We start from the raw sequence: 130,720 nt of genomic DNA on the forward strand, positions 1-130,720 counted from the left end.
ACATGTGGTAGGAAAAGAAATACTACCATGTGCATATGTGGCACCCCAGGGGTCTGGTTTCCACAGTAACAGCAATGTTATGTCTGAGAGCAGGTGGGAGGTCTCTTGGTCAGGGATCCTATGCATGCCACACCTCCTGCCCAGTCCTGGGAGGGGAAGAACTTCCCCTATATAAACCTAGGGCTGAGGCAGGGTTAGTGAGTAGAGAAGAAGTAGAGACAGAGAAGAGAAGCAGATATAGGAAAAGAACATCAGGAGCTCTGTGGGAGCAGTGCTATAAGGAGTCAGGGGCTGGCAGCTACAGAGCTCGCCCTGACTGAGAAGCTATCACCGGACCCGGAGTCCGAGGCTGTGGGGACTAATCTTTACCCAGCAGCAGAAACCGCCCGACAGGGGATTTCAGGTCCTCTGGCCAAGAAACCCGAAGGCACGGTCACACGCGTGGGACCAGCACCGCCGTCGTGGAGCGGACGCCACTAGAAGGCCCCGAGTCACCGGCCATACGGGTGAGCACTACACGGTACACTCAGGGACGTGGGCTACTTATACCCGCCTCTAGCAAGGTAGCCAGAAGAGTACAGTCAGTTTGGGAGGCCTACAACTCCGCCTGGCCAGGGGAGATCCCATCTGCTCGAGGACTGACCAGGCCCCGATCGCTAGCCAGTACTCCGGGAGGGTCTATCTTTATCACCAGTAAAGACCCTGAACTACACCGCATCGTCTCTGAGTGATTCCTGCTACCCCCATCATCCACGTCGGCTGCCCTGAGGCCATACCCCTCCCGTTGGGGGTGATACTACCACGCTGCACAATCCTACCACCGGCCTCAGCGGTCTGCCCTGCAGCGGCAGCTCCTTCGCTGCATTCAACGGGTGGCGTAGTCGTCCAACATCTACCGCTAATACAACGCCACTTAGTCTGACTCCCTGGGCACGGACCGGGTCACCGCCACGAGACTACAACCCTCAACAGATCCGGCTCCGGGTAAGCTCCTGCATGCGCAACGCTGTGCGACACAGGCCCAGGGGTGCGTCAACTTTTGGCGTAGTCGGCAGGATTTCGTGCCCGCAACCACCGGGTACTGCGTGCCTGAAAAAGACTGTTCAAACTTACCAGTGGTGAAGATTCCCGCCATCCGTGGAGGTTTCCCGCCATCCGGCGCCATCTTCTACCTTCTTCCCGCCATCCGCGAAGTTTTCCCGCCATCCGGCGCCATCTTCTGCCTTCTTCCCGCCATCCGTGGAGTTTTCCCGCCGTTGGACGCCATCTTGAAGACGCCGCGCGGGAAGAAGAGGGGCGTGGACTCCGAAAGCGCGCGAGAACTGAAGCCCGCCTCACGTCCGGACGTTGCGTAAGGTCCTGGAAGGAGCCCAGCAGACGCCGACATCACAGGAGCGCGACGGAAGGTCCTCAACCCTGACGATCCACTGCGGAGCCGCGGCCTACGGAAGAGGATCATCGCAAGGTAGGCCACGGTCCACTAGGGGGGAGGAAGATGTCGGATCCGGAGGAGAGCTTCACTGCCTCAACCCCCGCCAGCGCCACCGCTGCTGCAGTCATGCCTTTCACCATGCCCTATATCCCGGGAGCGGCCTGGCTACCCCAGTACTCAGGGGAGTCACATACCCTGCATGACTTTAGAGAAAAGCTGGATAGCCTCTTCCAGGTGTATCCCCTCACAGAAGAGCAAAAAGTGAGCATCCTGGTGGCCCAATTAACCAGGGCAGCCCAAAGGGAGGTAAAGTCCTGGCCACCTGGGGGGAGGACTGTTGCAGGGATACTAACCCGGCTGAGGGACACCTTTGATACCCGCACCTCAGCCGAGATCAAGCTTAGATTCTACGGGTGCAAGCAGCGAGCACACGAGAGTATAAGGGACTATGCCCTGAACCTACAAGAGGCCCTGAGAGCCATTAAGCAGACCGACCCTGACGGCGTGGGAGACGAGGACAGGCTGTTGACTGAACAATTTATAGAGGGTTTATATTGCAATGCCCACCGAACCCAGTTGCGGGCAATGGCCTTACAGGACCCTCATCTGGGATTTGCACAGTTCAAGGACAGAGCCATCCGGGTGCTCCGAGAACCGGCACCAGGTGGCGTTGTGACCCACAGACGCCCCACTACCACTTACCACCAGGAGGCGGCACCCTTGTCGGCAGGGCCTGTGGGAGCTGATGCGCAGACTTTGAACAATGACCCGGCTCCAGACCTGCACCATCAGGTCCAAGAGCTAGCTAAAAGCGTTGCCGCGCTAACCCGAACTGTGCAGTCTTTACAGGTTTCAACTCCAGGGAAGATCCAGCTGGCATCCGGACCGGAGGACATCCCGTGGCGTCGACCAAGGAGGACCCCACCGGCCAGAGGAAGACCCAGCGACCGATACAACGAGGACGGACAACCCATCTGCCGCCGCTGCAATCAACCCGGACATATGGCAAGGTACTGTCCTTTAAACTGGCACAACCTGGGGTAGAGGGCCAAACCCCAGGAAAAAGATCATCAGGCCCATCGAACTGGCGCGACAAATATGTGGGAGGACGTCCAGTCTTGCCTGTGGTACTGGATGGCATCCCTATGAGTGCCCTACTGGACACCGGGTCACAGGTTACCACTATCCCGTACGTGCTCTTCAAGCAGTACTGGAATGACTCGGATATCACCCGCTACCCTGACGACGATTTGAGTATCATCGCCAGCAATGGTCAGCCCGTGCCACAGATTGGATTTAAAGAGGTGACCATTAAAATCGGTAGAGTTGAACTGGCGGCACAGGGACTGATCATTGTAGACATTGACAAGCACGAGAGTCACCCAAAGATAACTCTAGGAACTAATGTAATTGAAAATTGTCTTGCAGAGGTGATTTTCCTTTTACAGCAGGTTGCCAAGAACGCCAGCTCCGGCCAGCAGCGAGTGCTCCAGAAAGAGATCCGGGCACTGATGCGACGGCAACAGATAGAACTCTCCGGTGGTGAGATTGGTAGCGTAAGAATGTGTGACCCTTTCCCTATTGCCATGCCCCCAAAAAGTGAAATGATGATTTGGTGCCGGGCAGCTATTGGTCTGAGAGGTAGAGATTACCAGGCAATGGTAGAACCAGTTTACTCAGACAGTAGGCCCACCATTTTGACAGCACGGGGGGTGGTCAATGTACGCCATGGGAGGGTGCCCGTTCGCATAATAAATATCGGGAAGAGGGAAGTGTACCTGCCCCGGTATGCCACGCTAGCCAAATTGTATACCATCAATCAAAATTCCATACAGTCCGTAGAACCCTTGCCTCCATCTTCCCCGGAGGAAAGTAACGGCTCTAAGGAAACAATGGAGGACTGGTGTCAGCAACTACATTTGGGTACTGACTCCACTCCCTCACACCAGAGACAGGGAGTCTACCGGGTGGTTCAAGAGTACGAGAGAGTGTTTAGTAAACACCCGTTAGACTTCGGGCGAGTCAAGGGGGTAGAACACCACATCCCCACGGGAGACCATCTTCCCATAAAAGAGAGGTATCGACCCGTACCCCCTGCACACTACCAACACGCCAAGGGGATGCTTAGGGACATGAAGGAGGCTGGGGTGATCAGGGATAGCTGTAGCCCCTGGGCAGCTCCACTAGTCTTAGTCAAAAAGAAAGACAACACCATGAGGATGTGTGTAGATTACCGGAAAATCAACCGTATCACACACAAGGATGCGTACCCCTTACCAAGGATAGAGGAGTCTTTGGCTGCTTTAAGATCTGCTAACTTCTTCTCTACCTTGGATCTCACTAGCGTACTGGCAGGTTCCTGTAGCAGAGGCGGACCGGGAGAAGACCGCATTCACCACCCCGATGGGACTTAGCGAGTTTACCTGCATGCCGTTCGGACTCTGTAACGCACCAGGAACCTTTCAACGATTAATGGAGTGCTGTCTGGGCCACAGAAACTTCGAGACGGTCTTGTTGTACCTGGACGATGTCATCGTATATTCCAAGACTTATGAGGACCACCTGAAACACCTGGCGGAAGTGTTCGAAGCTCTGGCAAACTACGGCCTAAAGGTAAAACCCTCCAAGTGTCACCTCCTAAAACCAAAGGTGCAGTACCTGGGACACGTGGTGAGCGCTGACAGAGTGGCTCCCGACCCTGATAAGATCACCGCAATTAAGGAATGGCCAAGTCCCTCCAGTGTAAAGGAAGTGCGGCAGTTCCTCGGGTTGGTAGGCTATTACCGCAGATTCATCCCCGGTTTCACCAAAAAGGCAGCTCCTATGCAGGACCTCCTGATAGGCCAGTCCCGGAAGGCCAAGAACCAGAAGCCGCCCTTCAAATGGGAGAAGTTAGAAGAAGAGTCCTTCGTACCCTGATTACAGCCAGCCCTTTATCCTCTACACCGACGCAAGTAACATCGGGCTAGGAGCCGTACTGTCCCAGATCCAGCAGGGGAAAGAACGAGTAATCGCTTACGCCAGTCGAAAACTGCGACCCACCGAAAGAAACCCTGAGAATTACAGCTCATTTAAGCTAGAGTTCCTGGCAGTGGTGTGGGCAGTCACCGAACGCTTTAAGCACTACCTCGCTTCTTCCCGGTTCACCGTGTACACGGATAACAACCCGTTGACACACCTGGACACGGCAAGACTCGGTGCCCTAGAGCAGAGATGGATGGCCCGTCTGTCCAACTACGAGTTCACAATCAAATACCGGGCAGGACGCTCCAATACCAACGCGGACGCCCTGTCCAGGATGCCAAACCTACCGGACGTAGGAGAAGATCCAGAGGGACTGGAAGAAGTCGAACTCCCCGCGTTCCACCGTCATGGGACTATCCAGTATTCCCATCGGGTAAGGAGTAAGCAAGCCGCTACGTTTAACCCCTTGCCTCACTACAACTGGGAGGAAACGCAAGACTGGGAGGAAACGCAAGACAGTGACCCTGCCGTCCGACTGGTGAAGGAGATGCTGACTCGGCCAGAGGCTCGCCTTGACCCGGACGCTCCGGAGGAAGCCAAACAACTGTGGGCTGAGAAGAGTCGACTGTTCCTTTACAAGGGGAAGTTGTGCCGCAGAATGGTTAACTCCCGGACGCATGAACTAATCTGGCAAGTAGTGGTGCCACGAAGAGACGCAGCCATGGTGATGGAGGCATACCACGACGGGGCTGGACACTTCGGATGGAAGAAGCTGGAGTTCCTGCTGCGCGGGCGGTTCCACTGGGTAGGCATGAGGGGAACCATCGAGAGGTGGTGCAGAGACTGTGGCCCGTGCAACCTAAGAAGGAAGGACCGTGCCAGCCAGAAGACCCCCCTTCAGTCCATCGTCACCAAGCAGCCGTTGGAACTGGTAGCCTTGGATCATGTAAAACTGACCCCAAGCAGAAGTGGCTACGTCTACGCGTTAACCATTGTGGATCACTACTCCCGGTTCTTGGTTGTCGTCCCCGTTAAGGACTTAACAGCTCAAACAGCAGCTAGAGCCTTCCAGCAGCACTTGTGCCGTCCACACGGGTACCCGGACCAAGTGCTGACGGACCAGGGACCTGCCTTTGAAGCGGAGGTCTTCCAGGAATTCTGCAATCTGTATGGCTGCCGGAAGATAAGGACGACACCCTATCATCCGCAAACTAATGGACTTTGTGAGAAAATGAACCAGGTGGTAATGGATCTTCTGAAAACGTTGCCCCTGGAAGAACGCAGTCTGTGGCCTGAGAAGCTGCCCGACCTGGTGGACCTATACAACTACATCCCTGTAGGTTCCACCAACTGTACCCCGGCTTACCTAATGAGGGCAAGGCCTGGTAAGCTACCTGTTGACCTGGAGATGGGAGTCCTGACACCCGAGGACACTTCACCGGAAGCAGACTGGGACACAGAGAGGCAGCAGCAGTACCGGAAAGTACAGGAGAGCGTGGAGCGAAGTCTCTGTCTCGCTAGGGAAAGACAAGAGAAAACTTACAACCAGTATGCTCCCGCTGTTCCCCTGGTACCCGGAGAGCAGGTCTTGAAGAGGAAGAGACGGCTCCACAAGTTGGACGACCAGTGGGAGAAGGACCCGTACACCGTACTGCCCTCAAGCCATCAGTAAAGACGGAGGGGAAACCACAGCCATTGTATCCCGGGATCACCTGAAGAAGTGTCCCGAACAGCTACGGAACCCAGAAGGAGAGCAAGAAGACCCTCGACCCGTAGAGGAAAGGGAAGATATGGTTAGTACTGTGCTCGGAGACTTCCCTCGGTCCTGGACTCAAGTCAATGGTGCAGTTGTGGTACCCGTCCTCACGTTCCTCCAACCAGCATCCCAAGTGCCTACGGAGCAATAGGTAGAGCTGGAAGAGCAGCCGGTCCAGGAGGCAGCAGACTCCACACAAGCAGAACAGGAGGATCAACCCTCTGCTCATAGTGAGCCTGCCGTACCCCTAGTGAGCCAAAGAGCCCGTAGACAGCTGCCCAGTTTACCCTTGACAGCTCCTACACCCTGTAGTTCAGGGCCAGACAGTCAGCTCCGTAGGTCCACTAGGGCCACTAGAGGCCAGTTACCCGCACGTTGGAGGATTCGAAGTGTTTAAATTGTTTTATTTGTGGTCACCTGTCTGTTACTTGTAAATAATTATGTGTTTCTAGTTATTTTTAGGAGTCCTTGGTGGATTTACCGGGAATCCTTGTACAATTGGTTGGAGCGTAACCTAGGAATGGACTAAAGACTGTTAAGGACTCGGGGCAGGACAGACCCCTACCTGGTTACGTCTCCCTGTTTTGGTGAAATGGACACCTTGCTTTTCTTCAAAACTGCACCCGGTTGCGGACACGCCGTAACCATCTTTATGTGTTTTTCTTATTGTATTATTATTGGTTATACCTTGTTATGTTTTTCTAAAAAGATGTTTAGTCCCGGAGTACTAAATTTCACTAGGGGGGAATGTGGCACCCCAGGGGTCTGGTTTCCACAGTAACAGCAATGTTATGTCTGAGAGCAGGTGGGAGATCTCTTGGTCAGGGATCCTATGCATGCCACACCTCCTGCCCAGTCCTGGGAGGGGAAGAACTTCCCCTATATAAACCTAGGGCTGAGGCAGGGTTAGTGAGTAGAGAAGAAGTAGAGACAGAGAAGAGAAGCAGATATAGGAAAAGAACATCAGGAGCTCTGTGGGAGCAGTGCTATAAGGAGTCAGGGGCTGGCAGCTACAGAGCTCGCCCTGACTGAGAAGCTATCACCGGACCCGGAGTCCGAGGCTGTGGGGACTAATCTTTACCCAGCAGCAGAAACCGCCCGGCAGGGGATTTTAGGTCCTCTGGCCAAGAAACCCGAAGGCACGGTCACACGCGTGGGACCAGCACCGCCGTCGTGGAGCGGACGCCACTAGAAGGCCCCGAGTCACCGGCCATACGGGTGAGCACTACACGGTACACTCAGGGACGTGGGCTACTTATACCCGCCTCTAGCAAGGTAGCCAGAAGAGTACAGTCAGTTTGGGAGGCCTACAACTCCGCCTGGCCAGGGGAGATTCCATCTGCTCGAGGACTGACCAGGCCCCGATCGCTAGCCAGTACTCCGGGAGGGTCTATCTTTATCACCAGTAAAGACCCTGAACTACACCGCATCGTCTCTGAGTGATTCCTGCTACCCCCATCATCCACGTCGGCTGCCCTGAGGCCATACCCCTCCCGTTGGGGGTGATACTATCACGCTGCACAATCCTACCACCGGCCTCAGCGGTCTGCCCTGCAGCGGCAGCTCCTTCGCTGCATTCAACGGGTGGCGTAGTCGTCCAACATCTACCGCTAATACAACGCCACTTAGTCTGACTCCCTGGGCACGGACCGGGTCACCGCCACGAGACTACAACCCTCAACAGATCCGGCTCCGGGTAAGCTCCTGCATGCGCAACGCTGTGGGACACAGGCCCAGGGGTGCGTCACATAGATCATAGAATCACAAGAATGGCAAAGAAACCCCCATAAAGTACCATGGCTGAAAAAAAGACGTGTTGAAAAGGTTACAGTTTGCCAAAGAACACTGACTGGCCTAAAGAGAAGGGCACAACATTCTATGGACAGATGAGAGCAGATTGTTCTTATTGGGTCTAAAGGCCGCAGACCGTTTTTGAGACGACCCATAAACACTGAGTTCAAGACACAGTACACTGAGAAGACTGTAAAGCATGTAGGTGCAAGCATAATGGTTTGAGGATGTTTCTCATATTATGGAGATGGGCCCATTTATCAGGTCATGTTGCCTTATGCCAAAGAAGAAATGTCTTTGAAATGTATGTTTCAGCAGGACGACGGACCCCAAACACACCAGCAACATCCTCGTTTCAGACCAACAAGATTGATGTTATGAAGCAGCCAGACCAATCCACAGACCTCAATCCAATTGAAAATTTGTGGAGTGACATCAAAAATGCTGTTTTTTTTTTTTTTTTATACAAAACCTAAGAACGCAAAAGATCTGTGGAATGTAGTGCAGTCAGCCTGGGCTGGAATATCTGTCCGCAGGTGTCAGATGGTAGTTGACTCCATGCCACACAGATGTAAAGCGATTATCAGAAATAAAGGTTAGACAATTAAATATTAGTTCAGTGATTAACAGGGAAGCTAAGTCTGGAAACACATTTCAGGTTATACTGTAAATATTCGAGTTTGTAAATGAAAATGCAGACACTATTATTTGGAGCAGCTTATTATTCCTTTTTCTTAATTTTCAGTTTAAAAATTAATATTTTGTTCATGTTTTCATTTGGAATTGAATGTGCAGTGCTCCCAGTGCCTTTGTGTATATGGAAATAAATGCTATTATGAGGATTGAGCTTTTTCTCAGTGTTTTTAAACACAGTGCTATTATTTTTTCACATAACTGTATGCATGTCTCTTCCAAACTCATCTCACTGTCCAAACAAAAGGTTGCACAAAAACACTACAAAAGAAAAACTCTTCCAAAATGCTTCAAAAACTCTTCACGACCGCTGTAGTATCAGCGTCTCTGCCCCTTGACAGGCAGAGACGCCGTCCCTCTTACCGCCGTGCTCCCAGCCCGGCGTCTTCCGGCTCTCCTGCTGCTGCTGCCGGCGCGCGCAGCTTCCCGGGCACTGTGCTTAGGGCGCGCGCGCTCCCTCCCTCTTAAAGGGGCCGCGCGCGCCGTCCTAAGGAGTCACCGGCCAATGGCCGAAGGACTTCTCATATAAAAGGCACCTCCTCCAAAATGCAAGGTTGTAGCTTTGTGTCCTAAACTCTGCTTCAGCCCTCAGGTCCCGCTGCTAGCCTGACTACCAGTCCAGTCCGCCAGCCTGACTACCAGTCCAGTCCACCAGCCTGACTACCAGTCCAGTCCGCCTGCCTGACTACCAGTCCAGTCCGCCTGCCTGACTACCACTGCAGTCCGCCAGCCTGACTACCAGTCCAGTCCGCCAGCCTGACTACCAGTCCAGTCCGCCAGTCTGACTACCTGTCTCCGCCAGCCAAGTGTACTCTCCAGCCTGACGGTCTGCCTACGATCCAAACCCGCCAGTCTGTCTATGGGCCTGGCTTGCCAGCCTACCCGGAGAATGTACCAGTTACCTGCTGTGCCTATCAGCCAGCCTACCTGGAGGCTCCTACCAGTTACCTGCCATGCCTATCAGTCAGCCTACCTGGAGGCTCCTACCAGTTACCTGCCGTGCCTACCCGGAGGCTCCTGCCAGTTACCCGTGAGAGTCATCTGCTCTCATACAAGGACAGGCCCAGAGTAGCACCTAGTCCCTCTGCTCGGTCCTTCCTTGGTTCACGGAGTCGATTGAGTCGCCGTGCGACCTTGGTCAGTCTGAGTTGATACCTAGTTACGCCCCTCTGGTCCCTCCTTGCTCCGCAGCACAGAGGTTCCACCACCCGGATCCGTAACAACCGCCTCAGGAAATATTTCAGTAAACAAAAAACTCCCCAAAGAATCAGCATTTCTTGAATTTCAATGCTTCATTTCTGACCACCTGAATGTACGGTATGTTCACACTGAGGTTTTTTTTAGTAGATACTCTCCAAAATGTTTCTCAAAATCTGTTTCAAAAACTCTTTTAATCAATTTATATGGGAAATCCACATTGCTGTTCATAAAATTAGATTTTGAGCTTTTTTTCCCCTTAAGAGGTTTTGAAAAATGACTGTTGGAAAAAAAGAAAATGCATATCACTTATTTGAAGTGGATCCTAAAGGCAACCTCTCCAAACTACGCTCTGCCCATTGTGAGGCAGTGATGGGAGTCATATATGAGGTTAGGTACGTGTCTCCCAGGATGTGTCCGGAGAGATACTGAACCCGCTGGAGGGCGTTATAATCACAGCCACAGCTGTGGGTACGGTGAAAAATAAAAGTAAGCATGGACTGGGTCAAGTTTTTTCACCAAGTCAGATTAAGAAAACCTGACATGGGCTTTTATTTTTGGAAAGGTCTGTAGGAAGGTAGTGGGACGGATCTTTCCTTCCATACCAGGTCTTGCAAGTGGCCCATGGCCACAGTTTGCATGTAAACCTGCCAAAATGGGCAGGGTGTGGTCGGTTGTGTTTCTTTGTTGCAGAGCTGAAGGTTCTTGGTGTGTCTTTCTGTGTGAGGTGAACAGAGAATGGAGCCCGAGATCTGGGTAAAGTTGACACCGCACTCAAGATTCTTACAGTAGTGCAGGTACCTACGGTGCCAGAGACCTGGGTACAGCCAATGCCTCACTTGAGATTCCTACAGTTGTGCATGTCAATTATTTGTGTTTTTCACCCGTTCAAATGAATGGGTTAAAAAAATGCAAGTAAAAACACTGCTAAAATGAATGAAAAAATGCAACAAAAACAAATGTGCGTAGCATTTGTTCTGCCAATACTCAGGTTTTTGATGCAGAAAAAATGCTGCAATCATGAAATGTGTGACCATACCCATCGGGTGGATTGGACATGAAAACCTGTCAGAAAGCACTCAAAAGAATGAACATATGCATATCTATATATAAACGACCTGCTACGCATATGTTTAGGCTTCTAAATGCATTTTAGCTGCTTTAAGTTTTTAAAAATGAAAAGCGGTGAAAAGAAGTGACATGTCCATTCTTCTGGGATTTTCCAAACTGAAGACAAAGGAAAAGATCAAAAGAGGCCTGGAAGACGGACAGACATCTTTTGGAGCATTTTGCCATGGTTTTTCCTTAAAAAAAAGTGCCAGCAGTTTGTTCATGATTCATTGGAGTAAAAAAAAAATTACTGGAAAACTAGCCATAAAAAATGTCACAAAAACCAAGTGAAAGTCTTCCAAAAAAATAATGATGGCCAAAACTGTCAGAAAACGACTGAAAAAAAATGACACAAAAGACGCTTCAGGAAAAAAGAGCCAGTTTTTCCTGAAGCATCTTCTGCTTGAAAAACTTTGCAGGTTCTCGTGAGTTTAAAAGACGCTGTGTGCACATACCCCGGTATATTCACGCAAATGTTTTTGCTGTGGATTCCGCTCCAAAATTCACATGAAGAAAAAGCTTCAAATTGACTAGAAACAAGCTTATAGAAACACCTATGGTAGAAAATGCATTATATCAATTCTTTGGCACATTTTTGTACATAAATTTAGACAAAATGTGTGTTATGGTTACGGTTTTTCATGGGATTTTGGGAAGGTTTGCTAAACCCCACATTATAATTAACTACATCTGGACTGCCCATAGACTATAACCTTCTTGGCAGCCCACACATTACTCTACATTGATGTCCTAAAATGTCAATGCAGTGTAAGCAGCTAGCACAAGATCATGCAGCTGTGGGAAGCCAGCTGTCACACACAGTCAGACATCCCAGAGAGAAAATACACACAGTTTATTACCATGTTTATCTTCTTAATCACTGTATACACAGCTCTGAACCAGCACTTTTGTATACACATTAGGAAGTACTACCATACCCCTGCTTTCTCCTGTGGACCTAGCGGTCATGTGATCACTGGGTATAGGGAGGGAGCAGGAGCTGCTGGGTCATAGGAGACTCTAATAGCTCTGCTATGCAGGCAGAAGGCTAAAATTCCCCTGTAACTGGGGCTAATATACCAGTCCCAGTTGCAGGGGAAATCATCAAAGAATGTATTAATATGTTGACAAAAGAAAAATAATAATATATAAATAAAAAGCATAAATAAACAAAACTAAAAAATAAGAGACAGTGCCAGTCTGAATCTTTGTTTCTAGCCCCAATCCTACTGAAAAATGTCCAATAAATAAAAATCATTTTTACAGAAAGGGGAATGAAATTTAAAATATTTTAGCTGTCTTTTGACGACGTAATATAAAAAAAAGCGAAAAAAGTGAAAAAGTCAGGTATTTCCTATTTGTTTTTACATTTTCCACCGATATCATTATAATCGATCAAAATAAATTTGTCCTAGAAATTATAATGTAGAGCTGCTGCTTTAAACAAATGTATCAATATCTATAGGTTCGGTAACTAGATCTAAATGATGATCAAAAGACCAAACAGTAACAGCAAACTTAAAATAATGTAAATTTTATTAACAATTATGTAGACTAACAAACAAAAAGGATAAAAAGCACCTCCAACTGTGAGGGACAACAGGAAGTTATCCACATCTAACCTCAGAATTTAGTATGATACAAAATCAGTGTAATTGACCACTCTAACAATCTCTCCCAAAAACAATGCACAGACTGAGTGTCAATAGAAGTGGAGATAGCCTATAGTGGACTAGGAATAACAAACCATACCTTATTAATGTTATAGTAAAGGTGTCACTGCACAACCTGATCCCTTCACCACTACGCACGTTTCGTTGCTGGACTTCCTCAAGATTTTCTTGAAGCGGTTTCTGCTTCAAAAACTACATTCACTTTCTGTAAAAATGATTTTTATATATTGGACCTTTTTCAGTAGGATTGGGGCTAGAATCAAAGATTCAGACTGGCCTTGTCTCGTATTTTTTAGTTTTAGGAATAAAAGACGTAAAAATTAAGCTCCATATATCATGTAAAAAGGAGCAAAATTAGTTTGAATATCCAAATGACTAAACGATGCTAAACTATGTACAGTAACTAAATATAATATACTACATATATTATAAATATCATAATAAATATAATAAAACTATGTAACTAAACTATATAAACTAAATATCCAAATGAGTTAATTCATGAAGTAGTTAAAAAAGTGAAAAAACAAACAAAAAAGTGTAAAAACAGCATAAATACACTCATGTCCTTCCAAAACAGAGCTGAAAACCCTTGTGTGTGTTCAAAGAAGCGATTTTTTTTTATGTGGATTATTTAAGACTGAAATTTCCATGGCAAAAAACTGTGTGAACATACTCTAAGGGGCTGGTATTATGAGATATGCAGGATCCAAGATTAAAATTCTGTATTAGGAATCCTAAATAAGGCTTGCTTTAAATTTAATTCACAGCCTGCATATTGGAGTGTCCTTTTGGTCTCTGTCAGGCCAGTATACAGTGGTATACAATAACTGCAGTTTGGAATAGTGTAGTACACTTATTCTATACAATTGTATACAGTTGTTCAACATTTTAATAAATGATACAGATATGGGAACTGAAGGTAAACTAGTCAAATTTGCAGACGATGCAAAGCTAGGAGGGATATCTAAAGCCCCGGTCTCACATAGCGAGATCGCTAGCGAGATCGCTGCTGTGTCACGGTTTTGTGTGATACTTTGCAGCGATCAGGCCCCTGCTGTGAGGTCGCTGATCGCTGCAAAGTGTCCTGGACCATTTTTTGGTCGTTGCCCTCCCGCTGGTCAGCACACATCGCTGTGTGTGACCAGCGGGAGCAGCAATCAGGCTGGTAACCATGGTAAACAGCGGGTTACTAGGGGCACACGCGCACTTAGTAACCCGCTGTTTATCATGGTTACGAGCCTGCTAAAGTGAGCGGTAACCTCCCGCTCACCATAGCAGGGTGGTAACCATGATAAACAGTGGGTTACTAGGTGCGCGTGTGCCCCTAGTAACCCGCTGTTTATCATGGTTACCAGCCTGCTCCTGCTTCATCAGTCTGGTAACCAGGAGCAGGACATCGTGGAAAGATTCTTTTCACGATGTCGCTGCTCCCCTGATCGTTGGTGAGCCTGCCTGTTTGACAGCTTACCAGCAACCACATAGCGACGCAGTAACGATCCCTGACAGGTCGTATCGTTGTCGGGATCGTTGCAGCGTCGCTAAGTGTGACGGGGCCTTAACACTAGAGAAGACAGAGAAAGGATTCCAAAGGATCTAGATAAGCTTGAACAATGGGCAGCAACTACTAAAATAGTATTTAACAGGGAGAAATGCAAGATTCTACATCTGGGCAAGAAAAATTAAAATTACATTTAGGCTATGTGCCCACGATGCAGAAATGAAGCAGAAAATTTCTGCAGCATTTCTGCATCTCCCTTGCCAGAAAAAACGCATGCAGATTGTGCATGCGTTTTTCCTGTCAAATACATGCAGATTTGAAGCGTTATTCACATGCGTTTCCGCATGAGGATTGACAAGCGCTTTCCAGGCGATTTTAGCATCACTTGGAAAGTGCTTGATAACTAGGTCACACTATATAAATCCATGCAAACAGCATGGATTTATATAGTGTGACCGTAAAAGAATGTTTAAAAATAAATAAATAAACCTATATTTACCTTCCGATGGCCCGGCGTGTGTTGCTGCGCTCGTTCCTGGCCGCCAGCTGATTGCGGGACACTGCACTGAAGGTCCTTCAGTGCTGCCCGCAAGCACAGGGAAGGAGACCGGGGGCTGTCGGAAGGTGAATATAATCTTTATTTTTTATTTTATTCTTTTTTTTACAGGTACAATGGTACCCAGGTCTGGATGAGAGTCTCCTCTCCTCCAGACTTGGGTACCATCCGCACATTGAAACGCATATAATCTGTGAGTACAAATGTACTGACACGGATTATGTGCGTCTCAATGCAAGTCAATGGCGGCGATTACGCCGCGCTTCTGCAAAATTAATGGACATGCTGCGGATTTTTGAGCGCAGCATAAACGCTGTGGAAAAATCCGCAGCATGGGCATTGACAGTGCAGCTTGTTATTGGGGACCATGGGGGATGGATTACCATGTGTTTTTGAAGCGTAATACATGCGGATTCACATGCGTTTCCGCATGCGGATTGACAAGCGCTTTCAAAGCGATTTTAGCATCACTTGGAAAGTGCTTGACAACTAGGTCACACTATATAAATCCATGTAAACGGCATGGATTTATACAGTGTGACCTTTAAGAATGGTTAAAAATAAAAAAATAAACCTTGATACTTACCTTCCGATGGCCCGGGGTGTGCTGCTGCGCTCGTTCCTGGCTGCCGGGATATCGCGATGCCCTGTATTGAAGAACCTACCGTCACATGACTGTGACGTCACCGCAGGTCCTACAGTCCAACGCGATGTTCCGGCAAAGGAGAAGGAGCGCAGCGCGGGCCGTCGGAAGGTGAATATAATCTTTATTTTTTATTTTATTCTTTTTTTACAGTTTCTATGGTACCCAGGTCCGGAGGAGAGTCTTCTCTTCTCCACACTCGGGTACCATCCGCACATTAGAACACGCCAATTACGCAAGTACAGATGCAGTCTTGCAGAATTGGTGCGTTCTAATGCAAGTCAATGGCGGCGAAACCGCAGCGCTTCCGCAAAATTAATGGACATGCTGCGGATTTTTGAGCGCAGCATAAACGCTGCGGAAAAATCTGCAGCATGGGCATTGAAAGTGCGGAATTGCATAGGGGACCATGGCAGAAGGCTTACCATGCGTTTATCATGCGTTTACGCTGTGGAAATTTCCGCACCAAAAACGCATGAAATACGCATCGTGGGCACACAGCCTTACAGAAAGGGAGGAATAGAACTAAGCAACAGCATATGTGAAAAAACTTGGGTATACTAATAGATCACAGACTGCACATGAGTCAACAGTGTGATGCAGCAGCAAAGAAGGCAAACATAGTTCTGGGATGTATTAAGAAAAGCATAGAGCCTCGATCACGTGAAGTAATTATCCCCTTCTTCTACTCCTTGGTCAGACCTGATCTGGAATACTGTGTCCAGTTCTGGGAACCACAAAAAGACATAAAAAAACTGGAGCAAGTTCAGAGAAGAGCTACCAGGATGATGAGCGGACTGCAAGCTATGTCCTAAGAGAAACGGTTAAAGGATCTGGGAATGTTTAGCTTGCAAAAAAGAAGGCTAAGAGGAGACTTAATAGCTGTCTAAAAATATCTGAAGGGCTGTCACACTGTAGAGGGATCATTATTATTCTCATTTGCACATGGAAACATGAGAAGCAATGGAATGAAACTTAAAGGGAGAAGATACAGATTAGATATTAGAAAAAACTTTTTGACGGTGAGGGTGATCAATGAGTGGAACAGGCGGACACGAGAGGTGGTGAGTTCTCCGTCAATGGAAGTCTTCAAACAGAGGCTGGACAGACATCTGCCTGAGGTGGTTTAGTGATTCCTGCATTGAGCAGGAGGTTGGACATGATGACCCTGGAGGTCCCTTCCAACTCTACCTTTCTTATTTTTATGTAGCGCCCCGAGGGTTCGGTTGCTACAGGGGTATTGCACCTCAACCAGAGGTGTGATATTCCACTCCCAGGTAAGGATGGCGTATGGACCAGGGCTCAGTTAGCTGCATACACCACACACACCCCATTTCCGGGGGACAGCTCGACAGTGCTCCCATTTATATATGTATGCAGGCACAACTGACTATGTCCCTGGATGCAGTGTGGAGGGGGGAGGAAAACCCAGTGGTGTAGGAGCAGATAGGGGTTGGGTTCTGAGCATAGGTAGGAGCTCATTGGGTGCTGGTCACCTGAGCTCACACACAGAGGAGGAGGTATAAAAAGTGGGCACCATCTTAGTTTAGCAGTCAGTCCGTACAGTGGAGAGGTGACAGGGAGCAGAGACTCTGTAGGAGCTCTGCTCAGAAGGTAGGCCTAGAGAAGAGGCCAGGGCCAGAGTGGAGGAGAGGAGAAGGAACAGGAAAGAAGAAGAGCCTGAGAAGCAGAAGGGCTCAGAAACAAGAAGGCAGAAGGGACCCTAAGAGCCCATGAGATATCGGGTGAAGGGTCAAGCAGAAGAAGGGTACCGGATCCCAAGTTGGTGGAGGTAAATTATCCCTCAGCCAAAGACCGGAGGTCGTGATCATCTTTTGGTGCGACCCCCCGCCAAACCTGCTAGGAAGGCACCATATAGGATAGCCGGAAACGGGGCCCACGTTTGCCCGCATAGATCCGCGGCAGCTGGACAGAAGTTTGGTCACTGGTGGGGCATGAGCCAGAGAAAGGACAGAAGGGAGTCCTGTGCCATACTCCTGAATTGCCTGAGGGTTGACCGAGCCCCTCACCTGGAAGATGCAGCACGGCTTGGGCAGTCATTACCGGCGGAAGTGACTTGGATATCAACTGTGAGTAAAAGACCCTGGACTGCAACACGTTGTCTCTGTGTTTCTTACCGCGCCAGCACTAACGGTACTGGGATGCCCTGCACCACCACCCCCACCATTCTACGCTCACTGTCCTGAGGCTATACTCCTGCCGTGGGGAGTTATACTATTCCCTGCTGCACCCACAACACCAGCCTCAGCGGTCTGCTCTGCAGCGGCGGTTCACTCTGACGGCAATCCACGGGTGGCGTAGTCGGATATTGCAAACCATACGAATAGACTGCCACAGCACTTGGTCTGACCACCCTGAGCCACGGGACCGGGTTGCCACTACTACTCCCCATCCGCATCCAGAGGCCCGGCCCTGAGTATCCCACGGCCCAGGGGGCAAGTCATTTACATTGGCGTCTATTAGGCTATGTTCACAAGCTGCCTTTTTTATTTTAGCTTTTTTTTATGCAAATTAAAAGCTGCTTTTTACAGTACCAGCAAAAGCGATGAGATTTCATAAATCTTTTTTTTTTTTCAGAATTTGAGAACTGCAGCATTTTTTAACCCCTTAACTGCCGATACGCCTTTTAACGGTGGTCGTTAAGGGTCCTCCTTATTTCTCAGAGCTGCTTTTTAACGACAGTGAGGAATAAATAGTATAGTGCCGCGCCTGAATCTCCCGCGGGTGTCAGCTGTATGTGACCCTGAGGTATTGGCCCTGGCCAGTTTTGATGGCGATCGGGGCCGATTAACCCCTTAAATACCGTTGTCAATCGCGACAGCGGTATATAAGTTGTTGCAAGGGAATCACAAGACCCATTTATTGACCATTAGACCCCCGCAATGAGAATCGCAGGTCCCGATGGTTACCATGGTACCCTGAGATCATGTAATGACCCAGGGTATGGTGACCTGTGAGATCCAGCTATAAGCTGGGTCTCACAGGCACAGTCAGTGAGACACTGAAAGTGTCATGTACTGCAGTGTATGAGACCAGTGATCAAAATAAAAATTATACATGTCCTACAGTGAGACTTTGTGAAAAAGATAAAAAAAAAAAAAAAAGAAAAAAAAAGAAGTGAAATAAAACCTGTAAAAAAGTAAAAAAAACAAACCACAAATCGCAGCGTTTGTGATCAAATAAAAATAAAAAGACCATACACATAATTGGTATCACCGCATCCGGAACAACCTGCTCTATAAAACTTCTACGTTATTTATTCTGTATGGTGAACGCCGTAAAAAAAAAAAAAACACGCCAAAAATGTCACTCTTTCATCATGCTGATTCACAAAAAAGTGAATACAGACTGATCAAAAAGTCATATGTAAAAAAAAATGCATAAATGAAAACGCCAAACCGTCCTGCAAAAAAAAAAAACTAATATGGCTCATTCAGCAAAAAAATAAAAAAAAGTTATAGCTCTGAGAATTTGGTGATGCAAAAAAAAATTCATTTTTGTAAAATAATTGTTTTAATCTGTAAAAATAGCAAATCATACAAAAAGTATATAAATCTGGTATCGCTGTAATCGTACCAACCCGAAGGACAAATCTGTCTTATCATTTTTACTGCACGGTGAATGGCGCAAAAAATAAAAACAATAACTGAATTGCTGGTTTTTGTTCATTCTGTGTTTGTATATCAGAATAAAAACAGATCAAAAATGATGTGCCCCAAAATAGTACCAAAAAATTCTGCAACTCGTCCCGCAAAGAATAATACTTCATACAGCTCTGTTTGCCAAAAAATAAAAAAGTTTAACTCTCAGAATATTCCGACAAAAAAGCAATTTTTTATGATTTTTTTTTTACTGTGTAAGAGTAGCAAAACCTAAAAAAAAATCTATAAATCTGGTATCACTGTAATCGCACAGACCCAAAGAATAAATCCGCCTTATCAATTATACCGCACAGTGAACCGCGCAAAAATTAAAATAAGAACTATTCTTGTACTGCTGTCTATTTGTTCATTCTACCTTCCAAAGCTCTAAACAAGGCTCGACTCACATTTATCCTGTGCTCTCCGCTGAGCCCTTACATCGGGGTTTCCGTGTAAATTCCCCAAAACAGTGATTCAGGCAAAACCCCCAATGGAACCACTCACTCATGAGGCAGATGGAGTCACTTTGGACTGATCCTGTGTTCCGGCGGTGTCCCATCATTTTAAGCGTCTTTTTAGTGCACAACTGTGGGCGACCACAGACCTGTGAATGCCTAAAAAGATGGATACCACCGGAGCAGACGCCAAACGGAGCCCAAAGTGTCTCCATCTGCCTCATTATCATGGGTGGTTCCGTTGGGGGTTTCGTCTGAATCGCATTTTTGTGGGATTTACACAGAAATCCTGACTTAAGTGCTCAGCGTAGAACACAAGAATATGATCCAGTCTTATTCTGGAAGCGATTGAAAAATTTTATGTACCCCAAAATGTTACCTGCGTACTGAGAAGAAATTGCACAACAAATTTTAGGGTTCATTTTTGTCTGTTACCCTTGTGAAAATCCCAAATTTAGGGCTAAAAAATATTCCTGCGAGAAAATGTGATTTTTTTTTTCATGGCTCAACGTTATAAACTTCTATGAAGCACCTGTGGGTTCAAGGTGCTCACCACACATATAGATAAGTTCCCTGAGGGGTCTAGTTTCCAAAATGGTGTCACTTATAAGGGGTTTCCACTGTTTAGGCACATCAAGGGCTCTCCAAATGCAACATGGTGTCCGCTAATTATTCCAGCAAATTTTACATTCAAAAAGTCAAATGGCGCTCCTTCCCTTCCGAGCCCTGCTGTGCGCCCAAACAGTGGTTTTCCCCCACATATTGGGTATCTGTGTGCTCTGAAGAAATTGCTCAACTAATTTTGGGGTCCATTTTTTCCTGTTACCCATGTGAAAGTAAAAAAAATTGGGTCTAAAATTTTTGTGAAAAAAAGTTAAATGTTTATTTTTTCCTTCCACAATCCATTAATTCCTGTGAAGCATCTTAAGGGTTAACAAACTTCTTGAATGTGGTTTTGAGCACCTTGAGGGATGCAATTTTTAGAATGGTGTCACTTTTGGGTATTTTTTGTCACATAAACTGCTCAAAGTCACTTCAAATCTGATGTGGTCCCTAAAAAAACTGGTTTTGTAAATTTTGTTTTAAAAATGAGAAATCGCTGGTCAACTTTTAACCCTTATAACTTCCTATTTTTTTTTTATGTTTTTAAAATTGTGCTGATGTAAAATAGACATGTGGGAAATGTTATTTATTAACTATTTTGTGTGACATGACTCTCTGATTTAAGGGCATAAAAATTAAAAGATTGAAAAATTTTCACAATTTTCGCCAAATTTCCGTTTTTTTCACAAATAAACGTAAGTTATATCAAATAAATTTTACCACTGTCATGAATTACAATATGTCACGAAAAAAACAATCTCATAATCGGTTATTACCTCATAAAGTGATACTGGTCAGAATTAAAAAAAAAAATTGGCCTGGTCAGGAAGGTGAAAACAGGCTTCGGGGTGAAAGGGTTAAGGGAATAAGAATTAAAGGTTTGAAAATTCTGACATTTTCAAAATTTTTGCCAAATTTCCGATGTTTTCACAAATAAACGCAAGTCATATTGAACAAATTTTACCACTGTTATGAAGTACAATTTGTCATGAAAAAATGTTCTCAGAATCACTGGGATCCATGGAAGCGTTCCAGAGTTATTACCTCATTAAGTGACACTGGTCAAATTTCAAAATTTGAAGGTCAAAATTGGCTTGTCAATAAGGGGTTAAATCTGCAGCATGTGTATTTTTTCAGCATTTCTGCATAATTTTTTTGACCCATACAAAGAAATTAGAATGTGAAAAAACACAGCAAACGTTTTTGCAGCATTTTTGGTGACTAAAAAGAACTTTATTAGACATTTACTGTATACAAAGCATACATGTAATCCACCACTCAAAAGATGTGGCACAAACGCCACAAAACAGGCCAAGAGAGCAGGTTTTGGCAGCAGAAATAAAAAAGGCAGCTAAAATGCTGCGAGTGAACATAGCCCTAACTATATTCATGTAATGCATAGTAAGTACCATGCTTCTCACCAGTATTTTGCAAATTTGTTTCATTATGGGTTATGAACAGAGAAAGATATGTCTGCTGGTCTAAGTGTGATATTTTATGTAAATACATCAAAAATCTGCCCAAATAAGGAATAGAGTGTCCTCAAAAAATTCCATAAAATTTGGGAAAAATGGTGCAATTCACTACTAACATACTTTTCTCCCATACCCTGATGTGCGCCAGATTCTTAAATACATTGGGGTGAGACTCCTGATGTAAAATCCAAAATAAAAAAAGAAGATCCAATGATGCTGTCACTCCAATGAATTATTAAAAAACAGGGTTTTTATTAAAACAACGCGTTTCTAGAACGAACTGCTCATCAGGAACAAATAAAAACATACTTTCAAATTAACTATCATTCTTATAAATCTCTTCAACCAGGCATGGGTATTGAAATTCTTTAATCATTTAACCCCATCTCCGCTGCTCTATAGCTCCATAGCAAACTTGCCCCATTGTCAATGTAATACATATTAGCCTATATACTGCCAGTGTGTATTAGCCTATATGCTCTATACAGTGGGTACGGAAAGTATTCAGACCCCTTTAAATTTTTCACTCTTTGTTTCATTGCAGCCATTTGGTAAATTCTAAAAAGTTCATTTTTTTCTCATTAAAGTACTCAGCACCCCATCTTGACTGAAAAAACCCCCAGAAATGTAGAAATCTTCGCAAATTTATAAAACAAGAAAAACTGAAATATCACATGGTCATAAGTATTCAGACCCTTTGCTCAGTATTGAGTAGAAGCACCATTTTGAGCTAGTACAGCCGTGAGTCTTCTTGGGAATGATGCAACAAGTTTTCACACCTGGATTTGGGGATCCTCTGCCATTCTTCCTTGCAGATCCTCTCCAGTTCCGTCAGGTTGGATGGTGAACGTTGATGGACAGCCATTTTCAGGTCTCTCCAGAGATGCTCAATTGGGTTTAGGTCAGGGCTCTGGCTGGGCGAGTCAAGAATGGTCACAGAGTTGTTTCGAAGCCACTCCTTTGTTATTTTAGCTGTGCGCTTAGGGTCATTGTCTTGTTGGAGGTCCAGAGCACTCTGGAAGAGGTTTTCATCCAGGATATCTCTGTACTTGGCTGCATTCATGTTTCCTTAAATTGCAACCAGTCGTCCTGTCCCTGCAGCTGAAAAACACCCCCATAGCATGATGCTGCCACCACCATGTTTCACTGTTGGGATTGTATTGGACAGGTGATGAGCAGTGCCTGGTTTTCTACACACATACTGCTTAGAATTATCACCAAAAAGTTCTATCTTCGTCTCATCAGACCAGAGAATCTTATTTCTAGTCTGGGAGTCCTTCATGTGTTCTTGAGCAAACTCTATGCGGGCTTTCATATGTCTTGCATTGAGGAGAGGCTTCCGTAGGGCCACTCTGCCATAAAGGTCTGACTGGTGGAGGGCTGCAGTGATAGTTGACTTTGTGGAACTTTCTCCCATCTCCCTACTGCATTCCTGGAGCTCAGCCACAGTGATCTTGGGGTTCTTCTTTACCTCTCTCACCAAGACTCTTCTCCCACGATTGCTCAGTTTGGCTGGATGGCCAGGTCTAGGAAGACTTCTAGTGGTCCCAAACTCTTCCATTTAAGGATTATGGAGGCCACTGTGCTCTTAGGAACCTTGAGTAATATGAATAAAGAGAAAATTTCAGCTCACCCCTGAGATGTAATACCAGTCTGTCATGGAGCACGGAGTCCTCGCTTCTGCACAGCGCTTGGGTCAATAAGGAAGTGAAGATGGATCCAGCTCAACACACCGGGCAATTAATTAAAATTCAACAATCTTTATTGGCAAATCCTTTTAAAAATTTGTAGAAGAGACGAAAAATGGACATCCCAGACGACAAAGCATATATTATGGGGTAGTGTGTATAAAAAATGCCATACGCGTTTCGAGTGAAAAACTCTTGAACACTGGCATTAACCTTGAGTAAGGCAGAAATACTTTTGTAACCTTGGCCAAATCTGTGCCATGCTACAATTCTGTCTCTGAGCTCCTTGGGCAGTTCCTTTGTGCTGTGAGGTCTTATATAGACAGGTGTGTGCCTTTCCAAATCAAGTCCTATCAGTTTATTTAAACACAGCTGGACTCCAATGAAGGAGTAGAATCATCTCAAGGAGGATCACAAGGAAATGGACAACATGTGACTTAAATATGAGTGTCTGAGCAAAGGGTCTGAATACTTATGACCATGTGATATTTCAGTTTTTGTTTTTTAATAAATTTGCAAAAATTTGTACATTTCTGTTTTTTTTCAATCAAGATGGGGTGCTGAGTGTACTTTAATTAGAAAAATAAATTAACTTTTTAGAATTTACCAAATGGCTGCAATGAAACAAAGAGTGAAAAATTTAAAGGGGTCTGAATACTTTCCGTACCCACTGTACATTCATTTAGTCCTTCCGGGACTAATGTAGACAATATAAAAATCCAATAATTTTCTCTATTTATCAGCCTTTGGTATCTATCCGTGAAGCCGACCGATATATGTTCTATTATCTGTGACCTAGTTTCCCGGCACTTACCTGCACGCAACTTCCGATCCTCACAAGATGTCCTTCTCTACTCCCCTCTTATCTCCTCTTCCCACAATCGCATGCAAGATTTCTCCCGTGCATCCCCAATACTCTGGAACTCTCTACCCCAACACATCAGACTCTCGCCTACCGTGGAAACCTTCAAAAGGAACCTGAAGACCCACCTCTTCCAACAAGCCTACAACCTGCAGTAACCCTCGCTCCATCATACCGCTGCACCACAAGCTGTACCCTCACCTACTGTATCCTCACCCATCCCTTGTAGATTGTGAGCCCTCGCGGGCAGGGTCCTCTGTACCAGTCACCCACTCATTTTTGTTCAAATTATTGTACTTGTTGTTTGCTATGTATACCCCTTTTAAACATGTAAAGCGCCATGGAATTAATGGCACTATAATAATAAGTAATAATAATAATAATAATGGTAAGCTCTAAGTTAGTGGGATTTTTTTTCATGTACATGAAAAAAATGCCTTGACAGGCTGTGATCCATAACTCCATTTTTAATGTTTGACCTATGTTTATTCATTCTAAGATGTATTGGCATAGTAGTCCGTCCCACATACTGCAATTTGAACAGACATTGTAGGACATAAATCACATATGAGCTTTGACAGTGTAAAAAACTTTTTATCAAAAAACACTCCCCCATGACCGTGGATGTAAATTGTTTTTTTGCCTGACTGTATCCATTTACAACTCTTACATTTTTGGTTGCCACATTTGAAAGATCCATTTTTGGTTAATAAATTGCCTCCATATCTACATTCCCCTACACGATAATTAATTTTCTTCCTAATCTTACTGGGCACTATCATATTTTTTAAATTCTTGTTGCGTCTTTACACTACCACTGGATCAGTAGGTAAATTTTTCGATAAAATAGGATCACCTCTCAAAATAAACCAATATTTTCTGAGGACTTCTTCCACTTTTTTATATGATTTATTAAAAGTTGTCACAAAACTAAATTAGAACCTATGTTTACAGAGACAGTTTTATTCGATATTGTGGCTATTTTAGCTAAACACTCATTCTGTGTAAGCCTTATAGTCTTATCAAAAGCATCTTTTATAAGTTGTTTGGGGTATCCCTTTTCTAAAAATCTCCCTCTGAAAATCTTTGACACTTAATAGAAGTCAGTGTCAGATGTACAATTCCTGTGAATCCGCCAGAACTGGCTATATGGAACATTTCTCACCCAGCTAGGTAGATGTCCACTGTGATAATCCAAATAGCTATTGACATCTACCTGCTTGAAATTAATGCAAGTCTGAATAATTCCATTGTTCACAGAAATCACCAAATCTAAAAACTGAATAGACCCATCTGAAAAAGTAGAGGTAAATTTCAAACCCCATTTGTTATTGTTCAGCTCTTGCACGAAGCTATTTGCCTCTTCTAATGATCAAATAAAACACAGGTAGTCTATGAAGCATTTAGAAAATAGAATGCGCCCCATCGGCAGGAGGGACCGGGCGATGTGCGCCGCCTCGATGTAAAATGGATCAAGAAGAGAGTACTCTTGTCTGGAATTGATGTGTACTTTTACTGTATTGCAGTTACCTCTTGTTAAATGTACGATACAATACCAGTAACATTGTTTTAGAATGGATATTTAGAGATATTTGTAACAGGATCCACATTTATATATTATTGCTGTATGTTTGTAATGTAACGTTTTTTTATGAAGAATATTTCAATAAAATAAGTTTAAAAAAATCTGCCCCAATGTATTTGCAGGTTTCTAAGTTATACCAAATGTAGACTGTTCATCAAATTATTTATAGCATGCAAGCAAATAAGACACGTTGTACTAAGTGAGTCTTATAACGTGTGACTTTCAGCAGTGTTTTCCCTGTGTTCCGGATATGTCTAGACTTCATGCAAAACCAGTTTGTTGCATATTTGTCTGAGCTGCACCATGGCCTTTGTTTCCTTTTTTTACCTCTGGCGGCCTGTTTGTCTTTGTGTCTGTGTTTGCCTACCAGCTTGTCAGTCTTTATTTGTCCTGTTTTGTCCTGTCCACTAGGACCTTTGTTGCTATTCTAGAATGTCGGTCATTGTATCCAGAGACTGCGCCCATCTGTTTAGGAGTAATCCCCATGGGTTGGATGAACTGTGTGTGCAAGCTTTTTCCTGTTACCTCTGCAATTCAGTATTTTTATTTATCAGCCTATGTCATAGTTGGTGTCTTGTCCTTACATTTCTTCTATTTGCCTGCCTACTTGTTATCTTTCTTCTTTTGCTTGTATCTCTATTACTCATCAGCTTGGTCAGAGCATCTGCCTGTATGTCATCCTGAGATAGGAAAGGGCAGACAAAGACACACATAACAGGACAAAGAGAGGCACAGAATGTGTCACATTCTGAGAGACAGCATATATTGGGGAAGAGACAGACACAATGGGCAACAAAAAATAAGGCCATGTGTAAGGACACATTATCAAATGAGACAGACATAAGCCTAGGATTAGACAGAGTTCTAGACAATGATTCAGCTTGCTGTATAGACTGGCTGAGCTGACAATAAGCAGACAGTTTTTTCATGCAACCCCCACATGCCTGTCTGCTTTTTTACTATGGGGGTTTAGCATTTTCAGGTAAACGTTAGTCATTTGGTGAAATGTACGTTGCCGTAAAATACTAAGCACATACAAGACATTTATTTCCAACTGATTTATTTCACACTGTTTGGACAGTCGCCATTACCTGGAGCTTCCAAATCCCTGTTCTCTAGTTTATACAAAGTCTCAGGTTATTAAAAACATGAATACACTGCTTGTTAGAAAAAGCTCAGTTAGTGAAGGTTCTTCTTTCAGGATGGGTGAAGTATGCTTAAAATTAACTGCTAGGACAAAAATATAATGATAAAGTACTGAAGAATAAAAATGAATATATTGTTCAACCCCAGAACATGCATAGCAAGTTAATGCTGTACAGAATGGGCAAGAAGATCAGCTGCCCGACAATGCTATTAGGGGCGAGTCATTTAGGGGAAACAGTAGACGAAAACAAACAAATATGTAGGATCTATGTTTTCCACAGAAACAGAACTAGGCTGCAGCATCACAGGCATAACATCTGTGGGTATTTTATAGCTGGTGGTAAAACTGCAGTCAATGGTTTCTACCATGATTGTTCTCAAAGTAAATTAACCCATTCAGCATATTTAGTGCACGTTCACCTCTATAGTAAGGAAGAACTGTACATGGAAAGAAATAGTTTGAGAAGGACTGAAATTTAAATTTGGCTGACTGAATTCCCCACCAAAGGGTATGTGCACACAATGTCTTTTTCAGGCAGTTTAAAAGAAAAAGTGCAGCAAAACTGCAGGAATAAACTAACTTAGTGCACAGCTATGTAAAAATAACATTGCTGTGCACATTCCCTATATTGTTACTTTTTTTCACTCCTTCACAGTTGGCCTCTGAAGCGGTTAAAAGTAGTAGTATGTTCAATTTTCAGGCTCGACACTTTAGTGGAAAGATAAATAAAATAGTAGCTGCAAAAGACAATGGCAAAGCTGCCAACGAAACCACTTCAGGAAAAAGACCGCCAGTGTCTTCCTGAAGTGGTTCTGCTTAAAAGAACTTGGTGGCTTGGCTGCTGGAAAAAAAAGCCATTGTGTGTGTATACCCTAAGATGGGTTTTCCTTGGTATCTGGTTGTTGCCTTTAAACAATATTTATTTTACTCACTTATATAGCACTATTAATTCCGCAGCACTTTACATACATCATTGGCACTGTCCCCATTGGGGCTCACAACCTAAATTCCCTATCAGTATGTATTTGGAGTGTGGGAAGAAACCAGAGAACCCGGAGGAAACCCACGCAAACACAGGGAGAACATACAAACTCCTTGCAGATGTTGTCCTTTGTGGGATTTGAACCCAGGACCCCAGAGCTGCAAGGCTGCAGTGTTAACCACTGAGTCACCTTGCTGCTAATATAAATTAGATCTTTCCTTAGATGTAAATAGACACGATTAGAGCCTCAAAACCTGATGTAAACCAATGCTAAAGCTGGCCTAATCTATGGATGTTAGATGGCTGTTAACGCAGACAATTGGCATGTGATTATTATTGATCTAGATAACAATGCCAAAAGTTAAAACAATAAATTGCTGATAATTCTTTGCTTTGCAGCTCAAAATTGAACTGAATGAAGAAGAGTGCACACCTGGCTTGGTGAGGATTTAACCATTGGGTGGACTGTAGAAAGGTTAAATTCTTATGGTCAGTGTAAATTATCACCGGAGTGTTGTCACTTTCCAATAGATGTCTCCATTCTTCAAGCACCATTTTAATTGCCAGTAGTTCACGATTCCCGATTGTATAGTTTTGCTCAGCTGAAGAATACAGCTTAGAGAAAAAGCCACAGGAGACAGACCTCCCTTAAGAAGTCCTTTACAGAAATACTGCTCCAGCACCATCTCCAGGAGGAACTGCTTGTTAGGGTCGAGATGGTACAGCACCGGTGCTCTCGCGAAGACCTCTTTTAAGTGTTGGAAAGCAGACACAGCTAACTCAGACCAGAACTTGGCATTAGTTCTCTTTTTGGTTAAGGTGGAAATGGGTGCCATGAGTGACGAAAAGTGTGAAATAAATTGCCTGTAAAAGTTGTCAAAACCCATGAAGCGCTGGATAGCATGCAAACCTTGAGGACGAGGCCAAGAGAGAACAGCAGACACCTTCTCTGGATCCATCTCAAGACCCTGGTTGGAGACTATGTAACTGAGGAAGGGCAATGAGGTTCTCACGAAGAGGCTGCAAAACTTGACAGATGTCTCTTCTGTGAGTAGGTAGATCAGGTGAGAATATCAGGATATCGCCCAGATATACAACCACGGAAACATAGAGGAGATCCCAGAAGATGTCATTAACGAACTCCTGAAACACGGCGTGTGCATTACATAGGCCAAAGGGCATGACAAGATACTCGCAGCGATAGTCATGGGTATTAAAGGTATTCCATTTGTCACCCTTGCGGATCCGGATCAAGTTATAGGCCCCTGCGTAGGCACGATACTGGATGGGCAGAGGAGCAAGGTTCAAAGACACAGGAGGTGAAGTCATGACATGACCTTGGCTAAGCAGTTGGAAGCACAATATGGTCCCCAGTGAAGTACCTAACCGGTGGACCAGTCAATAACCGACGCAAGTAGACGCAGCCAGCAAAGGCCCAGGAGAACAGAATTCACAGATATGGCTAACACGTACAAGGAAATCTCAGTATGCAGGACTCCAGTCTGCAGCATGGCTTGCAGCGTGATGAATCGAACAGGATCTGCCAGGAGTTGTCCGTCAATGGAGAATTGCAAGAAAGCAAAAAACCTGACCAGCACCTCCATATAGTGTGAACAGGTGCTAGCTGCAATGACTGCATAACATACAAAAAGAGAACACAGCAGCAGCAAAGTGTACTTACAAAAAATGAATAAAAAAATAAATTGGTTAATTCATATATGCCTAAGAACCTTCATTTTTTGAAAGTATAATTTTTTGTAAGTACTTTATTTAGCAACAATGCAGTTTAGATCTTATGTTTTCAGTGTTTGCATATATCTTGGCCTTTAGAGTGCTGCTGTGTTCTCTTTTTGTCCGTCAATGGAGTCAATAGTCAGGGGGTGATCCAGCTGTAGAGTATGGAGCTGAAGTCAATGAACCAGATCCAAATGAATGAAGTTGCCAGCGAATCCGGAAAACAGATGGGCAGCAGCGAAGAGGGACTTCTCCTGCCAAGCCAAGATAACTTCGGTCAGAAGCTTTGGAATGCAATGACTCTCATCTAGGGTCATCTCTCCGGCCAACCCTAGGTGCTGGAGTTTCCCAGTCTCACAGGGCATTGGCTAACAAAATGTCCCTTGCCTCAATAGTACATGCATGTGTTCTCTCTGAACCTCCGCTATCGTTCCTGCACAGAAAGTTTGGTCCTCTCAACCTGTATCAGCTCAGTTACTGGTGGTGTGGCTTGCGGTGGCAGCCAGTTTGGGTGGTCTACTAGCACGAGGAGACACCAAAGCTTGTTCCAGGGCTCGCTCATGAAAGCGGAGATCTATACTAATAGCCAGGTGTATAAAGGCGTCCAGCGAGGATGGTAGATCTCTGCCTGTCAACTCATCCTTGATTCAACCGGACAGATCTTGCCAGAAGGTCGCCACCAGGGCTTCTTCGTACCAAGCCAGCTCCCCACTGCCATGGTACAGAAGTGTAAGGCATACTGGACGATGGTATCCGTGCTCTGCCTTAGAGGCAACAGGGACGAGGCAGCTGAGGAGGTGCGGCCTGTGACTTTGAATAGCGCTCGGAACATCTCCAGGAACCTTCCAACATTGCGGGTCTCTGGACCTTCATGCTCCCAAATGGGACTTGCCCAGGCCAGGGATTCTCAAGACAGCAGAGAGACCATAAACGCTATCTTGGTCTGGTCAGAAGAAAAGAGATGAACGTGGAGTGTAAGGTGGATCTGACACTGATTAATCAAGCCACGGCTCTCCTTGGGGTCTTCATCGTAGAGGGACAGAAGTAAAAGCTAGAGCTTAGCAGTTCCACCAGAAACTGGAGCATTAGGTGGTTCCCTCGAAGAGGCTGACTGTCCAGGGGAGGACTGGCCAGACATGGTAGAAGAGGGAGACGAGGAGGAAATAGCGATGGACAAATCCTGCAGCTGGTTTTCCTACACATTGATGGTCTGTACTTGTACACTAGACTTGGGGTCTCTGGGTCCCAATTTGTCAGCAGAGTCCATGGCCTGAACCTATATTAATGCTGGTGGGTGTGGACACACTGCGCCAAGGACCGGGCTTACCCTGAAGGGGCATGACTAAGTGTCTACCAGGTATTCACTAGACCCCTGATGATGAGGATAGGCTGGGTTTCTAGTAGACACCAGTTACCACTCCAGGGCAGTCCGAGACTGTAGCAGTTGACCGGAGGGTCAGAGATTCAGGTCCCGGGTACAGGTGGGCGAGACAGAAGTGCAGTCGGATGGTCCGAGGTCATGGCAGGCAGCACAGGTTCAGAATTCGTAGCCGATGTCAGAAGCGGAGAGATCAGGATAAACGAGAAGGCAAGCTAGGTTGATACTAGGTGAGAAAAAACAGGAATATGACAATACAGGAAGCTAGAGACTGAGCTACTAGGAACCTAAGTTCAGGGGAGGAAAGGAGGGTGGAGTCACTTGATATATCACCTGATGTCAGGTGATAGGCTGGGTAAGCAGATCTTTGCAGGACAGAATGGATACAAATTCTTGTATAGTTCGGCTGCGCCGTTATGTGACTCTCAAAAACCTGAGCTGAAAGCGAAGTACAAGGTAGCTTAGAGTGATGGTCAGGTACTGGGTGGAGCAAAGTGAAACACGCAGTGAGTAGGGCTAGATTCACACATCTACAGATTGGCCACAGGTCTACTGACGCAAAATGACAGCCTCATATAGGCCTATGAGGTTGTTTTTAGGTTTGGAGACCCGTGGTCCATCTGCATGTCACGGATAGTGACACAAGACCGATCTGGTACAAACAGCCAGCTCCCTTCTGTGAATGATGGGACCCAGTGCCCCACTGAGAGGCGCTTGCAATCTCTGGCTCTTAAGCGATGGTGTTCTGCTGCCTGTGACTGGAACCCCACCCAGCCTGGAAAATGCTGTGCCATTGGCTGGCTGTGGGTGGGCAGGGTTTTACCTGCATTGGACGGTGGTGATTTTACCATAATTATGTGCATTTTACCAAGAGCGGGGTCATATGGTCCAGATCAGCAACAAAAGCCAGGCTAGCCACCACTCAGTGCGGTACGTGTCTTACCTGTTACCACTGGTCCAATCTAGCCATTCAGCCATGTCTGACCCTTGGATACGCTGTAGGCCGGTTCTTTGTATTGCATGCGGATCAGGCGGTTATTATCACCTTTACTGCTGACAGCAGGGATAAGGCCAAAGTCCGTTCTTACCGACAATCCCCTCTCTGGACCCCACTACTTGCCCCCCAACATGTGAGTGATCAGGGCCAGGGTCAGCACCTGGGCAAATGCCGGGGCCCTGGACCATCAGGGGGGCCCACTCGCCGTCGGTGGCCCAGCCGCTCCCCCAGGATCGCTGCAGGACCTCTCTCCGGCGCTGATGCTTGATTGCCGACACTTCCCCAAACATGGCCGCACGCTGTGCGGCTGTGTTTGGTAGTAATGACATGTCAGGGGTGACACAGCACCTTTAATTGTGCTTGCGTGTCGCCCCTGCCGTGTCATGTCTGGGGAAGTGCTGGCAATCAAGCAGCAGCGCCGGCGGTCCTGCAGAGATCCTGGGGGAGCGGCGCCCGGGCCCCGATGGCAAGTGGGCCCCCCTGATGGTCCAGGGCCATGTCTCTGATGGCCAAAGAAACGCCGGCGGACCTGCACAGCTGGACGGGACACAGGTCGGGGGCAGATAAGTGAGGCTTGTTGCCAGCTTCCCCAATCCCCATATTAAATGTATTTCTAATGCACCTGTGTGAATACGTGTGTATATATATTTGTCTGTTTTATGTTTTTTTAAGAATTTGTTCAAATATGTACGTATGCCTGTATGTGCATGTCTGTGTAATGTATGTGCATATCTGTGTACAGTGTGTCTGCATATGTGAAGGATAAGGGGAGAGCCTGGGCCCTGTGTTGTATATCTATATTTCTCTACCGTATCTGTGCATCATTAATGGTGGTATGCATTAAAGGGGCCACCGAGACTCTTTCGCCCGGGGCCCACGAAAACCTGGAGGCGGCCCTGTGAGTGATGGCAGCGGTACAGGTGGTAACGGTGCTCCCTGGTGTCATCCACAAGTGCTGGTTACTGGGTCTCCAGAACACATGGACACTTGCCTACTCTTCTATGGGATAGTAAGGCCACCTTCAGTATTTGGTCAGTATTTTACATCAGTATTTGTAAGCCAAAACCAGGAGTGGGGGATAAATGCAGAAGTGGTGACGTGAACGTTGTTGTTGTTGTTGTTCACATAGTGCATTTTTATTCTGCTGCAAAACCTGATCTCTTGCCAGGAGGTTTGTTCAGGATTTTTCTTGCTTTTTTGCTGGCTTTTTCACTGTCCTTTTGTCTCTTTGTATATATATATATATATATATATATATATATATATATATATATATATATATATATATATATATATATATATATATATATATATATATAAGGTTCAGTGGAAAAAAAAAACTCTCATTCTGGTTTTGGCACAAAAACGGCTGAAAAACCTGACCTTTTGGCGCGTTTTTCACCACCCATTACTTCCAATGGGTGAAAACCTGCTGAAGGAAGTAACAAGCTCTATTCTGCAAAAAAAACATGCAAAGCACAAAATACTGATCAACTAAACACCACGGTGTGTGCATGCGATTTCTGGAATCTCATAGCCTTTGCTGGTACTGTAAACCGCAGCTGAAAAGTTGCATAAAAACGCAATGTGTGAACATAGCCACAGTGAGGGGCAATATAAAACGCATTCCACTGGTGTAAGCCAACATCCCCACAACGTGTGCACCAGCCTCTCCCATGGCGGCTCTGACGCTGGTAAGTGAGGCAGCCACGCCGGAGCTCCCGAACACGGTGACGATCAGTGCGGGGCAGACGTTGGCGCCAGCAGTTAGTGAGAGGACGCGCCGATTCGTCTGCTTCCTTCCCAGCAGCACCTGACACATTCACGAGCAGAGAGACGTACACACACGTCACGTGACCAGCGCGTCTGCCCTCTGCTCACCCCCTCGCCCCCGCTCCTCCCCCTACCAGTGACGTCACCGTTTCCTGCGCCCCGCAGACTGAGCCGACAGACGGCATGAGGGAGGTGGCTCGTGTGCAGCGGTGACGTCACGCCCAGTAGCCCGGGGAGGGAGGAGGAGGGTGGCTGCCTGACACCGAGCCAGAACGGCAATGGCACCGGAGCAAGAACTGCACCGCCGGAGCTGCCAAGGTAACGAGCTGAGGATTGCTGCTGGGTGCTGGGCTTCGCTCAGGTGGTGGGAGGGCACTGCCGTGTCAGTCAGCGGGACACCTGTCCACAGGTAACAGTGTGGCCCCAGATGTCAGTGTGAGCGGGGCCCCGGAGGACAAGCTCCGCTGCCGCGCACTGTGCACAGCCTGCCATAGCAGTGCCAGGGTCGGTGATCCCCAGGCGGTGCCAGAGCTGAGTGGGGTGGCACGGAGGAGCATTGTGATGTGCTGCTGGCAGGACTGCCCCGTGGGGCCACACGCCCCCTGCCCAGTGGGGGGCATCGTCATGCCTATTACCAGGCGCTGATCTCTGGGGGGGCACAATGGTATCTGGTCCTGGAGAAGCCCCCCAGTAATCTAGATCCATGCACAGCTCTCACCCCCAGTACAGCTCTATGATGGGTTAATGGGTCAGCTGGATTCTCCATGTGGCTAGCAGAGCTGCTCTGTGGCCACTGACTGACACTGCTCACATTAGAGTTTCAGGCTTCAGTCATTGATTTGTCTGCTGGGGGAATGAAATGCCTCTTTGGTGTGGGGATTCCCTCTCCCATTGTCTTCTGCCTGCGATATTAATGACCTGATGATGCATTGGCCGCCTGGCAGAAGCGCGGTATTATTCGGATTAGATGTACATTTATGCTGTGGCTATTGTTTGCCCGCGGAGCTGGATTGTCCTCATTATGTAAGCCATCTCTGGGCACTGACCTCCAGCATTGTGCTACTTCACATGATGATTACTCGCTCCTGCAGATAGGAATGGACACAATCTATTGCTATTGTGCCGGAATATCTTGGTTTATCCGGAGAGAATTATTATTTTTCCTGCTCCATTCGCTGTGTGCCACCACTGCTGCTTTTTTGTAACTTATCAGCATCTTTCACCTGTAAATATTTATATATTTTTTCCTCAATCATTTCATTATGTTGTTTTCATCCCCTGATTCTAACTGTATAGAGTGAGAATCCAGTTTGTTCCAGTACCTGGATGCACAGGGTTAAATGCCTGGGGGCTAGCATAGCTCTGGGTGATGTTTACAGGCAAGGATGGATGGGAGACACTCATTCCTGGGGTCCTGCCATCAGCATCTCCAGCCTAGTTATCAGCCTCCTGCTGGACTGCAGTGAACTGTAAGCTGACTACATAAGGATTATCACGTGGCAGTCATCAGGGACATTTCTGTTCCTTTTTCATTTCCTTACCACTTATTAGGTTTAAACAAGTCTTTCCATGTGTTCAAGCTCACCGTCACATTCCCGTTCCACTGTTTGTCATTAAACGGGTCTTTATTGTGTGTTTGAAATACAGCTTGCAGCACCTCCAGCAATCTGGAGCACGGCTTGTAGATCAGAGAAAGCGAGGCTTGGCACGCCGATTGATATGCCGGAGATAATTTACAAAGCCAACACAAAGGATAATCGTGATGACCTTCTGTTAAATACCAGTGCATGCACACGATGTAACTCCTCACCTACGAAGCAGATTATGGGGTCCGAGGGGGGCATCTTAATACGGAGCACATAAAGATGCCATGCATATGGAATAATGCCTGGGCACATTTTCTCAATTTGACCTTGACAGTGTTAAAGAACACACGTTGTTTTTTTTTTTTTCTTCCCATTTTCTTTTTTTTTTTTTTCTAGATAAAACCGCAACGTATTGAAATAAAACACCAGCAGAAGAAAACGACAACGACGACTCTTTGTTCTTGGATATGTGTGCAGAAATAACTCATGTTAACTGGATCCTAGAAAACCCCACGCTGGAAGCTCTGTCGCCATTAGATCTTCATTTCACAAACTGACTTCATTCTCCTTTCTCTGTGTTGGAACGTGGATGCAATTTTCTTACGTGAATTTGACCAAATAGAAGATAAGAAAGCCATTTAATTTACATTAACTGTACGCAGGCACTTTGCGAGATCTCTTGCACTTGTGGTTAAATGATCGATTGGAAAGCATAGATTGTTGTTTTTTTTTTATTTTTTTCAGGAGGGACGTGAATTGTATGCAGTTTTTGTGACGCTTTTCTATATATTTCTGAATAATGTAGCATAGATGTGCTCTGGAAAAGAGTAACTTGCATTTAGTTTTTGGATGCAATGTTGATTCCTAGAGTATAAACTCCCAACGTCTTGCCATTTGAGTTTTTGTATCTGAAGCAACTGCAAATATGGGGGAAGACGGAAGTCCCCCATTAAAAAAACTGGCGAAGGAGGCGGACGTTAGTGTAGATGTTCCAAAAGTTGCAAACAAAGTCATAGCTATAAAGATGGAGATGGATGACTTCAAAGACACAGTTGCAGAGGGGAATAAAGAGGGTGTTGCCAAGTCTGCCAGTGTATCACTTGGGTCATCTGAACTGAACCCTGGACTTAAGCACACTTTGGCACAGTTCAATCTAAGTAGTCGAAGTTCCCTCGGGGGTCCTGCTGCATTCTCTGCTCGATTTTCACAAGAAAACATGTCACCAACAGTGTTTTTGCCTCTTCCTTCCCCACAAATTCATCCTGGTCCCCTTCTCATTCCACCAGACAGCTCCACCGAGCTTACCCAGACTGAACTGGAAGGAGAATCTATCTCTTGCTTTATGGTGGGAGGTGAGAAAAGACTCTGCCTGCCCCAAGTTTTAAATTCTGTTTTACGAGACTTCTCACTCCAGCAGATTAACATTGTGTGTGACGAAATGTATATATACTGCTCGCGTTGTACATCAGACCAGCTTCACATATTGAAAGTTTTGGGAATTCTTCCATTTAATGCCCCTTCTTGTGGACTGATCACTTTGACAGATGCTCAGAGACTATGCAATGCTCTTTTGCGGCCACACACCTACCCACAAAATGGAAGCTTGCTGCCTGCAAAAAACTCTTTGGCTCAGTTAAAGGAAACAGGTAGTGCCTTTGAAGTTGAACATGATTGTTTAGGAAAGTGCCAGGGTTTGTTTGCACCTCAACTTTATGCCCAGCCTGATGACCCCTGTATTCAGTGCTTGGAGTGCTATGGGATGTTCTCCACACAGACTTTTGTCATGCACTCCCACCGATCACCAGATAAGAGGACCTGCCACTGGGGCTTTGATTCTGCCAAGTGGCATTGTTATCTTCACCTGAGCCCAAAGTATCAGAATACTCCCGAAGTCAAAAAGACCAAGGTTCTATTTGAAGAGATGAAAGAAAAGTTCAGCAAAAAGAACCAACCCAAGAGAATACAACCCAAAGTAAGTCCGCTTTTGTTTAATCTATTCTCTGTTTGGGGCAGGTTTTGGACCATACATTTCACTGGTGCTGGAAGCAATTAAGACAACTTGTAGTAAACTGTTGATTGAGTGCTCGTTATGTCTTGGGATATCTTTTCTATAGATAAAGAGCTGTTATGTTGCAGACATGAAAGGATCTGTTTCTTGCTATGCTTTTGCTTGCTGATCCATAGAGATCAATGGTGTTGCATGCACTGTAATAAAGCAGCAGGTCTTTGAAGATGGATGCTAGGAAGCAGCAGAGAATACATTTTCTCATTGGATTCCATAACCTTTGTAATTCTGCTTTCCTCAGATCTGTTTAAATAATAGGATATAGACTTCTCCTTTTAAAGCAAAAAACAGTTTGACTTTTATTAAAGGGGTTGTGTGTCAAATAAAAAGTTCTTTAACTGTTGTCAAAATGTAAAATAGTAATTTTATTAATTTACTTTAATTCTGGGTACTGTCCTTGAACATCAGCTTTCATGTTTGTGTGTCAGTGAGGTGATGAAGGGGGCGTACTGTCTGGTGTAAGTCATTAGCTAAGCCAGCCCCCTTCTCTACATGAGCCATGAGAAAGGGAACTTACTTGGTTAATGAACTGTGCCAGACAGCTCAACCCTGTCATTACCTTCCTGTCTGTGTCAAGAGGAAAGTTATGTGACCGAGGGAGGGTCTATAATCAGGTCAATGGGCAGTATTCAGACTTGCAGTACATTTTGATAGTTTTTTTTTTTTTTTTTTTATTTATTTTATTTTTTTACTGAGACTGGTTACATGCACAGGAGAATTAGACCCCGTTATAAGGAACATTTCAATATGTTTTGGGATCTTGGGCAAGGAAGGGGCATAACCAAAGAGAATTTGCAACAGGGCTTTTCCATTGTAAGATATATTGTACATGGTCTCCCCCCATGTATGTAAACCCTAATTGTAAATGTTTGGCACTAGCCGAGAAATATTTTTATGAAAAACCTTCTGCTAAGGGAGCAGATTTCCGTGATTCAGAACTGAAAATTCTAGCAGAATACATGTTAAAAAAAAAAAAAAAATGCACTGTTCTGGGTCTGTGGGTGGGGGCAGTGCATGATGTGGGGGTTTGAGGGCAGGGGTTGTGCATTATGCGTGGGGGGTGATGTCTGAAGGTGAAGGCTAGGGCGATGCGTGGGGGGTGATGTCTGAAGGTGAAGGCTGGGGCGATGCGTGGGGGGTGATGTCTGAAGGTGAAGGCGGGGGCTGCGCGTGGGGGGTGATGTCTGAAGCTGAAGCTGAAGGCGGGGGCTGCGCGTGACGCGGGGGATGTCTGCAGCTGAAGGCGGGGGCTGCGCGTGACGCGGGGGATGTCTGCAGCTGAAGGATAGGGGCTGCTTGTGACGCGGGGGATGTCTGCAGCTGAAGGATAGGGGCTGCTTGTGACGCGGGGGATGTCTGCAGCTGAAGGATAGGGGCTGCTTGTGACGCGGGGGATGTCTGAAGCTGAAGGATAGGGGCTGCTTGTGACGCGGGGGATGTCTGAAGCTGAAGGCGGGGGATGTCTGAAGCTGAAGGCGGGGGCTGCGCGTGACGCGGGGGATGTCTGAAGCTGAAGGCGGGGGCTGCGCGTGACGCGGGGGATGTCTGAAGCTGAAGGCGGGGGCTGCGCCTGACGCGGGGGATGTCTGAAGCTGAAGGCGGGGGCTGCGCCTGACGCGGGGGATGTCTGAAGCTGAAGGCGGGGGCTGCGCCTGACGCGGGGGATGTCTGAAGCTGAAGGCGGGGGCTGCGCCTGACGCGGGGGATGTCTGAAGCTGAAGGCGGGGGTTGCTTGTGACGCGGGGGATGTCTGAAGCTGAAGGATAGGGGCTGCTTGTGACGCGGGGGATGTCTGAAGCTGAAGGATAGGGGCTGCTTGTGACGCGGGGGATGTCTGAAGCTGAAGGATAGGGGCTGCTTGTGACGCGGGGGATGTCTGAAGCTGAAGGATAGGGGCTGCTTGTGACGCGGGGGATGTCTGAAGCTGAAGGCGGGGGATGTCTGAAGCTGAAGGCGGGGGCTGCGCGTGACGCGGGGGATGTCTGAAGCTGAAGGCGGGGGCTGCGCGTGACGCGGGGGATGTCTGAAGCTGAAGGCGGGGGCTGCGCGTGACGCGGGGGCTGTCTGAAGGTGAAGGCGGGGGCTGTCTGAAGGTGAAGGCGGGGGCTGTCTGAAGGTGAAGGCGGGGGCTGTCTGAAGGTGAAGGCGGGGGCTGTCTGAAGGTGAAGGCGGGGGCTGTCTGAAGCTGAAGGCGGGGGCTGTGCGTGACTCGGGGGCTGTCTGAAGCTGAAGGGCGGGGGCTGTGCGTGACTCGGGGGATGTCTGAAGCTGAAGGGCGGGGGCTGTGCGTGACTCGGGGGCTGTGTGGTGCGTGATTCAGTGGTCTGAGGGGAGGGGGCTGTATGTGATGCTGAGATTTATGCTTTCCTGATCTTGATGCCCTAATCAAGCATAACCCAGTGTGGAAGATTTATTATTATCCTGAAGTTAGACAGGATAAACCTAGACCAGACAGTCAGAAGCTGTGCCAAACTAGTCACACTGGCTCATGCTGAATGATAAATTTGTTGCGACTTGCCAGACATGTCAGACAGTTCTCCTTACACGACCTTTTGGCTGGCGCTTACCTTACACCAGTATTTAGCTAAAAAAACCCTGCTTGCAATCTGGTGCAATTCGGACTAGGTACACGCTGCTCAGCAGTGCTGTTGTGGCTTCAGACATTCCCTTGATGGATCCATTCGTTACAGTGAGGCATGGACTCATGTTTGTGCTCCTTTTTATATGTTTTTTGTCTTTTCTGACGGACACATAAGTAGTCGGCTAACACTTGTCTAACAATGTCCCCTTTTCTTGTCACTTTTGAAATGGAATCTAGTGAAGCATAAAGAGACTTTACAATACCCAAGAAATTTGGCACAAGGCAAGCACTTCACTTTTTGCCACATTTTCTGAGTTCTGGTTCATTCATTAGGATTTTTTTCCATTTATATCAATTTTCCCAGTGTGTTTCTTTAGGGGCTCATGTGCATAGCCTTATTACATCTCCATGCAAGTTCTGCTGACCCCCAAGTGGCACGCACATAATTCTACTGGGGTGCTATTTAACCTTCAACAAATACAAATAGACGTATTGTGAAAATGTCTTCCCACAGAGCCACAATTTTGGAATGGTCCATCATATATTATAGTGAAATTATGTAGAGTTGCACATCGATGTAAATACTTTTATGCCACAAATCGATTTTTCTGGCAAACACGGTACCACAATATAACTTTGTATTGTACATCATCATAGTAGAGTTGCACAAAATGATTTGCAGGACCTCGGCGGTACTCATTGGCAGCCGGATCACAGCATTGCGAACTTCACACTATTTGCGGCTCGCTGGGCGCATCTTCTGATTAGTAGGATAGTAGTGATCATGTCGCAGGGCCAGATAATTGGAAGAGGTGCCCAGGATGCCAGCAGGTAGTAGGACCTTTGTCAAGGCTCTGGTACGGCTGCCACGGAGTACCATCATGGCCTTGGACCAAGGTTCTGTGAAACCATTTGCTCAACTCTAGTATTGTCTTCAATGCATTTCTTCTGGGGATGAATGTCCTTGTTAGCACCATGCGGAGTGACCATATGATGGCACACAGAGCAGGGACGTTGTATGCACACATCTCTGCTGCTAACATGCGGCCTACTGCTTCATGCACGTGACTGTTGAGAATCTGCAGCATTTTCTGTCATTCGCGCAGAATTATAAATAATGTTCTGGATCCCATCTACATATATAGTACTGTAAGATCTTGCATCTTCTGTGGATTATGCAGTAATTTGTTTTAACTCTGCTCATAATGTGGTGTGCTCGTTACATGTGTATGGGGCATGGTGACCCATGTACTACCTCCTCTTTGACCTCTGTTCCTACACGTTTTTTTGTCTACCTGTCATCTGAGCGAACCAGATCAATGGCTTTGTTATGTTAGTTATCAGCCTGTTTAGGATTTCGCACATAATTATGATGGATATGTCTGTCGCATGTGCTCCATTGTCTCTGATATATGTAGTGAAAGTATTGTGTTTGCAAACGATTCCCAATGAATCTATCAAAGGGGCTTTCTATTTTTGGGACAAAGACTGTGATTACACTGTGGACCAGTGATGTACAAATATTTATTGGCTAAAAGTGATAGTTTAGTAGAGAGAAATAATTGGACACAACTAAAATCTTCTACTACTATGTGATTAAATATGGATGTGACTGCTTCTCGTTTATTATACATGTACGCTGAGCTGGAGATTAAGCATTTGTCAACATGAATAATTTGACTATAGCCGTAACACATGAAGAGTTCAATCACTAATATTTGGAAACGGCAGAAATATCAGTTTGCTAATATAAGGTTATTGTGTAAAGCGGAAGTGACGTAACATCCTGCAGGGAGTGTGATGCTGCCCTGTGTCCTGCAGGGGCAGGCAGTGTAGAATACATACTATGTGTAGGCACTGCACACCATCTAGCGATTGGTATTAGTGATTCCACTGTAATTTCAGCGATTAATGTATAATCATTTCCTGCATTCTGGGGCTGTAGTCACTGATATTACATGTTGGTCGGATCCATTAATTAGCCATCCATTTTTCTTTCATTTGTAACGGATCAATTTTTTGCTTACTGGATCCAGTCAGCAAAAAGCGAATCCATTACAAATGAAAGAAAAACAGATGGCTAATTAATGAATCTGTTTTCCATAGACTTCAATGTTATAAAAACGGATCCAGCAGAGATCAGTTATTTAAAAACTGACTAAAAAGTTGTGTCTGGACAACTTTTTTGCCAGCGGATTGCTGCTGGATCTGTTCTAACTGATCACTACTTGACATGTGAACATAGCCCTACTCTAAAATGCTGTGGGGTTTCAGAGAGCTCATACTTTGTAAAGCTGACTGGGGACTATGGGACCGATTCATTAAGACTGGTATTTCATACCCCAGCCTTAATAAACGGGCTCATTGGATGCAATGTATAGAATTCATTATGAGGCGCACATCACTTCGTGAATTCATTGCACCTAATCAGTGGTGTGCGCCTCTGTTGTGCCTTACCAGAAATGCTATTTCAGTCAGGGGCTGGAATAGCATTTCTGACTCAAAAAAATACGTTGGCACCTTTTTGCAGAATTTGATGGGCAGGCATATCCATGCCTCATAGCACACCAGACACACCCATTTTGGCACTGCTGCTTCAAACTAGCATGAAAATATTTATTTATATAGCGCCATTGATTCCATGGCGCTGTACATGAGAAGGGGTTACATACAAAATACAGATATCGCTTACAGTAAACATATAAACAATGAGACTGGTGCGGGGGAAGAGGACCCTGCCCTTGCAGGCTTCCATTCTACAGGAACGGAGAAGGAGACAGTAGGTTGGGGGGTTGCAGTAGCTCCGGTGTTGTTAAGGTGGCAGCAAGCAAGGTCATGGCAGGCTGTAAACTTGTTTGAAGAGATGGGTTTTCAGGTTCCGTCTGAAAGATCCAGGTGTGGTGGATAATCGGACGTGTTGAGGCACAGAATTCCATAGGATGGGGAATATTCGGGAGAAATCTTGGAGGCGATTTGGTGAGGAACGAATAAGTGTGGAGGAGAGAAGGAGGTCTTGGGAGGACCGGAGATTACGTAAGGGAATATATCGGGAGATTAGTTCAGAGATGTATGGAGAAGAAAGGTTAGGGATGGCTTTGTACGTCAGTATTAGTAGTTTGAACTGGATACGCTGGGCAATTGGGAGCCAGTGAAGGGATTTGCAAAGGAGGGTAGCAGAGGAGTAGCTAGGTGAGAGATGGACCGGTCGCACATCAGAGTTAAGGATGGACTGGAGGGGTGCGAGAGTGTTAACAGGTAGGCCACAGAGGAGGATGTTGCAGTAGTCGAGGCGGGAGATGATGAGGGCATGCACAAGCAGTTTGGTAGATTGAGGGTTGAGGAAAAGACCGATTCTGGAAATATTTTTGAGCTGGAGGTGACAGGAGGTGGTGAGAGATTGGATGTGGGGTTTGAAGGACAGGGCAGAGTTAAAGATTACTCCGAGGCAGCGGATTGTCGGTACAGGGGAAAGAGTGATGTCATTTATTGTGATAGAAAGATCAGGTGGGAAAGATATGCGAGATGGGGGAAAGATGAGTTCAGTTTTGTCTACATTGAGCTTGAGGTAGCGGGAGGAGAAGGAGGATATGGCTGATAAACATGCTGGGATTCTGGACAGCAGAGAGGTGACATCTGGGCCAGAGAGGTAGATTTGGGTGTCATCAGCGTACTGATGGTACTGGAAGTCATGGGATTTTATGAGCTATCCCAGGCCAAAGGTATAGATTGAGAAGAGTAGAGGTCCTAGGGCAGAGCCTTGAGGGACTCCAACAGAGAGGGGGCGAGATGAGGAGGTAGTGTGGGAGTGGGAGATGCTAAATGTGAGGTTAGAAAGGTATGAGGAGATCCAAGATAGGGCAAGGTCTTTGACGCCAAAGTAAGAGAGGAAAATGGCAAAAGTGACAATTTTGTTGCACAAAAATTTTGTAACTTTTCGAAGTGTTTTACACAAGTATTCTGTCGTAAAAGCTTTGATCAATCATCACCTATGTTTTCCATATGACTAGTCGGAGGCAAGTCCCTGGAGACTTCTCCCCCGTCCTTTGAGTGACAGGTTTCTCCTTATGCACACACATGGGAGAGACATGGAGAGACTTGTCACTAAGTGATCATAGTGAGGAAAAGCCGCCCGAAATTTGCCATCCGGGACACACAAAGCTTTAAAAAAATTTTTGTCTTGTGCTATTAAGTCTATTTTTTTATTTCAGTGTAAAAAAAAAAATGACAATTGTTATTTATTTTGACATTCAGACTAACATGTAAACAGTTGCCTAGACTATAATGGGTATCTGTTCTATTTGTGAAATGCACATCTTTATTAATGCAACTAAATGAAATACAAAGAAGGCCTTGGTGTAGAAATAGCAGAAGATCACAAAAATACAGACAAACAGGATGGGAAAACACCTCGATGAGATTGTACATCCTGCAATATCAATATCTACCACAAGATCACTGTATTGGACTAGAAGTGCAAAACCTAATATTTTTATGTTGCCAACAAGAAACAGTATAGAAAATATAGTAGAACTAAGGGATATAAGGCACGAATCAACTCCACAAAGATGTGTGGGGTCGCAAAGTAAGCCCCTCAGAAAGGCTGATGACTCTGGAAAAACACCCTTTGAAGCATGCACAAAAAAACAGAATTACCAGTCTCCCGGATGCAGCTTTTCAAGCGAAACGTGCATCAGGTGCAGTAGATCCCAGGGTCCCTACTGTTCTATGTTGTTACTTTGACTGTGTTGCTGTGTTGACTATTTATGTGCCTTCAACAGGCATTTACCACCTTTTTTTCTTGTGTTATTAGGCTGTGTGCCCACGATGCGTTTTACAAGCGTTTTGGCTGCGGAATTTGCGCAGCGTAAACACTTGTAAAACGCTTGGTAATCCGTCCCCCATGACAGTTTTTGATGTGCGGAAAATATCCACAGCATGTCCACTATTTGTGCGTTTACGCTTGCGGAATTGCCTTCTCTATGCATTAAAAAACGCAAGGCAATTCCGCATGTGCAAAACGCGCGAAAAACACGTGTCAAATTCCGCACACGTTTTTCCGGGAAAGGACATGCAGAAATGAAGCAGAAATTTTCTGAATCGTGGGCACATACCCTTAGCCATCCTATCTGGCTAGCTGTGGGGCTTGATTTGGGGTCAAGCAATGCCTTTATATACCTTGGCTCTACTTTACTACATTGTTTTTCTCCTTGAGAGCATGAAAATAGTTGTGTTTTACTAATTGTGGTTATATACTACCATCTTGCGACAGACATTGAAGTTGCAGGGTATTCATTGTCCAGGTGTTTTCCCCTCCTGTCAGTATAGATACAACACAATAATTCAGACTAATACGTCTGTGTATTTCATTTTAGATGTTCTTTCTTTTGATGCGAGTTGCATTTATAGGTCAGCACATGGTATAGTTGTCTTCTAAATATTTATTTTAAAAAAACAACTTGCCACACAATATACATTTATGCATTTCTATTTCTTCAGTGGTTCCCGTCACGTGTGCAGAATGAAAATGTATTAAATGTGGTATTAAGAGATCCATTTTGTCACTGCGGCATGTGCCATCTATGGTCACCATAATCACTAGCCATACAGTATGCATGGGACTACTGCCATGTATAGAGACCTTCGGATGCCAATAAAGTGAATGATAATGGTGACACAGCAGGTTTCATACCCAGGTGGCTGTACATCATCATTACGTGTACTTATAGCGCGTTTATTGACCATTATTACTATACTTGAAGGTTATGTGTGAAAAACCAGAATGCTCTTCAGAGGATGAATATTTAATATTTGATAAGCCTCATGCTGTGGGGGAAGAGTATAGTGAAAGTAAGCTGGATACTACATCGCATTTGGTTATTATTGGCTTTCTTCACTTATGTATTACAATCCTGTACTGCCGTGTGTATATAATATATATATTTTCAAAGCAAATTCTACAGCCGGATTGGACTTTTCTCTATACTCTCCTGTTCATTTCTGCTCAATGTGACAGCTCCAAGCAGCCTTCCCTCCAGCAACACATTTGGGTCCTAAGCGTTGCCTCCATTATGTCACCATCACCCATTGTGAATGAGAGCAAAGATTGGTTGCTATGTGATATTCTCTTACTAAGGGATGTACAACTCCTTGAAGGTCTCTAGATATCCTCTGTCGACCGGCGTGCACACTCACCTCTGCTGTAATGAACATTTCCTCTGAGAGACTGAGACCACCAGCAAACCACAGACTAAATATGAAAGCTGTAAGAGCAGAAGTAATCGGTGGTACAGTATCTGGCGCGATCTGAGTCATCATTAGGACTTGCGCACCAGATCTTTCCTTTCTCCGCTTTATGCAATGTTAAATGGTTTTTAAACGTTATATGAAGAGCATCGGAGGGATGTGAGCAACTATATACAATTTCTGGGAACGAAGCATATAGATGGGGATGTGCCTTGAAGCCAAAAGGCTGTTAGTGATTTTTATTGTTGCAGCTGCTGTTATAGATGTGGCTGTATACACAATGCTTTATCTCGGCTCCCTTTTAAGCCAGCTCTTCTGTAGCTACTCCGTACTGTGAGATGTTAGCAGCCAGTGCATTAGAGAGTGTGGGCAGTATGGGTGCAGTTTACACGCTACTTTATCGCTTGTAGAATATCTGATTTTATTGCTGTTCTATGAAGATGGCAGTATGCCTTCCTTGGGATAGAAGTTGGCTAAAAAGTTTGTCACTGACAAAACAAAATATGCCTCATACCTTACATTTCAGTGTGGCTTTCTGCTAAAATGATGGTTGCTTTCCCTTAAAGGGGTTGTTGACTACTAAACCACCCCTCCTTACGCGCACAAGTGCCCCAGATAGAAGGGCTAAGACTCGACATGCAGACTGGCACCATTCCTGCAACGTCGGCGCTGTGCCTCCTGGAAGTGATCAGATCAGTTGTAGCCTTTCAGTACTCAGAGCGTGAAGGCTGCAGCGGTCACATGAAATAATGTAATGTGACCGCCGGGGGACTCAGCGCCGACATTGCAGGAACATTGCGAGTCTGGAAGGTGAGTAAATGGTGTGTGGTGTTTTTTTATTTTTTTTATTTTATATGAGGGCACTTTACCAGTTAAGAGGTTGTCCAGTGCTGGACTATCCCTTTTTCAATAGGTGTGACAAGTTGTCTGACAGCCACTTATCTTACTTTCCCATATAAAACTAACATTGTTTATTCCAATTGGAGGTCTTCAAGTTTTACAGGATAAGAAAACAATTAGCTATATGGGGAAAGTGGCAGTATCAAACCCATAAAAAGCATTACTCACCTGATACATCCCTCCCATTGCTCCAGCGTTCTCTGCTGGTCTAATGGCCCCATACGCATTAGATAAGTCAGTGAACCCCGCCAATTTCAGCAGGTGACAGATTATATTGGGGGATGGTTATGTCTGTCAGCGGCTTTTTCTGCTTTTCCCAATAAAGCACCTGCACCCTTGGCCAAGCTGAATGTTCTTGTGTATGGAGTTGGGAGCGATGGCATGCTCACTTACCTCTGACCACTTCAGTCTAACGTTGACCTCCGCAGTCTGCTTGTATGCAGCTGTCATGTGGGTAGATTGGCACCTCTCTGCTGCGGCACAGTGAACACAGGCGGGGAGGGGGTGGCACTGGATTCATCAGGTGAGCAAATGGGTCTTATTCCATCTCTTAAATCCGCTTTAAAAAAAAAAAGAGTTGGGGGGAATAAAATAGTTTTAGATAGATATATCCTCCTCCTACTCATCCTGTGCAAACTCACCTTGGAAAAAACTGAAGCCATTATTTTTTCACCAATCCCACCTCCACCATACCTATCCATAAGGACCTTGCTCTGATTGCAATACCTGGCCAGGTCTCATATGAGGCAGTCAGCTCGTGTTAGGAGATCAGTGGTCGAGTCAGGTATTGTTATATGAGCCGGTCTGTGTTTCATGGATGTGTGAAACCAGTTTGGCTGTGACCAGCTTTGCATTGTCCCCTGTTTGCAAATATGTCAGTGTATGTTCTCATCTCCTGCCTAGAGTATTGCTTTTCATTCTCTGTGGCCTCCCAAATAACACTCTTGCACCCCTCCCCAAAAAATCATTTCTGCGGCTTGATTAATCCACTTTCCCCCTCTACAAATCTCTTCATTGTCCACAGAACTTAGTTCATATCTCCGTCCTCACAAACGTCCATCTTGGGTCTTGTCTGCGCTTCACACAACTCTCTTGTGCATAACTCTTGAAATTGCAACCAGTTAGGATTTGAGGGGGAAGATAGTGACTATCTCTTCACCAAAGCCCAGAACCTACAATAACTCTGCAGCTACTATAATATCACCTTTACTGATGTGAAAGGGATGAACTCTCGGAAGACATTCTAGTAGTAGACTACCCATTTTATTGGATTTCCACTTGAAGACGGTTGGGTAGACACATTGCGGACCGGCTTCATTCACAAAACAAGTCCTTGCACAGAGGAGTATGAGAGGTGGAAAACTGGCCATCGAACACCTACTGGTCATCATAGAGTACTTTTTACTGAGTGTATAGCAAATAGCTGACATTTCTACAAAAAAAAATATTTATATACACAGCTGAACTTGTTTTCTATAGAAAATAACCCACACAGAATATCTTGCACTATTATTCATTATATAAATTAATTTACAGAAAACCTAACAAACCTTTATTTCAGTAATTGAGGCTCTCTAAAGCGCACCGTCCCGGCATCAATGGCTGATGTAGAAATGCTTCCAGTGTAGAGCTATTGACTATTGTAATAATGCACACAAAATATGGTATTTGTAGGAGCAATGCTCGAAAATTCCTAACCCTCTTGGGTTTAATAGCCATTATGCTCTCCATGAGATTTCTTACATGTTTTATTCATTGTTTGAACTCGGCAGATAGAATCAGGTATGAAGTGTCCTCGGTAATATTCAGCCCTGCGCTCTCCTAATGATACAGACTAGACTCCCCCCTAAGCGGTTGCTGTCATTTGCATTGATATTTAAGCTCTATTATTATGTTAGATTTTAGCTTTGATTCAGAAATTAAATCTACCTATCATTTGGGCATATTATGCCCATAGACTACATAGACTTTTTATTCTGCAGTGTACTTTATCAGACCAATGGGCTAACACTCCTCCATATTGCAGCCTGATCTCCCGGAGCTTTGCTTCAGTTTTCACTCTAGGTTTCTGGTCAAACCTGTTATGTTGTGGGGGTGATTTTTCGTAGATAGTTTTGCCCGTTCCAAATAGGTTTCAGATTCACTTGGATTTGTTGCAAAATCTGAGTACAGAAGCCATAAGTTTCAGAAAGAGGAATTCCCATTTTATGAAGGGGGACATATTACTTCCTGATTAGTGGCAGACGAATTTCAGGGAACCCCACCCGTCCTGAGAATCAAGGTGCCACTTTTTTTCTCTACATAGCGTGGCTTTACTTGCATTCTTCACCGGACTGAAGCTATGCTGCTGCTGCTTTATTCTCAGTCTGAGCGGTTCCAGACGTTGGACCTCCACCAATCGTAAAGTGATGGCATATACTAGGCATGCCTTTTATTTGATGGCAAGACCCCTTTAGTAAATGGTTTGCAAGGAGATTCACGTATGAAAGGTTAGTCTTTGTGTCTTTGCCCAATATGTCAGAAACTTGCATTGCCTGTGAGCGTGTTTCCCTGCACCATCTTTTATATATTAAGATGATAGCGTTATGCCTCGTCAGAAGTCCACTTTAGGGTACAGTCACATGGAGCAGATTTGTTTCAGAAAATTTTGCAACAGAAAATCAGGTGAAATAGGTCAATTGTAGATATTTTTACAACCTGTCTGCTGCATACGAATGCCCCCTTAGCGCAGGGACACAATGTCTCATTATGACAGCGCATGTAATGATTGCCTATGGTGTTGCGTTGCAACCTACTACAACACAATCGCAAAGCTTTCCAAATGTGTTGGATTTTCTGATGCTGGTCGCATTTCGCATGCAACTATCTTGCCATAGACTTCAATTCAAGGTGTATGCAAGTTGTTGGTTATTTGGCTGTTTTATCTCTTGCAAAATTGCAGCTCTAAAATAGTCGCCAAGCAAGTTGCACAGATGTTCTTGGTCGGGCGACTTGTCTGAGAAATGCAGAGAGTGCAGAAGGTTCACAATTTATGTAATAAATGTACAATTTATGTAATAAACGCAGCCTCATTATTTATATCATAGTGTGGGCACCCTCAAAGTTTTTCCCAAAACTCCATTGTCCAAATAGAAGAAACACTTGCACTGCTGGTATCCCATAAGGGTGATGTTCACCAGAAGATGCACCTCTTGGGCATACTGCTCGTAGCAGAAGTGATGCTCACTGAAGGCCGTAGTGCAGGTGTAAAGACGAAAACCAGGGCACTCATGACTGCTAACGTGGCTCCATTTACTAATGGTGGCCACTGTTCCTCCACGATCCTCTGTTCCTTCATTGATAAATTGAGTGAAGCTTAGCATTTGGTGAGTGCCGCCCTGATTTTCATCTTTAGGCCACATTCATTACGTTCAATATTTGGTCAATATTTGTAAGCCGAAATCAGTGCGTGAAAAATGCAGAAGTGGTGACGTGTTTCTACTATACTTTTCTTCTGATTGTATCATTCTTGGTATTGGCTTGCAAATACTGAATGTGAATGTGGCCATATACCTGCACTACTGATCAAAGCTCTATTTTGCTGGTCTTGTGGTCACCTGCTTGCTATCATTAGGCTGAAGGAGCAGGACGTAGGACCTGTCTGCCGTGCCCTTATAGAGGACCATTGTGCTTGATCTGAGCAGCTGCAGACCCAGACGCACCTGTGAAAGGTCACTATGTCTTGGAGATGAAAGCAGTGTCACATTGATTTATTTTCAAGGCTTTTTCTCTTGTATACAATAATGAATTGAGTTTCCCCTTAGCTAAACGTGGCAAAAGCATGGACAACACTGCATAAATATTTGCTGCAGACCATGGCCATGTTGTGCACAGCACTGCATTGTGGTTTATCACACAAATAACTATGCAGATGTGAACAGAGCCCAGACCTGAATACAGAAAATAAAAATTGTTATCCATAATGTTTTTAAGTCAGTCCAAAAATATTGACTTATGACAAGTCTGATTTAACAGAGTGTATAAGTTCGATCAGTTGAGGTACGGTAACCGGACGGTTGTCCAGTTGTGGTTATTTAATTCAGCGAATTAGTGATTGGTGGAAGAAGTTGTAACTGTAAAGTAATGCAAATTTGTTTAAAGTGGCTTATTGCTATATGGGCCAATTTTGTTTTAGTATCTCCTTCCCAGGACAAGCAATTATTTTTTTAGTTTTGTGGGGGGGGGTTTTCTCTTTTTTTTCCCCCTCAAGCGATGGAGATATAATCTTATATTTTGAGCCATTGCCACTGCGGTACAATGTTTTGTCTTTTTTTAGATGCACAAGTTGTAGTTTGCAATGTGCTGGAAAACTGCAAATAAAAATTGAGCAACTGTGGTGCAATGGTAAAAAAGCATAAACCAAAACTATCCTCCTCCATTTTTTTTTTTTTTTTTTAACTGTTTCATTGTGCAGTACAAGTGACCTGGCAATTAGATTTTTTAGGTTAGTATGATTTCAGTGATGCCCAAATTGTACAAAGTTAAACACTGTACAAGTAATGGGAAATAAAAATGCAAAAACGTGTTTGTTTTTTTTAAACCCACTTTCTGATATCTGTGACTTCTTTTTTTTATTAGTTTTCTGTCAATGATGTGAGTGATCACTTTTTCTATATACTGAAACAATACAGTATTGCAGTATGTAGTCAAAATGTCATTCTCTTATGGGGCTGCTGTCCTGCAAAGTGAGCACGGCAAGGTAGCACCCAGAACAGATTAACATGCGGCACATGACAGCCACTTACCCCCACCTCTTACAAAAAGTATGACCAGTGTATATAATCATGTGACTTAATCGTGTGAGTCTCGGTAAAACCTCGTGAGTTGACTTGTCTGTTGTGTAGTAGCTGAACATAGACTTATTGTTTCCTGTGTCTTTTTCTTAGACTGAACATATCCAGACCTTGGAATTGCCTTCTTGGTACCCAGTCATCAAGCAGGAAGATGATGGCACCAGCCGACCACATTTGCTGCATCCAAGGTAAAGTAAAGGCTGAATAAACAAAAGCAATGAAATAATGATCATAAGTTTCTGACCATCAGAGGGGCATAGTAAAGATCAGGGCCGCAGTATTCCAGCTCACCTGCTCTCAGCTCATTACCTTTTATCCTGCAGCTACGATTCTTGCCTGGACGGCCCATGGTGATATCACACTTGGGAGTCCCACATCAGCACGGCTGCCGCTCAGTCCTGGGAGATTCTGCCCTTCAGCTTTCTCTGTCTAATATTCCTCCTCAGATACAAATAATGTCTCTGATTTTATGTCCAGCAAAGGTGGCTCTTTTTTTTTTTTTTTAGGCCGCTATTCTACACCTGCACATTATATTACGGAAATTACAGGGGGTCTTGCTGTGAGGGTGAGGGCAGTCTTCATGGCAGTCTAAAAGTAATATTGAATAGTTAAATCCAAGAAATGTATATTTGTGATGCCTCAGTAGTTCCACCTTTTGAAAACCCTTAAGCATACCCTTAAGCATTAAGCGGAATAGCATAATAGTAATTTCCAAAAATAATTTTGATTTTCAAAACTCTCTTCCTTGACCAGATGTAATATCTGCTTATTTGTAGGGTTTTCACAGTAGCTGTTTTGTCTGCAGACCTCTTACAGAAGGCAGACCGCTCCTAATATAGTGTGTCTGCAGGACAATGGGCAGAGACCTTCTATGTAGTCCTCCTTGTGTAATATTAGATTGCCCTGGCATACTGACTTTGGGGAAGATTTACTAATCCTGTGCAATATTTACCCTGCAAAGTTCTCTTGGTTGGCTTACTTTTTTATAGTAAATTCTGGTGAAATTTGGTATGTTATATCTCTTGAAACTGAGCCGCATCTTTCCCCGTGAAGCAATGGCCCTTTTTGAGCAATTTGTAAACACTATTTTAAACTCCTAATCGGTCTAAAATCAGCATGCACAACCCTTTTTTGGCTGGAGGGCTAAATTGACATATTGTACCACTCCCAAGGGCCACTATATAGCTTAAAGCAGTATTTTTAATCTAAGAAAGTACGTCCCTTGATTATCTCCTATGTTCCAGGACTCCCACCCATCAAACCTATGGAGTCTGCACCCATTAGGGAAAAGTGCCCCCATTCTTACTGCAGTCAGCAGTCTAGTGAGAAGGTGACCATACATGTGGCCCTCTATATTGTAGACTGTTGTGTTACCAACATATCACAGTTCCCATAGACTATACTAATGAGGCCAACGTGGGTTACTCAATACCCCATTTTACTGATACATGAAACCAAAGATGGTTACGCTGTGCAAAACTAGTAATTATACATGTTCCTGAGTAAGAGCCATTCCTCTTAACATGAAACTGCATGTGAGCATACATCATTTCTTTATCCAGATGGTTGGGGGCCGCACAGATTGGCATCTCTGGCCGCAGATTCTGCACGCTTGGTCAAAAAACTAGATGGGACAATTGGCCCTAAGGTCAATGTGCACTGACAGTAGTAAATGTGCCCCATTATGTGTTCTGGTTGTCCAGCAGACACCTTGGTCTTTGGTTCTCGGTAATGCCGTACAGGCGCCTCCAGCCCTGTGGCTTTTCTGCAAAATAACTTGAAGGGGTTACACAACATTAATTTAAAATAGTAAGGTATGTGACAAATGTCTGTACTTCATTAATACGTTGACATAACACCTTTCGTTTTGTAACTGCTGTGCTTGCTCTCGGTTAATCTCTCCTCTTTCTACAATATTTAGATCAAGCATTAAAATTCATTAGGGAACTAAGCCGAACCCTGTCAAAGCTGATAGATGGAGAAGCTGCTATTCCATCACTGTCTCCAGCGCCATCTCATGCATATCGTATTCAATTAAACCAATAAAGATTCAGAGCCGTATTCAGTCTTGCGTGTTTGTAAAATGACATAGAATTCACAGGCTTAAAGGGGTTTTTCACTTTTATGCTTATATTTTATTATATGTTCTAGACGTGACTTTGTGGCAGTTACTAATGTATAACTAATATAGGTTCTTCTTCCGCACTTCATATTACAGCTTTCCTCATGGACCGGACTGTTCTTCTCTACAACATGGTGGCTTGTGGAGGAGTATGTGACTAGATCTCCCATCAGCCTCCTCCAATAGAAAAGCAGCTTTCCCATGTGAGGGGGGTTTTACAATTGGAGGAGACGGGTGAACATGTGTGGTCACATGCTCCTCCACCAGCAGCCATTTTATGGCAATGCAGTCTGTGAGGAAAGCTGTATTCTTTGCAGAACCTCCAGTGAAAATCATAATTTTAGGAATTGTTTCATGGCTCCCAAAGATATCCATCTCGCATTGAGATATGACTGAGTAGTTGTATCTCACAGGACATTACCCTATGCCGTGCCGAGGGATTTTTATTAATGTAATGAAGTGGATGTGGGATTTTAGACAAGGCCACCAATTCTTGAGTAACAATGTAGTCTCATTTTGATGCATGTGTTCCTCTTACTAAAGTGGCTTGACCTTAAATCAGTGATGTGTTGGTTCAAAGATTTCTTTGGACAGAATTATTTTGGCTCCAAAGTGGTTCACGTTCTATAGAAGAATCATGGCCCCTTTGATTTATGAATCAATACAGTTTCAAGCTTGTGATCTGCCATCAGTATGTCACGGATGTATCAGAGGCGGCTGGTGGAAGCCATCTGTCTACCAGAGTATGGTCACGAATGCCACTTATTACACATGTAGGTTTTCCATCTTGTGTCTCTACCTCCTACTTGCACTTTGTTTTTTTTATTGTTTTGCACTTCCTTTCACTATATTTTCTATTGTTCTTTAACATTTTTTTTACTTTTGCGCTTTCGCGCTTTTCTTTTTTTCAATAGCTTTCTTTCTTTTTCTTTTCCATTGTTTCACCTTCTTTTCCCTTTTTCATTTGCTCTTGTTTTTTGGCTTTGTTTTGCCGCTGCCTGCTCCCTATTGCTCTTTCTTTTTTATATAAGATTATTTACATAGTTTGCAGTCTTCACAATCAATGAATTGATAGTTGAAAAAATGCTGTTTAGTACGAGCTGTAAAATCAGGTGGAAAATTGCTATTTTGTTACAGTGAGACGGATTATAATCCTAGATACAAGAAGGAAGAAATGTTGGCAAATTGCCTTAAATCTCAGGCCTGCATCGTCCTGCCCCGCCTGTATGGGTTAATTTTCCACGCTGGCTACCTGCAGTGAGACAAATGCATTGTATAAATATTAATGGATTAAATGAAGTCTGAATTGAATTACATTTTGAAAGGCCGTGAATGCCGATGATTGAACAGATATTCTTCATCTATAGTAAAGCGAAAACAAAGATGTTATTTCATTGATGTTCTTGTGAACACACTGGGAATAGTCATGACAATTGTGCGCAATAGTTCCACTAAAAAAGGTTGTTCAGTTCGTTGGGAGAAATGGTTTTACTTATTACACTCAACTTTCTAATCTCAGTGGTGTAATTCTTCCGGTGTTCAGGGTCTGTGCTTGCTGTTAGTGGGTATAAATATTTGTTTGCAGTTGAGGTTTTGTTACAGTGGATTAGTTCAGGCAATCTTTTGAGGTTAAAAAAACAAAACTGCGGTAGCATAAATATTTTTACTTGTTGGGCTTTATTTTTCATTGTAACAAGCAAGCGGGTGGGACAAGAGTGGCATTTTTTTTTGCAGAGGAGTTGTCACCAGGTGAAAAATGGACCGTGTTTTTTTCTTATTTTATTACTGCTGATTCTGAGTATTTTTCTTGTTAAAGAAAAATATATGGGAGTTTTTTTCTTTTAGTTTGCCCACTATGCTAGTTTTTACAAGGGCCAATGCTCACAAGGTAATTATGCCAAGCAACCTAAATGTAAGTTCCCACAGAATCCTGTGAGCAACATTTATACAAACTATAAACATTAGCATTTCAGTGCACTAAATAATAATAAAAAAAAAGTAACTTAAAACGTACTTAGAAACACATGGCTTTTAATAAAAAATAAATAAATGAATAAAATTGGACTAAACTTAAAAACAGGGCTGTGGAGTTGGTAAGCCAAACCTCCAACTCCTCAATTTCCCTGACTTCCGACTCCACAGCACTGCCTCACTACTGAGCGTGTACATAATGTGCAGCACTGCCTCACTACTGAGCGTGTACATAAAGTGCAGCACTGCCTCACTACTGAGCATGTACATAAAGTGCAGCCCTGCCTCACTACTGAGCGTGTACATAAAGTGCAGCACTACCTCACTACTGAGCGTGTACATAAAGTGCAGCACTGCCTCACTACTGAGCGTGTACATAAAGTGCAGCACTGCCTCACTACTGAGCATGTACATAAAGTGCAGCACGGCCTCACTACTGAGCGTGTATATAAAGTGCAGCACTGCCTCACTACTGAGCGTGTATATAAAGTGCAGCACTGCCTCACTACTGAGCGTGTACATAATGTGCAGCACTGCCTCACTACTGAGCGTGTACATAAAGTGCAGCACTGCCTCACTACTGAGCGTGTACATAAAGTGCAGCCCTGCCTCACTACTGAGCGTGTACATAATGTGCAGCACTGCCTCACTACTGAGCGTGTACATAATGTGCAGCACGGCCTCACTACTGAGCGTGTATATAAAGTGCAGCACTGCCTCACTACTGAGCGTGTATATAAAGTGCAGCACTGCCTCACTACTGAGCGTGTACATAATGTGCAGCACTGCCTCACTACTGAGCGTGTACATAAAGTGCAGCACTGCCTCACTACTGAGCGTGTACATAAAGTGCAGCCCTGCCTCACTACTGAGCGTGTACATAATGTGCAGCCCTGCCTCACTACTGAGCGTGTACATAAAGTGCAGCACTGCCTCACTACTGAGCGTGTACATAAAGTGCAGCACTGCCTCACTACTGAGCGTGTACATAATGTGCAGCACTGCCTCACTACTGAGCATGTACATAATGTGCAGCACTGCCTCACTACTGAGCATGTACATAATGTGCAGCACTGCCTCACTACTGAGCATGTACATAATGTGCAGCACTGCCTCACTACTGAGCGTGTATATAAAGTGCAGCCCTGCCTCACTACTGAGCGTGTATATAAAGTGCAGCCCTACCTCACTACTGAGCGTGTATATAAAGTGCAGCCCTGCCTCACTACTGAGCGTGTATATAAAGTGCAGCCCTACCTCACTACTGAGCGTGTATATAAAGTGCAGCCCTGCCTCACTACTGAGCGTGTATATAAAGTGCAGCCCTGCCTCACTACTGAGCTTTTATATAAAGTGCAGCCCTACCTCACTACTGAGTGTGTATATAAAGTGCAGCACTGCCTCACTACTGAGCGTGTACATAAAGTGCAGCACTGCCTCACTACTGAGCGTGTACATAAAGTGCAGCACTGCCTCACTACTGAGCGTGTACATAAAGTGCAGCACTGCCTCACTACTGAGCGTGTACATAAAGTGCAGCACTGCCTCACTACTGAGCGTGTACATAAAGTGCAGCACGGCCTCACTACTGAGCGTGTACATAAAGTGCAGCACGGCCTCACTACTGAGCGTGTACATAAAGTGCAGCACGGCCTCACTACTGAGCGTGTACATAAAGTGCAGCACGGCCTCACTACTGAGCGTGTACATAAAGTGCAGCACGGCCTCACTACTGAGCGTGTACATAAAGTGCAGCACTGCCTCACTACTGAGCGTGTACATAAAGTGCAGCACTGCCTCACTACTGAGCGTGTACATAAAGTGCAGCACGGCCTCACTACTGAGCGTGTACATAAAGTGCAGCACGGCCTCACTACTGAGCGTGTACATAAAGTGCAGCACTGCCTCACTACTGAGCGTGTACATAAAGTGCAGCACAGATTCATCTCAACTAAAAGCTGAGACCCTTAGATCAGGAACAGAACAGACATTTATAGGACATTTCATAACTTTCCCAAATTATTATGAAAACATTTACAGCATATATTGCATTGTATTGCTGTACCCAATCTATTATAGATTTTCAGAGTCGGTCCATTTTATACCGACTCAGACTCCACCAAAATGGACACCAACTCTGACTCAGACTCCACATCCCTGCTAAAAAAAAAAATGCCTATATCTCAGGAATAGATTAAAATTAACTAGCGCTGGACCCAGGCGTAAAATAAATATGAGATGGAGTGAAAGGTATAAAATAAAATTCTTTATTGATAAAATTGATTAAAACCCGATTGTAAAATAAAGTAAAACGGGAGTAATTTATATTACGTATAGGGTTTAGTAGTAGTTGTAAAAGGCTGGTGGTCCTCTGTGGATCTTCTCAAAGCGGATCCACCCTTCAGGCAGACCTACCAGCGCCACTGTTTTCCTATTTTCATATCTCAGGAATAGAATAGTGTATTTTAAAAAATGAAAAAAGTAACATTCAGGGGAGCAGTGGGATTAAAATAAGGCCAAAAACTGGCCACTTTTGATATGTTGACAGATTCTCTTCAAAAGGACCGGTCACCTGGTCAAAAGTGGTACATTTTTACTCTAATTTTAGTTCTGCTGCTCCCCTGAGTTTTACTTTTTTTTCTAGTTTGAAACCCACCATACTAGTCATGACATGGTCATTTTGATTTTGTGCTAATTTCTTTGGTCTTAAGCAAGGGAGCATGGCCAACAAGATAATAATGCTGAGCAGTAGTGTTGAGTGAGTAGGTTTCATTAACCCTTTCTGCGAGCACGCTCTGTTCGACAGGCAATCGCTGCATGTGTCACAGCTGTCTAACAGCCGTGACACTTGCAGCCCGGGCGACAGTAAAAGGAATGCCGAGCACGCAAAAATACTCAGCGAGCACTGATGAAACCTACTCACTCAACACTACTGATCAGCCTAAAGATATTCCCCCAGAGAATGCTGCAAGCAACACACCTCAGTAAAGGCGATAAAAATTAGCATTTCAGTGCACTAAACACTGGGTCACTTTTGACCTAGTGAAAGGTCATCTTTAAGCCCATTTCTATTCATTGATAGCAAGCAGAGATCTTAAATGGATTTTTTCAGCAGGTTTTTGCTAATTAATCTGAGAGCAGCATCATACAGAGTAAGAGAGCCTGATTCCATGATGTATCACTTATTAGGCTGTTACAGTTTCAATACAATCAGTGTTTTGTGAGCAGGTGATTGTCACAGCCTGGCTAGGCCTGTAAGGCAAATCTGTGTAACCCGCCCCCACCACTGATTGGCTGCTTTCTGACAGTGTTCACAGGAGGCTGCCAATCAGAGATGTGGGCGGGGTTATACACAGCTCTGCAGTCATAGCACTGCTACATCTACAGCAGAGAAAGCAGGGATTATATCAACACTGCACCAAGAAGTCCAGTAAGTGACACATCCCTGGAATCAGGCTCTCTTGCCCTATATCATGCTACTCTCAGATAACATCGCAAAAAACCTGATGACCTATTCCCTTAAAATATAAATTGTATTTCCAATGTGTATATATCAGATTTTTCTTTTAATTATTTATTTTTCCTTTTATTTTTTCAGCTACTATCTCTATATGTACGATAAAGTTGTGGCGCCAAACGTGTCCCTTTCTGCTGCTGTATCGCAATGTAAGGACTCCAAACCCATAAGAAGAGAAGCAGAGACTAAGAAGCAGTCAGTCGTGCAGTCTGAAAACCTTGCCCAGAGCACAAAGCATAAATCTGCTACCTCATACCCTGACCTCTCCATGGAGGAACAGGAGAGCGTAGATCTGAAAACAGATAGAGAGTCCGGTAATAGACAACGTAAGTAACGCATGTGAACAGCAGAAGCCATGATCCTCCAAGGAATATTGCAAGATGCCCTGATTAACAGCTTAGTTTTCTGTTGATACCTGGAATTATCTTCCTGATTGTTTTGCTGTCCCTGAGGATGAGACATAATGTGATAAGACATGGAAACTGCCGTTCAGCTGTACTGAAGACACGATAGCAGGGAGATGTTGAATGATGTTCATCAGTCAGTACATAATACACTGAAAATGATTTACTATATTGAAATACATCCTCTTTTTGCTGAAAGGGCTTTTTTGCACAATGAAGCACATAAGTAATCTGCCACACTTAAGAAAATATTGCCAAATAAAATGACTTTCACAGCAAACACCATATCTCGGAACACATTCTGCTCTCTTATGAATACATACTACCAGCTCCGACTTATCCTCTGCATAGATATAAAGCCATTAGGGGGAGTTGAAAGTAGACCTGTCATCAGCCCATGCTGCTCTATGGAAAGGCGGCATTGTATGGGGTCAGAGCTCTGAGAAGACCTGTCTGAATGGAGAGGAGGTCAAGCTGCGTACGTCTGCTCCATTCATTCTAAATGAGACTGTCGGAGATGTCCAAGCACTGTACTTGCCCATCACTGGTAGTCCCACAGAAAATGAATGGAGCTTGGGGTGCATACTCTTCCTCCTTTCCATTCAGACAGGGTTTCTCAGAGCTCTGTTCTCGAGAACTTTTGGGGGTCCAGGCGGTCTGACTTCCAGCGATCAGGAAGATGGATAGAGGATAACTTCCGAACTTGGCACAAACACTTTAAAGGGATTGTCCACTACTGGGCAACTCCAGCTTAATCAATTCAGGATGCTACTTTAAAATAAAGCCGTGTATTCTTGCCTCCTGCGGCAGAGCTGTTCCATCCACTCGTCATCTGCGGCTGCTCCTCAATATTCCGTTAGAGCAGACGTCCACTGTGATGAAATGGTAAAGGCTGCAGCTGTCGAGCGGCTGCCTGTTGGTCACGTCACTTTTCCGGAACAGCAGCACCGACATCACTGGAACGCACTGAAGTGAGCGTTAAGTGTACACTCTTTTTATTTCAGTTAGGGTCCTAAATTGTTTACGCTGGGATTGTCCTGTAGTGGACGATTTTTATAGTGTATACTGTGTTATTAATGCAATTAATAAGCAAAGCTTATGCAATAAGCTCCCCCTAGTGGTGGCTGCAGACAGTCAGAATTTAAGAACCTGCAGGGAGATTTGTCTCATACACTTCTTACATGTCTGGCACATAACTCTATACTTTTGCAGACATATTATGCATGTAGTTAGCAGCGCGTCATCAGAAAAACATCCGATGATGTGCTCTTCCAGTCACCTGACCACTGCAGCCAATCAGAGGCTTCAGCGGTCCTGTGATATCTAGACAGCACACTGGTTCTGGAGCTGGTGCTGATCATCAAAGTGGCCTGCATTGGATCCACTAGCTTGAGAGGGAGGTTATTATGCCTCCATTTAGTATTTTATAACTGTCCATACCAGTTAAAAAAAATAAACATCAGAACTCCTTCATGCTCTATAAGCTTTCATCCCTTCCCCTGCACATTTTGACTTCTACTCCATAAATAGTATTCGGTGGGATTAGTCTGTTCCTGAGGTGTTTAGTTTTAATGTATCAGATCCTTTGTGTTACCCCTCTAAAGTTTACACTAGCTGACAGCAAGAAGCCATCTACACCTTTGCCATGTAGACAGGCTGACCGCAGTTCCGATGCTCATATAGACTGTCATTGATTTCTGCAGCATATATCCTGTTTACACAGGATGATGTGCTGCTGAGAATGATGAATTTTTACGCCAGAATTAAAATCCTTTCACCCGTCAAACAAGCCTTTTCTCATTCCTTGGGTGATCCGTAGCCTATTTACACCTTCCGATTATCGGTAACAAGCATTCCTGTGAACACATTTTCCTGATAATTGTCTGGTGTAAACTCGTACTAAAGGAACGGAATCCAGTTGATTTGAAGAGAAGGAGATCACAGGGTAATGGAAGCCAAACACATGAAGTTTAGTCGTGTTTGTCTTAGTAGTTTGCAGAGATTATTTGAGTTGGCTGCATCGGGGAGCTCTATTTATAGGCTTGCCTTGTGAATCTCATGACACTGCTCACATTATCTCTGCCTGTTATATACTCTGCTAAGGTGAAGGATAAGCCACATGAATCGTATTCTTTGCTGCTTTACACTTCTCTTTATGGACAGAGGCATATAGCTGAAAAAGATTTATTAAACAATCACAGGCTATAAAAGATGCAGAGATCCTAATGTTCCCACCGTTCTCCCTTTACTGCCTTCCCGATATCTCTGTGCCAGGCAGGCCACCATTTAATCTTTGTTCACAAAATCAATACACATTTTTATTTAGTGCTCTTTTCCCAAACCAAAGTATCATATTTTTTGGACTATACAAAAAATAACCATACAAATACAGAAGTCTTGTATGGCAATCAGTATGTTAAGTGCAAAGTATTGCTGCTGCCGGGGGCTATGGAGCAGGAGATGGAAATGAGGAGGTAGAGGAGAATCTGTCTGGCAATGTCCTTTACAGTACCACTTGCAATAAGACTTCTTACATAAAAAAACCTTCAATCCATACAGTTGTCCATTGCATTGTCCAGATGTACATCTAACTGCTGTCCTCATGGTCATCAGTAAAGCTGTGATGACCTTACTGGAAAGAATCAGAGCTGAAAATTCTGACCAGTTTTATGTTCTAGAATTAATTAGGATGCACTTATAGGAGTCTTTTTTCATTTTTGCGATAAATCATAAAATGGTTTTATTTTCTGATGTTTTTTTTCTATTTTATTTCTTGTACTTGATTATTGGGACACCCACAAAATTAAATGTTTTTTTTATTTAATTTTATGTTTTGTACCAACACAAATTAGCAAGTATTTGTGAAGTGTAAAGGAAATGATACATGTTTTTCTAAATATTTTAAAAATCTAAATCTGAAAATTGTGACGTGCATGTGTAGTCAGCCCCCTTGAGTCAGTACTTTGTAGGACCACCTTTCGCTGCGATTACTCCTTCAAATCTTGTCTGTCTCTACCAGCTTTGCACATCTAGAAGCTGAAATTTTTGCCCATTCTTCTTTGCAAACTAGCTCTAACTCTAGCTCAGTGAGATTGGATGGAGAGTGTCTGAGCAGCAATTTTTAAGTCTTGCCACAGATTCTCAATAGGATTTCAGTCTGGACTGGCCATTTAAACACATGAATATGCTTTGATCTAAACCATTCCATTAGAGCTCTAGCAGTATGTTTAGGGTCGTTGTCCTGCTGGAAGGTGAACCTACGCCTCAGTCTCAAGTCGTTTCCAGCCTCTAACAGGTTTTCCTCCAGCCTTGTATTTATCTCCATCCTGCTGAAGAACATCATCTCCACAGCATGATGCTGCCACTGCCATGTTTGCACATCACCCTGAAAACACCATCCCCACTGCCAGTGTTAGTTTTCCACCACACAGTGTTTTGCTTTTAGCCCAAAAAGTTCTACTTTGGTCTCATCTGAGCAGAGCACCTTCTTCTTTCTTGCTAGCTGTATTCCCTACATTTGCTTTTTCCAAACTGCAAACTGGACTTTTTATGTTTTGCTTTTAATATACGACTAATAGTTGTCCTGTGGACAGATTCTTCCCCCTGAACTGTGGATCTCTGCGGCTCCTCCACAGTGACCATGGGCCTCTTCACTGTTTCTCTAATTAGTACTCTCCATGCTTGGAATATCAGATTAAGTGGTAGCCATGTCTTGATAGGTTTACCTTTGTGCCACGCTCCTTCCATTTTTGGATGATGGATTGAACAGTACTCCATGAGATGTTCAGAGCTTGGGCTATTTTTTTTATAACCTAGCCCTGCTTTATGCTTCTTCACAAATTTTTACTTGACCTGTCTCGTGTGTTTATTTTGATTTTCATGATGTTGTTTGATCCCTAATGTTCTAACAAAAATCTTTGAGGCCTTCAAAGAACCTCTGTAGTTATACTGAGAATAAATTACATAGGTGCACTCAATTTACTAATTATGTAAATTTTGGAGGCAATTGGACACTCAGGATTTTATTTAGGGGTATCCGACTACAGGGTGCTGAATACAAATGCATGTCCTAATTTTCAGATTTATATTTTTCAAATACGGTACTTAAACGGTGTCATTTTCTTTACACTTCACAAATACTTGCTACTTTGTGTTGATATATAATTTTAAATTCCAAAAAAATACAGTTTTTTGATGTAACGTAGAAAAGTTCACGGGGTATGAATAATTTAAGGCACTGTACATGGCTGCACCTCCTGTTGCAGCGACTGAAAGTATGTGGTACTCTTTAATGGTACACTGTGCAGACTGAGCAGACATTATGTATGCCTTATGATGAGCACTTTGTCACAAAACGTAGTGCACTGGAACGCCAGGAGATTTAAATGCGGAGTTATGTTTATTGGTATTTTCTTTGCATTTTTCCCGTTTTCAAGAAGCTTGGTGTTATAATGAACAAGATGAAGTCATTGAGTTGGCCGTTGTGTATGTGTAGAATGAGGTGTCACCAGGCCTAACCAAATCACATTTTCATGTGGCATCTTTTAGATGAACTTGTTAAGATCAGTCATGTCACATGCCCTGGTGTTTCCATAGCTGTCCTCTTTTCTCCAATTTTATTACATATATTAATCATGTATGCTTCTATCCGTAGAAGCCAGCAATGAGGAGAAAAGCAGTCCAGTCTGTAATAAAGACGATGTATGTGAGGATGACAAGGGTCACATTATGGAAGAAGTTGTGAAGACCTTCCTTAAACAGCAAGAAAAGTTAAATTACATTTTACAGAAAAAGCACCAAATCCAAATGGTAAGTACAGGACTATTGTGACTTGTGTCAAAGCTTGTAATTGCTGATGCTGTATGTCTGTACATGCATGCCTTTTTATTGATAGTTTATGGTTTCATGTCCAATAACAGCTGATAATACATTGAATGCCAACATACTGTCCTGAAAATATATTGTCTCCATGTGCAAATCATAAAAATATGCTTCTACAAGATGAAGATTGTTGAATCGTGATATGCAAAGCTGAGATGCATAAAAAAAACCTGCATTACACGTCACTGTCACATTTATACAATGTAAGGGCATAATTAGAGTAAGATGCAATAGGGCCGTGCGTTTATTTCTGTGCGTCAAGCTATTCAGTAATCTTCATGTCGGAAAATCTTTTTGTATGGGTGAATTCAGGCATCTGTGTATCAGTCAGAGTACGGACTGTTGTGCTGCACGGACCGTCCCCGAGTCTCCGAACCCAAACTCAACAGCCCCATATATGTCTGAGGCTGTCAAGCTTGGGTTATGAAGACCTTAACCATACCCAGCCTGTGCTTAAACCATGATTCACAGATGTCTGAATGAGGACTTATCTGCTAATCTTCTTACATTTCAATTAAAAATAACCACACCTCTGACGTATTGCTGACTCTACAGTAAAGTTCTGTGAATGGAGAGATGTCTTGTTCATCCTCATGCAGAGGCGGGCATACTATAGGGGCAGCTGCAAAGGGGCCCAAGTGGTAAGGGAGCCCACTTCCATTTCCGAAGCAAACAGCTTCTATCAGACACATTATTAGACTGCAAAGGGCCCATAAACTGTTCTTGCCCAAGGGCCTTTTTTGTCTGTGTTTGCCCGTGTTGTCATGTATGTTTACGCCAAGTATGCTGCTTCCATACATGCCAGAGGCATAGATAACATACAGTTGTGCAACCTATGCCAAAAAATGTTTTCTGTTGGCATATATCATGGCCATATTAGTACCCATTCCTTTTCTCTTGCTTTGTTGCTTTTATTAATACAAGAGATACTTCAAAAAACAATGTTTTTTGTAAGTTAAGGGAACAAGTCAGAAAATAACTTTGTTAAACATTTTTACAATCCTGAAACTTGGCAGTTTTCTTTCTGGCCACTGGACCACATAATAGCCTGTGGAAACATAGAACGTGTATGTGTGTGATATGTAGATGATAGATATGAAACACCAGGTCATAAAATGAGAAGATCCACAGAACTTCATATTTGACACACAAAAAGAAGGGGTTTATATGCCTGACCATGTAGGTACCTGGGTGAATAAACACCTTTTTTTTTTTTGCATCATATTTGGAGTGCTTCAGATTTTCTCTATTGTGGGTTTTGATGTCTTCTGGACCTGAACTTAGCATGGCTTTGCCCCCTAACATTATATTGTTAAAAAAGAGTGCTGCTATTTTATAAAGATGTAACATTGACTCGCACCTTTCACAGTGGTTGAGGGTCGCAGCTTACACCCTCCCCATCTCTGTGACCTCTATGCAGATCAGAGTACACCTAGACAGCTCTCCTGCAGCCAATGACCATGTCCAGTCTGTTTCTTCTGAATATCTTAGAATGCTGTTAATAACAGCGCCTCTGGGTAGATGGCTACCCTGATGAGCATGACCCGAAAATAAACACAGAATAGAAAAAATGTCTTTTGGTTTTACTTAGTCAAGCAATATAGGTGATAAATTTCCCTTTGAAGGGCTTGTATGAGTTTAATTAAGAAACACTAAAGATACATAATGCATAAAATGAATAAAAAACCAAAAAGGTATTTTCTCCCTTAATCTCGCTTTTTCCTTTGCACCTATTTTGTCTTATATTGTAATTCAACTAAGAAATAAATATACTATATACAGTTGTGCTCAAAAGTTTACATACCCCGGCAGAATTTTTCCTTTCTTGGCCTTGTTTCAGAGAATATGAATGATGACAAAAAAACTTTTTCTCCACTCATGGTTATCAGTTGGGTGAAGCCATTTATTGTCAAACTACTGTGTTTTCTCTTTCTAAATCTTAATGACAACCAAAAACATCCAACTGACCCTGATCAAAAGTTCACATACCCTGGTGATTTTGGCTTCATAACATGCACAGAATTTGACCCAAATGGGTTTGAATGGCTAATAAAGGTAACATCCTCACCTGTTACCTGTTTTCTTGTAATCAGTGTGTGTGCATAAAAGTTGAGTGAGTTTCTGGGATCCAGACAGGCTCTTGCATCTTTCATCCAGCCACTGACATTTCTGGATTATGAGTCATGGGGAAAGCAAAAGAATTGTCAACGGATCTACGGGAAAAGGTAGTTGAACTGTATAACACAGAAAAGGGATACAAAAAGATATCCAAGGAATTGATAATGCCAGTCAGCAGCATTCAAACTGTGATTAACAAATGGAAAATCGGGCTCTGTAAAAACCAAACCACGGTCAGGTAGACCAGCAAAAAATTTTGACCACAACTGCCAGGAAAATTGTTCGGTATGCAAAGAAAAACCCACAAATAACACCAGCTGAAATTCAGGACTCTTTGAAAACTAGCGGTGTGGCTGTTTCAAGTTGCACAATAAGGAGACACTTGAAGAAAAATGGGCTGCATGGTCGAGTCGCCAAAAGAAAGCCATTACTGCGCAAATGCCACAAAGTATCTCGCCTAAAACACGCCAAACAGCACAGACAAGCCTCAAAACTTCTGGAACAAGGTAATTTGGAGAGATGAGACCAAAATTGAACTTTTTGGCCACAAACATAAACGTTACATTTGGAGAGAGGTCAACAAGACCTATGATGAAAGGAACACCATTCCTACAGTAAAGCACGGAGGTGGATTGCTGATGTTTTGGGGATGTGTGAGCTACAAAGGCATAGGAAACTTGGTAAAAGTTGAAGGAAAGATGAATGCAGCATGTTAGCAGCAAATACTGGAGGCAAATTTGCACTCATCAGCCCGGAAGCTGCTCATGGGTCGTACTTGGATGTTCCAACATGACAACAATCCAAAACACAAGGCCAAGTGGACCTATCATTGGCTACAGCAGAACAAAGTGAAGGTTCTGGAGTGGCCATCTCAGTCTCCTGACCTCAATATCATTGAGCCACTCTGGGGAGATCTCAAGCGCGCAGTTCATGCTAGACAGCCCAGGAATTTACAGGAACTGGAGGCTTTTTGCCAAGAAGAATGGGCAGCTTTACCATCTGAGAAAATAAAGAACCTCATCCACAACTACCACAAAAGACTTCAAGCTGTCATTGATGTTAAAGGGGGCAATGCATGATATTAAGAACTGGGGTATGTGAACTTTTGATCAGGGTCATTTGGATGTTTTTGGTTGTCATTAAGATTTAAAAAGCGAAAACACAGTAGTTTGACAATAAATGGCCTCACACAACCAATAACCATGAGTGGAGAAAACGTTTTTTTGTTAAACAGATCAGCAGGAGATTAACCCTGAGTTCTCTGCAGGATTTTTCTTAGACTGTTTGTTTTAGGTAAAGCATGAAATCATGCAAACTGCCAATAGTGAGCAATGTATATACTAGTCCACATTGTGCTTGTATACTTAGTGTTCCTATAAGGCTGTGTGCCCACTATGCATTTTTTAAGCATTTCCGCAGCGGTAATTCCGCTGCAGAAACGCTTAAACGCTTGGTAGAAGGTCTGCCATGTTCCCCAATGATAATCCGCATGTGCTGTGCACATGCTGCGGAAATTTCCGCTGCGGATTATCATTGCGGAAAAATCCGCAGCACTACCAATTATTTTGCGTAAACGCGGCGTTTTCGCCGCCATTGACTTGCATTGGACCGCATGGAATCCGCATCACTGCATCTGCAGATGTGGAATCCATGCGTTTCAATGTGCGGATGGTAGCCGGGTCTGGAGAAGAGGAGACTCCTCCGGACCCGGGTACCATAGAACCTGTGAAAAAATAAATATTATACTTACCTTCTGATGGCCCCCGGTGTCCATAGCGATGCGTCTCGGCTCGTCGGCTACTCGCGATGGTCTGAAAAGGACCTGCCATGACGTCATTTAGTCATAAGATGGGTCAGGCGGCCGCTGACGTCTACAGGTCCTTTAGTGTACTGCGATCTGCCGGCAAGCCAGGACGCATCGAATAAAGATACCGGGGGCCATCGGAAGGTAAGCATATATTTATTATTTTTATTTTTTACCATTCTTTACGGTCACACTATATAAATCCATGCCGGTTGCATGGATTTATATAGTGTGACCAAGTTGTCAAGCACTTTCCAAGTGATGCTAAAATCGCTTGGAAAGCGCTTGTTAATCCGCATGCGGAAATGCATGTGAAGAACGCTTCACATTCGCATGTCCCTGGCAGGGAGATGCCGAAATGTTCAGGAAAAATCCGGAGCATTTCTGCATCGTGGGCACATAGCCTAACAGTCAAGCTTTACAGGTACATGTCAGCATAATGCTGAGTTATGGCAAAAGTCAAGGCCACCTCCAAGCTCATGAATGCAGCGCACTTGTAGACGAGCTTTGTCTTTTAGTTCAGCGACATTTTCTTTTTACTTCTGAGTTGTGAACAGCTAGACATATTTGTCTAATATTTGCCCCCTCCAGAATAGCGAATGTTCCTATTGTACAGTTTATTTATTCAGGTAATCTACTTAAAAATGTGAAACTTTGTGAATTCATTGCTTATGGTAGCTTGTATTGATCCTGAGTTACAGCTGGTATCATAGTATGGACCTGCATTCACCATTAAATCAGAAATTTTAAAGTATTTCCTGTTGGTTCAATGTCTTTGTAGGACTTGTTTTGGGAATGGTAGTAATTACACAAGCACTGGTCAGTAATCAGATGTCGGGAAAACTGTCCCACTGTTGGCTGTTTTCATCAACAAGATATGAATGTAGCTGTGATATGATACAGTACATATAGCCTATATTCACTAAATCTGTCTTTTTGCTGAAATAATTCTATAGTCAATAGCGGAGAAGGCTTTCAAACATAATTGTCCACTTTTAATGGAAGACTGCAGCTTGCGTTGATCTTCAGTCTTATATGAAGATTTTTCTCTGATAGGAAGTTGAGATGCTGAGTAGCTCGAAAGCTATGAAAGAACTGACAGTGGAGCAGCAGAACTTGCAGAAAGAGTTTGAATGTTTGCAGACAGAGCACATGCAGAAGATGGAAGAGTTGTATGACGAGCAGCGAGACCTAGAGGAGAAGCTCAAACAAGTTAAAAAGCAGAAATGTTCCTGTGATTCTAATGCAGAGCGGGACAAGGAGACACAGTATGCAAACCAGGTGAGCAGACATCCCATAGACTTTCATTTGGCGGTTGGTAGTTGTAAGATTGAGATAATACTTGTTGGCTTGTGTGTGGGGTATTGCAGCCCAGCTCTCTTCACTTCAATGACGCAGAGCTGAAATACCACATTTTCTGGTAAAAAGCAGACAAGTTTTATCTAACCCTGCAAATTGTCTCTTCAGAGATAAAGAGGACTTGAACTCTTAGTGCCACCTTTTGGAAGTAGCATTGCTACAAGTCAATATCGACCATTTATGAGCCTTGCAATATGACTTAGGATAAAAGCCAAACCAGAATCCCAATTTGCATGCCAGACCTGACTTGTCACATTCACAAGGAGAAACCTTACCCCTTAGAGCCCAGTCTTAGCTTCTCACCCAACCAAATCAGGTCTCATACTTTGCACTGACGAGGGGCAATACCCCAAAACACCATGTCTGCAAATTGAGATTCTGGTTTGGCTTTTATCCAAAGTTCAAGTTATCTTCTTCTCTGAAGAGACAATTTGCATATATAATTTCCCAGAGGAGCATCTAATCCTGCACAAACTATTTTGAGAACTTAGGAAATAATCACTTTATGATCAGTGGGGTCCGACTTCTGGGTTTTTCCTGTACAGTGATGCTGCTGGCCGCCAAAATATTTTAGGAATCTTATACTTAGATACTCACTGCAGTTCCTTGCATGGTGGGTGGACAGGGTGGCACTGTACTGGGGCCAAACGATGAAGTGGATGCAGGGCCCATGTCAGCACTGTGCCCCCATATTGCCAGAATGTGACATAACAATATGAGATGGAAATATTCTTGTAAAAATTAAATTTTAGGCGTATGGTTGCACATTTTATTTGTTCTGATGACATTGTCCATGAAGCAGATGGGCAAATATTTTACTAAAAAATGTTTCTTTATGCAATCATTGAGTACTAGTGATATTTTTTACCAGGATTTTTTCCTTGGTACTATTTTAGGTATATGCATGTAACATTTAGTGTTTCACAGACAATGACTTTTGTCCTTTGCTGCAAGCCCTGTTAAGACTATGGCCCTGATTCATCAAGACCGGCAATTTTTCTCACCGGTCTTAATGAGGATTCATAAGTAGAAAGTAACTTGGCACTCAAAAGATTTTGCAATTCTTGGACAATTTAATGATGATGATGAAAAGATTTTGCAATTCTTGGACAATTTTAATGATGATGATCATCATCATTAAATTGTTCAAGAATTGCAAAATCTTTTGAGTGCCAAGTTTTTTTCTACTTATCAGGCCTGGGGCCCTACGTGTGCACGACCCCGACAGGAGTGCTGTAGTTTTCTACTTAATAAGGAGTCATGACTGAGTCAGATGCGCCTCATTTATGAAGAAGTGCAACTTTTCAAAACTCTTAATGCACTTTTTTTTTTTATTGTAAAAGCTTTGATGGATCGGGCTCATTGGGTCAACAGGAAATGCTTGGTGATTTCTGCTACAGCCTGCATTCATAACACAGGAGATATCGATGATCCAGCAAAACGTTCGGTCGTTGGGTGCAATGATTTTTATTGATCCTTCTGCATAGAACGATCAAGGTCGTTGAATGACCAACAATTGGCCATTTAAAAGATCTGCAATCGTTTAATGGCCTCTTCTTCTTTACTCCTAGAATATCATGTTTTCAACAGTACATCTCATATGTACAAAAAATAATGTGCTGCCAATAATAATTTTTCTACACCGCTTAACCCATTACCAACATGTAACTTACTTGTACATCATATACCGGCCCCCAGGTTTTGATGCGGGCACGCACTCCAAGCCTGCATCTTTCCTTTCACATGACAGCCATCTTGTACCTCTAACAGCTTCATGTGGAGCAACGCTCCACCTGTGGCTGCTAACCTGTTAAATCCTGCTGTCAGTCTCTGACAGCGGCACGTAACACGCGCCAGCAGGGGGGCACGTCGTTCCATGCTCCCATCGGCGCCTCATGACGTGATCACGGGGCGCTGATGAGTTGTCATGACAGTCGGGGGTTTGTTGAAGAACGTCATGACTGGCTTTTATAGGAGATTGTGATTTTCACTATACATAGCAGTGCTGAAGCCCAGCTATGTATAGCACAAGCGATCAGACTATCGCAGCTTCAAGTTCACTAAGGTGACTATTAAATACAGTAAAAAGTAAAAAAAAAAAAAGTTTTAAAAAAATATGAAAAAAAATCACTTTCAAATCGCCCTTTTTTTTCCCCCTTTAAAAAAAAAAATATTTTGTATTTGCTGCATTCGTAAGAGTCTGATCTATCAAAGTATAAAATAAATTAAGCTGATCGGTAAACATTGTAATGAGAAAAAGTAATTCAATCGCCATAATTACTTTTTTTTGGCCGCCTCTACATTGCAATAAAATGCTATAAGAAGCAAACAAAACATTATATCTATCCCAAAAATGGTATCAGTAAAACTTCAGCTCAGGGAACAAAAAAGAAGCCATCACATAGCACTATATCCCAAAAAAATTAAAATGTTACGAGTATCGAAAAATGGCGACACTAGAAGTTTTTTTTTTTGTTTTTTTTTTAACAAATTTCTGAATTTTTTTTCACTACTTTTAAACAAAAAAACAAAAGGTATACATGTTTGCTATCTGCATACTTGTACTGCCCTGGAGAATCATATTGCCAGGTCCGTTTTACCGCATAGTGAACATGGTAAATAAAAAAATAAAATAAAAAACAACGGTGAAATTTCAAGTTTTTGCAATTTTAACGCACTTGGAATTTTTTTTCCTGCTTTCCAGAGCATCACATGATAAAATGAATTGTCATGCGAAAAGCAAGGCCTCATATGGCTATATAGTCGGAAAAGCAAAAAAAGTTATAGATCTAGGAAGAAGGGGAGGAAAAAAAACGGATAATGGCCCAGGGGTGAAGGTGATTAAGGGTTTTTTCCCACGGACTATAGTGGCCTGTTAGACCTCGCCAGGAGCATGGTCTAACAGGCGGTTTTGTCAATGTAATACTGACTTGTATAATGCATTGCAGTGCTGGTGCATTGCAGTGCATTATACCAGCGATCAGAGTAATAAAAGTTAAAGTCCCATAGAGGGACTAAGTAAAAAAGTTAAAAAAAAATTCCAAATATATCACAATAACACACAATAAAGACCAAAAAATTTTAAAAAAATATTATACCAATAAATATGTATACTTATGTAAAAAAAAAAGTACACACATTTGGTATCGCTGTGTCTGGAGCGATCTGATCTATAAAATTGTCACACTAGTTAACCCCCTTTAGTGAACACCGTAAAAAGAAAAAGTGGCAAAAAACTATGCTTTTTCATCATCCCGCCGAACAAAAAGTGGAATAAAACTTAATCAAAAAGTTGAATGTAAATAAAAATGGTATCACTGAAAACGCCATCTTGTCCAAGCCGCCAAACAGCTCTGTCACAGGAGAAATAAAAAAAAAGCTATAGCTCTCAGAATATAGCGATGCCTAAAAACCATTTAGAAAAAAAAAATAGTTTTTAGTGTAAAAGCGGCAAAACGAAAATATTTTAAGAAATTTTCCACTACTTGGATAACCCCTTCTCATACCTAATACTTGGTTCCAATAAAGTAAAAAAGCTTATACTCTCCTCTTGTGCCAGCACCATTATAGTGTTGTCAGCACTCTCGTTCCCGGAGCCCTCTGCGATTGTTATATGTGAGCCCAGCATCCAATCAGCATCACTGTCCCCTCCTTCGGACTAATCAAACATCAAGAAGAAGTCATGACTGCGGCTGCTCTCACTTCCTCATGATGTTTGATTTGTCTGAAGGTGGGCATAGTGGCGTCCGTGCTGATTAGGTGCCGGGCTCACTTGTCAACTGCACGAGAGCTCCAGGAATGCGAGTGCCTACACTGATGGAACGGCGCTTGCATTGGAGTTGAGTATAAGCTTTTATATTTTCAGGGCCAAACATATAGATCAACAAGGGGTTGTACTAGTAGTGAACTACCCCTTATGAATGTCCTATTGCTGTAATCGTACTGACCCAAGAATAAAGCTGTCTTATCACTTTTACCACACAGTGAATAGCATAAACCCCCCCTCCCCCTAAAGAAAACTGTTCCTGAATTGCTGGTTTTTGTTCATTCTGCCTCTCAAAAATCGAAATAGAAAGCAATCAAAAAACCTTATGTGCCTAAAAATGCTCAACGTCAACTCATCCCTCAAAAGACAAGCCCTCACGTGACTGTCTGCAAAAATATAGGAAAAATTATAGCTCTCGAAATATGTTGATGCAGAAACTTTTTTTGTAAAAAAAAAAATAATTTATTTTTTTGGTGTGACAGCTTCCAAACATTATATAAATCTGGTATCGCTGTAATCACATCCACCTGAAGAATAAAGTTGTCCAATCACTTATACCGCACGAGGAACAGCGTAAAAAAATAAATAAAACCAGTTCTTCACCTGTTGACTTGTTCATTCTGCCTTCCAAAGATCACAGTAAGGCTCTGCTCACATTTAAGTGTGCACAAAAGCGTGGTCGGCCACAGTTTTGTGCACCTCTGAAAAGTACACAGCTGAACAGAGGCCAGAAGGAGTTACTCTGCTGCCTCATTATAGTGAATGGATCCCTTGGGAGTTTCATCAGAATCGTATCATTTGGAGATTTAGATAGAAACCCCCATGTAAGTGCTCAGTGTAGAGCACAGGATAAATGTGATCCAAAATGTTATGTAAAATGTTTGCAATAAAAGCTTCAACTCAATCCTAAAAAAAGCAAGTCCCCACTCAGGTCCGTCACCTGTAAATGGAAAAATAGGGGGCTTCATCGTTACTGGTAGCACAAACCCTCTGGAAAAGCGCTGTGGCTCCTCACCCCCCAAAAGAAATCCAGCTAATTCTACTCTGCAAAATACAAATGCCCTCCTCTCTTCTGAGACCCACAGTGTGCCTAAACCACATATAACTTTGACATGTTTGGCATTTCTGTAGCGATGAGATCCCGCTTAATTTACGGGGTGCATGTCTCCTGAAGCACGAGCTGGACAACACATTGTATTGGGCAATACAATTGCAGATTTGCAATTTTCACTTAGCAACATCCTCTGCTGCTTGTTTCTGGAAAACAGCAATGGAGTCAAAATCTTCACTACACCAGTAGATAAATTCCCAGAGGGGTGTAATTTCCAAAATTGAGTCACTTGAGGGGGGGATTCTGCTCTTCTAGCACTTAGGGGCTCTGTATATGGAATCCGCAAACTGTTCTACGAAATTTGTTTTCCAAGAGTCAAATAGCGTTCCTTATGAGTCTCGCCGTGTGGCTAAGCTGTACTGTACAGCCACATATGGGGTATTGCTACGTTCAGTAGAATTTGTGACACATTATGTGCCATTTTTACCCATTTTCCGTATGAAAAATATCAAATCTGGGGCTAAAACAAAATTTTTGTGGAAAAAAAATGTAATCATTTTTTTCTTCACTGACAATGGTATAAAATTCTGTGAGGCATTCTGTAAAATTCTGTGTGGTGTCTACATGCTCAATGCACCCCTACAGGAATTCATTGGGTGGTGTAGTTTGTAAAATGGGGTCACTTATGGGGGTCACTTTTGCTGTTCTGCCCTCAAACCTTTTTAGCAAAATCTGAACTGCAATATAGCGCTTCTTCCTTCTGAGCTTTGCACTGTACCTCAAAGGTAGTTTTAGACCACATATGTGCTATCGGTGTACTCAGGAGAAATTATGTAACAAATTTCACCATTCATTTTCTCCTATCATCCCTTTTGAAAATTAAAAACTTGGGGCCAAAGCAACATTGTAATGGAAAAAAATTGTAATTTTTCATTTACTCAGCCCAATGTAATACAATTCTGTGAATTGCCTGAGGGTTAAAAATACTCACTACATATCTTGATGAATTCCTCAGCAGCTGTAGTTTCTGAAATGGGATCACTTGTGGGTTTCGTTTCTGTTTTGGCATGTCAGGGGCTCTTCAAACAGTAGTTTTCCACCACATATGGGGTATCTGTGTATTTACGAGAAATTACAACAAATGGTGCAGTCCATTTTCTCCTGTTACCCTTGTGAAAATGAAAAATTGGGGGCTAAAGCAATATGTTTGTGGGGAAAAAACAAACGTTCATTTATTCCTTCCACGTTGCTTTAATTCCTGTGAAGCACCTAAAGAGTTAATAAACTTCTTGAGTGTGGTTTTGAGCCCTTTGAGGGGTGCAGTTTTTTTTTAAATTTTCACTTTTGGGTATTTTCAGTCATATAGGACCATCAAAGTCACTTCAAATTAGATATGGTCCCTAAAATATTGGTTTTGTAAATTTTAGTGGAAAAATGAAAAATTGCTGATTAACTTTTAACCCTTCTAACATTCTAACAAAAAAAAATGTTTAAAAATGATGGTGATATAAAGTAGAAATGTGGTAAATGTTATGTATTATCCATTTTGGTGGTATAACACTAATAACACTATGGTTTAAGAGCATCAAAATTCAAAGTTTGAAAATTGCGAAATTTTCACATATTTTCATGAATAAACAAAATATTGACCAACGTTTACCATAAACATTAAGTACAACGTGTCACGAAAACAGACTCGCAGAAGCACTGGGATATGTTGAAGTGTTCATAAGTTATTACCATAAAGTGCCACTGGTCAGAATTGTAAAATTTGACCTGGTCATGAAGGTGAAAACAGGCTTGGGAGGTGAAGGGGGTAAACAGGGAATTTTTTTTACCTCACAGAAATAATCAGCTGTGATCCCCCCTGCTGTAATCTCTGTATACTGTTTTGTGTCCTCCCCTGCCCAGGAGCTGTGGTATGATCAGACCATGTTCCTGCACGGTCAGACACAGCCATTACACAGTACACAGCAGGGGCACATTTATAAGATTATCTTGCAAATTGTCTCTTCGGAGAAAAAGAGGACTTGTACTCTGTAGCGCCACCTACAAGTCACAATCAACCCTTTAACGAGTCGTGCAATATGACTTAGGATAAAAGCCAAATCAGAATCTCAATTTGCAGACACGGTGTTTCGGGCTGTTGGCCATCGTCAGTGCAAAGTATGAGAACTGATTTGGCCTCTCACCTAGCCAAATCAGTTCTCATACTTTGCACTGACGTGCCAGAGCTGGTCTGTCACTCTCCATAAGGAGAAATGTTACCCCTTAGACCCCTTAGATTATTGTTATGATCTGCTACAAGCACTAAGGAAAGACAGGAGATCTGTCCCTACAATAGAACTAAGCTAGATCCCTACGATGTAACGGGGATCCTGATCCTGCGATCAGACCCGCTAAAGTCCTCAGCTAGTCTGAACGAAGACCTATAGATGTGAGGGAGGGATCCCTACAAGAACTAGGGACTGGGAGAAAGATGGACACCTCCTAGCAGAAATTGTAGCAGTAAAAAGACAAACAAACAACATAGAACATAGAGGTCAAAAGACCTAGCTAAACTGACTGAGAAAGGTAACAAAGCACCTGGCTAGCTTAAGAGTAGAAATTACAATGAAGTCCAGCAAGGCCAGAAGGGCGGAGCAGGATTAAATAGGCAAAACGGTCATGTGACCAGCATACTAGAAAAAACCTAACAGGAGAGTTCTAACAATTATCTTGGCACAGGAACAATTTATTTAATCACATCCCATTGTGGATTTTATTTTTATTCCCAGATCTGGTGAATAAAATGAAATTAATTTGTGGGACAACCCCTTTAAGTCACTGCACCTGACAAATGATGACCATTTTTCTTGTTTGTCAGGTGATTGTTGGCTGGTTTAGACAGGCAGTCAGGAAAAGTGTTTCTATAGGTCATTAGCCAGCTTAAAAATCATTATTGACAACACATAGCCCTGTGTAGACATGATATTCTGTGGGCACAGACAAGATCGTATTAATAATTTGTGGGCACAGAATGTGCGTTGTCTTGTCAAAATAGGACCGTAAATGACCTCCAATTGGCTTATATATAATTTAAAGCACCGTTTTTTTCTCTTTTTTTTTTTTTTTTTTTTTTTTTTTTTAATTTCACCACTGGAGTAGCATCACTATACCCATGTTCTCTGTCCCTAGTAAGTGCTGCTCAGGTCCCGCTGTGCTATCTTGGGACTGTAGCTTTTGACTAACTGGAAGTTAAAAATAACGGTCACTAGCTCTCAATGTAAGTCTGGCTCTCATAGACTTTCATTGAGAAGTGACCTCCAGATTGCCCAGGACACGCTGGAGCGATCCGGCAGGTCACAACTAAGAGCGGCCCCTGAGAACAGATGAAGACGATGGCTGGTAAGTATATTACTTTTAGCAGGGAACTTATTTTAGTGATACCACTCCAATGGTGAAATAAAAAAAATTGCTGGAGTGGTGTTGTAACTGCCTGGATTGGTTCATCTAAAAGGACCATATGTTGAAATGAATCATGGTTGACTCTGCATTCCTATGACCTGTACTGACAGATACATGCCGGGTGACCACTGTACCTATTAGAACATCAACTAATCCCGCTACAATAGTGGTTTGATTGTCATTGAAGAATTGAATAGAATGTCTGCTATTGTTCCCTTTAACGTAAATAATGATATATAATTATTGCTGTGTTATGTTTCTGTTTTCCTGCAGTTGACAGAACTACGGCAAAGGTTGGATCAGGCGGAAGCTGACCGCAGAGAGCTACAGGATGAGCTGAGGAGAGAGCGGGAAGCCAGGGAGAAGTTGGAGTTGATGATAAAGGAGCTGAAGCTTCAGATACTGAAGTCGGCTAAGAATAGTAATGGGGACTAAGAAGATGCAGCCACGGTCAAGCCATTATACGTAAAACAGGGTTTCTATGGTGGCTTGGACTGAATTGTGAGCAGGCTAATGTGCTGCAGACATGGGGAGGGACAGGATCTGCTGGGAAGTATGAAGAGCTGGATTAAAATGCGTAACTTGGAGATAACGTCACTGCTGGGGTACCAGCCAGTCTAACAAGTACTTGTCCAGCAAAAAAGGTTTTCCCACCAGTTTTGACCTCTGTAAAATGCAGTAAACTTTACATCAAGTTGTGTCCCTGAAGTCCCTGGTAAGACTCTTCAGAGCCCAATTGTGGCCATGGCTCATTTGTGTTTTTTGAGAGATTTCTGATCTCCATATTCTCCAGCATTGCATCATACCTGCACTTTGTCTCCATATGTGTGGCAGCTGCTGGACATCTACTCTGTCTACTAGGTTATCCATACAAAATGCTGCTACTTGTTTTATCTTGGACCGTGTTCCTGGGTGTTATCAGAAATGTTCTCCATTATTGAGTCGTGTCATAAGCACGTCCAGCCCCCTGGGGGTACATTGATGGTAACCTAAGAAGTCATTATATTTCACCATCAGTAAAATTCTTCTATGCATTCATTAACATTCGGTGATCATCTTCCAGCTTTCATACTGTTAAATGTCGCCATTTTGAATCCTTGATAAGCTACAGCTTCTGTCACCTGTACACATTTACTTTTTGAGATTTCAGCACCCTAATGTGACAAAGGCTGCTGCACCCATGCAATAGATTAGACTTTTTTCTTGTTGTATGCCATTCTTTTCAACCGGATTATTTCTCTATGACTTCCTCTGTCTTTCATTTACTGGATTGTGGAGTGCGTGTAACCTGCTAGATGCTCTTCTGTGCTTTTTTACACCCATAAAATGTATGATAAAATATATCATTAGCTCATTATTAATGCTCCTGTAGAATAAGCAATATTATTATTACCATTTTATATCATAAATAATAATGAGCTGAACAAGAAAAAATACTTAGCGACCTGTCTATATACTGAAGATAGTTGGCCTCGGGTATCAAATCGTGTTCAGAGCAAAAGAGGGCTTACAGCAATACAACTCAAGTTCATGTTCCTGGTACAGATTGGTTTCTCTGGCTAATTAAGACCATTTTTTTCTTTTGAGGCTTCTTTCTTCTCAATTCACTGGTATAGACAATGTACTGTGGCTGTTATGGTGGTATAATAGTATGGCATAATGGCAGGAAGACCAAGCCTGGATCTATTTCTATGTATTATTTCTAGATACTTTTCTAAAGTCTTAATTGCCCCACTCACATTAATGTCGTGCAGACCCACCGATATTGATGGGCTCAGCCACAACAGTCTAATGTATATGGGGGTCTCCTGACTCTTCCGCAAACAGGTGGTTGAGGGGGATAAGGATCTGGTATGTCTCATTTCAGACCAGTATTCCTTTTGTTCGCTTGAAGATAAGCTGCTGTCAGTGGAGTATGGCAATGCCTTTCTCACAGAGTGCACACAAGTGATTGGAAGAGTGAGCAGAGCGCTCCTGTGTATGGTTGAGTTGGGAAGGGTAGCTGCCAGCTGAGCTATCATTCAGCCACCAGCTGTCTATTATGTATGGGACCCCTAATTACTTAGGTCTAACTTTTGTCATGCACGACTTTCAATGACTTGCCATTTTTGACCAATATGTGATGCAGATATCCCAAAATTGATATTCGTGCAAAGGGGCTTGGTCTTTCTAAATTGCCCATTTTCATTCACTTTTATTTATGCCGTTAAAGGGAATCTGACAACAGGTTTTTGCTACCTCATCTGAACAGCATAATGTAGGTAAAGAGAGGGTGAATCAAATGATGTTCACTGGGTGCAGCCGTTTTGACACAATCAGAGCTTTTAGATTTAGAATGAAGCAAAGCTGAGGAAGCTAATCCCACCCACACCAGGCTCTTTGTGTACAAAGTCAATAGACAGTGATGTGTTTATGACAGGAGGGGTGTTGCCAGACTAGTCTGGCAATATTAATCTCTTAGTAATAAATCCTTCACAGTTAGTAAACAGCACACAGCCTAATAAGTGACACATCCCTGAATTTTGTGTTTCAACATCATGTGTCAGGGAGATGTCTCTAGGTCCCCATACACATCAGATGGCTTTATCAAGCCATACTCATGCCCTTATGGTACCCTGTATAAAAGCACGATTGAATCGGGTCTTAGGTCTCATGGACAGACTCAAAAAAATGTTTTCCATTCTTGAAAAAAATAAGGTGCACGTCACTAGTGAACCCCTTATCTGTACATTTTTCTTGTATAAGACATTTATAAATCTGATCTTGTGTCAGCGAATGTAGATTGTCAGGTCACTTGTTGCTGTTGCAAGGCCTCATGAATGTTAACGGGAACCTGTCATGTGGTCACAGCCGCCACTCACTATGTACTAAGCGGTGACTGAAGCTGCGCCGGCCATGCCTCCTTGACTGAAATCCCGAGGCTGAATGAAAGAATAAAGTTGATTTCCTCTCGGCATCTTCAGAACGCTATTAATCTGCAGATTAATCTCATATCTTCATGTTAATGGTGTTCAGTCACCGCTTAGTACATAGTGAGTGGCGGCTGTGACCACAACCCAGCACTGACTGACAGCCAGCTCAGCACTGATGCACACGGCTGTCGGTCAGAGGGGCTGGTTACAGCTGCTGCTCACTATGCATTGAGCGGTGACTGAACCTGCTCCGGCCATGCTTCTATGACTGAAAGCCTGAGGCTGCCAGGAGGAATGACTGGTTCCCTTTAATGAAGCGTATGATCTGGCAATGACTGATTTCTATGAGCAAAATTAAATAATCCTTCACATTTCCAAAATATTTATATATTTTACTGGATAGAAATTTTTGTGTTGATGCAAGTACTTGTTTGTACTATGTTTTTGATTACATTTCTGTTCAGAACTCTATCTAGTGAACCTAACATCATCGCATACCTTGGTGGTCTGTAGCCAAGGCATCGTGGTCAACCCACCTACAGACTTTTGCAGTCCATTGTGGCTGGACAGTCATGATCACCTTAAAGACAGCAGGCAGGTTGTCCAACGGCTGGGACATCATTTCAGCGTTAGGAGTGTGACACGCCAAGGCGTCACATCACTACTCTAGATTTAACTTTTGATATTCAGATTTGCTCTTTATGTTTGAAAAGAAAAATCTGGTTAATGGTTCTTCCACATTGGACTGCTGAAAATCCACAACGAAATGCGCTGCAGCAAAAACCGCCACAAATCAGGCCTTTTTTTGTTGTGGATTTTCAGCATTCTTCATCCTTTATATAGGTGGTACTGTAATGTGCTGGACGCAATTCTGCTGTGGAAATAGTCCTTGTATTCTGTACGTGTGAACATACCTTAATGTCCATGGTATGACTGCTGCTAAACTGGTTTGCCAACTTTTGCAGAACAACAGTCTTGTAAGACAGAATGGTTGGTGATACACAGCCTACATGGTATTGTTAAGGTTTTGTATTGTATAGAGCGGAGATAGTGCTGACATATAAGTCCATGGGGCCGCTACCATACCTCACTGCTCAATAGTCTCGAATGAAAAATCTTTCAAGCTCGAAACCCAAACTATTTGATTTCTAAAGACTAATTCCTAAACGGATAGTCGCTCACACTTCACTTTTTTTTATTTTTTTAAATGTCTAGTCCATGCTCATATTTATTGCTATGCTGTAATAATACTCTATATATTCTATTATGTATTTTTTTTATTGCAAATAGCATTATTATTATTTTGTTTTTCTATTTATTACTGTATGTTTGTGTAAATACACAATTATTTAATGTAGAATATTTTTGGTCATATGAAATTATATAAATTCATGATCTTCTTTTCTACAGATTCTGAGTGATAGAGGTGCCATTTTATTTTGTGTTAGTGACTTTTCTTCTTTAACTGTATATATTGTAAAGATTTTGCTGAATCAACATCACCTTGCTCTGAAAGCTTCATAGAACATACATTGATTGCTTATGTATGTAGTCCTCGAAAACCACCTGTAAAGACGATATATTCTGTATTGTCACGTGGTGTATTTGATACAGCATGCTTTTTTTGTATATTTATGTAAAGTGTTTCACTTTTGATACTGATGCACAATTCTTAATACATTGAATTTTTCTTTAAATAAGACCTTAAAAATTGATATAAAACATTGATTAGTCAAGCCCAGCTTATAAAGAGGCTTAAAATATAATTTTTTTTTTCTTCATTTTTAAGTGGGTGTATAGGCTGGAAAGGAAACATCATTAATTTTGATACTGGTAATTCCTGTAAGAATTATATAATTGTAAAATATGCGATCAGTTCTGCAAACATGGCAAGTTTTGTGAATAATTGGGATTTTGTGTTTAAAAAAAAAAATGGCATTCATCATTAATACATTGGACCTTTTATGGGGTCCAGGTCGCCGTGTTTATTACTTATGTGAGCTTTAATTTAAAATCTCATAGCAATAGATATTACATATTTGCAGCAATGGCATGATTAATCCTTACCCAGGTCCCTATTGGAGTAAGAATAAAATAAGTCCTCAACTATATTCCATTAAGGCCCATAGAATATGTGATATATATCCACTAGTGGTCGGGGCAATAAAACACTGCCATGAGTGCAGTACATGAAGACTGACTTATTACTCAGGGAAGCAGTAGCTAAATGTTTTAGGGTGTCCTATTAAATGTCTACTTTAGACTTGAAATATTGTTGTGTGCTGCACATTTTGACATTTTTGGTCCCCAATAATTTTTAATATCAATCCATTAAAAATAGTTTGCATATATCATAACCATTTTATGCTTTCTAGTAAAAAAAATAAAAATAAAAAATTAAATCCCCCCCCCCCCCAAAAAAAACACCCCACCCCCCCAAAAAAAAACACCCCACAATCTATATGCTGAGAGTAGCGTTATCCAATTTGTAGCCTGAAAAAACTAGCACGGAAGCTAGCCATGAAGATTTTACAGTAAGGTCTGGGCTACACTGCGACTTTTTGTAGCGCTGATTGATTTTAAACCATTAAGTGGCATCTGCAGTCCACCAATTACATACAACTTTGAACGGTGGCTGTAGCTAGATGATTAAAATAATCCATAATGCTTCAAAAAGGCACTGCGTAGCCCAGGTGTTAATCCTTAAGCAGGACATTCCTGCAGATTTCCATCAAATGACTTCTTTATAACCTTCATATCATATATAAGGCTGTGTGCCCTCGATGAGTTTTGAGTGAGCATGACACACCAACAAGAGACAAAAAAAGCGATAAAACTGCATGTAAAAAACGCACTAAAAACACAATGAAAAAACGCAAGTAACCTAATTTACTTAATAGGTGCAAATAATCTGCAACATTAAAAGCTCACCAAAAGCTCATGGTGGAAACGTAGCCTAAACTGTAGGTGGTCAGTTCATAGTTGTCAATTGTCCCGAATCTCTAGGTATTCCTAGGTCGAAAGGGGATGCGGTCCTCGCCCAAGTGTGTGTGTTCCAAGGCAGATCAGGGTCATTACTGGGATGTGGGACCTAAATATCTCCAGAAAAGTTGGTAACTCTGCCAGTTATGTCAATCAATGGTTTGCCTTTGGGCTATAGGGATAAGCATGGGGAATCTTGTGGCTCTTTTTTTGTTTTTGGATTGATTTGAAGAGATTTGCAGAATAAGTATCTTAGAGATGAGGGCACGTGCCAGTCATGGCATAGAAAAATGATCTTGGGCTAAGTTTTTAGCATCACTTACACGTATCTTATGTATGTTGCACAGACTATGGCAATGTGCTTCCTCATGTAGTTGTGTAAATGCTTTGTCTTTTTTCATCTATTGTGCGTAAAATGCGGGTTTCTGTTGGTCATATAAAGAACTGCACATGTTTTGGGTCAGTGTGAGCATGCGAATTGCCTCTGAGTAGATGGGATTAAGACATAAAATTTTGCTTATGAAAAGAATGTCAGATTATCAGGACCTTTAATCTCTACAGAATTGATACAGGGTAGATATCTTCCTTGTTGTGCCCGTTGGCATAAAGAAAGTTGGGCATCTGGTGTCTTTCACTTCTTGTGACACTTGCATTTTTGTCATACAGGGAAATATGTCGGGAGAATAAATGCCTATGCCCACCTTGTTGGAAAACTTGTTGCATTGCATTAAGGAAATCGCTTCAAAATGTAATCCTATAAAATAGGAAATGACTCCATGTATGTGAATGTGTTATAGTCAATGCCACTGCCTCAATTGATACCCATAGAAAAGCAAAATGGCTGGCTTGATAGATGTTTAATAACAAATATCACAAAATTTGAATCTATGCACACTGTAAGGAATGGGGGACAAGAGCTAAATATTTTTGTATGGACCATATTCCCTCTTAGAGCAAAAAGTTTACTTTGAAATGAAGTATAGGCTACTGCTGTATATTAATATATAAGAAAGCTTTGTATTAATAGTATAGGTAATTAAATTGCCCATCAGAGATCCTAATAGCCATTTACTTTAATATTTATTATGACCATCCATAATGATGAATTGCATACACGTAAATGTGCATGGTTTGGGCTTTCACCTCCTCCTTTTGGTTATCTCAACTATATGGTTTTGCCATATTGTAGCCAGCCATTGAATCCGTTTTAGATCAAAGGTAAGCAACCTGCAGTACTCCAGCTGTTGACACTACAATTCCCAGCATACTCGGACAGCTATGTGACATACGTGAGTGAAGTTGAATTTCTGTGATGGCTGGATTGCTGCAGGTTTGACCACTGATCTAGATAATGGATTTGCTGCAGGTTGCTGACCACTGATCTAGATAATGGATTTGCTGCACGTTGCTGACCACTGATCTAGATAATGGATTTTCTGCAGGTTGCTGACCACTGATCTAGATAATGGATTTGCTGCTGGTTGCTGACCACTGATCTAGATAATGGATTTGCTGCTGGTTGCTGACCACTGATCTAGATAATGGATTTGCTGCAGGTTGCTGACCACTGATCTAGATAATGGATTTGCAGCAGGTTGCTGACCACTGATCTAGATAATGGATTTGCTGCCGGTTGCTGACCACTGATCTAGATAATGGATTTGCTGCAGGTTGCTGACCACTGATCTAGATAATGGATTTGCAGCAGGTTGCTGACCACTGTTCTAGATAATGGATTTGCAGCAGGTTGCTGACCACTGATCTAGATAATGGATTTGCTGCAGGTTGCTGACCACTGATCTAGATAATGGATTTGCTGCAGGTTGCTGACCACTGATCTAGATAATGGATTTGCAGCAGGTTGCTGACCACTGATCTAGATAATGGATTTGCTGCCAGTTGCTGACCACTGATCTAGATAATGGATTGCTGCAGTTTGCTGACCACTGATCTAGATAATGGATTTGCTGCAGGTTGCTGACCACTGATCTAGATAATGGATTTGCTGCAGGTTGCTGACCACTGATCTAGATAATGAGTGACACAACTGTGCACCAGGGCAGGTTCAGCCTGGCACTGTTCACTGCCACCTGTCAGATAACAACTGTGGAGAAAAAGCTGTAATGCAGCAGCTTCCCAGCAAGCTTACCTCTTACCGCACATGTATAAAATTTGCTTTTGACATGTAAGCTTCATAAATATGCATGTACTGAATGCTAGTTTCAATGCATTGATGCCAGGTAATTAACATGATTTTGTTAGTAACTATCAGGTCACCTGCAGTACAGTATGAAAGTGAACCTGTCAGTTTTACTCTGAAACGCTGCCGGGTTTCTGAGACTACATACTTTCAAAAGCCAGCCAGAATCTCAGATGAGCAGCACGGTGGCTCAGTGGTTAGCACTGCAGCCTTGCAGCACTGGGGTCCTGGGTTCAAATCCCACCAAAGACAACATCTGCAAGGAGCTTGTATGTTCTCCCCGTGTTTAGTGGGTTTCCTCCCACACTCCAAAGACATACTGATGGGGAATTTAGCCTGCGAGCCCCAATGGGTACAGTGCCACCAATGTCTGTAAAGCCCTGTGGAATTAGTGGCGCTATATAAGCGAGTTAAAAAATTATAAATGACTAGTCCGAGGCAGGGCCCTGGTGGCTTCTCCCAGTACAGTCCCAATAGACTGACAGGTTTTTCCGTGTGTGTATGAGGACCTGTCAATCTAGTGGAGCAGCATTGTGGTAGTCATCATAGACTCACAGTCCCCGGCCAGCTTCTCAAAGTATGTCTTCTTTGACACCCCATAGCGTTTCAGAGTCAAACATGGCTGCAATAACACATCCAGTGTCTGATTTATGCTGCCTGTTGTTTGGGCAACATGAATGAACAGACCTGTTCGCTTTAACTAATTGATCAGCTGCTTAGAAGTGTACTACATTGTCCAGAAGATACGTATGTATTTTTGTCATTTTCATCTGTCAATTTGGCACATTTGTCAGTGAGTATGCGAGTTGCATGAAAGTTTCTACTGAAGCTGTCGTATATCAGTGCTATTACATTTCAGTCCTGTTACAGATGTATTTTTGTTTTTAATTGCCCCCAAAATATTCATCATTTCTTGACTCTGGGCAAAAAAAAAGCTACACGTGGCATATTATTTCAGGCAGCGGTTCTCATGAGGTAGGGGGTCATACTGAAATAAGGGTGTGTGTGGCTATAACCACAGATTATGTCGCGTTCTTACACATTTTTATAATAATAATCTTTTTATTTATATCGCGCTTTACAATTCCGACAATTTACAGACATCATCATCACTGTCCCCATTGGGGCTCACAATCTACATTCCCTATCAGTTTGTCTTTGGAGTGTGGGAGGAAACCGAAGAACCCGGAGGAAACCCACACAAACAGGGGGAGAACATGCTTTTAGGGTTTTTTTTTTTTTTAAAGTTATATACAGGAAAGATGGCATTAGGAATATTTACCAATCATTTATCAGTTTATTAAAATTTCCTGAACTGCCAAATAGTCGATTTGTAAGAGAGATTGTAGTGATAACTTATGGAGATTTCCATGCTGCTAACAGAGTAGACAAGTACCCTTTTTCTTGGCATTTTCTTTCTTACTTAAAATGTTCATCCAGTCATGTAATGAATTGGTTGCATATGGATATTCAGTGCAATAAAAGTCCCAGTCTGTATGCAGGAAGATGGGCTTTTCTGTATGTACACCATGTTTGCAGAAATTTGCTATAGAGACTTTAAATGATTTTAGTAAATATTATTTCAGTTTTATAATAATTAAAGAGATATTGTCGGCTCATATGACTTGTCTGGTTTAGAAAATATATGTATTCCCTGCAAAGTGCTGTTCTGTTATTCCGCTGGGAAATTTGTATCTTAGTTTATTGAAATAGTGTGTCCTTTCACAATGTGACTTACTCAGCACTGATGTGACTGTCAGACTGTAGCGAACCACCCAATTGACCAGGGCATTGGCAACAGTTGTCAATTTATTCATTTTCCAAAGGATTAATAGACTAATAGCACAAAAGCAGAGTTCTAAGAATTTGGGGGGGGTTGCAAGTAAAAGTTGCAAAATCTGTTGAAAAGCATGTTCTTGCTGTTCATCCGCCCCCACAACTAATGTAAATTGCTTTTGGTGCACATACCAGACTATCATGTCCAGGAATGAACCTTCTGTAACTTACCATCCACTCTTATGCATTGGAGGGGGGGGGATCCTCTGCATTCTGCCAGCACTATAGGTGTTGGAACTTCCTTACCCCTCACTTCCCATGGTATTGTGCGTACCTTGCCTGCCCTAAACTGAAAGCCTGCCTGTCTGTTATTTCTGTATGCAGTGTGACAGCAGAATAGTAGCGGAGACAAAACCCTGCCTCCACATCCTATAATCCATTTTATTGTGTCTAATAGAAGTGGTTTATACTTGACAGCAATTAGTAATCAACAATTTAGACTAAAGAGACACCTAATGGCTGGCACTTTTGGAGTGATTTAGCACATTATCAAATAAGGAATGTTGCGTTAAGAGGCCGGCACAAATGTTTTACCTATGCCCTATATTAACAGTTAGATATAAATGTATATGAGCCATTTCTGAAAAAAAAATTGTGTTAAATCATGACTCTCTAGTAGTGATGAGCGAGCATGCTTGTTACTAGAGATTTACGAGCATGGTGTTTTCCGAGTGTCTTCAGCGTGCTCGATTGTTATGTTTTGGTCACTCCGTGTGCATGATTTGCGACTGTTTGACAGCTTTAATATATGTGAGGAATGCCTGTTTGTTAGGCATTCCTCACATGTATTAAAGCTGTCAAACAGTCGCAAATCATGCACACGGAGTGACCAAAACATAACATTCGAGCACGCTGCAAATACTCGGCGAGCACCTGAGCATGCTCGCCGAAAGGGTTAACAGAACATACTCGCTCATCACTACTCTCTAGCTATTAAATCCAAAGAGAGACCCCCTTTACATCACTGATATCTCTAGTTCTATCATATCGAGGCCCTGTCTTGTGAAGCAGGAGTGCTGGTGCAGAGGCCGGATCCTTTGGAACATTCCTCACTATTGGCATCAGATATGCAAAATATTGGCCTCTGACTTCATTACTACTATGTGGTGCACTATTGCTTAAAACATGGCCCTGTGCATTGGTACTGGTATTAAGGATAAAAATGTAATTCAAATTTTGGCAATGTTCCCTATTGGAAAGACTGGAGAGAATGTGTTTTTTTTTTTTTTTATTGGAACTTATGAGATGCAAAGTGTCCTAAAGTTAAAGCCATAATGCAAAACATAGCATGATAAATTTATTTATGATGACTTGACTTTCCCTCCCCATGTTTTGTAATCTACTTACATGTTATTGTATTTATCTCATATGTGATTTGCTAAATGACTCCTTTTTTAACACAAGAAATGCATAGTTCTGATTTATCTGATAGTATTGAAGAGATAGGAATTCCCTGTGCATCCCCCGAAATATACAATATGCATACAAGACCATATATTCCCCTTGGCCTGGTAGTTTTTGAATTGAAGTAGAAATTCTGCTGCTGCTTCCTTGCATTGAAGGTCCCACTGAACTTGCAATTTAATGCACATTTGCACAAGTCCGCACTACTGCATTAGATAACGCGCACACACACGGGAACTCATCATGTATTATTTTATTGTGTATGCCTTTTAGGAAAAGAGATCTATTTGAGGATGAAGAAAGATGTTATTTTTCAGTAAAGCTATATTACGTTCTCATGCATACTCTTCAGAAGCTGTTTATGTTGCATGATAACCTATGTAAAATGTGAATTATTGAATAAAGAGCATGTATAATACATTGCTTTGTTACAAGTGATACCTGTAAAATGTCTGAAGCAAAGAAAGTGGCTGTCAGACAGCACAGCTCTCTGCTTAAGGATATTTGCCAATGATGTATATACAGATCATGCTTTAAGTAACTGTGATTGTGAATTACATGAATCAAAACTGTCCTCTACCTCACAAGAAACTAACAGGTGTTTTATATGGTTTGAAACAATACAAAATGCATTTATCTGGTCAATCAGTTTACAAAATGTGGGAAAATCTATATTGCAACATTGCATACTGTGCTTTCTGCTTATACCTCAAAATGTATTTTTGTGCTGTTCTCCATCGTCATTCCTTGTAAATATGAAATGCCACTGTTGGATTCAGATCTTAATAAAACATGATGTGGTGACTTTCTATTGTTGTACTTGTTTTACTGTTAAATCCATCCGAATTGGCAGAATATGTTAATAAATTGCATATATTGCCATTTTGTTAAAAAAAAATTTTTTAAAATGGGTATTACCATTTCTGTAAGAATATGCCATCTCTTAGGCTATGTGCCCACGTTGCGGACCTGAAGCATATTTTTTACGCTTCTCCCTGGCGGGAAAATCGCATGCGGATATTACATGCGGTTTTCCCGCCAGGTAGAAGCGTTTGTGAGGCGTCTTTGCATGCATTTCCGCATGCGGGTTATCAAGCACTTCTCCAAGCATCACTTGGAAAAGTGCTTGACAACTTGTTCAGAATGGTAAAAAATAAAAAAATAAACTTTATACTCACCTTCTGATGCATTCTCTGCCCCGTCCGGAGGCTTGAGCGGCTCACGCTGTTGTGTGCAGGACCTGCGGTGACGTCATTGAGTCATGTGGTGGGTCACATGACTCAATGACGTGGCAGGTCCTTCAGACAACAGCGCGACGGAGGGAAAACATCAGAAGATAAGTATAAACTTTATTTTATTCTTTTTTTTACAGGTTCTTTGGTACCCAGGTCTGGATGAGAGTCTCCTCTCATCCAGACTTGGGTACCATCCGCACATTGATTCCGCTGCGCTTCCGCAAAATTAATGAACATGCTGCGGATTTTTGACCGTAGCATATACGCTGCGGAAAAATCCGCAGCATGGGCATTGACATTGCGGAATGCCATTGGGGACCATGGGGTGCGGATATACATGCGTTTTTCAAGCGTTTACGCTGCGGAAATTCCGCAGCATATATGCTTGAAAAATGCTACGTGGGCACACAGCCTTAGACTGCGGACTGCCATTCCAGGAAACCAGTTTATCGTCTGGAGCTTGTTTAATATGTTAAAAAGAGTGTAGGCTTTCTCTCCCTTTGTCCAGTGCTGTCACTCATCCAGTGACAGGCTGCAGTGGTGAACACATGACTGCAGCGCACATCACCGCTACAGCCAATCACTAGGTTCAGTGGGGTGTGCCGTCTACATCGGCTGAGCTCAGTGATTGACGCAACAGTGGTGATGGGTGCTGTGTTTGTGGTGCTACTGCTGCACTTTGTAAACATTCACTGGTGCCGCGACTGGGAATCAGTACTGGACCTGCGGAGGGTGACCGAACTGCAATAGATGTCTGTCACTCTAAGGGCTCGCACACACGAGCGTATAACTCTGATGTTTTATTGAATAGCACGCTGCCCAATATTGTACTATAGGGCAGTGCCAACTAGTGCTTTTTTTTTTTCTCATGCCGATTTGTCATGAGAAAAAAAAATCTCCGCATGCTGCGAGTGCATCCGATAATCAGACAATGCGCACCCTTACTAGTGTATGGGTGCATGTGAAACATTGGGCTGCACTCGGATGTAATCCGAGTGCAGTATACACCCGAGTGCAGTATAATTTGCGCAGACAGCGACAATGGAGAAGATGGCGATATTAAGTTCTCAGTCTTCGGCACACGTGCTGCAATTCTCATGCGAGAGAATTGGATCACATTAAGATGACACTGATCAAACTAACAGAGTTTGAGGGAAGTGTCATTAGCATAATCAGCCCAATTCTCTCGTATGAGAGAACATACAGCCGTCTGACCACAGCCTAATCCTTACTGGCTGCCATTTCCACCTACAAAGCACCATCTAGACGCCTCCAAAGCAGTCTCAAGATGGATAAATTGATGCAGTTTCTCCTTCCTAACACCCCCCTACTTAACCTAGTATGTTCTATCCTGGCACTATCCTGCAGTCAGTAATGTTACATGTGCTGACACTGGCTTGCTCAGTGTAGTGTCGGGGAGCAATGAGTCATAATATAGTTGTTTATTCTACTCTTATCTAGCAGTCTTAAAGCCCATCTCCATAACATGTCGCTAAAGTCACTTGCTGAGAAGATTACTTGTTCTGTGTGGAGCTTGAAATGGGTTGTCCCTGCCTGTGCACATCCCCAGTCACTCACATCCTGCCAGGATCTCAGGCCATGCCCCCCAACACCACAGTTCATAGCTCACTGCACAGCTCCAGGCTCTCTGCTCTGTGCTTTGAACAGACTGTAGCAGGAAGTAAGCAGCTGGAAGTCACATAATCAGATGTGACATCTGGGGCACAAAGAAGAATTTTAACAGCAAGCAAATTATGAAGTTTATTCATTTCTGATAGCCTTCATAATGCTTTAATTATTTACCCAGAAACACCTTTCAATGAAAGCATTATTTCTGTCCACAGCTTGAGAGGCCTTCACACAGGAGGTGCAGGAGCACCCTTACTGGCATTACCCATAAGGACTCAACTCAATATGCTTCTCCACAGGGATTTCTCTCATACGGTTTAGACTAACACAGCCTTCCCCAGAGCGACTATGTGAGCAAGGCCCAGGAGCGGGACGAAACATAATAGTTGCCTCTAAACAAAAGAACTGTACTTTGTCAGCCACTTGCACGTTTTTCTAAATATCATTAAAACTTTTGCATTGAATCTCCTGAGTGTGCGATGAAAATTTCTATGCTCTAGTGATTGTGGAGTTTGCAACTCCCTTCCACCTGCACCTCACTCTATAGCTGTGTGCACGCCAATTTTTGTAATCCCCACCTTTAGTGATGAGCGAGCATGCTCGGTACTCGCCCGAGCATCTCAGTACTCGAGATGCTCGGAGCTCGCCGAGTACTTGCGCGATGCTCAGCGGGAGCTCGGGTCCCCGTCCTGCATGTTTGGCGCTTTTTAGAGCACCAATCATGCAGGGATTGTCTGCCACTCACTGTAATGTCACAGCCATGGTGGTTGTGGCTTTACAGTGATTGCCCAAATCAATGGGAACAGTGCTCACAGTGAAACATGAAAAGCCGGCAATTCATCAGCCGCATACACCGGTACCCGACAATTTAGAACAGAAAGAATAGAGCATCACACAGATTAGATATAGAAACATGTCAGTCACATATATAATAAGTAGAGTGACAGTGTTGGTTACTGTACTTGTCATTTAGTGTTAAAATAAAGGATTTATTAAAAAAAAAATTGGCGTGGGGATCCCCGTAATTTTATTCTCTAGCGGAGGTTAAGCAGACGGCTGAGGCAGATGTTTGAAGCCTGGGAAGGGGGTAATACCCACGGAGCTTCCCAGGCTACTAATATCAGCCCCCAGCTGAATACCTAGCCTTTACCAGCTATTAAAATGGGGGACCCCCCCAAAAAATGATGTGGGGTCCCCCCTATTTTAATAGCTAGCAAACGCTAGGCAGACAGCTGGGAGCTGATATTAATAGCCCAGCAAGGGTGCTATGAATATTGGCCCCCTCCCAGGCTAAAAACACCAGCCGTCAGCCGCCCCAGAAATGGCGCATCCATAGGATGCGCCAATTCTGGCACTTAGCCTCGCTCTTCCCACTGCCCTGTAGCGGTGGCAGTGGGGTAATAGGGTTGGGGTTGATGTCAGCTTATAATACCAGCTGGCATCAAGCCCAGGTTAGTAATGGAGAGACGTCTATAAGACACCCCCATTACTAACCCCATAGTCAAAGTTAAAAAAAAAACCACAAACACCCAGAATAAAGTCCTTTAATTGAAATAAACACACAATTCTTTAATGTTCTAAATTAAACCATACCTACCATCACGCCCATTCCAGCTGAAGCCAACGATCTCCTGCAATAAAAATAAAATAATAAAGCAACCTCATCCTTACCTATTCATGGTTCCCAGGTCGGCTCCAGCTCTGCTACATTCACATGACAGGCTGGATCACAGCCGAAAGCTGTCATCCAGCTTGCCATGTCGCAGACACTGAGAAGCGCAGGCATGCTTGCGCTCCTCAGTGTCTGGCTGTGACGGCATCCAGATGAGCCGAGTTCATTTCCAATGAACTCAGCTCACCTCATGCACGTCACTGACAGCGTGGGTGAAGTCTCCTGCACTCAGCGCTTGAGCAGGAGAATTCTCCCACGCTGGGATGGCATTGAGATGACAGGCTGGATCGCAGCTGAGCGCTGCCATCCAGCATGCCATCCTTCATAGACAATGCAGAGCGCAGTGTCTATGAAGTTAGGTCCATATATATTTGGACAGAGACAACATTTTTTCTGGCACATGTTAAGGAGCTGAAACTCCGAAACCCTTCATCCAATTTTAATGTGGATACCCTCAAATGAAAGCTGAAAGTCTGAACTTCAACTACATCTGAATTGTTTTGTTTAAAATTCATTGTGGTAATGTCTAGAACCAAAATTAGAAAAATGTTGTCTCTGTCCAAATATATATGGACCTAACTGTATGTGTGATGCTCTATTCTTTCTGTTCTAAATTGTCTGGTACCGGTGTAAGCCGCTGATGAATTGCCGGCCGGCTTTTTTAAAGAGACAAAAACACTATTATTTTTTTTTTTAATAAATCCTTTATTTTAACACTAAATAACAAGTACAGTAACCAACACTGTCACTGTACTTAGAAACATGTCAGTCACATATATAATATCTATCTAATCTATGTGTGATGCTCTATTCTTTCTGTTCTAAATTGTCGGGTACCGATGTATGCAGCTGATGCAATTGCCGGCCGGCTTTTTTAAAGAGACTGGTGCATGAAAATCGGAGGGCACTAGTGTGTTCCAAGTGCCCTGCTATGTTTTTCATGCACCCTCTTATATACCATGCCTGTCTGCCTATATATTCTGCCTGCCTGATGTTTAATTGAGCACCGTTCCCATCGATTTGGGCAATTTTTGACCTTCTGCAGACAGCAGGGGGGGGACCACCAGAAAAATGCTCGAGTTTCCCATAGGCTTACATTGGGCTCGTTGCTCGGGTCGAGCACCCAAGTATTCCAATGTGCTCGACCCGAGCTTCGAGCACCCGAGCATTTTAGTGCTCGCTCATCACTACCCACCTTGAGAGGGCACACTGCATAGTGATGTGTATGTGTGTTCGATGGACGTTGTATAAATCATTATGCAGTGAATTTTCCTTAGGGGTGGTTGCAGGAGGACCTAATTTTACCAGGTGTCACAAAGGTAAGGAAATGCCACATATAATGAAAATGATTTGGAATGCACTGAACTAATTTTAGATGAGTTGCAATCTTGGATTCAACTTATTATTCGAAATGGAAAGGTAGGTTACACATTAAAACCATTCCCAGTTGAAGTAAGGTCTAAGGGGTAACGTTTCTCCTTATGGAGAGTGACACACCAGCTCTGGCACGTCAAGGTAAGGAGGCTTATTCGCCATGCAATGCTCCGCTGGGAAATTTAATATGCAAATTGCCTCTTCAGAGAAAAAGAGGACTTGTACTCTATAGCGCCACCTATTGGAAGCAGCAATCCTACAAGTGACAATCAACCCTTCCAATAGGTGGCGCTATAGAGTACAAGTCTTCTCTTTCTCTGAAGAGGCAATTTGCAGTTGAAGTAATAAACTTGATGGCTGCCTGCATAAGAGGGGCCTCTTGTGGTAACACTTGTTGTTTATTTCTTTTCAGTGTCTTACGCTATCATCATATACAGTACCTTGAAAAAGTATTCATACCCTGTAACCTTTTCCACATTTTTAAACGTTACACCCACAAACTTAAATGTATTTTATTGGGATGTGATGTGATATACCAAGACAAATAAGCAAGTATTTGTGAAGTGTAAAGGAAACTATACATGGTTTTTGAATTATTTTAACCCCTTAATGACCGCCGATACGCCTTTTTACGGCGGTTGTTAAGGGTACCCTCAGCGCCGCTCTTTCACAGCACTGAGGAATAAGTGAATAGCGCCATCCGGCAGCGGCAATTTCCGTGGGTGTCAGTTGTATCGGCCCTGGCCGGTTTTGATGCCGATCGGGGCCTATTAACCCCTTAAATACCACCGTCAATCATGACAGCGGTATTTAAGTTGTTACAAGGGGGTCGCATGTGGTAAGCTCGAGGTATGGTGGCCTGTGAGATCCAGCTATAAGCTGAGTCAGTGACTGCTCTCATGCACTGCTGTACATGAGAACTTCAGTTTGTGATCAGTGGTCAGGAAAAAAATGTATACATGTCCCACAGTGAAAAAGTGTAAAAAAAAGTGAAATAAAACATTTAAAAAAAGAAAAAAAAAAAGTGCACACAAATCACTAAAATCAGTTTCGACCCTCAAAACGCAGCATGTGTGATAAAACAAAAATAAAATAACGTACACATAATTGGTATCGGCGTGTCCCGCTCTATAAAACTGGCACATTATTTATTCCATATGGCGAACGCCGTAAAAAAAATAGAAAACATGCCAAAAATAATGCTTTTTCATCATACTGACTCACAAAAAAGTGAATAAAAAGTGATCAAAAAGTCGAATGTAAATTAAAAATTGTATAAATAAAAACGCCAAGCCGTCTCGCAGAAAACAAGCCCTAATATGGCTCATTCGGCAAAAAAAAATAATGCAGCTCTCAGAATGAGTATGCAAAAACAAATTCATTTTTGTAAAATATAGTTTTTAGTCTGTAAAAATGGCAAAACATAAAGAAAACTACAGGAGGTTTTAATTGCAGTAGGATCTTACTTTCCCACACATAAGCAGACGGATGTCCCTTAGAGAGGTATTCACATTGGCAGGGTCCTGGTATTTTGAGAAGCGGCTACCAGGTACATATGAATTGGCCAATTTATGCGCTAAGATTTCTGATTTATTTCTATTTTCTACAGCAGTAATGCTATTCAAATTTCATATATTTCATGTTCACATACTTAGCGTTGCAGTGTGCTGCTTTGTTTGTTAGTATATAACTCTGGTATTGCTGTAATCGTACCGACCCGACAAACAAATCGGTCATATTACTTTTTCCGCACGGTGAATGGTGCAAATAATAAAAACAAAAACTGAAATTGCTGGTTTTTGTTCATTCTGTGTCTGAAAACTCTGAATGAAAAGCGATCAAAAATTACTATGTGCCCCAAAATGATACCAAAACAATCTGCAACTCGATCTGCAAAAATAAGCCATCATACAGCTCTGTTCGGCAAAAAAATAGAAAAGTTACAGCTCTCAGAATCTGGCGACAAAAAAAACCCCTTTTTATAAAAAAGCATTTTTACTGTGTGATAGCAGCAAAATCTAAAAAAAAAAGCTATATAAATCTGGTATCGCTGGAATGGCACCGACCTGAAGAATTTGAAGAATTAATCCACCTTATCACTTATACCGCACGGTGAACTGCGCAAAAATAAAAATAAGAGCTATTCTTGTACTGCTGTCTGCAGTATATGTTCATTCTGCCTCCCAAAAATCAGAATAAGGCTCGGCTCACATTTATCCTGCGCTCTCCGCTGAGCGCTTACATCGGGGTTTCCATTTTAATTCCCCAAAACCGCAATTCAAAAAAAAAAAAAATCCAGATGGAACCTCTCACTTACAGTCATGGCCAAAAGTATTGAGAATGAAACGAATAGTAATTTTTCCAAAGTTTACTGCTTCATTTTTTGTAATGGCAATTTGCATATACTCCTGAATGTCAAAGAATGATCAGCTTAACAGCAATTACTGTACTTGCAAAGTCAATATTTGCCCAGAAAATGAACTTTAACCCCAAAAACACATTTCAACATCATTGCAGTCCTGCCTTAAAAGGAGCAGCTAACATCGTTTTAGTGATTGATCCATTAACACAGGTGTGGGTGTTGATGAGGACAGGGCTGGCGATCAATCAGTCATGATTAAGTAAGAATGACATCACTGGACACTTTAAAAGGAGGCTGGTTCTTGGCATCATTGTTTCTCTTCAGTTAACCATGGTTAACTCTAAAGAAACACGTGCAGCCATCATTGCACTGCACAAAAATGGCCTAACAGGGAAGAGTATCGCAGCTACAAAGATTGCACCTCAGTCAACAATCTATCGCATCATCAAGAACTTCAAGGAGAGAGCTTCCATTGTTGTCAAAAAGGCTCCAGGGCGCCCAAGAAAGACCAGCAAGCGCCAGGACCGTATCTTAAAACTGTTTCAGCTGCGGGATCGGACTACCAGCAGTGCCGAGCTTGCTCAGGAATGGCAGCAGGCTGGTGTGAGTGCTTCTGCACGCACTGTGAGGCAGAGACTCTTTGAGCAAGGGCTGGTTTCAAGGAGGGCAGCAAAGAAGCCACTTCTCTCCAGAAAAAACATCAGGGACCGACTGATATTCTGCAAAAGGTACAGGGAGTGGACTGCTGAGGACTGGGGCAAAGTCATTTTCTCTGATGAATCCCCTTTTCGATTGTTTGGGACATCTGGAAAACAGCTTATTCGGAGAAGAAGAGGTGAGCGCTACCACCAGTCTTGTCTCATGCCAACTGTAAAGCATCCTGAAACCATTCATGTGTGGGGTTTCTTCTCAGCCAAGGGAATCGGCTCACTCACAGTCTTGCCTAAAAACACAGCCATGAATAAAGAATGGTACCAGAATGTCCTCCAAGAGCAACTTCTCCCAACCGTCCAAGAGCAGTTTGGCGCCCAACAATGCCTTTTCCAGCATGATGGAGCACCTTGCCATAAAGCAAAGGTGATAACTAAATGGCTCATGGAACAAAACATAGAGATTTTGGGTCCATGGCCTGGAAACTCCCCAGATCTTGATGATTGACCACAAGTTCTCAATGGGATTAAGAGACGGGTGGACAAACAAAAACCAACAAATTCTGGCAAAATGCAAGCATTGATTATGCAAGAATGGACTGCTATCAGTCAGGATTTGGTCCAAAAGTTGATTGAGAGCATGCTAGGGAGAATTACAGAGGTCTTGAAGAAGAAGGGGCAACACTGCAAATATTGACTTGCTGCATTAACTCATTCTGTCAATATAACCTATTGGTACTCATAATATGATTGCAATTATATTTCTGTATGTGATATAAACATCAGACAAACACTAATAAAAACCAGAGGCCAGCAGATCATGTGAAAATATAATTTTGGTGTCATTCTCAAAACTTTTGGCCATGACTGTATGTGGCAGATGGAGTCACTTTGGACTGGTCTCTGTTCTGGCTGTGTCCCATCATCTTTGTAGCGCACAAGTGTAGTATGAACATGAAAAATGGCTATTTTATATTTCAAATCCATATTGAAAAAAAAATAGGAACCAGACATGTCAGCATTTGTAGGTATCTTACCTCAGTAGACTAGGGGTCATTAGTCCAGACATACTAAAACATAGCTTTAGATTGAGTTTGCTAACAGTCTGAGGTTTAATCTTTATTACTGAAGGGAATTAGCCTTTGTATACGCCATGAGAGATCCAATGTAGAACCAGACACAGACGATTGCACAATATTGTAAATAAGACTACAGGCATATGGCTTAAGATGGAGAAGCTTATTGTAGTACCAAAAATATAAGTGGCTATCTGAAACCCATTATGATGTATCCAACCTTTAATTAATATTCTGATTATATATTCTGTGTTAAGGTATACTTTATCTGTGAATGTATCTCACTGATACATAGCTTCTTAACACCATATACTGTCTGGGAAGAAAACCTTGTTCTGATTTATAACCCGGTGTAGGATTTACTCTTATCATATGTAAAACATTATGACAGAAGTAGAATGGTCCGTGAACAGGTCTTGTCCGGCATTGCTTATCTGTGATAGCTGGCCACTGTCACGGGATTGGAATGTTGGACAAGAACCTATGTATTTTCATACTTACGTTATATTAGGTTGGGTAAGCCTTTTTTTAAAATATAAAAGATGTTGAAGAATTCAGTTATGGCAGAAGCATTGTGGACCTGTGAAGAGGACGCTCTTCACAGTGTAGAACCTAGGACGCAATCTCTGCCCATCGCTGAACGCTTCTCCAGCTGAAGTTTCCAGACGGATGAAGTACATGCTACTAGGGAAATATTTTTTCCTTCTTCTATCTAATAGTAAGTATGTAACCTTTATAAGTATTTAAACTTTGTAACCTTTAAGCTACAAAAGTGTACGCAATATCATAATATCATACTATTCCTTTGATTCAGTATTTTATCTTTCAAATTAACTGTTCTAAATAAAATTGCGTTATATTACAAGTGGTTGCCTTCTTTAAAACCGTATCCGAACCTTATTGCTAAAAACTTGGCAATACATAATTTGGCGTAATCGGCAGGATACGCTGAAGGCTCAGAAGTTTTTTTTATTGGAAAGTAGAAGGGACTCTGTGTGATAGTGTGATATTGCGTAAAACATGCCTCTCTTTAAGAAAAAAGAGGTTGTGTTTCTGTAGAAATTCCAGGGTGGGAGCAGGCTCTTTACCATATTTTGGCTAAAGAGTGGTCGCAATGTATTGGATTAAGTGAATCATGGGATAAATGTTTAAAAGACGCTGAACCTGCTGATGTGGTGACATGTCTGCAAAAAGGGAGAGTGGAAAAAAAACAGGAATTGGGTGCTGTGAGCAGGAGAAGATGGATTTTGTTACATGCTTATAGAAGACAGCATGAGAAACAGCTTCAATTGCTGCAAAGAATGCAAGCATTAGAACAGCAAAGGTGTGAAATGCAGAGTGCTTTGACAATGGTGCAATGTCCGAATAGGCTGCTAATGGATAAATGTGATGGATATCAGCATGTTGCAGAAAGGGCTGCTGTATGTGTAGCTCAGTACAAATACAAAAGGAGGCGAGGGAAGGTTAATAAAAAGTCAGGGGTTTCACATAATAGAAAGGTTACAGTAAAAGATTCTGAATCCCCACAGCAGGGGCCAGGCAGGACATGGGGGAGAGAGGGCCCACTCCTTCCTCGTCGCCAGCAAAGCCCACAGCACCGGGGTTTGAGGATCTTTATGCTGAAGTTAAATCCTTGATACAGGAATTCAAAGCCCAACAGAAGGGGGCATCATTTTCTCCTAATATGATGTCTTCATCTGAATTGGTGGATCGATGGAGGGAGACAGATAAAAGTGATTGACATGCTGGCCACGTCCCACAAATGTTGGTAGATACAGGGGCGGAGGCCAATTTGATTAATGGAACTCCAAAACAATTCAGTGAGTGCAAGGTTATAACTACAGAATTAGGAGGAAAGCAAATTGAGGCAATTCAGGACAGAGCAAAACCAGAAGTTAGTGGAATCTCCACATTGTATGAGAAGTTAAGCAAAGTCCCTATGGGACTTCAGTAGCAGGAGATACCCTTTGAACAATTGATTCCTGAGCAGAGGAAACAAGCGTGGTTTACAGAAGGGTCAGCTAGTTACCAAAGTAACAACCGTGTGTGGAACGCAGTGGGCTATCAGACTACAAGTATACATAGCAAAGAAGTATGGGGAAAAGAGTTGTGGCAAGATATCTGTGCAATTGTACAAATAATTAAAGTGACTGTGTTTCATGTTGATGCTATTTGTGCTTCAGATACCCTGGAAATATTCTTCAACTCAGTAGCAGACGAACAGTCCGAAATATCAGTCACTGAATCCAGTAAAAACTGACACCACTGAGGAGCTGCTCGGACTGACACCACTGAGGAGCTGCTCGGACTGACACCACTGAGGAGCTGCTCGGACTGACTCAATAGGCACAGACCATAGGGTGCCCATCAGGGTAGATGTAATCAAGGAAACAATTATGAAATGTCCAGTAAGCCAACATTCACAACAAAGACCTGTCCCCCATGTTGTTAGGGGTCAAATAGCCCGAGGTAAACTACCTGGACAAATTTGGCAGGTGGATTATATTGGTCCCCTTCCACAAGATGGAGGGTGTGTGTATGTATGCACGGCCGTGGATACATACTCAGGGTATATGATGGCTTGTCCATGTAAAACAGCCAATGCTAACAGTACCATTAAAACCACGGAAACCATAATATTATATTATGGTATTCCATTGCAAATTTAGAGTGACAATGGTAGTCACTTCAAGAACAGGAAGGTCGCAGAGTTCTGCTCAGAACATAATATTGAGTGGATCTTTCATATCCCATATTATCCTCAAGCCGCAGGATTGGTAGAGCGGATGAATGGGCTATTGAAAGAACAGTTGAAGAAATTGGGAAATGGAACCTACAAAGGGTGGAGAAAACATTTAAGTGAAGTCCTTAACATTCTTAATAACAAACCAATTGGAAAACGGGAAACACCGTTAATGATAATGATTACCCCCATTTTACAGATCATGCCTTTAAAAGCTACTACCACAGGACAGACAGTTCTCTATTGGGAACTAGAGCCAGGGGCTCTGGGACCTTATAGAGCCACCCCACAGGCAGCAGGACTAGATATACACTCTCATGAGGAAATTAGATTAGAAATAGGGGTTGTAAAGGCAATCAGAACTGCTATAGGATTATAAATGCCTCCTGAGCATTTTGGTTTTATAGCTCCAAGATCAGGTTTGGCCCTGAGAGGAATTCAAGTGATGGGAGGAGTGATAGATCAGGATTATCAAGGTGAAATCAAGGTACTCCTGTTGAATAGTGGGGATAGTGACTTGTTGATCCAAAAAGGAGACAGGATAGCTCAATTATTAATTTTATCTATCCAGAAAATGAAAATAATCAAGGGAACAGCTCCTACAATAATAACAGTTGGAGGAGACAGAGGTTTTGGCTTCACTCATTTTCTGAATGATGGTGCAAAAATCTGGGTGAAGCAATCTAGAGATAAAGGTCCTCCAGAACCTGCAGAGGTGATCGCCCTAGGGGCAGACAATGTATATATTTCCATTTTAGATTCAAAATTGGAGATTGTGGATGATCGGTGTTACAGGCATGGTCCTTTTGGTCTCTGTCACTACCCAATCGTTATACAGATGGGAAAGAGAAACACCGGACGAGGAGAATGAGGCTTTATGGAAAATTAAGCAGAATTTATGGAGTTACTTGGCGCAACTGACAAACATGAGCCATTTTTTTATGGCAAAGACTGCTACGGCTACAAATGTGTTGGAAACTTGTATGGTAGCTATACCAACCCCCTTACAACTGTGGACCAAAATGATAGGGGGATTTATCCAAGATGAAAAGGTGGAAGAAGGAGATGTGCTTCAGAATTATACATACAACCCTTATTATGCTTGTATAAACTGTACTGGAGCAGATTTTATTACTGAAGATATGATCACTATAAAGATTCAAAACATTACATCTGTTGAAGTTATTCCTTTGGGATATGGTGTTGGATATAAATAATATATGGTTTCAGATAACCAAGGGTGGATTGTAGTATAGACATGAAAAATGGCTATTTTATATTTCAAATCCATATTGAAAAAAAATATAGGAACCAGACATGTCAGCATTTGTAGGTACCCTACCTCAGTAGACTAGGGGTCATTAGTCCAGACATACTAAAACATAGCTTTAGATTGAGTTTGCTAACAGTCTGAGGTTTAATCTTTATTACTGAAGGGAATTAGCCTTTGTATACGCCATGAGAGATCCAATGTAGAACCAGACACAGACGATTGCACAATATTGTAAATAAGACTACAGGCATATGGCTTAAGATGGAGAAGCTTATTGTAGTACCAAAAATATAAGTGGCTATCTGAAACCCATTATGATGTATCCAACCTTTAATTAATATTCTGATTATATACAGTTATATGAAAAAGTTTGGGCACCCCTATTAATCTTAAGCTTAATGTTTTATAAAAGTTGGTGTTTTTGCAACAGCTATTTCAGTTTGATATATGTAATAACTAGTGTTGAGCGAACATGCTCGACACTGCTCGGTACTCGCCCGAGCATCACGCTACTCGGGATGTTCGGCGAGCACCGAGCATTTCCGGGTTACTCGGGCGGGAGCTCGGGTCTCCGCCCTACATGTTTGGCGCTCTTTACAGAGCCAATGAGCATGCAGGGATTGCCAGCCAGTCACTGTAATGCCGCAGCCATGTTGTTTGTGGGCATTACAGTGATTGGCTGGCCGCACAGCGTCACCTCGAGTATTTAAAACCGGGCGCCGCCATCTTGGACACAGTCGCTCCGGATCAGACAGTGTAGGGACAGCGCTGCTGATTTAGGGAGAGATATATCCTGCAAAATAGTTAGTGTAGGGTCTGTAAAGGCTGCCAGATCAAACAAACAGTCCTTCTCAGGACTAATATCCATCCCAGGTATATCAGGCAGGCAGGCAGGCAGGCTGTATAGGAGACGCAGTGGTTATACCAGCAAACGCTGCATTACAGTCCTGTGTGCTGCTCCTGTTGCTGAAATTGCTGGACTTAGCTCCAGGTCCCGGGGGCCAGGAAAAATCCTTTTTTTTAATCTAAATCCTCTTTTTTTTTCTCCTTCACAATGTACAAATACCCATCTTATTAACCTTTTGGTGCCCCCCCCCCCCCCCAAAAAAAAGTGTGCCTCTGATTTTTCAGACACAAATATATCTGTTGAAAATAGTCTGGTGTAGGCCAGAGAAATAGAAGTGTGGTTTTGCAGTTCTATGGTCCATTTGTATCTAAAAAAAAACAGTTTGAGTGTGTCGCTCACTGTTCAGCCGCAAATATATATATATTTTAAAAAGCCTGGTATACACCAGTAAATTATTACTGTGGTTTTGATGTTCCACGGTAAAACATCTCTATTATCCTGTTTTTGGCATTTTTTGCTGTATAAAAATAATAAGTGTCTCCCTGATTTTTCAGACACAAATATATCTGTTGAAAATAGTCTGGTGTAGGCCAGAGAGACAGAAGTGTGCTTTTGCTGTTCCACGGTAAAAAAATCTCTATTATCCTGCTTTTTGCATTTTTTGCTGTAAAAAAAAAAAAAAAATAGTGTCTCCCTGATTTTTCAGACACAAATATATCTGTTGAAAATAGTCTGGTGTAGGCCCGAGAAATACAAGTGTGGTTTTGCAGTTCCACGGTACAAACCTCTGTATTATCCACTTTTGGGCCATTTGTATCTAAAAAAAACAGTTTGAGTGTGTCGCTCACTGTTCAGCCGCAAATATATATATATATTTTAAAAAGCCTGGTATACACCAATAAATTATTACTGTGGTTTTGATGTTCCACGGTAAAACATCTCTATTATCCTGTTTTTGGCATTTTTTGCTGTATAAAAATAATAATAGTGTCTCCCTGATTTTTCAGACACAAATATATCTGTTGAAAATAGTCTGGTGTAGGCCAGAGAGACAGAAGTGTGCTTTTGCTGTTCCACGGTAAAAAATCTCTATTATCCTGCTTTTTGCATTTTTTGCTGTAAAAAAAAAAAAATAGTGTCTCCCTGATTTTTCAGACACAAATATATCTGTTGAAAATAGTCTGGTGTAGGCCCGAGAAATACAAGTGTGGTTTTGCAGTTCCACGGTACAAACCTCTGTATTATCCACTTTTGGGCCATTTGTATCTAAAAAAAACAGTTTGAGTGTGTCGCTCACTGTTCAGCCGCAAATATATATATATTTTAAAAAGCCTGGTATACACCAGTAAATTATAACTGCGGTTTTGCTGTTCCACGGTAAAAAATCTCTATTATTCAGGTTTTGGTATTTTTTTCCGTAAAGAAAAACAGTAGTGTCTCCTGACTGTTGTGACACAAAAATATATCTGTTGAAAATAGTCTTGTGTAGGCCCGACATCCCAGTGTGGTTTCGCAGTTCCACGGGTCAAATCGCTGTACTATCCAGTTTTGGGCCTTTGGTATCTAAAAAAAAAGCAGTTTGAGTGTGTCGCTCACTGTTCAGCTGCAAATATCTCTATTTAAAAAAGTGTGGTATACCCCAGTAAACAATAACTGTGGTTTTCCTCTTCCACGGTTCTAATCTACTCTTTATTACCTTTTTTCCATTGATAGTGCAAGTGTAAGCTATTTTACTTCATTTACAATGGGCAAGGCGCGTGGCAAGGGACGTGGAAGTGGACGTTCTGGTGATGGTTCGTGCAGAGGACGGGGCCGTGGCCAAGGTGAAAATGTGCCACAACCAACAGCCACATCTTCTCGCTCCCACTTCTTGACCGAATTACTAGGGAAGCACAGAACAACACCAGTATTGAGAACTGATCAGTGTGAACAGGTTATTAATTGGATAGCAGACAATACTTCCAGTTACCTGGGCACCACCACCTCCGGTCTGTCTTCCACACGGTCAACTCTTAGTAGCCGTGAGTCTCGACCGCATACTCCTCCTCACCCTGATGCTCCTTCCTCCCACCATGCCGAGTGTTGTCAGACACAGGGCCGGCGTCAGCACCCGGCGCACCCGGGCAAATGCCGGGGCCCTGAGCACACAGAGGGACCCACTGGGGGTCGCGCACCCCGCTGGGCTATGGGCGGAGGAGAGCGGTGTCAGCGCCCGCCCTTCTCCGCCGCTTGCTCAGGGCCCCGGCAGCCGGATACTTACCTCTCCCCGTGCCTCCGCAGATCAGCTGTCTTCCTGCTCTCCGCTCCCTGTGACGTCTCAGGTCAAAGGACGCGGTGACGTCTTTACACCGCGCCCTCCCCTGAGCCGTCACAGGGAGCGCTGAGCGGGAAGACGCCGACAACGCTGGAGTCCGGACCCGAGCAGCGGGCAGCAGGGAGCAGGTAGCAGGTGAGGAGAAGGAAGGTGAGTATTTGATTTTTTTTTTTTAATGTATGGAGGCATGGGGCAGTATAAAGAGAAGGGGGGGGGCATCCTGCATGGGGCATTATAAAGAGAGGGGGGGTACATCCTGCATGGGGCATTATAAAGAGAGGGGGGGTACATCCTGCATGGGGCATTATAAAGAGGGGGGGGGTACATCCTGCATGGGGCATTATAAAGGGGGGGGCATCCTGCATGGGGCATTATAAAGAGGGGGGGTGACATCCTGCATGGGGCATTATAAGGTGGGGAACAGCCTGCATGGGGCATTATAAAGGGGGGGCCTGTATGGGGCATTATGTGGGGGGTAACAGCCTGCATGGAGCATTATAAGGGGGCACAGCCTGCATGCAGCATTATATGGGGGCCAGTATCCTGTATGGAGTTTTATAAGGGGACCAGTATCCTGTATGGAGCATTATATGGGGGCCAGTATCCTGTATGGAGCTTTATAAGGGGACCAGTATTCAGTATGGAGCGTTATATGGGGGCCAGTATTCTGTATGGAACCTTATATGGGGGCCAGTATTCCGTATGGAGCCTTATATGGAGGCCAGTATTCCGTATGGAGCCTTATATGGGGGCCAGTATTCCGTATGGGGGCCAGTATTCCGTATGGAGCCTTATATGGGGGCCAGTATTCCGTATGGGGCCTTATATGGGGGCCAGTATTCCGTATGGGGGCCAGTATTCCTTATGGGGCCTTATATGGGGGCCAGTATTCCGCATGGAGCCTTATATGGGGGTCAGTATTCCGCATAGAGCCTTATATGGGGGTCAGTATTCCGCATGGAGCCTTATATGGGGGCCAGTATTCCGTATGGGGCCTTATATGGGGGCCAGTATTCCGTATGGGGGCCAGTATTCCTTATGGGGCCTTATATGGGGGCCAGTATTCCTTATGGGGCCTTATATGGGGGCCAGTATTCCGTATGAAGCGTTATATGGGGGCCAGTATTCTGTATGGAGCTTTATATGGTGGCCACTATTATGTGTGGAGCGATTCACCGGTTTCTGAGCTATTGTGGAATTTACAATAGATATCACTCATGTAATGTAAGAAGTGAAATCTTTGCATTGTACTATATATATATATTTCTCCGCCGTATCTCTGCATCATGAATCGTGGTATGTGTTAAAGGGGCCCACTGAGACTCTTTCGCCCAGGGCCCACAAAAACCTGGAGCCGGCCCTGGTCAGACAGCAAGTGATCCCACACTTGGACACTCTGAAGAGCTGTTCACTGGTCCATTTCCATATTTGGGCCCCTCGCCTGATACGCTTGAAGTGGTGGAAGAGGAGATCCCATGTTGCGATGCCCAAATATTTGAACAGCCACGGCCACAGGAAGTCGACGTTGGCAATCTGTCACAAGAGGTGGACGATGACGAGACACAATTGCCAGGAAGTGAGGAGGAGGATCGTGGTGCGCAAGTGGAAGAGGAGGAGGTGGTGGATGATCTAGTAACTGACCCAACGTGGAAGGAGGACATGCAGAGTGAGGCCAGCAGCACACAGGGGGAGGGAGGCAGAGTACCCCAACAGGCAGGAAGAAGCAGTGTGGTGGCCGCAGACAGAAGGCAGGCAACCGTTCCCCGTAACACCAACACGAGGGACGTTGCCAGTACAAGCAGTAGGTCTTCCAGAGTCTGGATTTTTTTTAAAGACTCTGCTGATAACCCCAAAAAGGCCATATGTTCCACCTGCCATGCCAGCATCAGCAGGGGTGACAAAACTACCAGCCTGACCACCACCAGCATGATCAGGCACATGGCAGCAAAGCACCCGACTTTGTGGGGCGAAACCCAGGGTCCACGACCAGTGTCAGCGGGTGTCACCACTGCTTCTTCCACTGTTGTGCGTGCAATAGAACCCCCTGTTGTGTGTGCAAGGCAATCCCCTGTCCATACTGCATGTAAAGATGCCCCCTCCTCTCAGTCTTCACTTGTTATGGCAGTTTCTCAAGAAACAGCATCAACGTCCACGTCCACGTCCCACCGCAGCGTTCAATTGTCCATATCCCAGACCTTTGAACGAAAGCGGAAATTCGCAGCTAACGCCCCACAGGCCACAGTCCTAAATTTGCACATTTCACGACTGCTTGCATTGGAAATGCTGCCTTTTAGGCTGGTGGAGACGGAATCCTTCCGCAATCTTATGGCGGTGGCCGTCCCTCGGTACTCGGTCCCCAGCCAACACTCTTTTCCCCGGTGTGCCATCCCCGCACTACACAAGCACGTGTCCCAAAGCATCTGCCGTGCCCTCAACAACGCAGTTACTGGGAGAGTCCACCTGACAACGGACACGTGGACAAGTGCTTGTGGCCAGGGACGGTACATCTCTCTGACGGCACACTGGGTAAACATAGTGGAAGCCGGGACCCAGTCGGACCTTGGGACGGAACACATCCTCCCCACACCGAGGATTGCGGGCCCTATGTCAGTCAGAGTTGCCCCCACAGTGTACAGCTCCTGCGCATCCTCCTCCTCCTCCTCATGTTCAGCCTCCATCTCAGATATCACCCCATCAGTTACAAGCTGGAAGCATTGCAGTACTGCCTCCGCCAAGCGGCAACAGGCTGTGCTGAAACTCATAAGCTTAGGTGATAAACCTCACACTGCTTGTGAGTTGTGGACAGCTGTGAAAGAGCAGGCAGATCTGTGGCTGAGACCGCTGAACCTACATGCCGGCATGGTCGTGTGTGACAATGGCCGTAACCTGGTGGCGGCTCTGAGGCGAGGTGAGATCACACACGTACCATGCCTGGCTCATGTGCTTAACCTCGTGGTTCAGATCTGCTCGTGAAAGTACGCCGCCTGTCAGCTCATTTTCGCAAGTCGGCTACAGCTTCCGCCGCCCTTGCTGTGTTGCAGCAGCGTTTGCAGCTTCCGGCACACCGACTGGTGTGTGATGTCCCCACACGTTGGAACTCTACCCTCCACATGTTGCAAAGGATTTGTGAGCAGAAGAGAGCAGTTGTGGAGTACCAGCTGCAACAAGGCCGTCGATATTCAGGTCAGACTCCACACATAAGACCTCAGGAGTGGACCTGGATGTCTGACATATGTACCATCCTGACAAACTTTGAGGAGGCCACCAAGATGGTGAGTGGCGATGACGCCATCATTAGTGTCAGCATCCCACTTGTCTGTCTTTTGCAACGCTCTCTGCAGAGAATTAAAGAGGAGGCATTGCAGCCAGAGTATGATGAGATGGATCAAGAAGCCGTAGCGGGCGATTACATACAGCCCAGCCTCATCTCATCCCAACATGCATTGGGGGACAATGAGGGAGAGGAGGAGGAGGAGGAGGAGGAAGAACAGGAGCTGCTATCATGCGTTGTAGACGGTAGTACCTGTACAAGTGTCATACCGTCGGTTCAGCGTGAGTGGCCTTAGGACAGGGGGGAGGAGGAAGAGGAGGAGGAGGAGGAGGAGAGCATGGTCAGTCGTCATCTTGGTGAGGACACGGAAATCTTGCCCGTTACCAGTCTGGCACGCATGGCTGACTTTATGTTACGCTGCCTTAACCGTGACCCTCGCGTTGTCAAAATGTTGGGTGACAGTCATTACTGGTTGGTGACACTTGTAGACCCCCGCTACAAGGAGAACTTTCACTCTCTTATTCCTGAGGTGGAGAGGTCTACAAAAATGGGGCAATACCAGAAGGCCCTTGCTGCAGAACTCTTAAAAAAATTCCCATCTGAACACGATAGCGCCAGAGGTCACAGTTCGTTGCCCAACCAAGGTGTACAGGCGAGAGAGATGCAACTCCAATCCAGCAGAGGCAGGGGAACACTGTCAACGTTCTGGGACAGTTTTCTGACACCCGCCCAGCTTACAGGCCCTGAGGCGCGGGGTACTCTCACAAGGAGTGGAAAGTTTCAAAAGATGGTGAGGGAGTACCTTGCCGATCGTACCAGCGTCCTCCGTGATTCCTCTGTGCCTTTTAATTATTGGGTATCCAAGCTGGACACTTGGAATGAACTTGCTCTGTATGCCTTGGAGGTCCTGGCCTGCCCTGCCGCTAGCGTGTTATCGGAGCGTGTTTTTAGTACCGCTGGGGGAATTATAACTGATAAGCGCACTCGCCTGTCAACTGACAATGCTGACAAGCTGGCCCTTATCAAAATGAACAAGGGCTGGATTGGGCCAGACTTCTCATCACCACCAAATGACAGCAGAGTAACATAAAGTCAAATCCAGTGTGTTATTTTGGGAGGTGTATTCACATGCATCGCTTCACACCCACACATGGGTATACGCTTCCTCATTTCGGCTGTTTTTTGCTCTTCTCCTTATCCTCAGCCTCCACAACCATTATACCACCAGGGTGACCGTGGTCCATGTTGCCAGCATTGCAAGTTCCTCTGTCCTAATTTTTGGCAGCTTTTGCTTGGAAGGCATAGGCAAAGACTATGGGAGACCCACTCCCCAATAATGGGAATAATGTTTTTAATATCCTGTACTGCATGGCTCTTGTAAGGGACATTGCAAGTTCCCCCTTCCTAATTTTTGGCAGCTTTTGCTTGGAAGGCATTGGCAAAGACTATGGGAGACCCACTCCCCAATAATGGGAATAATGTTTTTAATATGCTGTACTGCATGGCTCTTGTAAGGGGCATTAAAATCGTCTTGTTAAGCTACTGTGACCTCCACGTCTCTTCCAAGGGTCGTTAATATTGTCTTTTTATTCCACTGCGACCTCCACCACTCTTCCAAGGGGCATTAAAAGCGTCTTGTTAAGCTACTGTGACCTCCACGTCTCTTCCACAGGGCGTTGATATTGTCTTTTTATTCCACTGTAACCTCCACCACTCTTCCAAGGGGCATTAAAACTGTCTTGTTAAACCACTCTGAACTCCACGTCTCTTCCAAGGGGCATTAAAACATCTTGTTAAGCTACTGTGACCTCCACATCTCTTCCAAGGGGCATTAAAACTGTCTTGTTAAACCACTCTGAGCTCCACGTCTCTTCTAAGGGGCATTAAAACCGTCTTGTTAAACCACTCTGAACTCCACAGCTCTTCCAAGGGGCATTGACATGTTGTTTTTAATTACCTCTAACCTCCACGACTCTTGCAACATGCATTGCATTTCCTCCTAATTTTTGTCAGCTTTTGCTTTTCAATGCTTAGGCGAACACTAAGGGAGACCCACTCCCCAATAATGGGTAGAAGGTTTTTAATACGCTGTAATCCACGTCTGTTTCAAGGGGCATTGCAGTGCCTAATAATTTTTGGAAAGCCTTCCATTCCCTGCTTAGGCCAACAGTGTACAGGAGATCCAGTTGCTATAAATGGAAAAAACGGTTTAGTTAAGGCCCTCTGACCTCCATGTCACTTCCAAGGGGCATTGGAGTGGCTCGAAATTTTTGGTAGGCATTGCATTCACTGTATGCCTTATAACTGTGTAGCTGAACCGCTCCTTTTGGTACAGAAACATATCCTACAAGACATGTGTGGTTGGCTGGCCTGATATTGATGTGAATGGTCCCTGTTCCTCCTGCTCTTTCTCCTTTGCCACCACCTCATCCATCATTCATCACCTGAAGCTTTGTTTTAACGGGAGTCATAGAACTGGGATAGTAGCAGGAAAACATCCAGCAATCCTCGAAGGAGGTAGAATATGCACCAAAACGCTGACCACCTCAGGCCTAGCTGCTACTACATACATGCGCTTGCATTCCAAGGAACAGAAAGCTAAGGAGGTGGATGGCCTCATGATCATGAATAATTTACTCGTTGTGTAGGGGGCCGACCACTGCTGCTGTCTACCTTCTGAACTTTGTGTTGAAGCCTGATTGACCCAGGACCCGCAATCCTCTATGTCTGGAGGACGTGTTGCATCCCAGTGTCCAACTGTGTCCCGGCTTCCACAATATTAACCCAGTGTGAAGGCGTCAGTGAGATGGACCATTCCTGGCCACATTCACTTGTCCACGTGTTTGTGGTTAGGCTGTCCTTCCCACTAAATGCACTGGGGAGGGCGCAGGTAATGTTTTGGTATGCGCGCTTCTGTATAAGGCGCACCGGGACAAATAGGGGCGGCTGGGGACCGTTTATGGACACCCGGCCACCCCCCACGCGGCTGGGGACTGTGTGTGGGCACCCGGCCGCGGGGTGGCTGGGGACTGAGTATGGACACCCGGCCGCCCCCTGCTGGGGACCAAGCGTGGACACCCGGCCGCCGGGCGGCTGGGGACTGAGTATGAATACCAGGCTACCGACGCAGCCATGACGTGGTGGCCAGATTCCACCTCCACATGCCTAAAAGGCCCAATTTCAAGTGCAAGCAAGCTAGCAGTATGGTATTGCAGCCTGGGGGTGGGTGGGTGGCAGGCTGCATACTTGCGCTTGTATTGCAAGTTATGGGGGAGGTACAATTGAACACTGCCCTGGGACAAGGACTTGCACGGGGATAGTTGCAAGTCTGCATCTTCTGATGCGGCAAGGATCACTTCTGATGGGCACACTTTTAGGCAGTGACCTGGGTGTCAGAGATGCTTCCAGGGGTCTTCCCCATGCTGTTCCCATGTCTTTTTAGCACTGTATGCATTTGTCACACAGCACATGGCTAGATAAGGTTGTAAAATGTTAAAATGACATTTCCCAGTGAATGCATTTGTCACGGTTGAAAGCAATACAAACGTGCAAAAACGCATAAAAAATGCTACTTGTGAACATAGCCCAAGGTGTGGAGGAGTATTTTTGTTTTTGGTTATTTATTTTACCTTATACACAAGTCTTTACCCTGGAAAGGATGTTCCTTAACCCCTTTCCGACCTGGTCAGTAATAGTACGCAACAGGTCGGGAAGGCCGGTTCAGCGGGGGCTCCGGCGGTGAGCCCGCACTGAAGCGAGCACATGTCAGCTGATTATTGGAATCACAATCCACCCGCGGCTGTTAACATGTTAAATCTCTGACAGTGGCATTTAACTCGCGCTTCCGGGAGTCCTAAGCCCCGCCCATCAGTGACCCCGTCACGTGATCGCGGGTCACCAATGGGTGGGCATGACAACTCAGGGTCTGCAGCATACGCCTGTGGTTGTCATGTCTCAATTGCTATGAGCGCCACCTAGTGGTCAGCGCTCATAGCAAGTGAGCATTTCTCCTGCATACAAGCGATCTGCTCATCGCTTGTATGCAGTAGAAGCAATCAGACAACTGCTGCTTCTAGTCTCCTCTGGAGACTATAGAAGCAAGCAGAAAGTGTAAGGCTATGTGCCCACGTTGCGGACCTGAAGCATATTTTTTACGCTTCTCCCTGGCGGGAAAATCGCATGCGGATATTACATGCGGTTTTCCCGCCAGGTAGAAGCGTTTGTGAGGCGTCTTTGCATGCATTTCCGCATGCGGGTTATCAAGCACTTCTCCAAGCATCACTTGGAAAAGTGCTTGACAACTTGTTCAGAATGGTAAAAAATAAAAAAATAAACTTTATACTCACCTTCTGATGCATTCTCTGCCCCGTCCGGAGTCTTGAGCGGCTCACGCTGTTGTGTGCAGGACCTGCGGTGACGTCATTGAGTCATGTGGTGGGTCACATGACTCAATGACGTGGGAGGTCCTTCAGACAACAGCGCGACGGAGGGAAAACATCAGAAGATAAGTATAAACTTTATTTTATTCTTTTTTTTACAGGTTCTTTGGTACCCAGGTCTGGATGAGAGTCTCCTCTCCTCCAGACTTGGGTACCATCCGCACATTGATTCCGCAGCGCTTCCGCAAAATTAATGAACATGCTGCGGATTTTTGACTGCAGCATATACGCTGCGGAAAAATCCGCAGCATGGGCATTGACATTGCGGAATGCCATTGGGGACCATGGGGTGCGGATCTACATGCGTTTTTCAAGCGTTTACGCTGCGGAAATTCCGCAGCATATACGCTTGAAAAACGCTACGTGGGCACACAGCCTAAAAAAAAAGTTATAAAAAAACTAAAAAATATATAAAAGTTTAAGTCACCCCCCTTTCGCCCCATTCAAAATAAAATATATATATATATAAAAAAAAAACCACATACACATATTTGGTATCGCCGTGTTCAGAATCGCCCGATCTATCAATATAAAAAAAGAATTAATACAATCAGTAAACGGCGTAACGAGAAAAAAATTTTAAACGCCAGAATTAAGTTTTTTTGGTCGCTACAACTTTGCAATAAAATGCAATAACGGGCGATCAAAACATCGGATCTACCCCAAAATGGTATCAATAAAAACGTCATCCCGGCACGCAAAAAATAAGCCCTCACCTGGCCCCAGATCCCGAAAAAAGGAGAAGCTAAGGGTCTCGGAAAATGGCGTCATTGTTTTTGTTTTTTTTAGCAAGCTTTGGATTTTTTTTTCACCACTTAAATAAAAAAGAACCTATACATGTTTGGTGTCTATGAACTCGTAACGACCTGGAAAATAATGATGGCAGGTCAGTTTTACCAATCTGTGAACGTGGTAAAAAAAGGACCCAAAAAACAACTGTGGAATTGCATAATTTTTTGCAGTTTCACTGCACTTGGAATTTTTTTCCCATTTTCCAGCACACGATATGGTAAAACCAGTGATGGTGTTTAAAAGTACAACTCGTCCCGCAAAAAATAAGCCCTCACATGGCCATATTGAACGAAAATTAAAAAAGATCTGGCTCTGGGAAGCAGGGGAGCAAAAAAGGAAAACACAAAAACAGAAAGACCCATGGTCTTTAAGGGGTTAACATATTTCACAGGAAAGCACTTTCACTTTCGTTTTTGAACGTTTTATTGTGAGCCTGTAAAAGTGGCTTAATACGTCTGACCACGTTGTTGACAGCAGTGACCTGGGGGTCAGAAATGCTTCCGGGGGCGATCCCCATGCTGTCCCCATGTCATTTGAGCACTGTCACTATCGTTTTGGGCACTTTTTAGGCTTTCTACAGACTGCCGGGGGAGCCGCCGCAAAAATGTTCGGGTCTCCCATAGACTAACATTGGGCTTGTTGCTCGGGTCGAGCACCCGAGTATCACAGTGAGCTCGGCCCGAGCTTCGAGCACCCAAGCATTTTAGTGCTCGCTTAACACTAGTAATAACCGTTGGACACAGTAATGTTTCTGCCTTGAAATGAGGTTTATTGTATTAACAGAAAATGTGCAATCTGCATTCAAACAAAATTTGACAGGTGCATAAGTATGGGCACCCTTATCATTTTCTTGTTTTAAATACTCCTACCTACTTTTTACTGACTTGCTAAAGCACTTTTTTTGGTTTTGTAACCTCATTGAGCTTTGAACTTCATAGCCAGGTGTATGCAATCATGAGAAAAGCTACTTAAAGTGGCCACTTGCAAGTTGTTCTCCTGTTTGAATCTCCTCTGAAGAGTGGCATCATGGGCTCCTCAAAACAACTGTCAAATGATCTGAAAACAAAGATTATTCAACATAGTTGTTCAGGGGAAGGATACAAAAAGCTGTCTCAGAGATTTAACCTGTCAGTTTCCACTGTGAGGAACATAGTAAGGAAATGGAAATGGAAGAACACAGGGACAGTTATTGTTAAGGCCAGAAGTGGCAGGCCAAGAAAAACATCAGAAAGGCAGAGAAGAAGAATGGTGAGATCAGTCAAGGACAATCCTTAGACCACCTCCAGAGAGCTGCAGCATCAACTTGCTGCAGATGGTGTCACTGTGCATTGGTCAACTATACAACGCACTTTGCACAAGGAGAAGCTGTATGGGAGAGTGATGCGAAAGAAGCAGTTTCTGCAAGCACACCACAAACAGAGTCGGCTGAGGTATGCAAAAGCACATTTGGAGAAGCCAATTTCTTTTTGGAAGAAGGTCCTGTGGACTGATGAAACCAAGATTGAGTTGTTTGGTCATACAAAAAGGCGTTATGCATGGCGGCAAAAAAACACAGCATTCCAAGAAAAACACTTGCTACCCACAGTAAAATTTGGTGGAGGTTCCATCATGCTTTGGGGCTGTGTGGCCAATGCCGGCACCGGGAATCTTGTTAAAGTTGAGGGACGCATGGATTCCACTCAGTATCAGCAGATTCTTGACAATAATGTTCAAGAATCAGTGATAAAGTTGAAGTTACGCAGGGGATGGATCTTTCAGCAAGACAATGATCCAAAACACCGCTCCAAATCTACTCAGGCATTCATGCAGAGGAACAATTACAATGTTCTGGAATGGCCATCCCAGTCCCCAAACCTGAATATCATTGAACATCTGTGGGATAATTTGAAGAGGGCTGTCCATGCTCGGCGACCATCAAACTTAACTGAACTGGAATTGTTTTGTAAAGAGGAATGGTCAAAAATACCTTCATCCAGGAAATCATTAAAAGCTACAGGAAGCAACTAGAGGCTGTTATTTTTGCAAAAGGAGAATCTACTAAATATTAATGTCACTTTTCTGGTGAGGTGCCCATACTTATGCACCTGTCAAATTTTGTTTGAATGCAGATTGCACATTTTCTGTAAGTACAATAAACCTCATTTCAAGGCAGAAACATTACTGTGTCCAACAGTTATTACATATATCAAACTGAAATAGCTGTTGCAAAAACACCAATTTTTATAAAACATTAAGCTTAAGATTAATAGGGGTGCCCAAACTTTTTCATATAACTATATTCTGTGTTAAGGTATACTTTATCTGTGAATGTATCTCACTGATACATACCTTCTTAACACAATACTGTCAGGGAAGAAAACCTTGTTCTGATTTATAACCCGGTGTAGGATTTACTCTTATCATATGTAAACATTATGACAGAAGTAGAATGGTCCGTGAACAGGTCTTGTCCGGCATTGGAATGTTGGACAACAACCTATGAACTTTCATGCTTACGCAATATTAAGTTGGGTAAGCCTTTTTCTAAAATGTATAAAGCTGTTGAAGAATTCAGTTATGGCAGAAGCATTGTGGACCAGTGAAGAGGAAGCTCTTCACAGTGTAGGACCTAGTACGCATTCTCTGCCCATCGCTGAACGCTTCCCCAGCTAAAGTTTCTGGACAGATGATGTACATGCTACTAGGGAAATCTTTTTCTTCTTCTATGTAATAGTAAGTGTGTAACCTTTAATCTACAAAAGTGTACGCAATATCATAATATCATACTATTCTTTTGATTCAGTATTTTATCTTTCAAATTAATTGTTATAAATAAAATTGCGTTATATTACAAGTGGTTGCCTTCTTTAAAGCCGTATCCGAACCTTATTGCTAAAAACTTGGCAATACATAATTTGGCGTAATCGGCAGGATACTGTGGCAAGACGACTCGCTCGGCTCTCCCGGAGGCAGACTCAGGACACACGTTCTCAGGTTACGTTCCTGCTGGTTTATTATCTGGCATAAAACCAGCAGGGTTTCGCAGGAGAAAAAAAAACAATAAACAAAGTCTAGCTCAGTCCATAGATGAGCGGGTTCCGCCCGTTTTCGGTAGCATAAACTGCACAGTCCAAGTAACAAGCTCTGCAGCTTCCACAATATGGTCTGGAGACTTCCCTCTCCAGACCACACTCCAGAGAAAAAAAAAAACAGGACTGAGCTTTAACACATTGCTCAGCCACACCCTGAGGGGAGGTAGGGGGAATGGCGTCCCGCCCTCTTTGCCATTCCCATAAAACCGCACACCCTTTAACAGAGTAAATCTACCAGCATATAACACGCTGGCAGAAAAATAAAGTAGGTCTTAGTTCACACAGGAGAGCATCCTGAGTGACACATACCTCCCCTCACCTATAAAACGAGTGACACTGTCACATATTCCCCCCCTCTGCCCAAAACCGGGGGTTTGGGCACCTTCTGACAACAGGCAGGGATTCCTAGAGAGGGCATCTGCATTCCCATGTAACTTCCCGGGCCTATGCTCCACGTGAAAGTTAAACTCTTGAAGCCCTAGGAACCATCTAGTTACCCTGGCATTTTTACCCCTCTTCTCCCTCAACCATCTCAACGGGGCATGGTCTGATACTAATCTAAACTTCCAGCCTAGTAGGTAATATTTCAGTGTATCCACGGCCCATTTTATGGCTAAACACTCTTTCTCTACTATGGCGTAGTTCTTCTCGCAGGAGGACAGCTTTCGGCTTAGATAGAGAATGGGATGTTCTTCCCCATTTATCTCTTGGGAGAGTACAGCCCCTAGACCAACCTCTGAAGCGTCCGTCTGGACCACAAATTCTTTCTTGAAGTCTGGCGCGACCAGGACCGGCTGCTTGCACAATGTTAGCTTCAACAGTTGAAACGCGGTCTCTGTTTCTTCCGTCCCTTTCACCATGGTTGATTTGGTGCCTTTTAGAAGATCCGTTAGTGGCGCGGCAATCATGGCGAAATTCGGGATAAACCGCCGGTATTATCCCACCATTCCTAGGAATGCTCTCACCTGCTTCTTCGAGAGTGGTTGCAGCCAGGTTTGAATTGCCTCCACTTTCTTGATTTGCGGCTTTATTTCGCCTCTCCCAACAACATAGCCCAGGTACTTGGCCTCCTCTTTTCCGATGGCACACTTTCTCGGATTTATGGTAAATCCTGCCTTCCTTAGCGCGTCCAGAACGGCCTGTAGTTTAGGTAGGTGACTAGCCCAGTCTGTGCTAAAGACCACAATGTCGTCGAGGTAGGCTGCGGCATACTTCTTATGTGGGGCTAGGATCCGATCCATAGCCCTCTGGAAAGTGGCTGGGGCCCCCTGTAGTCCGAACGGCATCCGCGTGTATTGAAAACACCCATCAGGTGTTGAGAAAGCTGTCTTCTCCTTAGCCATCTGGGACATGGGGATCTGCCAGTAGCCTTTCGTCAGGTCGAGAGTGGTGATGTACCTCGCCGGTCCAAGCCTCTCGATGAGTTCGTCGACGCGGGGCATCGGGTACGCGTCACACTTGGATACCTCATTCAGCCGGCGGTAGTCATTACAAAACCTCCATTCTCCATTGGGTTTCGGCACGAGGACGATTGGGCTCGACCACCCACTCTTTGACTCCTCTATTACTCCGAGGTCTAACATCCTCTTCACCTCGGCCGAGATCACCTCCCGGCATGCTTCCGGAATCCGATACGGCTTCAGATTCACTCGTACGTGCGGCTCTGTCAGCACATCATGCTCTACCACCTGGGTATGCCCCGGCAACTCTGAGAACAGCTCCCGATTCCGCTGTAGTAATTCTCGACACTGTTGCTTCTGGGCCGGTGATAGAGTCTCTGCAATAGTGACCTCCTCCACCTTGCCTTCTGGTGCAGCTCTCAGGCAAGGAGTTTCCACAGGTTCACGGTCCCGCCACGGCTTGAGCAAATTTATATGATATATTTGATGCGGCTTTCTTCGGCCAGGCTGGTGGACTTTATAATTAACCTCGCTGACTTTCTCCACCACCTCGTATGGACCTTGCCATTTGGCGAGGAACTTGCTCTCGACGGTAGGGATCAGCACCAAAACATGGTCCCCGGGCTGGAACTGTCTTAGTCTCGCCGACCGGTTATAGACCCTCGCCTGGGCTTCCTGCGCCTGGAGGAGATGTTCCTTCACGATGGGCATCACCTTTGACATTCTCTCCTGTAACTGGGCGACATGTTCGATGATACTCCGGTGTGGCGTGACTTCAGCCTCCCAAGTTTCCTTGGCGATGTCTAGGAGACCTCTTGGATGCCGCCCATATAGGAGCTCAAATGGAGAGAAGCCAGTGGAGGCTTGAGGAACTTCTCTGACCGAGAAAAGCAGAAATGGGAGCAGGTAGTCCCAGTCTCGCCCATCCTTTTCAACGACCTTCTTGAGCATCGCCTTTAAGGTCTTGTTGAAGCGTTCTACTAGGCCGTCCGTCTGTGGATGATAAACTGAGGTCCGAAGCTGAGTTATCTGAAGGACTCTGCAAAGCTCCTTCATCACCTTGCTCATGAAGGGGGTTCCTTGGTCTGTCAGAATCTCTTTTGGTAGACCTGTCCGAGCGAAAATATGGACCAGCTCTCGGGCTATACTTTTACTAGACATGTTCCTTAGGGGAACCGCTTCCGGATACCGAGTTGTGTAGTCCATGACGACCAGGATATATTGGTGGCCCCGAGCTGATTTAACTAAGGGGCCCACGAGGTCCATGGCAATCCTCTCAAAGGGAACCTCTATCACAGGTAGTGGGACTAAGGGGCTACGGAAGTGGGAGGAGGGAGCGGTTATTTGGCAGGTGGGGCAGGACCTACAATAGTTTTGAACTTCTCGATAACACCCTGGCCAATAAAACCTTCTCAATATCCTCTCCTGAGTTTTCTCGACCCCTAGGTGTCCCCCCAGAATATGTGAATGGGCCATATCTAGCACCCGCCATCTGTATGGCCCCGGCACTAACAGCTGTTCCACTATCTCACCGCACCTCAGTTTGGCCACCCGATATAGCAACTCCCCCTGCACTGCAAAGTGGGGGAATCTGGTTTCGGCCCCCGGCTCTTGGGCAACCCCATTACATACAGTAACCTGGTCAAAAGCCCCTTTTAAGGTCAGGTCTCGAACTTGAGCAGTCCCAAAGTTCTCTCTGGACATATCTAACGCAGGGAGGTCGGCCTCCTCGGTCACCGTCTCACCCTCGTCACCGACAAGGACACACCGTGGGAACTCCTCCATCTGCGACTTCGTCGGGGGTTCTTCTTCAAGGACCTGGCTTTTCCCAATGCTACTTAGTCCAGTTCCCTTCCCCCACATGTCCCAGAATAAGGAAAAATCATGGCCCAATATGACGGGATGTATCAGGTCCTTTACTACCCCGACTTCATGGGACTGAGCACTACAGTCTGTCCCCACTGTTACTGTGGCCACGGGATAGTCCTTGGCGTCACCATGGATGCACCGAACGCCCAGGGTTTTGGAAGGGAACAACTGGTGGGGAAGGGATGCTCTGATCAAGGTCACCAGACTCCCGGAGTCCAACAGCCCAAGCACTTTTACTCCATTAATGGACACTGCACACGCCTGCGGCCCCTCACTGGGTCGACAGTCCACACTACAGGCTGGATAGGCATAATAGGAGACCCGTCTGCCTAGGCTGCAGTCCATGGGCTCAGGGGATATTTGACACCTGGCGGCTACATGTCCAGGGTTGTGACACCGCCAGCAAACTATATCTTTACCAACTGTTCTAACGGCACCTTCAGTGGTAGTGGGACGCCCCCCAGTGGTGGCTCTACACCCCTTCCGTGGTGAACCCGCCCCCCTTTGTGTATCCCAGTAGGGAGAAGTGACTGCATCCGGTTTCCCAAGAGATCTCTCGACTACCTGGTACCTCTCTACCAGGCCGATGAAGTCATCTGCGTTCTGGGGATCACCCTGGGCAACCCAGGTCTGTACTGGCTTGGGAAGGGAATGCATATATCTGTCAATCACCACCCGCTCAACCATCTGGGCCGGAGTGGAGGACTCCGGTTGTAGCCACTTCTGAACCAGATGCAGTAGGTCAAACATCTGCGAGCGAGGGGGTTTGTCGCTAGCATACGCCCAGTGATGAACTCGTTGGGCTCTCACCGCCATATTTACTCCCAGACGTGCTAAGATCTCTGTCTTTAGTTTGGGATACTCCTTAGCATCTTGCAGCGCCAAGTCAAAATACGCCTTCTGGGGTTCACCCGATAAATATGGCGCCCGAACCTCTGCCCACTGTGCTGGTGGAAGGCTCTCCCGATCAGCCACCCTCTCAAAAACAGTCAGAAATGCTTCTACATCATCCCCAGGGGTCATCTTCTGCATGGCCCGCCTTACCGCCTTCCTGACGTGAGAATCATCAGTCGGTCCTGGGGGTGGGGCGGCCGCCCTGCTCTGGATGGCGTCCGCCAAAAGCTTTATCTGCTGTTGCGCCTCCTGCTGGTGCTGCTGCTGCGACTTTTGCTGCAACTGGATTTGCTGAAGCAACAATTTGGTCGTCTCCTGGTGCTGCTGCTGTATGCTCTGCTGGGCCTGCTGCATGCTCTGCTGGGCCTGTAGGTGTTGCTGCTGCATGCTCTGCTGGGCCTGGACCAGGTGCTTAACGAGCTCCTCCATGCTGCTGGACTTCTCTGGCAGGCTGGCAGCCTTCACCCAGGACATCCACCGGTCTTTGTGGCAGGTACACGTGTTCCTGGAATCCTGCACGCACTCTCCACCAACTGTGGCAAGACGACTCGCTCGGCTCTCCCGGAGGCAGACTCAGGACACACGTTCTCAGGTTACGTTCCTGCTGGTTTATTATCTGGCATAAAACCAGCAGGGTTTCGCAGGAGAAAAAAAAACAATAAACAAAGTCTAGCTCAGTCCATAGATGAGCGGGTTCCGCCCGCTCTCGGTAGCATAAACTGCACAGTCCAAGTAACAAGCTCTGCAGCTTCCACAATATGGTCTGGAGACTTCCCTCTCCAGACCACACTCCAGAGAAAAAAAAAAAACAGGACTGAGCTTTTACACATTGCTCAGCCACACCCTGAGGGGAGGTAGGGGGAATGGCGTCCCGTCCTCTTTGCCATTCCCATAAAACCGCACACCCTTTAACAGAGTAAATCTACCAGCATATAACACGCTGGCAGAAAAATAAAGTAGGTCTTAGTTCACACAGGAGAGCATCCTGAGTGACACATACCTCCCCTCACATATAAAACCAGTGACACTGTCACAATACGCAGAAGGCTCAGAAGTTCTTTTTATTGGAAAGTAGAAGGTACTCTGTGTGATAGTGTGATATTGCATAAAACATGCCTCTCTTTAAGAAAAAAGAGGTTGTGTTTCTGTAGAAATACCAGGGTGGGAGCAGGCTGTTTACCATATTTTGGCCAAAGAGTGGTCGCAATGTGTTGGATTAAGCGAATCATGGGATAAATGTTTAAAAGAGGCTGAACCTGCTGATGTGGTGACATGTCTGCTAAAAACTTGGCATTACAACAAGTGTAGGCAATCACAGATCTGTGAATGCTTAAAAAGATAGATACCACCGGAGCGGACGCCAAATGGACTCCAAAGTGTCTCCATATGTCTCATAATGGTGGGTGGTTCCATTGGGGGGTTTCGTCTGAATTGCATTTTTGTGGCATTTACGTGGAAACCTGGGTGTAAGTGCACAGTGTAGAACACAAGATTGTGATCCCAACCTTATACTGGAAGCGATCGAAAAATATTAAGTACCCCAAAATGTTACCAATAAAACCCTAATTTATCCCACACAAAACCAGCCCCCACTGAGGTCTGTCATCTGTTACAGGAAATATAGGGTGTCCCACGTTACTGGTAGAACAAAGACACTGGAAAAGCGACATGGCTTCCGCCCCCCCTCAAATAAAATCCAGTGAATTCTGCCCTCCCAAATCCAAATGTCCCCTTACTTCTGAGCCCCACTGTGCCTAAACTGCAGTAAGCGGAAACATGTTTGGCATTATTGTAGTGGAAGTGCGCACGTAACAATTTACGGGGTGCGTGTCTCCAGAACCACAAGTTGGGCACAATGTATGGGCACTAAACTGGCATGTTTGCCACTCTGCAGAAAAAAAGCCTGGCATGAATGTTACAAAATAGTCACTGCACCTGTAGATTAATTCATTGAGAGGTGCAATTTCTACAATAGGGTCACTTTTGGGGGTTTTCTACTGTGTTGGCACCTTCAGGGCTCCGCACATGTCACACGCACACTATTCTACCAAAATTTGTGCTCCAAAAGCCAAATAGCGCTCCTTCCTTCTCAGCCCTGACGTGTGGCCTAAGGCTAAATGCCCACGATGCAGAAATGTTGCCGATTTTTTTCCACATCTCCCTGGCAGGAAAAACGCGTGTGGATGTTACATGCGTTTTTCCTGCCAGGTAGAAGCGTTTGTCAAGCGTTTTTGCATGCATTTCTGCATGCCGGGTTATCAAGCGCTTTTCCAAGCGATTTTAGCATCACTTGGAAAAGTGCTTGACAACTTGGTCACACTATATAAATCCATGCAACCGGCATAGATTTCTATAGTGTGACCAAGTTAATAGTTGAAAAAAAAGAATAAAAATGGTAAAAAAAAACCCAAAAAAACATTATACTCACCTTCTGATGGCCCGCGGTCTTTTCTCCGCTGCGTCAGGTGTCTTGGGCGGCTTGCTGTGGTGTGAAAGGACCTTTCATGACGTCATTTAGTCATGTGACCTGTCACATGACTAAATGATGTAATGGAAGATCCTTTTAGAACATCGCGAGCCGTACAAGAGACCGGACGCATCATACAGGAGACCGGGGGACATCGGAAGGTGAGTATATGTTTATTTTTTATTTTAAATTCTTTTTTTAACAGGTACCATGGTACCCAGGTCTGGATGAGAGTCTCCTCGTCTCCAGACCCAGGTACCATCCACACATTGAATCGCTTAATATCCACATGTGCACATGTAGTCATGCATTGAATCGCTTAATATCCGCAAGTCAATGGCAGTAACTACACTGCGTGTCCGCAAAATTAATGGACATGCTGCGTATTTTTCTGCAATGATAATCCGCAGCGGAAATTTCCGCAGCATGTGCACAGCACATGCGGATTATCATTGGGGACCATGGGGCACATATTACCAAGCATTTTTTAAGCATTTTCGCTGCGGAAATTCCGCGGCAAAAATGCTTGAAAAACGCATAGTGGGCACGCAGCCTAACAGTACTTTCTGATGACATATGGGGCATCATTGTGTCCGAGAGAAATTGCACAATAAATTATGGGGTCCAGTTTCACCTATTAACCCTTGTGCACCTGACAAATGTGCAGCAAATACAAAAATTACATTTTTACCACAAAAATATCATATTTCCACGTCCCAATGTTATTAAATTCTGTGAGGCACCTATGGGTTCAAAATACTCACTACAGTCTTAGATGAATTCCTTAGGCAGTGAAGTTTCTAATATGGGGCCACCTGGGGGAGGGTTTCTGCTGTTCTGGAACCTCAGGGACTCTGCTAATGGAGCCCAAAATCTATTCAAATGGAATCTGCGTTCTAAAAGCCAAGTAGCGCTCCTTCCCATCCAATCCCTGCCGTGTGCTCAAACTGTAGGGTTTAACCACATATGGGGTATCACTATGTTTAGTAAAAATTCCATAATAAATTATGGGGTCCATTTCCTCCTATTACCCCTCGTGTAAATTATAAATTTGGTGCTAAAACAGTATTTTAGTGGAAAAAATATATTTTTTGTTCACATCTGGAAGTTATAAAGTTTTGTAAATCACCTGTAGGTTAAAAATGCTCAGTATACCCCTAAATGAATTCCACAGTTTCTGCTGTTTTCGCATGTCAGGTGCTCTCCAAATGTGACATGGCATTCACAATCCATTCCAGACAAATAGTGCTCTTTCCTTTCCTAGCCTTGCCATGTGCCCAAACAGAAGTTTTTGACCACATATGGGGCATTATCACGTTCGAGAGAAATTGCATAACAAATTAATGGAGTCTTTAGTCTCCTATTATCCATTGTGAAAATTAAAAATTTGGGGCTAAAACTAAATTTTCATGAAAAAAATGAAAATTTTCAATATGATGACCTAATGTTATCCAATTCTGTAGTACCTGTGGGTTCAAAATGCTCACTCTATCCCTGGATAAAATTGTTGAGGGGTGTAGTTTTCAAAATGGGGTAACTTGTGGGTGGATTTCCACTGTCTAGGCACATCAGGGGCTGTCCAAACACAACATTATGCCCACAGACCATTCCATCAAAGTCTGCGTTCCAAAACATCACTGCTTCCTTTCCGAGCCCTACCGTGCTACCAGATAATAGTTTTCCCCTACATATGGGCCGTGTGTCCAAACAGTAGTTTTACCCCACTTATTGGGGTATCGGCTTACTCAGGAGAAATTGCACAACAAATTTTGGGGTCCATTTTCTCCTGTTACCCTTGTGAAAGTAAAAAAAAATTGGGGCTAAAGTAAAATTTTTGTGAAAAAAAGTATTCATTTTTTCCTTTCATATTGCTTTAATTCCTGTGAAGCACCTGAAGGGTTAATAAACTTCTTGAATGGGGTTTTGAGGACTTTGAAGGGTGCAGTTTTTAGAACGGTGTCACTTTTGGGTATTTTCTGTCATAAAGGCCCCCCAAAGTCACTTCAAATGTGACGTGGTCCCTAAAAAAAATGGTTTTGTAAATTTTGTTGTAAAAATGAGAAATTGATGATCAATTTTTAACCAATAATTTCCTAGCAAAAAAAGAAATTTGTTTCAAAAATTGTGCTGATGTAAAGTAGACATGTGGGAAATGTTATTTATTAACTATTTTGTGTGACATATCTCTCTGATTTAAGGGCATAAGAATTCAAAGGTTGAAAATTGCTACATTTTCTACATTTTCGCCAAATTTCCATATTTTTCACAAATAAACGCAAGTCATATCGAAGAAATTTCACGACTGTCATGAAGTACAATGTTATGAAAAAACAAACTCAGAATCAGGGGGATCCGTGAAGAGTTCCAGAGTTATTACCTCATAAATTGACACTGGTCTGAATTTTAAAATTTGGCTTGGTCATTAAGGACATAATTGGCTCGGTCACTAAGAGGTTAAAAATATAAATCTTAAAATTGTAACATGCATTTTTATTCCGTCCCTGTAGTCTGATACGCTGAATAAAATTCTGATTAACTAATTGCACCCAGAAGTCACGTAATTAGTAAATTGAGTCCACCTGTGTGCAATTTACTCTCAGTATAACTACAGCTGTTCCATGAAGGCCTTGGAGGTTTGTTTGAGAACATGAGGGATCAGACTGCATCATAAAAACCAAGGAACACACCAGACAGGTCAGGGCTAAAAAAAAATTGGAGCATTCACTATTCCCGGCCATTTTACATACCTATGCCATTATAGTGCTTGCAATGGAAATCAGATCCTGGTCCCATATGCAATGCAGATTAGCATGCAAAGCCAATTAAACCTGCAGTTTGGTGTTGTGTCCGGCCCAATTAATATGGCAATACAAATCTGGCGTTGGTGCACCCTTAATGTGGCCAAACATTTAACTGCACTCTCCCCCTTCTCACGCTCCATAAAGCCTGATCTGTCAATCAAAGAAGAGGCGTGCAGACATCGGGGCTGTGGAGTCGGTAAGTCAAACTTCCGACTCCTCAATTTCCCTGAGTCCCGACTCCTCAATTTCCCTGAGTCCCGACTCCACAGCCCTCCCTCGCTACTGAGCATGTACATAAAGTGCAGCACTCCCTCGCTACTGAGCATGTACATAAAGTGCAGCACTGCCTCACTACTGAGCCTGTACATAAAGTGCAGCACTGCCTCACTACTGAGCATGTACATAAAGTGCAGCACTGCCTCACTACTGACCATGTACATAAAGTGCAGCCCTGCCTCACTACTGAGCGTGTACATAAAGTGCAGCACTGCCTCACTACTGAGCATGTACATAAAGTGCAGCACTGCCTCACTACTGAGCGTGTACATAAAGTGCAGCACCGCCTCACTACTAAGCATGTACATAAAGTGCAGCACTGCCTCACTACTGAGCATGTACATAAAGTGCAGCACTGCCTCACTACTGAGCGTGTACATAAAGTGCAGCACCGCCTCACTACTGAGCATGTACATAAAGTGCAGCACTGCCTCACTACTGAGCGTGTCCATGAAGTGAAGCACTGCCTCACTACTGAGCGTGTACATAAAGTGCAGCACCGCCTCACTACTGAGCATGTACATAAAGTGCAGCACTGCCTCACTACTGAGCGTGTCCATGAAGTGCAGCACTGCCTCACTACTGAGCGTGTACATAAAGTGCAGCACCGCCTCACTACTGAGCATGTACATAAAGTGCAGCACTGCCTCACTACTGAGCATGTACATAAAGTGCAGCACTGCCTCACTACTGAGCGTGTACATAAAGTGCAGCACTGCCTCACTACTGAGCGTGTACATAAAGTGCAGCACTGCCTCACTACTGAGCATGTACATAAAGTGCAGCACTGCCTCACTACTGAGCGTGTCCATGAAGTGCAGCACTGCCTCACTACTGAGCGTGTACATAAAGTGCAGCACCGCCTCACTACTGAGCGTGTACATAAAGGGCAGCACTGCCTCATTACTGAGCGTGTACATAAAGTGCAGCACTGCCTCACTACTGAGCGTGTACATAAAGTGCAGCACTGCCTCACTACTGAGCATGTACATAAAGTGCAGCACTGCCTCACTACTGAGCGTGTACATAAAGTGCAGCACTGCCTCACTACTGAGCGTGTACATAAAGTGCAGCACTGCCTCACTACTGAGCGTGTACATATAGTGCAGCACTGCCTCACTACTGAGCGTGTACATAATGTGCAGCCCTGCCTCACTACTGAGCATGTACATAAAGTGCAGCACTGCCTCACTACTGAGCATGTACATAAAGTGCAGCCCTCCCTCACTACGGAGCATGTACATAAAGTGCAGCACTGCCTCACTACTGAGCGTGTACATAAAGTGCAGCACTGCCTCACTACTGAGCATGTACATAAAGTGCAGCACTGCCTCACTACTGAGCGTGTACATAAAGTGCAGCACTGCCTCACTACTGAGCATGTACATAAAGGGCAGCACTGCCTCACTACTGAGCGTGTACGTAAAGTGCAGCACTGCCTCACTACTGAGCGTGTATATAAAGTGCAGCACTGCCTCACTACTGAGCGTGTACATAAAGTGCAGCACTGCCTCACTACTGAGCATGTACATAAAGTGCAGCACAGATTCATCTCAACTAAAAGCCGAGATCCTTAGATCAGGAACAGAACAGACATTTATAGGACATTTCATAACTTTCCGAAATTCTTATGAAAACATTTACAGCATATATTGCATTGTACTAATGAATCCAATGTATTATATATTTTAGGAGTCGGTCCATTTTATACCCACTCTGACTCCACCAAAATGGACACCGACTCCAGGACTCCAACTCCACAGCCCTGGCGGAGATGGAGGGAAAACCAGTATGTGGGAAGGTGCACCTAAATGTTAGGCCACACCAAGGGTGAACCGAGCGCCTGTACTTGGTTTTAATAGTTATTCTGTGCTGACAGAGTCCCTTTAAGGGCATAAACAGTGGTGGACATACCGCATCTGCAGCCAGTTCAGTTGCATAGGGGTTGGTAGGGGAGGCTCCTTTGTGCAGTATCTCTGTGTGCATCGTGTAGTGTGTGACCCAAAACTCTCCACGGGTAAGCAGGTGACCGGATGTAACGCACAAACTAGCACAAGGCGGAACAGACAATAGAACTATTTATTACTTACAGTATGGCGGAATTTGTCGTACTGGGGAAGCGGTTTCACAGGAAACAAACACAAGTGGGTTATACACTGCAAAACACAGAATAAGTTTTACAGTTCAATCGGAATAATCAGGGAAGTCTCTTAAAGATGATACTAATGTCTCTTTGGCAGGGGCAGGGCAGTAACTGCAACCGGGCAGCCGGGGCACTGCCCCGGGGCCCCAACCACCCAAGGGGCCCCAAACTGATGGTAAAAAATTGTATTTTAATACTTTAATATCTCATAAAATACCCAGCTCCTATATTCCTGTCAGACAAGGTCACCCGGAGGACAGGAGAGACTATCATTTCAATAATTTCCAGGAGCTCTGCCAGCTGTCAATGAATGGAAACCTGCACTGGCCTGGAGAGTCTCATAGCACAAGATTTGTAACAATATGTTAGTCTTGAGATCACAGATAGTTGGCAAGGCAGGCACAGTGCACACTGAATGTAACAAACTCAGCATCAATGAGAGGAGACAGTCTCAGCAGACACAAATATCTCTGTGACAAACTGT

At 43.8% G+C, this 130,720-nt stretch overlaps 1 protein-coding gene across 1 annotated transcript; it reads left to right on the forward strand.

The window, feature by feature from the left end:
* The first annotated feature begins 33,812 nt into the window (after positions 1–33,812).
* Positions 33,813–80,523, forward strand: SKIL (SKI like proto-oncogene). The gene is made up of 7 exons (XM_073674878.1): positions 33,813–33,975; positions 35,640–37,215; positions 51,958–52,052; positions 59,556–59,800; positions 64,533–64,687; positions 69,738–69,962; positions 78,578–80,523. Exons 2-7 carry the CDS (start codon positions 36,169–36,171, stop codon positions 78,737–78,739), a joined length of 1,929 nt encoding a protein of 642 aa, XP_073530979.1. The 5' UTR covers positions 33,813–33,975; positions 35,640–36,168; the 3' UTR covers positions 78,740–80,523.
* Positions 80,524–130,720: the final 50,197 nt, after the last annotated feature.

The sequence above is a fragment of the Phyllobates terribilis genome, unplaced genomic scaffold (assembly GCF_046119375.1).
Source record: "Phyllobates terribilis strain yellow unplaced genomic scaffold, ASM4611937v1 Scaffold_3__8_contigs__length_932513732, whole genome shotgun sequence".
NCBI classification, from domain to species: domain Eukaryota; kingdom Metazoa; phylum Chordata; class Amphibia; order Anura; family Dendrobatidae; genus Phyllobates; species Phyllobates terribilis.

Excerpts from the sequence above, each read along its gene's own strand:
- SKIL (XM_073674878.1), top strand. The coding sequence starts at position 36,169 with ATGGGGGAAGACGGAAGTCCCCCATTAAAAAAACTGGCGAAGGAGGCG. Across the intron at positions 37,216-51,957 it reads CCAAGAGAATACAACCCAAA|ACTGAACATATCCAGACCTT; the intron begins GTAAGTCCGCTT and ends TCTTTTTCTTAG. Across the intron at positions 52,053-59,555 it reads CCACATTTGCTGCATCCAAG|CTACTATCTCTATATGTACG; the intron begins GTAAAGTAAAGG and ends TTATTTTTTCAG.